Source organism: Pleurodeles waltl, chromosome 9 (genome assembly GCF_031143425.1).
Source record: "Pleurodeles waltl isolate 20211129_DDA chromosome 9, aPleWal1.hap1.20221129, whole genome shotgun sequence".
NCBI classification, from domain to species: domain Eukaryota; kingdom Metazoa; phylum Chordata; class Amphibia; order Caudata; family Salamandridae; genus Pleurodeles; species Pleurodeles waltl.
Genome location: NC_090448.1, coordinates 939,261,874 through 939,406,052, shown reverse-complemented (window position 1 = coordinate 939,406,052; position 144,179 = coordinate 939,261,874). Strand labels below are relative to the sequence as shown.

Here is a 144,179-nt window from a genome sequence, read left to right as displayed (position 1 = left end):
GTGAGTGAGGGGTGTGTGTGTGGTATGAAGCTGTTGTGGATGTCCAGGATTTTGTGGAGGAAGTGGTTGGAAAGGGTGTGACGCTGGGAGGGGCTGTGTGTGTGGGGGGCCTATGTTGCTGGCTTTGGGTTTGGCAAGTTCATTGATGATGGTGAAGAGTTCTTTGCTGTTTTGAGAGTTGTTGTCAATGTGTGACTTGTAGTGATCTCTTTTGGCGGTGCATATGAGTTGGTGATGGGTGCGAATGGTGGTTTTGAGGGTGGAGAAGTTGGTTGTGGAAGGTTCTAGTCGCCATATTTTCTCAGCTTGGCGGCATTTGCGCTTGGAGTCTTGGAGTTCAGGGGTGAAATAATGTGTAATTGTCTGTACAAGAACGCTGCCCAGCGGTGAGTCTGTAGGCTGCAAAAGATGTAGGGCACTCTGTAAAGAGCTTCGGCCACCCTGCACTAAATCCGCCAACAACCGTGAAGGGACAAACTGCTTTGAGGGTCCAGGACTGCGGTCATCACAGGCAGGAATCGACTGCCTGTTTTCAATTCTGTAGCATTTGTGGGAGACAAGACGGCCTGTGAGGCCCATGTGCGCTCCTAAAGGATGGCTGTCTTTGGATGCAGCCACGAATAAACTTGTTAGCCCTAGGGCCGAGTGGCTGCTCCCCGTGGGTGGAACCTGGAGGAACCCTCTGATGCCGTTGCTGCAATGGGGCCAGGCAGAGAAACGGCTGTGTAAAGGGGGCTCACCACTGGACTCTGCTGCTGGGTTAGGATTCCCGGCCACAGATCAGAGACTAGACTGGATCACGTTGAGAGCGTGACCGCCGTGAAGAGGAGGCCCAGTGTTGGAGCTCGGCAGTTGGGCTGGGCCGCAAGGTTTGTTTTCCTGGCTGCTACATTGGCTGGGTGTGCCTGGGGTGCCAGCCTGATGTTTTCCCCCTCTGGCTTTTCTTGCCTCTGGCTTATGGATCGGCAGCCAGATTGGGCTGTGGCCCACGTTCATGTTGTGGAGGTGAGGGTTGCCAGGGTGAGGCCCTTTATTTGATTAGAGTGGTCAGATCAAACTGCAAGGTAGGGGTTTTCCACATTTGCTGTGCCGGCTGTGGAGTCTTCCTCCCATCCTTCTTTGATTCTTCCTTGCCCCTCTGCCCTTGGGTCGGTGTCTGGTTTGGACCGTGGGGCATTTTCTAGGGCAGGGTTCTGCAAAGTCGGTCCTGGAGAGCTGGGTCCATGATGGATTTTTTGCATATCCACATTTAGAAAAATTGAGATTTCTGAAACATCTTGTTTCTAAATGTGGACATGCTAAAAATCTGGCATGGACCCGGCTCTCCAGGACCGACTTTGCAGAACCCTGTTCTAGGGTTCTTCACCCCCGCCACCTCTATCATATTTGACAGTTTGACTCTGATTTTGGGGGCCGCCCAGGGAGCTGGTGACCTCCCCCTGCTCCTATACATTTGTCTTCCCATCAGGACGTAGCACTACTGCACCCTGGGCCTAGCCACGGTGTCGAAGGCTACTCGGTGGCTATTTTTGAACCACAGTGCTCAGGGCATTTCCTGCTCACATCTCGCCCCGGTGGTGGAGGAAGCTGGGGGCTCAGCTCATTCTCCTGCTCATTGACCCCTGCTGGACTATGTGGGGTGGGCTACAGGACTTTGACCTTCTTCCTTCCATGGACAGCAGATTTTGTGGCTGGGTGGACTGGTGTCCTTTGGTGTTGGCCTCCCGTAGCACCACTCTGTGTGGCACTTCTGTCATCATTTCTCTGCAGCTGGAGTGGTATAGTGCAGGGTGACATGACTGGGGTGAGATCTACATCAGCTCCTTGCTCCACTGAGTGCCCCTACCCCCCCCCCCCCCTCAGTATCATTGTTCTCCCTTAACACTTATGGGAGTAGAGCACCCCCTTATGACATTGTTCATCATGGGGAAGGATAAGCAGCCCCAGCTCTCTATACAGGGGAAGATTGATAAATATATCAAACTCACCATCTCTGCAGAGCCACTGCCTGAATCTGTTGGCAAGGGGGTGTCTACACCCCTGACCTCTGAAGACTTTCCCATCCTGCAAGCTATCCTAGAACTCGCACATCTGTCGAGGGAAAAATTGTGGTGCTGCGTATGGATCTCTGTCTTACACATCAGGGTTTATGCAACACGGCTGACACAGTTGCGGACCACCAGACCCAGTTATCTGTAGTGGAGGGCTCCCTGCAGTCACTACACTGTGCTTCAGCCAAAGTAATGGTTTTCCTTGACTGTACCCTTTACGTCCAGCAGCAGTGTGTTCCCTTCAGAGGGTGAAACAAAACTCAGGGCCCTGGGGATACCATACATGCTGCTCTTCCTGGGGTACCTTAATGTGCTATTGGAGGGCAAATCGTTTTTTGACACTCCGCAGGCAGCCTGGAAGTGTGGAGAGGAGAGGCCTTGGCTATGGCGGAAAGTTGCACCACCAAGAGTTGATGGCGCCTTGGATCTGGAAATCCCCCTGGAGAGAAGGAAACTGAGGCCCCACCATCTGTGACCTTGGTACATGCGGGACTCCCAATGCTTTGAGACAGTGGCTGACCCGGATCATTGAGCCGCCGGTGGGGGAGTTGACCCTCCTTCCCCAGTCACAAATGTTGAACTTGATCTGGTCCTCCCTGATACTGTGAACTTACCAGCTGTGATGTCTTCCTGATACTCCTGTTATGATGTCCCGCTTGTCACCTTGCCTTGTATTTCAGATGTTGACTGCTACATATGCCATGTTTTGCCCTAAATGCTTCTTTCACAATGTCTTTCTTGCCATTTTGGCTTGTATTTATGATGTTGACCATTGCATATGCTATGCTTCCCTTACAGGTATGTTTGCTGGGTACAGGATGGGTCACACTACGTTGCCTGTGGGCTACTTGCACACGCTGTCCAGTTCGTGGGTAGTGTTTTTGTTGGGGTGTATTTTTTGAAAAGTCAGAGAGGGGCCAGGTCTCTAGTGCTCCTGGTTGGTGGCATCCTGATGTTTGTACTATGACATGTACTTCTAGTTCTCGAAGTGGGGGTGGGGGAATGGGATATGGTTTTGTTATTTTATGTTTTGTTTTAGATTTTGTTTCCATCACACTGCAGACGCACACACCGCTGTTCATGCTCCACCACTACGCTCGCTTCCCACGCCTCATGTACGGCTTATATACTGACCCCCCCATGTTGACTGACCTATCTTCAGCTGACAGGCCTAGGTCCTTAAGGTTGCTCATCTGGAATATTAATGGTGTGCTTGATAAAATTAAGAGACGTGTGGTCTTGCAGTCCATCCACAGGGTGGATGCAGAGTTTCTGCTTTTCCAGGAAACTCACTTAGTGGGAAACAAATGCCCCTTTGTAGCCCAGCTTGGGTTTGAACAAGTGTTTCATAAAGGTTCAAGGGGTGTAGCTACAAACAACATGTACTGTTCCATTTGGATTTGGCATGACCTAAAGGGCTGATATGTCGAGATTTCTAGCCTCCTTGGGGGCAAAGCCTTTTCCCTCCTAAATGTGCATACCCCCCCCGTTCTCAGGGGCGTTTCAACACACTATACACTATGTCCTTGTTGAGTTCCCTGCGAGGCCCTGGTGCTTGGGGGAAGACATGAACTGTGTGGCTTACAATTGGATCGGTCTTCCAAAGGCTCAGGGGCTTCCTCGCTGCAGACACCCCTGGCACAATTCATTGACACAATGGACCTGTTAGACGCCTGGTGGTTTTGTCACCCCACGGAGAGCAAGTATGCATTCTTCTCAGGGCTACATAGAACCTTTTCTCAACCTGATTATTTCCTTATGCCCAAAACCAGGGTTATGCGATCAGCGAGGCCGGGCGGACTGTCAGACCACTCACAGGTTTCGGTGCAGATAGCAGTGGAGGAAAGAAGGGGCCCGCCACGGTGGCAGCTTAGTAATTAGTCCCTGATGGAATTCCAATTTAAGATGGCACTTCATGACACCAATCAAGTACCTTCATCATAATGTGAGTTCGGTGCATCCCCTGGGCACCTGTGGGAAGCATGGAAGTTTGCAACGTGTTTCAACAATAGCTACTGCGTGGCCCACCAGGGCGACATAGAGGTTGAGGAGTTGGAGGCAAGACTTTTTGAGCTGTAGTCCCCAGATCTGCCCTCCCTAGATTCAGCGGTTCTTCGTAACTCACTGGACACCGAAATCATCTTATGTCAAACTCTGCATGAGGAGAAGCGCTTGCTTTGTATGGCGAGTCACATTTATCAACAGGGGGAGATAAGTCCAGTAAAACCCCTTATTGGATTTGCTCTGCGCATTTTTGTGGAATCCCAACCCCTACATCTTCAGTGCCCGGGGGAAATGTGTGATTGGCGATCAGCTGCTCTTCTGACTACCGTAGTACACTATCCGCTGAGTTGTTTGTCAGGGACCTCCCTGCCTGAACCCTCTTGCCACATGATAGGGAATCCGTAGTGTTGGGTATTATGGAGGAATTGCTAGGGGCGGCCTTGATGCAGCTCCGGCTGGGAAAGTTGCCGGGTCCAGATGGCCTTCCGGCAGAATTTTACAGGGTCATTTGGACACCCACTTGTTGAGAGTTTTCTGGGAGGCCCTGGGGTAAAATTGTTGCCTCTGACCCTTTGGACTGCAGATATTATAGTTATTCTCAAACCACATCAACCGCTTGAGTGTTGGGTTTCGTACCGCCAATTCTCTCTTTTAAACCTCGATGTCAAGGTGTGGGCCAAGGCACTGACTAATAGGCTGATTAAGGTCATATCTATTTTGGTTCACCCAAATAAATCATGTTTCCTGCTGGGCAGCGCTACAATGCAAAATATACAGCGCATATGAAATGTTATCGCTCTCTCTGAATCACCATGCCGAAAGCGTCCACTTAGAAGTGGACTTCTGGAAAGCCCTTGACAGTTACTTGGCTACTACTTTTTTCCCTCCTGGACAGGTCGAATTTTGGGCCCCAATTTATTAGCTATGTGAAACTTCTTTAGACAGAGCGGTTTGCTCTGGTCAGGGTGGGTGGGGCTACCTTTGCCACCATTCCGGTTGAGCAGAGAATGCGTCAGGGGTGCCCCCTCTCTCCAGTCCTTTTTGCTTTTGTCCATAGAATCTCTGGCAGGTTGGGTTTGTGCCAGCGCACAGCTGCAGGGGTTTGAGTGGGGGCAGGGACAGCAGGGAGGATTGTGTTGTATGCCGATGACGTGCTCATCTTCCTGACTGCCCTTTGTGATTCAGGGCTGTGGGCGCTCTGGATACTGGACATATTTGGAAGATTTTTGGAGCTTCAGGTTCATCTTGGTAATTCCACGGTTTACACAGTGGGTGTAGGACTGGCAAGGCTGTCCTGGACATCGGGGCTTCAGGTCATCATGCAGAGGTTTTGATATTTGGGATGTATGTCCCTGCAGACAAAGCCTAGTTATGGGCCCTAAATATACAACTACAGTTAGACAGACTGGTGGCTGATTTGAAACACAGATCTTCTCGGTAGTTCTGCCATCTTTAAAATTGTGGCCCTTCCCCGACTTTTGTACGAGCTCCAAAACATCCTGTTTTCCTGAGCCTGCATCCCTCTTCTCCCATATCAATTCCCCTTTCACAAGGCTTTTTATGGGATTCTGGTCCTTCCAGAATCGCTCTCTCCAAGACTCGTAAATCGATATATGATGGTGGCATTGCCACTCAGGATGTGTGGTCCTACTATAGGGCTGCAAAACTAGCTGCCTTGAATGAATGGTGATTCTAGGACTTCAGCGATCCCTCCTCTGCACCCGAGGGGTGGACGCTGGGATCACGGACCCTGTTGCATGTGCTATATGGGGATCCAGAACCTTGGAATCTTCCTCTGGCAACCAGGGCAGGTCTTATGACATGGAGGGTGCCACGAGGGTTCATAGGGTGCGGGCGGTTCACCAGAGAGTTTCTTTTGAGGGAAGGCACTGCCCTGTGGCGGGTGGCTGAGCTACAGGGGTTAAGATGCTGTGATTTAATAGGGGTCTCCAGGTTGGGGGACATTCTTAATGAAAACTTGATTAAATCCTTTGCTGCTCTTCAAGAAGAATATCAACTTCATCAGACCCAATTTTACAATTACCAACAGCTCCGCCACATGCTTACACCCTATATTGTGTATACAGAGGACATTCGGAAATATGGGGCCAGATGTAGCAAAGGGTTTTTCTCATTCTGTGTCAATGGGAAAATGTGTTCGTACATATGGCCCTTAGTCCCTTGGAAGCTAAAATATTGTGGCCAACATCCTGCAAAACAAGATTTCAGTCATACAGTGCTCTCTGGTGGTCAATGCTCTGGACACCCTTCCAGCCCTCAGGGAGGCTTGGTTTTGTGACCTGGGCCCTCTGGAGGATGATAACTGGAGAGGGGCATTAGCTTCTGCTTGTGAGGCAGCCATCACTTTCCAGTACCGCTTCATTCAGCTGCACTATCTCCACCGGCTGTATTACACTAGAGAGAGGTTGTGGATGAGGGGCCTTATCACACCTACCAGTTCTTTGTGCTATCAGACTGAGACAGGAGAAATTGTGCATAAAGTCTGTGGCTGTGCAGTTCCCGCCCCCTTCTTGAGTGGAGTCTTTGATTGCTTGGAGTGATTGATGGGCATGTCCCTGCCACGATCTCCGAGGTGCGCCTTATTGCACATCTCAGGTGGAATAGATGGGAATAGATACCGGTGAGCAAACTTATGATTAGGTCTTACTGTAGCTAAACGTGACATTACGAGGGCCTAGAAGGAGGCTCTAGTTCCCTCACTGGAGGCTTGGAGGAAGGATTTGGACCACTGTTTGGGCCTCGAATGTCCTGTTTACATTGCATGGGACTGTCCTATGAAATACCAGAAAATGTGGGAGTGCTGGGTGGACTACTATGGGATACAGTTGGAACCATGTCCCCAAATGGGGGGCAATCTTTGGAGACCAAAATCAGAGTATTTGTATCCTAAGTTCTGTTCAGAGTGCGGGTGGATCAGTAGGGTGAGGCTGGTGTTGCTCATCCCTTCTTTTTTGTTCTTTCCTGACTTGCTGTTGAAGGAAACAATAACAATGGATGCTTTGCTGCTATTATTTTGGTATTGTTTGTTTCCTTCTATTGTTTTAATGGCGTGGTCGATATCGGCCATACTGCCAGTCTAGACAGCCCTGCTATTTCAGCCATTTCACTGATGTATCCATTGCTGGTTAATTATTTCTATTGTACTGCCTTTGCTAACAAAATGTAGTGAAAAAAAACATCTTGGGAAAGAAGAACGCTGCCCAGGAGCAAATACCTGGTCTTTCACAGCAACAGTATGAACTAGTCACAATCAATCCTGAGAATATGTGTTTACCAACACTGTACAAAATTTAAAATAGAGGACCCAACAAAATTGAAAAAGGGGATTACTGGGTGCCACTGGAAACAGGACATCATGTAAAGTCTGTGAGTGACCTCTGTACCATTGTCTCTGTGCTACTCTAGCAGTAATGAGATGTTTAATGGAAACATTCATGGCAAACCAGTACAATCAAATTACTGGGTGTAAAGAGGTCCTTGAAAAAAGGTTGACACTAATGGTTCATACTAAGTGGGCTTTGGAGAAGTTTAGAGACCTGCATCTCATAATATTGTGCGAAGTCCTGATTATTTTCAGCAGCAAGGACACCCACAGCTGCAGTTACCCCTCTACGTGAAGAGCCTTGTCAGCATCCATTGGTAATTCCACGTATCAAGGTGTCACAGCACTTTCAAACTGCAGTTTATGGCAAACCAGTCATGTCAAATTACTAGGTACAACGTGGCCCTAGAAAAATGTCGGTAATGGTTCATACTAAATGGCTTTGGAAGGGTCTAGGTGCCTGCATCTCAAATATTGTTGTCCAAAGTCATGATTTTTCAGTTTCAGGAACTTCCACAGCTGGAGTAACCCCATCACTCCAGAGACTGCTCAACAACCACTCGTAATTCCATGGATCTGGATGTTACAGCACTTACAAACTTCAATAATTTGAGAAACATGTCAAAGAACCGTGGCTCTATTAATTACAAGTTCAGTACATCTTGCATTAGCAATACACCACTTATCTAAGTTAGGTTCCAAAACGTTTTTTTTTCTGACCTTTTCTGGTTCACAATCTCCACTTACCACTTTGCCATAGACCAAGGTTCTCTATACAGACTTTTAGGGCAAGCAGTTCTGGGGGCAATGAAAGCTTATCAGCAGTTGCACTCCTTGGTATCTTTGGCATGTCCTCTACTCTCACTAGATTCTGCCCAATACAGCTAAGCTGCAGGACCCAATACTTCCGAAGCAAGTAAAAAAGGACTGTGCTCAGGTGATTCGGAGCATGCTGGACTGTGAGGAGAGTGTTATTGTCTAACGTGTTGATTTTTAGTAGCTGTTTTTTGGCTCCACCTCCGCACAAGGAATACCTTCTTTCCCAGCAGAGGGGATAACTATGAGTCCCCGAGCCCCCAGAGTCTGCACGTACATGCAGGTAGAATGATCTCTTTCTGTCTACCTTCTGAGGCTGTGGATGTCACCCAGGTGACTAGGAGGGGCCTCTATGTATGATGGCTTTTGGGCTTAGTTTGTGATTTCCAGTGGAAGTGGATACCGTGCCAGGCTAAGCTTCCGAATGTCTTGCATTTTGCCTTGATTTAGGCTCAGCGAGACACAGTTAACAGCTAACGGTTAACAACAGGGTTAACAACTTTTTAGCCATGTGGTCGGCATTTTCCAGTCTCCAAACGGGTCATCTCTATTTAATTCACACTTAGTAGTTCATTCCTGCAAGGGCTTGAGCCGTATGTTTTTTCCTGTTCTGTTTGTGGTGTCACAATGGAGCCTAACTTTGGTGTTAATGTTTTTAATGGTGACGGTGTTTGAACCACTCTGGCCTTCTTTGAGGTTGGTGACTGAAAACAACATGAACCCAGCTAGGAAAGTTAGTCAGTTGCAGGCCTTGTCAGACAAACCTCTACGTGATTTATTTTTCAGGAAAACTGGTTTTGGAAACTTATCCTCTATCTCTGCATATGGTGGACTCTCATTTCCACGATTCAATCTATCACCCTTTCCCTTTTTTTCTGTGTCCTCATCCTTCCATGGAGGTGGAGCACTTCATCGCTTGACACCAGGAGATTGGTCAGTGTTTAGGGTGATATGGAGAAGGATCTTGGCTTGGGTGATTAGCTGTTCATTGGGGTAACAAGGCAGATGTTTGCCTTAAAATGTGTTACCCATTGACTGCGAGGGATCCCTTGGAGAACAAGAAGGTTGATTAAACTAGGGCAAAGGAAGCCTCCTTGACCTTGTCTTGGGAGGTACCTGTGGCTGGTATTTGTAGTACTTTCACTTGGACTGTGGTTCCTTAATTATTGCATCACTTTTTCGGATGCACAGGCCTGTAGCAATGGTTACTTTTGCAAGGTCCATGTTGCACAATTTTCTGATCTGCTATTTCTTTTCAGGTCCACTTACTGAGTGTGATTTCTTGGGGATTTATGCAAAAGGTGAGGGATCTGGGGGAACAAGTTATCTATTAAAAGACTACATTACCCCTTCCTGCACAAAAACAATCCTGCGTGCAACGCAGGCACCCTTCCACCATGGTGCGAGGGTGTCTGCGTTGGCTCTCCATTGTGCATCGGTGCAGGGGAAAGGACAAGAATGCACTTTATTGCCTTAAATACGTCTCATTCCTGCCATTCCCTTGTGGCGCAGTGAAGCAAGGTGATTTAATGCGCTATGCCACAATTTTATAAATATGGCCCATAGTGTTTTTGTATTCCTGGCACGTAGTGCAAAAAAGTCTTTGGAAAATAAAAAAGTGGTACCTTTATCCAGTTAGGGGTGCTTTTGGTGTTTAGTACTTATTAACTAACTATGAAAATAAAAATTCAGATGTAGACATTTTAAGTATCTGTGTACTGTAGACAAAGTCCTCGCTTACACTTTAAGAGTTGACATCAAACCTTATTGGGAACATTGCTTAGATCTTCCAACTTCATGCAGAAAAATATTTGCCGTTAGGGCTGACGAGGACATGCTCCAGAGAGGTGGAAATGCAAGTGTTCTTCCCTAAAAACACAGAGAACTGTTCTTTGCTCCAAGGATCAGAAATAATTATAGAAACCTTCGGTTGCCTGAGAACTTCAAAGGCGATCCATAAACCACAATGCACCATCACAGTGGCAATAATCACTTATGATGGGCACTTCATTTTTGACTCGAGGTTTGCAATTGCCACTGTTCTGGATTTGATCACTAATCTTGAATGGTTCATAAGTGATTTTTTAAAAAATATATATAATTGCAATAGGAGAAAATTAATTGAAAATATCTACCAGTCTAGGTGACGAGTGAGTTTTAAAAATCAAAAAGCACTGCAATTATGTGACTGGTGGCCCACGTCTATCTGACCACATGACGTCCACCATGACAAACTTCTGCCCACAAGATTTGTAAATCACTTCCAGCCCAGCGGTGATCTCTCCCCCTCCGAGAAACTGCCACTATGGCGGTTTCTCTGAAGGTACTGCAAGTTAGTCGGAGAACCAGTTTGTTAGACGGCCACTCACCAACCTTTTGTTTGTTTTTCCAGAAACAACCCCCTAAAGCAGGAGGTCTTGTTTCTGAAACACAAAAAACTAATGCCCCACACCTTGGGTTCCATGGCTTCTAGGTTTGTCCAGGGTCGGCAGGGTGATGTCCTGATGTTGGGCTTTCAGAGTAAGTTTTGCGACAGCAGAGCCAGCATTCACTGCCGTGGGAAAACTGATGGTCCATCGGACTCAGAATTGAGCAGGCATATTGGTACTCCATTACGGTTGTGATGTTTATCCCATAGGACAGAATGGGATTTAGATTTCGGGGCATGGGATATCCGTCACCATTGTGACGGAGTAACCCCTCCTCCAGTATCTAAATCAGGCCCTTACACTGTTAGTAAAAACTTCAGATTCTCTCTAGATCTCAGCTTAAAGGTACATTTTCACTGCAACGCAGATCCAAAACAATTGAAATTAGCCACACGCATGATGTGATGCATGGCTTCACAAATCATATCAATAACATCATCACTGATGACATCTCATTGCTGTTGCCATCGTGCATGCCACCAGTTAAGTAACTCAACATTCCTGCCTCGTGAGGCCCGTGGGCGTGATGTTTGATTGTGCCCAGAACGCTGTGTGATCAGGGCCTTGCATGGAGCACTGGCATTCAATCTGTATACTTCTCAGAGCCCTATTGGTATTTTCTTCACGTTTTAAAAAACTTTTTTCTCCTCATGGGAATTTATGTTTTTTCCTCATTTTAAAATCACTGCTTCCCTCTCCTTACAGCCCTAAGCACTTTGTGCTTACTCTCCAATTCCAATCTGATTTCACATTTACATCTGTCCTTGATAGAAGTACATGTATGCAGATATTTATGGTGCAAAAGTACCTGCAATCGTTTATTCACAAAATTGCATGTTTGTTGTTGCTCACTAATGTTTCTTGTTCACCCACCCAAATAGGGCTGCAAAGCCGCTCCTGGGAGCACGTTTGTTCCCCTTGTAAATACACCAAACTGGGGTGGCATGGCAAGCAAAAGTACAATGGATTTAACTCAGATCTGTGATTGTGGGTGAGTGTTCGAAAAGTTTCAGCACTCCCTCCATTTTCTTGTTGTGTTGCTATGTTCACCCTAAGTGGCAATGGTATACCCAGACGTGGGTCCCTTGCTCACTGCGCCACTGGATTCAAGTTGGCCTGGCTGATGAGGGGTGACACCCTGATACCGGTCCCAGGATGCTTATTTCCAGTCTTTGGAGGACCAGGTCTGGCAGTTCGGGCTAGCCTTTTCCCATGGGGAACAGGGTCAAGACTGATTGGCATATGGTTGGGTCCAAACTGGGGTGGCATGGTGAGCAAAAAAAGAGTAGATTTAACCCAGATCTGTGACTGGGGGTGAGTGTTTGAAAAGTTTCAGCACTCTGTCCTTCATCTTGTTGTGTTGCTAAATCCACCAAACTGCCGGAGTAAGCAAATCCAAGTAAAATCTCACTTTTCCTGATTCCATCTTGATGAACTGGACTTTGAGTTTCTAAAGGAACAAAACCCAAACTTTGTGAATAGGACCGTCCTTTTTGGATTCGTCAATCCCCCAGTTTTAAGCGATTGCAAGATTTCTATGGTAAACTTCCATTTCTTTACTGTTATTCCAGAGCCTCATTTCAGTGTGGGGCATGGGGAGGGTGCCTGTGAAATAGTGAATTAAAGTGAAGTTGATAAACTTTTTCCTTTACTAACTCAGGCAGGTGTTCTCAACTTCGTCCAAAGAGAAGATACCCACCAATAGCGCACTGGCTTTTAGGATTTCATGCTACATAATTTTCCATCCTTAAAGGGTGAAACATGCTGCATCAAAAAACGATTGGAATCACCTGTAGCTTTCAGTGCGCCATCAGGTAAACATTGCCAGGTAGCAGGGGCTTGTGACAGACAACCTTTCTTAGGTGCAGCAGGAGGGAGTTATAACTGGGCAACGAATTGTGTTGGAGTGACTTATATAAAAAATCTTACTGGTGACTTGCACTTGGGTAGGCCGCCTTTAAGGGGATCTTGGCCAGGGATCTTTGCAATCCAGGATGGAAACTTCAAGCAGGAGACTGCCGCACATCGGGGCGGGGGCCCTGCTATGCTCATTGGCCTTAAGGAGCTGTTGGCAAAGTTTGCAGCTGCTCCGTAGGGTAGCTAAACCTGTCCTCTTTTAAGCTTTGCAAACTTACTGTTTGCAATTTGTGAGTTGGGTGACTACCACTTTGCACAACCCTTCTATGGAAACATAAATGGGGTGTAACATCTAAGTCATAACAGATTCTTCTCAACAAAAACGTTCCATATTTGTACCCTATTATAAGAAAGCAGCCTTGACTTGGAAGCTCAACTACCATGAATTATTGGAATATATTAAATTAAAATCATCATTTTACTGAATGTTTGGGTGCTAGAACCCACTACAGTGAAGGATACCCGAACTTCCACTGGGCCAATATAAAACCCAAATATGGTAGAAATAGAAGGGGTCTTATTATTATTGTTGGATTTAATCTTAATTGCACAGTCAGACCCACAACAGTTAGGTTTCAAATAATCCAAGTGTTCAAACTGTTATTGATAAAAGAAAAGTCCCTTTGCTTTTTGTTGTAGTTCACTTGGTCTACCATATGGCACTGGGCATGTAAAGCTGATTCAATCTAGTAACCTGCCTATGTGTTTAGTACTCGATCCTTTGTTCCCTTCTATTTGCCCCTTGTTCTGATTTTAGCATCCCTGAAACATCTGCAATTTTGACCTTGTCTTACCTAGTACCTTCCAGTTTCACGTTATCTGCTGTGACACAGCATGGTGTTACTCACGTCTCTGTTGTGGCACGATGCCCACAAGATGTTTTTATCCATTCCCCATTTTCCAATGAACATGTTTGTTTCCAACCCAAGATGGAATCCGTCCCTTCTTTAAAGGGAATATCCCAGTCAAATATGATTTCCTCGTTACAGGTCGATCGGACCAGCCACACTACAAAAGAAAGTTCTTAGTCTAATGTCCGTGCATCGCATCAGCGATAGTTCCTCCACTGCCAATATCAGATGTGCTGTACTGGTGTGTGCTTTTCTGGTTTCCTGGGATTCCTGTATTATTTCAGCTTCTTTGATTCTGTTACTGTTTGTGAGATTTATTGTGGCTTCTGTCTGTTCTCTGTTTTCAGACTGTATTCGTGTATTCTTCTAGGATACATGATGGTGACGTGAAGAAGTCACCTTTATCATCAGCTCAGGGCATTATGCTGACTGGCCTCTGTCAAAATGGGACGCCAAACTAAATCAATATTTGATCATACACTGGATCGTTTGATAATTCCTGTAAACACCCTCGTCACGAAGGTACAGATCCTAACTGAAGAAAATGCACCTCTAACTTCTACTTTCCCGATATCTCTGTATTTCTGATGTGATAGTGCTTCAGGCAAACTAAAAGAGTTCCTAAATACCTGCATGGCTCAGTTCACTTTTAAAACACAGGACTTTGCTGTATGTACAGCTAAAGTGGATTTACTTGTCAGTAATCTGAAATGAAGATCTTTAGCATGGGTAATTTCTCCAGCATCTCTTTCAGATAGCTTGTATATAACTATGACGTCTGCCTTAAAGAATTCTAAAATACACACAGTCGAAGTTGTTAGAGTTTTTTCGAGGACCTTTGGATTATTACACTTACAGATTCAAGGCTGTGTGTTTGAATCAGGATGATGTGAAGTGAGCTTGTGTAGACTATTAAGAAACGCACTATGTGATGATCTGAATGATGAAATGGTGCAAGTCCACAGATATGCATCCTTTCAGGAATTACTCTTCCTGGTGATAGAGGAACAGATATCTCACAGGAGAAAATACAGTGCTCCAGGACGGTATCTTATCACGCTTCTTGTGTCCTCCACTCAGCCTGTCCTCTCACCACTTGATTCAAGGAATCTTTGCAGAAGAGAATTGTGAAAGCGCCCCTGAATGCTACTGAATGCATTTGCAAACACTCTAGGTCTTTGTACTGTGATGAAAAAGGTCATTGTTTGCAAGATTATCCTGTATGCTTGACAGAAATGACAAGGAAGAAAGATGACGGATTCCTTGACACGCATCAGGAAACAGACAGAACTAGGATCTTTCTTTACTCTATCTTATAATGATCCTTGCTGCATTGGTGGAATCCAGTGCTTCTGGATTATTTGTGGAACAAGAGCAGGCTTTCCCAAACTCCATACCTTTCATAAAGAAACCCCAGGCTCAAGTTGTTAATGCTGTTCTGTTTTCTGCCCCATAAAGAACAAACCATACCTTTGCATATGCAGATTTGTAGCCATCATCAAACCTTGGCCTTCAATGTTTAGCTGCTTTGTGCTTTCTACTGATTTTCGGAATCCCTTGGCCTTTTCATCACAACCCATTGAACATTTATTCTGCTATGAATACTACACATGTGCACGATCTTTCATGAGAAGGAGACTCAATGTGCTTCAAATACATCCTTTTGAGAATCCTGCAGAATGATTGTGAGAAGTTGTACTCTGGAGTACTGAGTAGGTAATTATACCTTAAACTAATGCTAACATATCGAGGACACAACTTTCAAAAGGTAAATGCATATGGGCAAGTATACATTTACTATTCTTAACTTCACATCCAAGTATTTTGGTGAGTTATATATATTCAAGGAGCATAGATGTGAGATTAGGTATAGAAACACTATACATACTTATCCGTTGATATTTTTGTTATTCAAATTATGACCAAGATGTTAGGGTATAACGATTTTCACTACATGGTTGTCGAGACCCTCAACGCTGTGAGCTATATTCAAGGGATGTCAATAGGACATGTCAGCCCTTACACCAGGTGTCTTCAATCGGGGTGGGCCCCCCTAGGGGAACCTCAAGTGATCCCAGGTGGGGCACCAAGCTCTGATCAAAACAAGCATCCTGCTTATAGCAGTGCTTTGTTTTAGGCGGAAAAAATAAGCGGCAGTAAGCAGCTCTGTAATGGGCTATCACGAACATCTTTTGTCATTTATCTCTTAGCTGGGAGTATGTGTCAAAAGGGAAGAGACCTTAAATATTCTTCAAAAACCCCAACCCCATTTTAAAATTCACACTGTGGATACTTTTACACATTATTAAGGCCTGCCTGACCAGAATAGTTTGTTTGGCAATCATGTTTTTAGTTGCATTTTTAAAATGGTAACGGAACTTAACTGCAATGTTTAAATAAGTCTAGACATATTTAAACGTTGCCAATTTAATAGAATAATTGTGAACAATTCTGAGGGGGGCTGGATGACTTTTTTTTCCAACGGGGGCGCAGCATTACAAAGTTTGAAGACCACTGCCTTACACTATTCTATGCCCTTAGTCACTGTGATCGGAAAAAGCATAATGTTGGCCTTGTAAGGAGATGAGGTTCCTAGGCCAGCTTAAGGCTTACCATGCATACAAGGGCTGCAGTGAGGGCAAAAGAGTGGGATGCGTCAAAGTGGTAGCTGGAAAGCTACAGTAGGGTGGAACGTGTCAGTGAAATCTAGTATCTTCCTCTGTAGGTTGGAGAGGCGCATATATCAGAAGGCTCTTGGTGTACGATTTTCTTAGTTCTTTTTCTCTTGGAGAATGATGTACTGTTCTTGCTCCATTAGGCACATTTGGAGCTGTTTTCAGTTGAGGAGTCTTTCATCTTGGTCTCATGAAGCTCTGTTTTTAAATCAGTTTTCATTTACGTAATTTCTTTTTCAATAAATCTTTACAAGCTGTTTATCTTCTCTTGAGGACCCCTCCCCTCCTCACGTTATGCCATCTGTGGCAGACTGGACCGGCTGCTACACTAATTGCAATCATTTCTCTTATTTTTCCCTTTGTTGCATTGTCTTGATAGAGGAGTGTTTTTTGCTTTTGGGGGCCATCCTGTTATAGAGCTTGTCTCTCCCCCGTAGTACATCCGCCACTTCCTCGCCATCACTTGGGTCTTTACACAAGCAAAGATAATTTGAGTCCATTAATCCAGGTGCTTATAGCAGCCCTATTATGTGTTTAATAAATAAATATTATGCAAAAAAAGGAGGCAGAGGCTGCTGCTGTTTAGTGCAGCACTTGAGTTACATTGCTGGTGACCTACATTCCTAGCTTCTTAAACATTCTTGCCATAAAACTTTGAAAACAGACTGAACAGTTTTACCAATTAATAACATAAATCGTAAGTTATAATATAAGAGCACTACTTGGATATGATATCTATAGCAAAGCGGTGCTTGTGTTCTCTGAATTAGTCATTCTGTCCTACACAACCTTCCAACAGGTCTTGACAGCTCGATCGCCCTGTCCCTTAAATTTTAGACTATGGCAATGCAGTGTGGGCTGTCAATTGTACCTGGTGCTTCTGTTTCCAAGGACAGCATTCAGACTTGTTACAAAGATTGCCTAACTGCTCGTTTACCACACGGGACCCATAAAATTGGCATGTGTCAGGCAGTGAGGGATCAAGACCTTCGAATTCGAAAGAACATCAATATTTCAGTTACTTCATTTGCTTCCCATTTCTTAAAGATACCAGACTTGTTAACATTAATAAAAAAAAGCCTTGCATCCGCGCATAAACCATATCCTGGTTACAAGTGATACATTTGCTTTCTTAACCAATCAATGTGCTCAACACCAACCTTTAAGAGTAAACCGTGACTCCACTTCACTACCCTTAAATTCATGGCAAAAAAAGGGACTTGTCATTTCAATGAGTTCACAGTAATACCTTGTTCTTAGGTTTACATGAACAGTGATGCAATTTGTTTCAAAGATTATTGCGCTGGCCACGTGTCACAGAGGCTCAGGACACCCATCCTGACACTGATGGCAAGTGATAAGGGAATCTAGACCCTAGGTCTCGTAAAGCACTGTATACCAAGCAGTAAGCCATATATTTATTTTACATATTAATGGGCCGATTTAAGGAAAGTGGCGCTGCACCCAGTGCAGCGCCTCTTTCCTTGGACCCCTTAGCGCTCCCCTACCGCCACCATGTGTGCGTCGTATTTAAAGTACGGAGCACCATGGCACAAAGTAGGGGGCGATAGCGTCTTTTTTTTTTTGTGTTCACGCTATTGATATACTCTGCAGGAGCAGCGCCAGCATTTTGGTGCTACTCCTGCAGAGTACGTAGGGGCCCATTATAAAAAATGGTATCCCCCCTTTTAATGTCTGCTCCGAGCAGGCGTTAAAAGTGCAGAAAAAAATAGTGCAAGGAAATCTCTTAGATTTCTGTGCGCCATTATTTCGGCCCCCCTAATGGGGGGTGCAGGCATAATTTGGCACAAGGGTTTATAAAGTGGCGCAATGCATGCATTCTGCCAATTTGTAAATATGGTGCAGGGGAAATGCCACTTTGGCACCACCTTAGCATAAAAGATTTTACGGTATGGCTGCACTAAGGGCTCTTAAATATACCCCTTAATCCTTAAACATTATACGGCAGAGAACCAAGAATTTAGTGAGAATGGCTGGACGGCTATGTCCACAGATATGGTCAGAGCAGGCTATAGAATCAGGCAGATCAAGTATAATGTTTGCATACGTCTGAGATTAGTGCCTGAGCCTTTGAGATGGCAAGAAGTCGATCGACTGAAGGCGAGCCTGCGTGTAGAGTGGCCACTCCTCAATTTCCTGCTGTCAGTTTTCCCCACCTAGCCTCATCCCTGACCATGTGTTTAGCGATGCGCCCCCACAGACATAGCTGCCTAGTAGGCAATAGTCAGAGATGGAGAACACCAAGGAAGAGAGTGAATGACTGTCTAACGGAGAAGCAATCAACATAAGAAATGCAAGCCAAGGTGCAAATGAAGTTAGAAACAAGAACCTTGTCAAGGTGGGGGCGCTAACACACTCATGCTAACCTAAGGCCAGATTTACAAGAAACCAGTGCATCAATACAGATGCACCAGTTTGCTTGCATCACCCCTCCCCCACCTAACAACACCATGTGTGAACGATATTTATAATACAGTGCACCATGGTGGTCGTTAGGCCAATAGCGTCACAATTTGTTACACCATTGTGGGCTTTACTTCACTAGCATCAAATATTTTGACGTTAGTGGAGCAAAGTGCAAAGAGGCCCATAGGTTAATATGGGAGTGTCATTTTAACACCTGCTGTGAGCAGGCATTAAAAATAATGCCAAAAATGGTGCAGTGAAATCTTGTAGATTTCACTATGCCATTTTTGTGGGCCTCCTAACGCCGGAACGGCCCCCTTGCATACATTATGCCTGGCACAGGCATAATGCATGCGCCACTTTGTAAATATGGTGCAGCAAACATTAGCGTTAAAAAATGACACTAGTGTGGTCCAAGGAGGCGCTAGGACCTTATAAATCTTGCCCTTAGTATGCTACACCACCACAACCCCTTGACAGGCAATCCAGTGTGTCTTACCCCATTTCTTTGCAATCAACATGACCCCCTGCTGTGGTAGGTCTGGCTGCATAGATTTTTTTCCCATCTCCTCATTTCCCTTGAATAGCTCAAAGAGGAGGTGTTTTGCTGGCACAAAGTGGTTTAGGAGAAGATATTAACACAGATAGATAACCACCCAGATCGAGGAAAAGAAAATATATCTGACAGCGAATAGGGAACAATTCATAATGCAACAGTTACAATGCAGTAGAATGATAGAATTAACCCCAAATCCTGCCCATGGCAGGGGAGCTCTCCTGTAGAAATTAAGCCTGTGTGAAATCAAGGGACTATTGCCACATCTGTTTAGTTATTTGTCGGTTTCCTATGGCGCTCTGGCACCATTGTGCTTCCCTCTTGCATTTACTTTGTACTCTTCTGTATTAGATAATTATACCAGAGTTCATGCAGTTATGTCTAAAGCATGTTTTTTTCAACTTTGCAGCAGGTAGTGATGTTTCCTCAAATGCTATGCACTACCCTATGTTACATACTATACAGGTCAACTTTATATCCCCCAGGAAGCTCTGCTGGGCATCACATTTAGGCGTATGCAATCTTGTGCTTGTAGAATAACCTGTGTTAGGGTTCATACTTCACCATTTCCAAAGATACCTACAAACGCCCACAATCATTACACTATAAACAGTCCATATGACATGCACCCCACCATATGTCAGCCAGCCCATAATCAAGGTTTCAGTACATTTTGAACACGTGGTATAAGAATATCCGGGGCATTCTCAATAGCACACTTTAGACAGAACCCTCACAAGTTCATGAGCACAACACAGAAGCCTATCAACAGCGTTGGGTGAGTAAAGCCAAATTAAACACCTAGTCGTAAGCCATAGTAACATTCACCGTAGAATCACAAGAGAAAGTCTAGCATAGCACACCACCCCCTTCATGTGCACACCAATACTTCACCGTCTCCTACCTGGATTGTAATGTTTTCATACAAAACCTGTTTTTTTCTGGCTGAACAATGATCAGCTAAACCCACCCCAATACAGAAAAGGTATTCTAAACATCTGCATACCAAGTTCTCCCTCAACAAAGCCCAATGTATCTTCACAGTAACGTATACAAACTACTTATAAGCTAAACATTGAATATATACTCCACTATTCCCTCACACACCCCAACATTCATCTGATTCTGCCGATGACACTGTCAGTTCTTTATGAAAGGAACTGAATGAGCTATGATGCCATGGAAATGGTCATAAACACTATAAAACTAAACCAGAAAATCTAATTACACAGTGAACTAAAACTTAGAGCAATGGATAGTGTTATAGAAAGTACCTGAAGCACCTACAGAACTACAATGTTTTGACTGTGAGGAATGGGGCATATTGCTTGTCTATGTCCCCAAATGAAAGAGGAGGAACCCATCGATCTTTAGCATGTTGGGGCTTGCCAGTGGAAGCCCAGATCCGATGCACACCCTTTTTATGTGATGTAAGAGTTAACTGGAAGGCCAATTGGTGAAACTATATATAGGGTGTTTACTGATAGTTGTAAGGCATGGTTTCTATCCCATTGGACAAGGGCAAGGCAGAAAGATATAAATCATCTGCAGACACGGTGCAACAAAGCTATATTTCCCCCAAGAGGTAGAACTGATGATTGGAGATAAACCTTAAGAATTACTAGAGGAGCTCTCCCCTGTCTCGTCTCAGCCTAAGGTTCTCAATACCGATATCCCAGCTTTTTCTCTATCAGTATAATTTGACAGTAGATTCTTAATGAGTAGAGAACAGTTTTTCCTCAGTTAGCCCTACCCTGGACATTCTACCCCAATTCAACGACTTGCAGGGGAAAAGCCATAGAAACAGTGGAACACAACCTGTCCTTTTAGGTAGTCCTAAGACCCACTCAAAGACTGGACTTTAAACTAAGCACTACAGGAACTACACAGCCATTTTTAGGGAGAACACAATGGTGCAGACAAAATCCAAGACATTAGCCTGGGTTTACATTGAAACTGCAAGGTATTTGTAAGCAATGCCTAAAGTGTCAGTTAGAGAATTAGAGCTATATACTGATACAACCTTTACAGTCAGTGGTGATCTTTAGATCTCTTTTTCAAGGCATAGGCATGCACACAGTTGGTGCCCTAAAACATGAGGAACAGAACATTAGTGTTGGCAGACTATGCCACCCATTTCCCCTACTGAGAACAAGAGTTCCTATGAGTAAAATGTTCTAAAGCCATCTTTGCCCCCTGTAAGATTACCATCTGAACTGCTTCTAGATCATGGAACACGTTTTTCATCCCATTTGATACATCAGGTGTGTCAGTCTCTAAAAATTAAACTCTTCAGGGCATCTATCTACCATGCCAAAATGAGTGAATTAGGAGAGAACAGTAAAACGAGGCAATGTAACCAATGTTCAGGAAAGCCATTGGACCTCCTGGCCCTGAATGGGACAATGTCTTCCCATTTACACTGCATTACACACCACAAAACTCAACCAGATGCACTTCTTATGAGTTACTGTTTGTCAGGATCTGTCAAAAGACATCTCAATCAAAACGAGGAGCTAAATCCCATGACTGGAAAGCTAAAAGGAAATTGAGGAATTCCAAGATGGCCACAGGAATGTACTTTCTGAAACACTGTTTTAGTGTTTCTAGGAATCCTAGTGAGAGCTCAGAATAGAATGTCAAGCATACCTTCATCCTAAACTGCGCACTTCATTAAAGTATTTTTCCTGTGAGGAGCTTTCCACGGTTCCTCCACCGTGTTAGTGAGTTTAGGGTAGTTGTGTCATTGGTTTTAGGCATCGCTTAGTACTCGGCGTTTTTTCCCCCGAATTCGATTAACATCTTTGCTTGGAGCCAGTTTTGCAAGCAAAGTAAGCAACTGTTTTTATCAAGTTGCCCTCCTTTCTTTTAGAAGAGCAGTATCTGCGCATCGAATAACTGCTTGGCGACGAATGGAATTGTTTCTACTCTGCTGGCTTTCCTGTTGAAGGGTCTCAGCTTCCTATTGCCTCTCTACTTGAGAGAGTAGTATTTCACTCACAAGGGAAGAAAGCAGAAGAATTAGAATTAGGAGTTGGCTAGCATCACCTCTTCTTAGCAGCGGTGCGCCTCAGTACAGACTCTCAAGGAAAGAGCTAAATTAACGTTTTTTTATGTGGTTCAAAAGGGTTAGGAGTTGTTAATATTTGACTGAGAAAAAAGCAAAGTGAAATATTACACAAAGTACAACAAGCATACCTGAATATGGAAATTGTTGAATTCTTATATTTCTTCCTCAAGAATTCCTTAGCAATCCATCAGCATCTATAAGAGCAACAGAAAGCAGGATTAGAAAAATTCTTATTAGAAAGAAATATTTCTTCAGTAATTAGGAAAAACTATATATACATATACTACCCTATATATACACACACACGCGCGCACGAAGGGGGCATTAGCCTTCTCATTCATTTTTGGGTGTGCCGTAGTATATGAATGTAAAATATCTAAAAGAACAGTATAAGATAAGAAATTATCTATTTAGAAAATCTTTAATGTATGTTGTATTTTTACATTCTAATTGACGGTAATGAGACTGAGTGTCAGAAAATTGATGAGTCAATATGAAAATAGAAGGAAGCCAAATAAGAATAGAAAAGAAACCAAGAAAGATAGCCATTGCACCTCTCATGGAATGTGCCCAAATGGTTACAAATCAATGCCGCCTAATTGCATAGACCACTTAACCCATCTAGCAATCGCAGCCATAGAAACTGCCTTAAAAGGTTTAACTAAGGAAATCAAAAGTTGATCAGTACCAGAATTGCGAAATTCACTAATTCTGCAGTCATATTATTTCATGCAATTTATCACACACTGCTTTTTACAACAATCAAATTGAGGGTAGAAAATTGTTACAGACATCTTTTTTGTCCTTTTTGTAATCTCAGAGGTATCTCCAAAAGCATTGCAAACTCTGTTACTCACCCCTAAAACCTTAATTTCCGACACTCACCTACAAGACACTAAACAAAGTAAGGAGGCCATCTTCATAGAAAGTCTTTTCAAGTTTAAATATCTATTGTTAGGCCAATTGTTAAACGTTGAGAGGACAAGATTAATGTCCTTAGAGTGTTGTACTTAGATCAAGGAGGGCTTCCTAATCTAATGCTTTGAAGCCCTTTGCAGACCAAAACATTCTTTCCAACAGATCTGCTATTGATAAAACTATGTCCTGCAGAAATCGCAGACCTATAGCAATTTAATGTCCTATAACTAAGACCCCTGTCAAGCTGTTCTACTAGAAATTTACCACTACCAATTCCACTGTAGAAGCCTCCACAGGATCCAAATCCCTTTCCAAGCACCAACAAACCCATGATCTTGAGATGCCTTTATATATCCCATCGGTACCTGGAGCCCAGGATTCGTCCAGGAGTTCTTCAGCTCTTACCGAAAGATCTGACACGTCTCTAGATCTTCTGATACTATCCAAGCAAGAAGGTTCAAAGTCCCATTCCTGACTAGAGGATAATCTTCTCCATCCACGTTTAGTACCAGACCTGGCACTGCAGGCATTAAGAGAGGGGTATTGCAAGCTAGTTCCAGACATGCTGGGAAACAGACTTGAGTGGCCCAATACGGAGTAATCAGAACAAGTGAACACCTCTCCTGCCTGACCTTCTGAAACAATCTGTGTTCAGCTTCCAATCGCTGAAATCTCACAAAAACCTTGAATTCCAATCTGCACTGACATTTGCCTTCCCTGAAAAATATTCTGCCTTCAAACTGATCTTGTGTTCTAAACAGAATAGCCAAAGCTTTGTTGCCAATGCTGAAAGGTCTGAAGATCTTGTGCCACCAAGTCGATTTATATAAGCCACATTAGAAACATTGTCCATCTTGACCAATACTGGTCTGCCTTGCAAACAATCTTCGAAACTCATAAGGGCATAAAGCCCTGCTGTTAACTCTAAAAAATGTATATGATGAGACCTCTGTGTACGACCACAAACCACCAGTATCCTGAGAACCAAGACGAGCACCCCAACTAAGTGAGCTTGCATCTGACTCCAAAATGTAATCTGGTGATCCAAAAATCGCCCTGCCATTCCATGCATCCAAATTTTCCAACCACCAAGATAGCTCTTCTCTGGCTTCTCCATCTAGGACTACCTTGTCTCTATACCACAGTCATCTCCGAAGGGCTTTGACTTTTATCCTCTGCAAAGCCAGATAATGTAAGGGACCAGGAAAAATCACCTGAATGGAAGAAGATAAAAGACCTAGAAGTCTGGCTAGTTCTCTCAAGGAAATGGACTCTCGTCTGAGAACAAATCTTATCTCTTTTCGAATGTTGGCGATCTTCTTTAACAGAAAAATGGATTCACTGTGTCTATCGTGAAACCCAAGAATTATAGAGACGTCGAAGGAGTTAAGCTTAACGTTTTGATCATATCTTCTCCAAAGAGAAACCCTTTTGGATTTAGAGAAGGTTCACATTTAGCCAGATCCCCAGGTTTTGGACTAATCTTTAATAGGACAACTCTACGTCTTTCAGTATTAAGCGCAGCATTACCGTTGCCAAGTAAAACCATTGCTCTATGGCTGCATCCCCTGAGCAAAGATAAGTCCAAGGTGGACTTCATTGATGTAAGCCTCCTCAACCATATCAATGATCCTAGACAGAGGACCACCCACATCAAGAAGGCGGTCTTGGCATGACTTAAGTAATCTTTCGAGGCCTTCTCTCTGATCTCTACCTTGCTTGAACAGGAAGGGTATCAGTTCTGGGTCTAGGTTGGGGGTGAGGCAAATTATGTCATGAATAACAGGACAAGAACATGTGGCCTTTAAAATGTTCCTGGCTCTCTTATTAAGAGGATTGCAAATCCACTTTATAATGAATTTGGCCACATACTCTTGAGGATACCATCCAGCACTCCTTGGGTGTTTAATATTGTTTGAGGAGAACACATCCTCCCCCAAGGGATCCCTTATCACATCCTTTGAGGAAGAGGAGAGGTATTCTTCCTTTAATAACTCGTCTAGGTCAAACTCCCCATCATCCAGATATAAGACATATTCGACCAGAGGGTTTTCATGACAGAATTCCTCCTCACCCAGATCTGAAAATTGGTTGTCACTAGGAACTAGGAACTGAGTCCAATGTGCTGACAGGGGTACCAATAATTTTTGTGCCATGTAGGGCACCAATGCTCTGTGAGGTGCTTGAACCTCCAATTCTCTTTGAGCCGCTTAGGGCCTTCATTCTGCTTGAGGTGCTTCGACCTCCTATTTTTTTGTAAGCGATTGCTCCCTTTCAGAATCATCAGTATGTTTTGTTTTTCTTTTTCTCTTACCCCCTTAAGTGCGTGGTATGATTTTTGTCTGGAGAGGTGGGGTCACAAACCCTTCCATTATTAAGAGGGTCTTTCATGACTTGGTCTGATGTCTCTTTAACGCAAGAGCGCATCTTATATTGAATTTTTTTTATTAGCTCTTCATTAATTTTACCCTGAAAAATCTCAGAAGACTGCCCTTCCTCATCACACATGGTTAAGAATATAAGAGTCTGCAGCAGACAACATACTATAACCTAAAAGTTTTTTTTTATCAGAGCAGGCAAAATCCTATAACCTGAAACGTTGTTTTTTTTTACGGATAGGATGCTAACGTTAAACTGTAGGCTTAACTAACAGTTTTATATTCGGTTCAAGAGTAAAGTCAATAAACATGAGACGGCATCAAGTAATACTTACCTGCAAGGAGCAGCATTTAAAAGAGGCAGAACACTGTCTACATTGACTGCTTATGTGCATTGAAAGCTCCATTCTAGAATGTTTTCTTTGTGATGTTATTTGCTTTTTAGTGCTGTGTGGAGTAGCATTAAAGGAATAAATGCGCACAATGGGAGCCTCCAGTCTTGTAATGAAATTGACTCAAATTAATAACATCAAGGGTAAGTAAATAAACAGGCACTGTGGTTGTAGGACTCTTACCATGGAGGTGAGACCCCTGGATTTGGGTGGCAACACCACCACGTGGGGGGACTGAGTTCATCCCACACAGTTTGGAAGCTGTCGGACTAACCCTTTTGGGTAGCTAGCCGCACCTCAAACCTAGGAAGTAAAGGTAATTTGTGGCAGCCTGATGCATGGCACTCTGACTCCTTAGGGAAGTTGTGGTAGAACAGATCTTACCCCATTCTCTCATTTGTACATTTATGCGAAGACAGAGAAATGCAGGACAGGTTTCAATATATTTTAGAGAAGCAACTGCATTCTATGTAAAAAGCATGAGCTGCGATTATTAGGTAAATGAAACATAATAGAATTATCATTGTGACCATGAGCATGAAACAGATGAAAAGTCTCAGCATCCTGGCACACTAGTAAATCTAAAATACCTTCCTAAACATCTAGCATTTACGTGATTACATAGCAGTACCAGCCCTTCCCAGCCTGTACTAGTCCCTGAATACCTGAATAATAAGCAGGGGTTTGCCTGTGATCTGCTTGCAGTCTTCCCAAGTGGCTGAAGCGATGAGGCCAATTTCAGCAGAGCTGTGGCGACATGATACAGCGTAAGATGGCTGGCTGGAATGTCCCCTTTAACCTTATTTTGCCAATGTGGTGGTTTTATAATAAAACGTGTTGTATTCTGAGAACTGGCTTGACGTGATAACATGTCTTTCTGCGTAAGGTTGACTTCGTACTCTTGGACAGGCAATACTTGGTAGACTGTTGCAAGCGTGCCTGGTCCTTAGTAAGTAAACTTACAAGAGGATGCGTATAGGCAGATGAACCTTTTCGATCGCATGAAGTATTCTAGCTATGTAGTAATCGATGAACATCAATTATCAATGTGATCAATCAACAACTACTAAGAGAATCATTAAGCAGGAGACAATAAATCAACATTTCACGAATAACCACAACTCAATTTTACGGTTTATGAATTTTATTTCCCTATTAGTTACAATACTAAGTCATCAAATTAGATTAAACGTTATTGAATCAACTCTAAATTAATTCATTAATGACCAATAACGTAATCTAGTCAGAACTTGAGAAAACATATGCATGAATGCTTCAGCATAAGCCGACAAAGATTAATATAACGGCATTAATAGCAGAGTTCAGCAATCAGTCCGTCAATCATTTGTCACTGTCAACGTCACCCAAAGGACCCTTACCTAACCCAGATTAGCATTTAGCATGTAGGACTTCATACAAAAACAATTTAAAAAACATGAATTTGGAAAAACATCTAACTAAGAGAAAGACTATTAAAAAAATAAAACAGCGCAGTTGGTACCTAAAAAGAAAGGCATAAAGGTTAATCAGTCACATTGTCATAGCTACTTATCCACGAAATGGCTCAGCAACAAAGTCAGTCTTCATCTTCAGGTCATCAATCGATCAGCAACGCATAAGGCTCGCATGAGCCCAATGACATAATCTCGAATCACGTCTTATGACATCAGCATTTCTCCCCTCGTATCTCAAACTTGCATTTGCATCTGAAATTTTAGCCCTTTGTCATTATTTCACACATTTTTTGTTCTTTTAGTACAAATTTGTATATGTGGCTGACATACCCCGTGGGCACATTTTCAAACATGCACATTAATTTTCTCTACGATTAATTTCTCTATGAACTTTTGTAAATCATAACATATACGAATTTATTAATAATTTCTAATTAGCATATCTGCATCAACAGTCCCTCCTCTGATGACTAAATATGTCATCACACCTTTCTTTCTCCATCATTTCATAATTCCGTTTCAGCTGTATTTTGTCTCCTTCTCAAATCTTCCCTATAAATTCTTTCCCTGTTTAGTTCTTCCCTTCTCTGATTATATTTAGATCTTTTCATTTTTATCTTTTGACATAATTTACATGCACCCCATAATCCCAAAATGAAAGCAATCAAAATTAGTGTCCCTTGTATGATTTGTAATAATACCTCATTCCAAATTTGACTAAGCCAATTTCCCACTGAGGCAAATCCTTTTCCCAAACACCTGGATCTTTCAATCATTTTAAATCCTTACTTGAGTTAGTCATGTTAGTAAGTAAGTCTCTTATCTCCCTATCATTATTTAGTATGAATGAGCAACATTGCCTAGCATTAATCATCTTACAGACTCCACCGCCTTTCACTAAAATAATATGTAAGGCAAGCCTGTTTTGAAGCGTCATAGCTCTATCCGCGGCTAATTCGGTATCTATCAGGAGTATTGCCCCTGTAAAATTTGTCGGCATGTTATCCACAATAGTAGACAACTTTCGTATCTTGATCAAATTTAGAATGACTCCCACTGAAGGAATCACTGCACCAAAGATATCTCCCACAATTGCAGAAGAGGTTTCCCTCCTCTGTCGCTTATGATGTAATTCAGTCAATTTCAGAAACGTCTTTAAGTCATCTATCTTATACATTTTAGGGAAAACTATCCCCAAATACCATGTCCCATACCATCCTCTTGGAAGACGGTAATGAGCATTAAGTCCACAAATATAGTAGATTCCAGGAATAGCAGGGTCCTGACCATTCAGCATAAACGCCCACTTACTCTGAAACAAAAACACATGTCTAAATTCACTCGTTCCCACAAATAAAGTGTCCGTACGTGATTTTGGCCTATATATACAAAGCTTCCCTACATGTAATGCATCTAATGCTAATTTCTTTTGCGTTTTAATTGCAGTGTAAGCATAAAAATTTGTATAAGTCCTTTTCTAATTTTTCTTTTAATGCTTTTCTCCTGTCATCAGTATGCCCTATGAAGCTCTTTTCTAAAGGTGTAAGCAAGCATGTAAGGTTATTGCGATGCGCATAGGCAGTTCCAAATATTAATGTAGGCTCTAAGAATCCCCTAACTAGTACTATATCATGCTCTCTAACTATTTTACTCAACTATCTAATGATGGGAACAAACAAAAACATGACATGATTGGAATAAAAATGCTGTATATATTCTTGGTTATAGAATCTTGTTAGTAGCAAGATACAGCTTATTCCATAGGTTAGCAGAAGGCTATGGTACATAACCCCTTCTTCTACTGACAAAGGAATTTGCGTACACACAAGACAGTTCCTCGCATCCATCATTTCAACATACTCACTCAACAAGCGATAGAAAACGTTAGAAGAAAGCTCTCCTTGTGCATTAGTATAATCATGCACGTATTTCTCATCCAGCTTAAACCTCTCTAAAGATGTTAGTGCAGTAGTTTCAGGAGCAGAAATAAAAGTAGGTCTTTTTATATCATGAACAGACATTCCCACAATCATTATTATAAACATTATTCCACAAATAACTGCCAATCCAACACTAATGTATCTACAGAGCCTAACAATTCTACCTTGATTATTTAGCTCAGCCATGATCTATAAAGAATCAGAAGGCAGAAGTAACTCTTATATATAAGTGCAGTAAAAATCAAAAAATCTAAAATTCTTCTCTTACAGTTCGGTTTCACATCCAGGAACCATTTTCCTTTTTCAAAATCGATTAGCAGCTTGTCATATCCGGTTTTATGTCAAATCAGGTTATCAATGTCTCTTTCAGTTTTATTTTCAACAGACTCTTTTAAGTTTTTCAGATCGGATCAACAATTCAGCTTCCTTAATTACCTTCTGGTACTGACTCTGTACTTCTCTATCAAAGCAAAAAGACATAAACTTGAGTTGCCATTCATTGGTAGTTGCATACGCCCATTCAGGACCTGCGTAACTTCGACTTGCTATTCTGCGTAACTTCGACTTGCTATTCTCTGTTTTTTCAACCCTTGATCACCACTTAGTTCTCCTTCACTCAATTCTTCTTTTCTCGTAGTATCTACTTCTTCCTCTGTTATTTCATTTATGACCAGTTCCTTTTTCTTCCCTATTTGCGATTCAGGCCAATTATCTCATTTTCTGGTTCCTTCTGTTAATATTCTTCTCAAGATTGGACTTTTCTCCTTCTCTTTTTCTATGGTGTTTTCTCTTGATGGACCTGCAAAGGGCTCAGGAGGAGTCGGATCACTTTGATTTTGATCCGTCTCATTCTTTCACCCTCTTGGTCTGGCACTTGTTCTAACTGCTTTTCAGCACCGTCTGCTTCTGGGAGAACCTTTGCTGAGCTAGGCTCTCCTGCTATATCCGTTGTGATTGATTCTTGCACACCCTCCTGTAATTCTTCACCTTCGTCTCTTACAGGGGTAATAGAACCATCTTCCACCAGCTCTGGTTCAACCTCAGGCACTATTGGCTCTTTTTCTGGCTCAGGTGCGGCGACCGGTTTCACTGTTGGTGCTTTCAACAATGCTTCTTCATGATCTGGTGGACATACCACTCTCTTTTTATGACTCACATGTATACAGTTTGGAAGTCCTGAACACTTCACAGCTGTCGTGGTTGTTAACATCACCTGGTAAGGACTTCTCCAACGCGGTTCCAAACAGGTCTTGCAAACATGCTTTCTGACAATGACCCAGTCACCGGCTCTCAGGTTGTGCCCTGGATGGTGGATGGGTGGATGGGTGGCAGGGCGGTGGCCTGCACCTGCTGAGAGAAAGTGTGAACCACATCAGCCAGCCCCTTGCAGTAGTCCAATACCATATAATCCGTAATATTTACAAGTGCATTGGCTGGAACTGCTGGTAACCTCATTGCTCTGCCCATGAGGATCCCATGGGGCGAAAGCCCTGTCTTCCTGTCAGGTGTGTTTCTCATTGCCATCAACACCAAAGGCAATGCATCTGGTCATTTCAGATTTGTAGCTGATTTCAAGGTACCATTCATCTGTTCCACCAGTCTTGATGTTTCAGGGCGGTAACTACAATGCAACTTTTGCTTGATATTTAGTGCTGCACATAAGAGTTTAATTACCTTGTTATTGAAGTGAGTTCCCCTATCTGATTCTAAAGAGATCGGAAACCCGAAATGTGGTATCAACACCCTAAGTAACAACTTTGCTACTGTGAGACTATCATTTCTTCTTATAGGGTATGCTTCAATCCAGTGACTAAAACACACACAGTCACAAACACTTATTTCAATCCTCCAAACGCAGGCATCTCATTGAAATCCAATTGCAATCTGCTGAATGGACCTCCTGCTCTTCCAATGGGGCTCAAATTCACCACTGTCCCTTTTCCCACATTTAGCTGCTGACAAATTATACAGCGATGACATACTGCCTCTGCCGATTGCCTGAACTTAGGGTTAAACCAGTCAATTTTGAACAATCTAACCATGACATCCCTCCCAATATGTGCCTGTCCGTGGTAGTATCGGCCCATTTGGAACAATAAACTATTTGGCAGGACCATCTGACTCTCCTCAAAAACCCAAATTTCATCAGTTCGTTGAACACATTTTAATTCAGCCCAAAGACGTTTCTCTTCCTTGTCAACATTACTTTGCAATATTTTCAATTCTTCCAGATTATCGATCACTTTAAATGCAAAACTTGTACATGTACTGTCTTCTTCTGACATCAGTTCCCACTTGTCTTTGAATGATATACAGTTTAATGCTCAAAACCTTGCGACTTGATCTGCATATCCATTCCCAGTGAGATGTAATCCTGTGCCTTTTGATGTGCACTGCATTTAACCACAGCAATTTCTTCAGGTAACTGTATCACATACAACAACTCCTTTATCTTGCCGCCATTTCTTACTGGTGTACCAGTAGAGGTCAGGAAACCCCTTTGCAAACACAATTGACCAAAATCATGAACAATTCCAAATCCATATTGACTGTCAGTATAGATCGTGACTCTCAGTCTTGCAGAAACATGGCATGCTCTAGTAAGAACTACCAATTCTTCTACTTGTGCAGAATATACACCTCCGAGCTAGGAAGCTTCTAATGTACCTGTAATTGTGCATACAGCATATCCTGCTCTTCATGTCCCTGTACCATCTCTGAGACATGAACCATCAACAAAGACAATTTGATCATATTCTTCCAAAGGAGTATCTCTGATATCAGGCCTTGGTTTTGTACACAGTTCAGTTACCTCAAGACAATCATGCTCTATGTCTTTCTCCTTTTCAATTTCAACAGTATCACTTGGAAGTAATGTTGCCAGGTTCAACACTGTACATCTTTTCAATGTTACATTTGGAGCACCTAGTATTTTCGTCTCGTACCTTGTCAACCATGCACCAGTCAAATACTGTGTTTTCGTCCTTGTCAGTAAAATCTCAACTGAATGAGGAACTATTACCATAAAAGGGTATACCATCTATACTCCCTCACATTGAGAAAGGCTTTGGCCAACTGCGGCAACTGCCCACAAACAGCCTGGTAAAGCTGCTGCGACTTGGTCCATGGTAGCTGAAAAATAAGCTACTGGGCGATAAGCACCTCCATGGACCTGTGCCAAAAAAGACAAAGAACAAGCATCACGTTCATGACAAAACAATATGAATGGCTTTGTGTAATCAGCATTCCCAATGCCGGAGCTCTGCACAAACTCTCTCTCAACTCAGTGAACACTTTCATCTGATCCTCATCTAGCGTAATGGGGTCTGTAACATCCTTGTGTGTCAGCTGCTGCAATGGTTTGGCAATCTCAGCAAAATTTGGAATCCACTGACGACAATAACCTACCATTCCCAGAAACATTCTGACATCTCTCTGTGAAGTCGGAGGACTTCTCTGCAGTATCATTGTAATCCTCTCTCTGGAGATTCTCCTTGACCCTTTCTCAATCTGGTGTCCCAAGTATTTCAGTGACTTCTGACAGTACTGCAATTTCAAAGGTGACACCTTATGTCCAAATTTTCCTAAATGATTTAACAGGGCAATTGAGTCGTACTTACACTCGTCCCTTGTCCTAGATGCAAATAGCAAATCATCTATGTACACTAGAGTCGATTGGTACGGTAGTTCCAATGACTCCAAATTCTTTTTCAGGATCTGACTGAACGGAGACAGTGACTCTGTATACCCTTGTGGAAGCCTGCACCAGCTGTAGACTCTGTCTAGGAATTTAAAACTAACAAGAAACTGACTATCCTCATGAAGAGGCACAGAAAAAAAAGCATTTGTACCTGCTGCATAGGTTGAAAAGTCTGCACTTAGTTCTGCACATTCGGATTAAGTCCTCTCACTCTAGGGACTTTCACAGTTTGAAATGTATTGACATCACCACCTTGCTGAACAACACCATCCTGCACCATCAATGGACACTCCCGCTTCCAGTGTCCCAAGTTTCCACACAGATGACATGGTAACATCTTTTTCATCCCTTGCACATCATTCTGAACCACCACAGTATTCACATCCGGACCACGAGTCATATTGACTCCACAAACCCTACCTATCATCTGAGGTTGGAACATGACAGTTCCCTGCTACTGCGGTATCTGTTGCACTAAAGCTCCTTGCACTCCTGCCTGAGCTGCCTTAATTTGCATCACCATCGCTTTCTCCTTCAGCTTTTTCTGCTTCAACTCAATCTCATCACTACAGTATTTTGCATACTGCAACACCTCATCAATCTGCTTTGCTTACCAGCAAACCAAATGGCTCTTAATCATCTGCCCTATTTTACGTCTCAATCCTTCGACGAACCTGAACACAAAGTGCAACATGTCTTTCGCCTCAATTGCTTCTTTACCGCTGTACTCCTTGAACGCTTTCAATAATCTCTCATAATAGGTATGTATTGACTCTTTCGCCTCCTGCACTGTCTTGTCAATCCTCTGCCAGTCAATATTTTTAGGCGAGATTCTCGTCTTCAGGAACTCAATCACCTTATAGTAATGTTTCATCACTTCAGGTGATGGTGCACCTGTAACTTTATCCCTTTCTGGTTCACTCGTCGGCCAATCCACTGCTCTCTTACATTCAACCCACAAATTCGCTGGAACCACTATTTCCAACAAGGTATTCAGGTCTTCCCACAAACATTTATAAAGCTTCACAAATCTATCTGTCTGCTGGTACCACTCAACTGGTTTCTCTCTCAGTTTTGGATAATCATTTGTGAATGACAGAATATCACCCCTGTGGCATGGAACATGAACAAACTGCCCTCCTGGAATTTCCCTCACCGGTAAAATTTTTACTGGATCCTTTTCTTTCTGAACACCTTCAGACCCTTCTTGTGAATCTTGTTTTTGCTTATCCTTCTTCTTTGCGCATCTGCCTTCCCACTTTTCGAATGCTTCCCAAATCTGAGCACTCTGCAATAATTCCTTAAGGTGTGTCTTCATTCCTGCTGACCTCATGTGTTCAAAATCCTTTGCCTCGAAGTCTAACCTGCAGCTTTGTTTCAAATGCTTTGTTTTCTCATTTTCTATGTCATGTTTATCTGTCAGATTTGCCAATTTCTGGTGTATCTTGCCCACTTCTCTCATAATTCTCGGACACAAATATCTCTGTTCTTCTTCTGCATAGGATTCTAACCTTTTCACTCCCATCGTCCCTTCAACTAACTCGGTTATTTCTGTAGCCAGTTTTACACAGTTTATCTGCTCTTCACCCTTGGAAGTGTTTCGAGGAATATTCAAACTATCCAACCACTCATTTAATTGCTGTGCTGTCAATCCCTGTAATGGGATATTACTCGCATTACTCGCATTTGGCAATGGTACTTGATGTACCACTGCACCTGGAGTCTGCGGTGTCAAAAGCTTCAGGCTCTGACTTGCACTCGGGCCATTTACCGCATCTGGAAGAGCAACAAGTGGACTAAGATCCATTAACTATCATCGTCGAAACAACCTACTAAACCAGACAGATTACAACATATAACCAAGTGTCTTCTACACTTGTCAATATACTCCGGCGTCTTGGACCACGCAGGGTCTGTACATCACCAACAACCATGTGGACAATTTTTGAGCACAAAGTGCCACACACATATGAAGTTCGACGACTTCCCTACTCTCATACTGCGGAGTATGCACACTCCTACTAAACCTCAACCGGAGAACACAAACTCCCTACTTCCCTCACATACATCACAATTCACCTGCGATTTGCATAAGCCTTAGCAAGCGCAACCTACCACTTTCACACTCACAAATATGCCGAGAACATACCCGAGAACATACCCATCTTTACTAGCGGGATCCAGGATCTGGGAAAGTCATTTCTAGGCTTAAGGGGACATCGTCTTTGCTACAATTGCCATTTCAGAAAAACAAAATTCAAACCTCATAAAAATGAAAAGCTAACCCTAACTTAAACTACCACCATAACCATCGGTCACCACATAACTAGTTCTCCAAGGAAACTAACCATCAAGCTGCTACCAAAAACTGCAAGCGCACCTGGTCCTTAGTAAGTAAACTTACAAGGGGACGCGTATAGGCCGATGAACCTTTTGGATTGCATGAAGTATCGTAGCTATGTAGTAATCAATGAACATCAATTATCAATGTAATCAATCAACAACCACTAAGTGAATCATTAAGCATGAGAAAATAAATTCACAAATAACCACAACTCAATTATACGTTTTATGAATTTTATTTCCCTATTAGTTACAATACTAAGTCATCAAATTAGATCAAACTTTATTGAATCACCTCTAAATTAGTTCATTAATGACCACCAATTACATAATCTAATCAGAACTTGAGAAAACATATGTGTGAATGCTTCAGCATAAGCCGACAGAGATGAATATAACGGCATTATTAGCAGAGTTCAGCAATCAGTCCGTCAATCATTTGTCACTGTCAACGTCACCTAAAGGACCTTTACCTAAACCAGATTAGCATTTAGCATGTGGGACTTCATGCAAAAACAATTTAGAAAACATGAATTTGGAAAAACATTTAACTAAGAGAAAAACTATAAACTAAAAAACAGCACAGTTGATACCTAGAAAGAAAGGCATAAAGGTTAATCAGTCACATTGCCATAGCTACCTATCCACGAAATGGATCAGCAACAAAGTGAGTCTTCTCTTCAGGTCATCAATCAATCAGCAACGCATCAGGCTGTCATGAGCATGAGCCTAATGACATAATCACTAATCATGTCTTCTAACATCAGCATGTCTCCCCTCGCATCTCAAATTTGCCCTCACATCTAAAATTTTTGCCCTTTGTCATGACTTTTTATTAGAGTTTTTCAGTCCATCCCCATAATTCCTAATTGGTCAGTCAATCAGCAGATATGACTCTAACCTATAATATTAATTTTACAAATCTATGAGTTCTAATATTTCTCCATCCCCAATTAGTTGATTGGTCCGCTGTGCGTGCCCTCATCATCCAGCTCATCGGGTATCGAAAATGTTGCATGCTTTTCTGCAGTCAGTGCTTCTATTGTTCGAGTCCTGGGAAAGTACATTGAGTCTGTCTTACATCAAACTTGTTACATTTCCTAGTCCCTCATCTCCTGTTCGTCGGTACATTGCAGAAAATTCTTGCTAAGCAGATTTTATTAACATATGCAGTTCAGGGACAGTTCAAAGCACCAGCTTCTCTGCTGTGCCTTAGAGTTTTAGCTTCTGTATGAGGCCTGGAAAGTAGGCCATGACTTTGGCTAAGTTAGCTTCTACGATATAATGCAAAACATAAATTATACATCTCGTTATGGCACATTACTACATTATTCTTATACATTTACATTATTTCACACATTTTTAGTTCTTTTAGTATAAGTTCATATATGTGACTGACATACCCCGTGGGCAAATTTTCAAACATGCACATGAATTTTCTCTACGATTCATTTCTATATAAACTTATGTAAATCATAACATGTAAAGAAATGGCTCCCTGTTTCAGTTACCCCCCACTTTTTGCCTGATACTGATGCTGACTTGACTGAGAAGTGTGCTGGGACCCTGCTAACCAGGCCCCAGCACCAGTGTTCTTTCACCTAAAATGTACCATTGTCTCCACAATTGGCACAACCCTGGCACCCAGGTAAGTCCCTTGTAACTGGTACCCCTGGTACGAAGGGCCCTGATGCCAGGGAAGGTCTCTAAGGGCTACAGCATGTCTTATGCCACCCTAGGGACCCCTCACTCAGCACAGACACACTGCTTGCCAGCTTGTCTGTGCTGGTGGGGAGAAAATTACTAAGTCGACATGGCACTCCCCTCAGGGTGCCATGCCAACGTCACACTGCCTGTGGCATAGGTAAGTCACCCCTCTAGCAGGCCTTACAGCCCTAAGGCACCTGTGCCCAACCACAGGTGAGGGCATAGGTGCATGAGCACTATGCCCCTACAGTGTCTAAGCAAAACCTTAGACGTTGTAAGTGCAGGGTAGCCATAAGAGTATATGGTTTGGGAGTCTGTCAAAAACGAACTCCACAGCTCCATAATGGCTACACTAAATACTGGGAAGTTTGGTACCAAACTTCTCAGAATAAATAACTTTGGGGTTGCTCTGAACCCCCAACGGTGGGCTACCTTGGACCCAAACTTGAACCCCGTAGGTGGTTTACTTACCTGCAAAAACTAACTAACTCTTACTCCCCCCAGGAACTGTTGAAAATTGCACTGTCTAGTTTTAAAATAGCTATATGTGATTTATTTGAAAACTGTGTATGCTATTTTTATGTTCCTAAAGTACCTACCTGCAATACCTTTCATTTGAAGTATTACATGTAAAATTTGAACCTGTCGTTCTTAAAATAAACTAAGAAAAGATATGTTTCTATACAAAAACCTATTGGCCTGGAATTGTCTCTGAGTGTGTGTTCCTCATTTATTGCTTGTGTGTGTACAGCAAATGCTTAACACTACTCCTTTGATAAGCCTACTGCTCGACCACACTACCACAAAATAGAGCATTAGAATTATCTCTTTTTGCCACTATCTTACCTCTAAGGGGAACCCTTGGACTCTGTGCATACTATTCCTTACTTTGAAATAGTGCATACAGAGCCAACTTCCTGCATAACATACACGCATTTATTAATAATTTCTAATTAGCATATCTGCGTCAACACTATCATGTACAGCCTTGAGCAGAGACACAAGATGAAATGTGCTGCAAAGGAACTAATAACAATGCCTGCATGGAAAGGCAGATGATACAAATAATAAAACATCTCCACTAAAACGAAGCCATGCTGAAATAATAAAAAGAAATACATGAAATTAACTAGGTAAAAGGGCACAGGCCGCAGGCCCGAAACTGAAAAATAAATGTCCCCAAGCAAAATGCTAAAATGAACCCATGACACAGTATGTACAAAGAGCAGGGCTGAATTTACAAAAATAAGAGGGGGGGTCAATCTTGAAAGAGAATGGGTGCAACACCCTGCAGTGACAATATACCGGGGAAAAGGAGAGAGGATTGAGCAAGGACCAATGCCCAAATTCCAGCACTGAAGGAATTGGATCTGCTTCTCAGATAAAGTATTTTACCATTATATGCCAGTGTGATTTTGGGGAAATGTGAGACTTCCACCCCCAGTCATACTGATCAAGCTTCGCCAATGCCGAGGCTTCATGAGGCTTCTGTTGGCTCATCTAGTGACATATTGTAAACCATCGTCTGTGGATGGGGAGAAGAGTATCCCGACTACAAACCTCATCAGGGATCAACTGCAGTGGTTATTGAAGGAGGAATCATTGAGCAGAGGATTTCCTTTTCATTCTCCACCAGATCTGGTCTTAACTATGAATGCCAACCTGTTGGGTCAGGGTACAATGATGATGAACAAGGAAGCTCAATGGATATGATCAGCAAAGAACAAGACAAGATCCTCGGAGGAGTTCCCAAGGACTCAATTTACTTTACAGCACCGGAGACACCATGATCCGCCCTGCCAATCCAATGATACAAGCCATGTTGGAATCTTGGTGTTGTGCTCACCACCTTCTGGAGGAGGACCCTCAGATCCACGACCACACGCCAGTTTGGGGTGATGCCAGTTTGCTAAGCGGGGGTAAGTTGACAGGGAGGGTTGGTGACCGGTGGTCATTTTGCATATTGGCCAGCTTTTGGTTGGGGTCTTAATCCCTTTGCGGCCCTCCAGTATGAGCTGGGCCTCCCAAGATAACAATCATGGCGGTATCTGAAGCTCCAGCATTGTCTTAACCATTGCATGGGCGCTCGCCCATGGACTCTTCAGCCTTCTCCTGTGCTTTCCTGCCTCAAGCCCTGAGGAAACTTCTAGGGAGTAATGTCGGGCATCTACAACCTGATAAACTGTCATTTATTCTCCCTGTCCCTCTTGAACATCCTCCAAGCAAAATGGCAGATGAGGCTACAGGTGGGATATGAAATGGAGGATTGAGCTGACTTACTGGAGGCACGCGTCCGAGGTGCACAAGAGACTCGGATGAATTTTTCCTTTTTAAAACTCTACATGAATGGTACTGGACACCCCAGAAACTTAGAGCTGCAGGACTCCTACCTCATGCGAATTGCTGGTGTTGCCCACACCCACATTGTGACCTGAACCACATCCTATGCGATTGTCCATCCATCCAACCCTATTGGGACGCGGTGGGGAACACGATGCAGGGAGTCATACCAATTCCATCCCCTTATCACCCTGCACGACACAGGTATGGTTTGAGACCTCTCTCGTCCGCAAATTTGTCTATTCCACACAGCGCTGGCCACAGCTAAATGTGTGTCATCCTACACTAGTGCGCGACCATGCCCCCCCTCCCATGATGAATGGCTTAAGGCAATATATCAGACAGCCTCCTACGAATGAGTCATATATAGCCTACAAGACAGAACAGAGGTCTTTCTCCAAACCTGGGCCCCTTTCCTTCATTTCACTGAGCATTAACACAATAGGCTCAGCCCCTATGCATTTTCCTAACCATTAACATATCCTCCTACTCCGCGCCATACCCCCTCCCTCAAGGTCACATTCATATGCAACATGGCAGTCACGTATTTCCCCTCCCGTCCCCTACTTCTTCCTGTAGAGAAGCATCTCCATTCCCTGAAGTCAGCTCATTTCATGGGAGAGGACCATACAGTAGCAGACAGGTTAAACAGGGTAATCTCCTTATCTCAAACCTTGCCTCTCTCTCTCTCCTTTGGTGTTCTCCCAGATATGCCAGATGTTCGGTGAGCCCTTTTTAGACCTCTTTGCTTCCAGAGGGGACACTCAACTTCTGAGGTTCTTCTCAGGGATCTGAATTTTTGGGGAGTGAATGTGCTGTCTTCTTCTTGGCCTTCTCAGCTACTATATGCATTCATCTATTCCCTCTCATTCCTCACATGATCTCAAGGGTTTAGAGAAGAGTGCAGAAATTCTGATGAAAGTTCGGTTTTGGCCCAGACGCTCTTGGTTTTGTCTTCTGAAGAGCCTGGCAGTAATTCCTCCATGGAAAATCTCATTGTTTCAATTTCCTTTCAGATTGGTGGGTGCCTACATCTCCAGAAACTCGCTTTGTTGGTCTGGAGATTGAGTGGATTATGCTTCAGAGACGGGGGGACCTCAGTGCCAGCCTGACATTATTCAGGGCTCCAGGTGCCCTTCTACATTAAGGTCCCACTTCAAGCATTGTAGAGCTTTTGGAGTATAATTTGCTTCTAAATCCCTTTCAGCTGTTCAATGTAAAATATCTTCTGGTCTGTAATTTATGCTGAATGGCTTTCAGAAGCCATTGGCTGTGACTTTCCTAAGAGTCCAGTGGGATGCAATTAGGGCCTTTAGTGTTACAATCACTAATTCCCACACCCGAGCATATACCTACTGCTCTGCAACTCATCGCTTTATAAATCATGTATGCGCTCCTCAATCTCACACACCTTAGGTTAAATATTTGTGCTAAGTTTGTTATCACTGTTGCCTATACCAAACCTTTAACCCCTCAGCTGCTGGGCCTCCCCCCCTCCTCCAGTGCTGAGCCCTTTTGTGGCTGTTTGGGGTAGTTTGCCTTCATAACTTTTTGTCCACATAAGCTAACCACGCCAAATTTGCGTCCTTTTTTTCCAACATCCTAGGGATTCTAAAGATACCCAGAGTTTGTGGGTTCCCCTGGAGGAGACCAAGAAATTAGCCAAAATACAGCTAAAAGTTTGTTGTTTTTTTTTCCAGAAAAATGGGACAAACGGGCTGCAGAAGAAAGCATGTGTTTTTCCCCTGAAAATAGCATCAACAAAGGGTTTGTGGTGCTAAAATCACCAACTTCCCAGCTTTCAGAAACAGGCAGACTTGAATCAGAAAAACACATTTTTGAACACAATTTCAGCATTTTACTTGGACATACCTCATTTTTACAATATTTTTGTGCTTTTAGCCTCCTTCCAGTTAGTGATAGAAATGGGTGTGAAACCAATGCTGGATCCCGGACAGCTAAACATTCTGAAAAGTAGGCACAATTCTGAATTCAGCAAGGGGTCATTTGTGTAGATCCGACAAGGTTTTCCTACTGAAAATAACAGCTGAAATAAAAAAAATATTGAAATTGAGGTGAAAAAAACAGCTATTTTTCTCCACGTTCTACTCTTTAACTTTTTCATGCAATGTCGTATTTTCAAAAGTAATATACTGTTACATCTGCTGGGCTCTTCTGGTTGCGTGGATATATAAGGCTTGTAGGTTCATCAAGAACCCTAGGTACCCAGAGCCAATAAAAGAGCTGCACCTTGCAATGGGTTTTCATTGTACATCGGGTGTACAGCAATTCATTTGGTGAAATATAAAGAGTGAAAAATAGGTATCAACGAAACCTTTGTATTTCCAAAATGGGCACAAGATAAGGTGTTGAGAAGCAGTGGTTATTTGCACATCTCTAGATTCCGGGGTGCCCATACTATCATGTGAATTACAGGTCATTTCTGAAATAGATGTATTTTTTACACACTGTCTTACATTTGGAAGGAAAAAATGTAGAGAAAGACAAGGGGCAATAACACTTGTTCTGCTATTCTGTGTTTCCCCAAGTCTCCCGATACAAATGTTACTAATGCCCGCGACAGGTAACGCAACATGGACATATCACATTTTTACATTGAAATCTGACGTGTTTTTTTAAAAAGTGCCTAGCTGTGGATTTTGGCCTCTAGCTCAGCCGGCGCCTAGGAAAACCTACCAAACCTGTGCATGTTTGAAAACTAGACACCTAGGGGAATCCAGGATGGGGTGACTTGTGGGGCTCTCACCAGGTTCTGTTATCCAGAATCCTTTGCAAACCTCAAACTTTGGTAAAAAAAAAAAATCAGTGCTGCAAAGTTCTGAAATCTGAGAGGAGCCGCAAACTTCCTTCCACCTAGCATCCCGCCAAGTCTCCAGATAAAAATGCTACCCCACTTATGTGGGTAAGCCTAATGCCCACGACAGGAAATGCCCCAAAACACAACGTGGACACATCACATTTTTCCAATAGACACAGATGTGTTTTTTGCAAAGTGCCTAGCTGTAGATTTTGGCCTCTAGCTCAGCTGGCACCTAGGGAAACCTAGCAAACCTATATATTTTTGGAAACTAGACACATAGGGAATTCAGAATGGGGTAACTTGTGGCGCTCTCACCAGGTTCTGTTACCCAGAATTCTTTCCAAACCTCATAATTGTGGCAAAAAAAAAAACACTTTTTCCTCACATTTTGTTGATGGAAAGTTCTGGAATCTGAGAAGAGCCACAAATTTCCTTCCACCCCGCATTGCCCCAAGTCTCCCGATAAAAATGGTACCTTACTTGTGCGGGTAGGCCTAGTTCCCACAACAGGACATGCCCCAAAACCCAACATGGACACATCCCATTTTCCCAAAGAAAACGAACCTGTTTTTTGCAAAGTGCCTAGCTGTGGTCTTTGGCCTCTAGCTCAGCCGGCACCAAGGGAAACCTAGCAAACCTATACATTTATGAAAACTAGACATCTAGGGGAATTCCGAATGGGGTGACTTGTGGGGCTCTCATCAGGTTCTGTTATCCAGAATCCTTTGCAAACCTCAAACTTTGGTAAAAAAAAAAACACTTTTCCCTCAGATATCAGTGCTGCAAAGTTCTGAAATCTGAGAGGAGCCGCAAACTTCCTTCCACCTAGCATTCCGCCAAGTCTCCAGATAAAAATGCTACCCCACTTATGTGGGTAAGCCTAATACCCACAACAGGAAATGCCCCAAAACACAACGTGGACACATCACATTTTTCCAATTGACACATATGTGTTTTTTGCAAAGTGCCTAGCTGTAGATTTTGGCCTCTAGATCAGCTGGCACCTAGGGAAACCTAGCAAACCTATATATTTTTGGAAACTAGACACATAGGGAATTCAGAATGGGGTAACTTGTGGTGCTCTCACCAGGTTCTGTTACCCAGAATCTTTTGCAAACCTCAATATTTGGCAAAAAAAAAAAAACCTTTTTCCTCACATTTTGTTGATGGAAAGTTCTGGAATCTGAGAAGAGCCACAAATTTCCTTCCACCCCGCATTGCCCCAAGTCTCCCGATAAAAATGGTACCTTACTTGTGCGGGTAGGCCTAGTGCCCACAACAGGACATGCCCCAAAACCCAACATGGACACATCACATTTTCCCAAAGAAAACTAACCAGTTTTTTGCAAAGTGCCTAGCTGTGGTCTTTGGCCTCTAGCTCAGCCGGCACCAAGGGAAACCTAGCAAACCTATACATTTATGAAAACTAGACATCTAGGGGAATTCCGAATGGGGTGACTTGTGGGGCGCTCGCCAGGTTTTGTTACCAAGAATCCTTGGTAAATCTAAAAAGTTGACAAACAAAACACTTTTTCCTCACATTCCGGTGATGGAAAGTTCTAGAATCTGAGAGGAGCCACAAATTTCCTTTCACCCAGCATTCCCCGAAGTCTCCCAATAAAAATTGTACCTCACTTGTGTGGGTAGGCCTGGTGCCCATGACAGTAAACACCCCAAAACTCAACATGTACACATCGTATTTTTACATTGAAAACTGACGTGTTTTTTGCAAAGTGCCTAGCTGTGGATTTTAGTCTCTAGCTCAGCCGGTACCTAAGAAAACCTAACAAACCTGTGCATTTTTTAAAACTAGACACCTAGGGGAACCCAGGATGGGGTAACTTGTGGCGCTCTCACCAGGTTCTGTTACCCAGAATCCTTTGCAAACCTCAATATTTGTTTTTAAAAAAACACTTTTTCCTCACATTTTGATGATAGAAAGTTCTGGAATCTGAGAGGAGCCACAAATTTCCTTCTACCCAGCATTCCCCCAAGTCTCCCCATAAAAATGGTACCTCACTTGTGTGGGTAGGCCCAGTGCCCGCAACAGGAATAGATCACACAATGGTCAATGTTGGTCCTTACATGAGGACAACTGTTGACCCTGGGGTGATCCATTCCTGACGCGGGCACTAGGTACAGGCACTCAAGTGGGGTCGCGTTTTTATCAGGGCTGGTGGGGAAACACTGTGTGGCAGGTATTTTGTTGATCACAGCATATTCCTGTAGTTTATGTGACAGAAATGCAAGAAAATATGAGTTTTTATTCAACATTTTACCTTTGCAGGGTAAAACTTTGGGGAATCCACACAAGTCACACCTCTGTGGACACCACCAGATGTCTAGTTTCCAGAAATATCTGGGTTTGATAGGTTTCCATATATGGTCGCTGAGCACAGGACCAAAAACGCAGGTGCCTGCCTTACAAAACCAGGTTGTTTTGTGACAGATAATTTTGATGTCTCCACAACACGATTTGGGCGGTGGAATTTGGCGCTGAACTAAATTGTGGAGCTCCCAAGAGAGCACTCTCTCTGTGCTTGCTGCCTCATGCACCTGTTCTCTGTGTTGGGCTAACCCGCTATTGTCCCGCTGCATAGACTGTGCTTGCGAAGGGACAGCAGGACTGTTCTCATCACCTCCCTCATAATCAATGGAAGATGAGCTATCGAATGGGACTCCTCCGACTGAAAAATCACTCCCAGAGTCTGTGCCATTGTCCTATCCCTCAGATGCTATCTCAGTCTCTGATCCTAAGTCAGAGCTGTCCTCTTATAACCCGAGTGAGGGCTTGAGCAGCAGTCATCCAACGAGATGCCATCTCTGCTACTGACTAAACTGTCGCTCTAAAACACTAGTCTACGTAGACAGTCACAAAATTGCTGGTGGGTGTGTGTGTGTGTGTGATACGTGCAACAGCACAAGTCACCTTACGTTCGCTTCTTCCCTCAATCAGCACGTTTATTCAAGACACTCAAAAAAAGTCACACTATTACTTCACCTTGTCACATACCCATCGTCACAGTCTTTAGCGCATCTAGCGCCCAGCCCAACAATCATTATTGGTGCACCCACTCCCATGACCTCCTCTTCGGATTCCCTCACTCCCACCCAGAAAAATTGTCCTTCATCTCTCCATAGCCCCCCGCACATAAATTTCATTTGTATTATAGTGTAGTTAATGGTTGACTTTACTAATCCACTCAGCTATGTACATAAAATACTGATTTGTTCTTTGCAGTAGGCATATAAACCTTCTGTGCTACTTTATGGCATCAAAACTGCCTAAGTTGACTATTTTATTGCTGCCTAAAAGCTAGAGTTGCTTTGAAGACGCAAGCTGCAACTGCAAGAGAACTGATGGTGAAAATATATATATATCACTTTTATATGTGGGTGTGGTTTTCCTGGGGGACGAACGTAGCCCCTAGGGAAACCACACATACGTTGACGAAAGTGATTGCTCTATATATATATATATATATACATATCTATATTCAGATATATCTATCTATGTAGATAGATATATCTATATAGATAGATATACATAGATATGTCTATATATAGATCTATATAAATATTTATATAGATCTATATATATTTTTAATAGCTGTATGGTTTCCTTGGGGGCCATAGTAGTCCCAGGGAAACCATACAACTATTAAAAAAATTATTGCCCCCATAGGGGGTCGCCATCCTCACCGGCGACCCCCTGTCAGTTTCCTTTTTTTACATTTTTTTTTTAAACCCCTGGGGGGTGCGATTGCCTTCTCCTCCCTCCCAGGGGTATTTCTAAATTGTTTTAATGCCCCTGGGGGTGCTGGCCCATTTCCCCACGGGCAGACCTCCTCAAGTGAAATCCCTGGTGTCTAGTGGGATTTCCTGGACCTTGATCGCAGGCCAGGAAACCTGTTCAGGAAGGCCTCGTTTGAAAGGGGAGAATCTCCCCTTTCAAACGAGGCCTTCCCGAATGTCGGAGAGGCCCGTTTGGGCCCGTTTTCCCCATCAGAGCAGGAAGCAGCCTTACGGCCACTTCCTACTCTGATTGGGAAAACAGATAGTGACGTCAGCGCGGTGCGCTGATGTCACAAAGGGGCGGGTGAGGGGGTGGGAGGAGACACAGAAGACCTTCTGTGTCTCCTGGGGTTTTTTTCGTTTAAAAAAAAATCCTCTGATGCAACGCATCCGGAGGATTTTTTAACCCGCCCCCTGGTGTTGACCACTGGTCGTGACCCGCACCAGGGAGGTAGTGTGGGCATCGGCCCCTGCACTAATTAGGTTACATTATCTTTGTATTTGCAATGTTCCATGTGCTTGTAATTATCCATAGATTTGACTAAAAGACTCATATTTTTGCTCCACATATTTGTACAAGTCTCGCGTCAATGTTGACCATTTTTCTTCTGTTATTTTAATTATTCACGTGTTTGATAATTAACCATGTGCCTGCAGTCAGGTACTTTTCAGAGTGATTCATGTAGCACCAACACGGGGACTTTTCAGAGAGTGTTGTCCTTCTAGAGCGCACTATCTACCTATAAATACTCAGTCAAAACGCAGTTGGGCGATTGGCTTTATTTCCTGAAAAAGAACCCTCCTCCTCCCTCCCATACATCACACCCTCTTATCCCTGGTCATAAAACAACAGCATATGACGTAATATGCTGCCAGGGAGAAAAACTGTGAACTGTTATCCGAAGGACACAAAAGGAGTGGTGATTTCTATCCCACAAAAACTAAAGGAGTCCATATTTTCTGTGCTGTTATAAGCAACTCTGAGTGTATGTTCTTTCATTGCTCAAATGTTATTTGAACTAACTATGTTAATGCATGCCAATGTTCATATAGTGTGTGTGTTGACTCCCATTACTTGACTCTCCTGCACACCCCGAAATAGAAAGACACTTGGGGCATTCCCGAGTAGGATAGCAAGCTGGACACCACTCACAGAACGCAAGTCTTTGTTTCTTTTATTATTTTGTCCCGACTCCCTTCCCTCCTAGGACAGCGCCTTATTTGAGGTTATCATTCCTTGGTGGGGCGTTGTGTTGGGAAAGAGTAGGGTCCAATATTATTTGATCTGTAACTTTTTGTCATGATGGCAGATTGACAAAGGCAGTATACCATTACATCTGCTAGACCCTTCTGGTAGCAGGGATATATATAGAGTTTATAGGTTCTCCAAGAACCCAAAGTACCCAGAGCAAACAACTGAGCAGCACCATGCAATGGCCATTCATTGAGTGTACCAAATATAGACCAATTCTTATAGCGAAATAGGCAGAGTGAAAAATTGGCATCAATGATACCTGTGTATTTCTGACTGAAATGGGCAAAAGATATAGAGTTTAGGAGCAGTGGTTATTTCTACACCTCTGAATTTGTAGGTACCTGTACTAGCGCTTGATTTGGAGGGTATTTTTCAAAATGTCATCTTGCTTATACACTGGCTGACTTTTGAAAGGCACACTCTTCCTTGACGTCCCACGCCGCAACCACATCTCAGCCCATCTCAGAGAGCTACACTGGCTACCCGTATCGAAGAGGATCACCTTCAAACTACTCACCCACGCACACAAAGCCCTCCACAACACAGTTCCAGCCTATTTCAACGACAGACTCACCTTCCACACCCCCGCCCGCCAGCTCCACTCCGTCAGCCTCACCCTCTCCCTTGCCTCCATCCCCCGCATTCACCGCACCACCACCGGAGGAAGATCCTTCTCTTACCTTGCCGCCAAGACCTGGAACTCCCTACCGCTCTAACTACGCCAGACCCAAGACCTCCTGGCGTTCAGAAAACGCCTCAAGACATGAATATTCGACCAATAGCTCCCTCCCCAGCGCCTTGAGACCCTAACGTGTGAGTAGCGTATAAATTGTTTGATTGATTGATTGATTGATTGATTGATTGACAAATGCAGTGAAATTCTACCGGTAATAACAAATGTTCTACTATTCTATCCTCCCACAAGTCTCCTGATAGAAATGGTACCTCGCTTGTGTGGGTAGACCTAGCGCCCTGACAGGAAACGGACCAAAACGCAACCTGGACACAGCGCATTTTTCCACTGAAAAATTACCCTCTTTTTCTAATGTGGGTAGCTCTAGATTTTGGGCTCTAGCTCAGTTGACACCTAGGGAACCCTTGACAACCTTTACCTTTTTGAAACCTAGACACCGAGGGAATCTATGGTGGCGTAATTTGTGTGTATCCCATTAGTTTTTGTTTTTTACCCACAATGTCCTGCAAACCTCAAACTTTGCCTGAGATCACACATTTTTCTTATATTTTTGTGATGGAAACTTCTTGAATCTGCAGGAATCCACAAAATTACTACCACCAAGCATTGCCCCACCTGTGCCAATAAAACCACTGCCCCACTAGCGGAGAGTCTCTTTGGGTGTCCTCATCCCAATCTCTGCACCACCCTGAACTCCCCCAGATGTCTAGTTTTCAGAAGTGTCTGGGTCTGGTAGGGTTTCCGTGTTGCAGCTTACCCAAGCCCAAAATGTGCAGTCGTTCACCATTGGGAGTGGGATGATATTGGACGTTAGCCAAGCTCTCCTAGCCCATAGGAAAAATCAATACCCAAAAGAGTCCAATGTCCTCTTGCTTGCAACTGGGATGAGATACTTTAGTCTGAAGGTGGAGCAGAAAGACTGTTGCCCCTTTCAGTTGAGGTGGGGGCATAATCATGCCCATGGTGGTGGGCAGCCCTCATCCCACTATTTTTTTTAATTCACTGGCATCTAGTGGGCTGTCTGCCCCAGTGGGGCTGATTTGGGGTAATTGCCCCCATGTACACCCCAGGAGAACAGAAAGACTATGCCCATTTTATTGGGAGGGAGTAGGGGCATTGCCATGCCCATTCTGGGCAGCCCGCACTCCTACACTACCAAACACGTTATCCCTGGTGTCTAGTGGACTTTAGCCCCCCAGTCTGAGGGCAGATCGGGAGTAATAACACACATCTGCCCGTGGTGGGGCAGAAAAGCTGTGTCCATGTTTGGGAAGGGGTGGGGACATTGGGCTGCCCATTCTGGGCAGCCCCAAACCTTACACTAACAAAATTAAATAGTACCTGGTGTCAAGTGGGCTTTCGTGCCCCCACCAGAGGAATTTCCTGTCTTGTGTGTGGGGGCGGCTGAGAGCCATCCGATGCACTAAATCACTGCAGCGTCGGATGCCTCCCAGCCATCCCACGCACCAAAGGAGTTAATTGCCACCTCTGGCAGGAAACAAAATGCTGTCTGCCATCCCTCTCATCTAAGTCCCTGGGGTCTTGTTCCTAGTGGCCCTGTAAGTGCAGCAGTGGCCTTTGAGTGTTCCTCATTAGTGTCCACAAGCTTCTTGCAGACATACCCGTCTCCTCATCCCTATCTATGCACCCCTGGAGTGCATGACTCAGCTGTCCATATTTCAACCATTGCATTATCAGCATCTGATATTCCTTCATTAAATATTTGAAAGGGACAACGCCATTGGCATGTCAGACATCTGCCAGCATGAAGATGCCTATATTGTCCCAGCCATTAAATCATATGCACAAGTTTCAATTATGATTCGGTAGGTAAGTGTGTGAATGAGGTATGCAGCTGATGATGTATTAACAACAGAAAAATAAAATGTGGTGTGGAAAGAGAGTGAATTTGTATATGTTTCTGGGTGTGAAAGGGCAGTGTGAATTGGTGGTGAAGCAAGGATGCAAAAGGACAGAGTAGAAGACAGTCAAAAAGATGTAGCTAATGTGATAGACGGAGGATATCAAAATGGAGAAAATGATGTGTCTAAGAGTAACATGGTGGGAAGGGAGAATGGGATTGATTGAGATACCCCAAAGACCACTATCCCTTCCAGACCTTACTAATGTCTGAAACACAATCTCATATTTTCAGAATGTAAACATATTTAATTTTAATTATTCACAACAAAATAATTTTTTAGGTGTATGTTTGTTGTTGTGTGATATGTCTGGATGAAGTAACAGAAATCCAGCAGTGAGGCACTACTGGTAAGGTGGCATGCTGAGTGAAGCACAGGACTTCATGTTCTATATGTTGTACATACACCTTGGAAAGGATTGCTTAGTTGGCAGTAGCTTTCATCATGTAGCTGCCTGTTGGCTTTTCTAGATCAAACATCATTGGTCTCTCAGGAAATTATAGCACATGATCCATGTGCAGTGACACAAAACACATTGGCACCGCACCAAAAGTAGAGAGGTGACCTAGCCTTGTCCTGACTAGAAGTAGCAGAGAGATCTATGTATGTATGATAAGTGACTCGGTGCACTACAATTGAGATAAAACTCCATTTGCACACAAACATGCACTCCAGTGCTTATTTTGTGCTGGTCTTGGTCAGTCATGGGCACAGAAATTGTTTGAGACCTGTATACTTATGTGTAATTATCACAATTAGAGAGCAAGGGGGAGAAAGGTCGAAAGTGTGAAAGGGGAAAAGAGAAAAGATTGGGAAAAGGTGATAAAGGGTGAAAAAAGTAATGAAAAAGATCCTGCAAGAGTGAGATAAATAGTCTGGGAGTGCAGTGTGGTGGAAACAGAGGGAGTCCTGGTAGTCTGCAGCATTGGTAGCCGGATTCTAAGATTTTGTTTAACAAATTGTACTTTAAATTAACCAGTGCCATTAATAAAAAGGAAAATCTCATGAATGAGACCTCGAGGAATGTAACAATCCCTTATGATATATCATTATGCAAGTTTCCTCTTCAAACTGCCCACAGTAGTCATACTTGTCTGTAGTGTCTAAATTCAAATGATTTTCAAATGCCAATCTGAGCACATGTGAAACATTCAAAGTATCCTTGGACATACAAGTGCAACAAAAATACTCTACGGACAGCAGAAATGTCCATCATATGGATCCCATTAAATGTTTACCCCTAGCTCCGCCTCCTCGCCACATCACCTGCCCCTCACCTGCAGCCTAATTTGGAGAGTGCCTGCACTTCCCCTCCCACCTATTTAAAGCACCGTGTATTAGCATATTCTTTGTGTAGTGTTTCTCTACCTCAAGGAATGCAGGGTAGGTTCACCAGAAGTTTGGCAGCCTCCTGGGCAGAAGTGTGGAATGTGTTTTTCTTCAGAATTGTAATGCTTAAACGTGAGAAACTGCGCTTACACTAACTTAAAACAACTTTGTCCTTTTCCTCCATTCTGGACATTTCACTTGACCACTGTTGCTGTTAATACGTTCCCTATAATAAAGAATTGTAAACTTTACAATAAGAAGATTAAACTTCCTCAGTCTCTCTGTGCACGATGTACCTAACCAAGGACAATCCAATTGTCTCAGACCAAATAACACACCATGTAACAAGTCATGTCACCTGTATAGACTCTGAGTATGTTTGCGTCTAATGTAATAGAATTATGAGCGAATCTTCCAATGTATTACACAGTAAATGCTTACATTTGCTTATTCCCCGTTGATGCATACTCTGTGTACCATGTTTTTGTGTAGTAAATGTATAAAATCCTTTGTCTAAAGTCCAATTACAGGGCTCGATCTCTCTATGTTAGGGGTTCACTTTTTTACCTTTCTTAGAAAGTGAATCTATGTTGGATTTTTCAGTAGAACTTTACTGAGTTCTTGTATTTTCTGATTCATATGTTTACATGCTAAATTGATTGATGGTTCAGTTTATGTAGTTCTTTACTTACATTCTTTGAATAGATTTTTAAACTTTCGTTCCTGTCTGTCATTCTTATTGAGAATGATTACACAGTAGAAACAGGTCCATTGGGGAGCACCAAAGTTCGTTAGGAACTACACCACTCTCAAGTCCAAGCCGTTGGTGTACACTGGGCAAGTAATGCGGGACAGGTTTGTGCGCTGACAGATCTGGTAGCAGAGCTGATGGTTCCGACTGGATCCGTTCAGTACTGATTTGATTTATTTGAAAGAGGTAAATTGACTATAGAACCAATTACTGTACCTTCCTGGTTCAGGTGCTTTTGCCCCGAGATTCAAATTGACCCAGCCCCAACCTGATCCTAATTCCCAAAGCCTTTGAGGAGACAAGGTGGACGACTCTGTGATCCGGAAAGAATGACATGCGTTTCAATAGGGATTTATGTGCATGTGGAAGGTGGATGAGAAATTACGTAAAACAGTGCATGTTGGGATTTGTAGTTTGAAATGTGGTGGTGAAATGCAATGGACAGATTTTGAATTCAATTATTAGATGTCATTAATTCTAGGACTTGTGAGAAAGGGCAGTTATTTTGTACTTGACTATGTTATTCGACATTTGAAAACTTCAGTGTATTAATTTGTTTAGTTGAAATATGCGTACGGTATAAAGTTGTAGAGAGGTACCTCAGTCAGATTCATAAAGATGTCAAAGTTGTTTGCTACGTGATGTGAACAGTGAGGTGCTTTCAGTTACACGTGGACAGGGATGTGCCATTCTGTTGTGTGAATGCACAGAACAAGCTCAGTGGTTGTTCATTTCTTGGTGCACAAAAGTGGATAGAAGTCTTTGTATTATAGAAATTCCTGTTTCGAAGAAGCAGACAAAAGTTAATGGGGAGAAAGATGGGGAGAAATCAGGAGGAACTGGCAGTATACGGGTGCTTATGTAATAGAGTGCTGTGCAAGGATTAGCAGGTAAAAGTTGAAGTAGTGCTGCAATTGGTTGACCTTTTACCGAGACGCGCTTTAATTGGCAGACAAACAGTGAACTCAGCAGAGTGAAGAGTGTGTGAGATTCGAACGAAGATCGATTTTGAATATCAGCAAGATGGAAAACCTCTTTTCGAAAAAGCAGAAAGATTAAAAAAATGAAGAAAACTTTCTGTCTGAAGGCCCACCTGGCAAACAAATGATGGCTAAGAGAGGGTTACACAAGTGGATGTGGTTCAGCCAATAGCACAAATACACCGCAAAAGATGGGGAATTATGATTCTATTGAGTGCCACTTTCCACATACAAAGAATCGAAAATTTGAGCTGGAGAATGTATGACTTAAGACTCCAGCCTAGACCCACACAATTTGAGGACCTGAATCTCTGGGAGCAGGTTGCCAATGAAAAGAAGAGAAATAAATTTGCATTAAAGGTCCATGATAAGGCTTATCATGGATTAGCGCACAGGACAATGAGAGGCAGAAAAGGTGGAAGGAGACAGTGATCGACACAGTAGGAGCTTACCCTCTAATAGAGGGTGAGGACACAGCGAAGGAACAGCCCATTGATAAAAGAGTAGGAATGAGACAGTACTAGAGACTGAGGAGGAGGAGGCCTTCGTAAACAAACTCTCAAGAATAAGACCACCCCTATATAATGCACTGCCGGCACCAGGTGCCAGAGCTCAGACAGTAACAGAGAATGGATCGGTCACCATGACCCCGCCAGAAGCTAGCGCACCTCCAAGTTATACTGACAGTACGATATCACCCGCTGTCCAGACCTCAACATTGCTACTTTGGTTACGTCCCAATCTTCAAATATCCCAGGTATCTCTCCTACTTCAATGATCACTGGCATGCCTCAGAGTCAGCCACTTTCGGGTATGCCCCTGAAATTGGTAGATATGTCCATTATATCAGATCCTGGAAGCCGTCAGGAGAGACCTTAGGAATTCCCACTACAGGAGGTACCATAACCATCACAACTTTACAAACTACTCTTCAGCTCAAAGAACAGGCCCCTTAGCGACTCATTAAAGCCCAACAAAAATGAATTTGAACAGATTTAAATGGCAATGTAGAGATGGATTTCTTTGGACCTTAAAATGAGAGTGAACTGCTTTATTTGAGTAAAGAGGCTGCAAGGGTGGTGTAAGAAGCATATGCAAAAATGGAAAATGTGGCAGATGAATGTGGGTATGATCTAAGGCAAAGGAATGATATTGCAGAAAAGCATCAGGATGATGATGATGATGGGTGACAAAGAATTGAGACTGTTAAAGCTGAAGAGATTGAAGACACGTGAGAGAACTGACAGAGAGCATCAGGGAGCGGAGCGATGTGGAGAAATTCAGGGAGCTGTGGTCTAAGAAGGAAAGGTTGAAAGTAAAACAGAAGAAAGTATCCACAGGGGATGGGGAGGGAGAAGTCACAGAGGGAGTAGTAAAGGAGTATTGTTTGAGGGAGGTCCAGGTTGGAGCATATGTTCATGTCCCCTGGTCTCGAACAGACCTATACCATTTCACTAAATACTCTCCTGAGAATAACCAAAAATACTGAGAAATGGTACACTCAGATAGAGCAGATTGTGACTATTTCGTAGGTAGGAGGAGGTAGGTAGGAGGATTTAGATTTGCTTTTCAAAGTAGCAGTCCCAAAGGATCGGTTGGCAGAACGTAAGACCGCTGTGCATTGGCTGACACAAAAACCTCTTGGAGTGGCAAACACAAATACTTTGTCACCATTGGTCAAAACTAAATATGATGCAGTCAGACTGAGGTTCCTCAAAAAGAAATAAATTGGCCTAACATTTTCCAAACATCCCAAGAGCCCAAAGAATCCGTACATGCATACTTTGAGAGAATAATGCAGGTGTAAAGAGAGCATAGCGGTCTGAAAGACCACCTCAGAGACAACATGGGAGAGTTTCTTGCCTCCTTTGTGAAAGGGTTAAGACCTGAAATTAGTAATCAGATCATACAAGGTGTTCTCTGCTGGCAAAGCAAGCCTGTACGTGAAATGCTGCAGTATGCAAAATAATGCTGGGACATGCTAGATGCCAAATGAAGAGGGCTGAAGGAAACCTTTGTGGTAGTGCAGACTCAGCACAGAATAGAAGTACAAAAAGATTAGGAATGTCTAGTCTAGGGCTGGACCTTGACTCCAGCATAGGACTAGACTTACAGAGAGTCTCTGTATCTTATAGGGGAAATGCCCAAGGATTGGTAAAGGGACAGAGATATGTGAGGCACCAGTATAAGTGTTTTGAAGAAGGTTACCCCGTCACGTTCGCAACAAGATCGGCAACTGGAACCACAAATGTTGATACAATCCAAACTGACCTGTGCTTTATAATCAAGAATTCAATCTTGCGATGAAAGCAGAACATTCCCATACCAAGACCTCCATTGAGGAATACAAAAATCCAGGAACAAGGCCTACACGAAATTCCCTTGCGCCCATACACATGCATGATGGAAATCCTAATTTCAAAACTAATAACAGAATTCTGCATAAGCCATGCACTCCTCAACGATCCCAAATTCCCATAGTGTGCAGAAGGTTTGTGGAGTCTGAGCAGGTCCAATTATGGTGCCTCGGGGGAAGAAGGAGTGTTTGCTTGGCACAACCCTGGAAGTAGATCAGAGGATCCTGTATGTAGATGGAGAGGTTAATATATATCCTTTCTGATAAACACCAGAGTCACTCGTTCAGCTGTTAGAACTATTGAGGTCCCTAACCTACCTTTCTTTGGAAAGGAAATCCATGTTGTTAGTATTACAAGTCAGCAGCATGTGAATCAGGTCACAACCCTGGTTCCAATAAAAATCGGGGCTATCAATTTGGTATATGTGACTCAAGTCCCTGAGATTTGTTGGGAAGAGGCCTGCTCTGCAAGATAGATTGTGTAATATGTTGCTCGCCAAATCAAGTAGTGTTGGAGACTCAAGCAGCAGATGCTGAGTTTATATTGCAGGGAACCCGAATCTGTAGTTGAATTACCTCCAGTTCTTGTTAAAGAAGACTTACATTCAGATCTAAAGGAATAGGTCAGAGGGAATGTAGGGGATTTCACATGAAAAGAGGTTTGATTGCTTAAGATAACGCTTGGCTCCGACGCCCGACGCAGTGTTCCCTCAAACATGCCCTTACAATTTGACCTGAGAAGCCATTGCAGGATTAACCCCCACTACTGAAAGTATGTGAGAATAGGGCATTTTGAAAGAAGTCATCAAGAGCCCACGCACTTCTCTGATTATGGCCTTACAGAAAGCAATTGAAAGTGGAGGATTTTCCAAATTTAAGAAAAATAAACAAATAGTCATTCCATGCAATCCTGTGGTACCGAATTCTGCTTTAATCCTACTCTAAATTCCCCCAGAAGTGGTATGGTTCATGATCATTCACTTATATCTGGCATTCTTTTATGTTCCCCTTCATGTGGAAAGGCAATATCTCTTCACCTTTAGATTCCAAGAGACAAATCTCTTGTGGTGTTGCTCTCCTCAGATGTATACAGAGAGCACCTCCTATTTCAAGCAGACACACAATAAGAATTAAGAAACCTGACAGTTACCATGCAGTTCAACCCTAGTCCAGTACATTGATGACCTACTTGTTGCATCAATGACAAAAGAAGCTCTTAGGAAAGACACTATCGCCCTCCTCAACCATCTGACAGAAAATGGGCATAAAGTTTCCTCCGAAAAGTTGCAGTACTGTCAAAAGGAGGCTAAGTATCTAGGACATCAAATTGAGAAGGAAGTCATAGAGGTGTCCCAGGAGCTCATTGAGATAGTTCTCAAAATTAAATTCCTGGCCACTCAGAGAAAAGTAAGAATGTTCTTGAGAATGGTTGGCTATTGCTGACAATGGATCCCAAATTATTCCCCAGGAATGATAAGCGCATGGAAGCCCACCTGGAGCCCAAAAATTACTTTGCAGTGCACCTGCTCTTGGTATGCCAAACTGCACCAAGGAGTTCATACTCTTTTGCCATGAGAGCATTGGGTCTACTTTATCTTTGTTGACACAGATACATGGAGAAACCAAATGCCCAGTGGCCTATTTTACGTCAATCCATGACCCATTAGCCGCAGTATTGCCTGGTTGTCTCAGAGCAGTTGGAGCGGTCAGTCTAAGCATTCAGCAAATAGAAGGAATTGTAAGGGATTAGCCGCCCATTGCTATGGTGCCCTATTCCATTGAAATCCTCATGACTTTCATCCAGTATTTGACCAACAGCCTCTTAACCCACTATGAGACAGCTATTTTGGCTGCAGACAATGTTTCCCTACGAAGGTGTAATACTCTAAATCCGGCTTCTTTATCACCTACCTCAGACAAAGGCAAGGAAATTGAGTTTGACCATGATTGTGTGTAACTGAGTTATGCAGAAAACTGAGATCAGATACATTGGATAGCCCACTTCTTGAATCTGACCACACTATGGGGGTCATTCTGAGTTTGGCCAAACTACCCCCGTCGAAAGACCGCTCCGCGGTCAAAGGACCGCGGGGGCCATTTCGACTTTCCCGCTGGGCCGGCGGGCGACCGCCAAAAGAGCGCCCGCCGGCCCAGCGGGAAAGGCCCTGCAACAATGAAGCCGGCTCCGAATGGAGCCGGCGGAGTTGCAGGGGTGCGACGGGTGCAGTTGCACCCGTCGCGATTTTCACTGTCTGCAAAGCAGACAGTGAAAATCCTGCTGGGGCCCTGTTAGGGGGCCCCTGCACTGCCCATGCCAGTGTCATGGGCAGTGCAGGGGTCCCAAGGGGCCCCACAACACCCGTTCCCGCCATCCTGTTTCTGGCAGTGAAAACCGCCAGAAACAGGCTGGCGGGAAGGAGGTCGAAATCCCCATGACGGCGGAGGATTCTCCCAGCCGGGGGAAATCCGGCGGGAAACCGCCGGACCCGGCTGGGCGACCGCGGTCGGAATCCCCAATGAAGCACTGCCAGCCTGTTGGCGGTGCTTCAGCCGGCCTCCACCCTGGCGGTCATAGACCGCCAGGGTCAGAATGAGGCCCTATGTTTGTTAATGAGTCTTGTTTGAGAGGCAGAAGTGGCATTTTGAGAGCTGAGTATGCCATTTGTACCCAGAGTGCGGTTATGGAGGCGTCCTACCTGTGCTATATAACCTCGGCACATGTAGCAGAACTGATTGCCCCTACCAAAGCCAGTTGCATTGCAGAAGGCTCATGAGTTACCATTTACATGCCAGCCAGTGTGGATTCAGTGTTATGCATGACTTCAGTCAATTGTGGTCGCATGGAGGATTTATGACCTCAACTGGGTCCATCAAAAATAGATAATGGGCCTCATTATGACATTGGTGGCAAATGTCGCCTACCGCCGCGGCGACGGCCTCCAACATACCATCGCCATGGCTACCGACCGTCCATTGAATTATGACCATAGCTGGAATTCCGCCAGAAGGCTGGCGGAATTCCGGCTACGGTCATGGCAGCGGACGGCGGTAAGGTTGCGCCACGCCAGCAAAACACCGCCTACCATATCATGTCCCATGATACGGCATGGCGGTGTTTTGCTGGCGGACGCTGCTGCTGGCAGCAGTGCCGCGTCTGGTCTCCTGCCGAAGGACCCCCTGCAAGCAGGTAAGTCAGGTTCTCAGACAGGAGAGGGGGATGTTGGGTGTTGTGTGCATGTGTGGGGGTTGTGTGACTGTGTTTGAATGTGTGCATGCGTGTGTAATGCGTGTGCGGATCAGTGTGTGTGTGTGTGTGTGTGTACGTGCATGTTGCATCATGTGATTGCCTGGATGTATGTTCGTGAGTGTTGCTGTGAGTGTGTATGACTGTATGCATGCGTGGGTGAATGTGTGTATGGGTGTGTATGTATGTGTGTGTATATGTGGGGGGGCCTGGAGGGGGGGCAGACCCCTATCAGTGCCAGGGAAGGAATTCCCTGGCACTAATAGTGCCTACTGCCGTGGTTTCCGTGGCGATACAGAAACCACGGAAATCATGGCGGTGGGTGCGGTCAAAATGCCATGGTCGGCCTAGTGATGGCTGCCAGGCTGGAGACTGTAGTCTCCAATCCAGCAGTCATTACCGCTGTGGCGGTCGGTGTGTTAACTTGGTGGCAAACCGCCAATGTCATAATAGTGGAGGTATGTACAACTAGCCTGTTGGCGGTAATACCTCCACTATTGCACCGACCGCCGGGGTCATAATGACCCCTAAGTGTCTTGAATCTATTAGATACCCTTCAGTTACTGAAAGAAATTTCTGTGGTAAAATGTGTCGCACACAAAAGTGGTGATGACTTTGTCACAAGAGAAACCCGCTATGCAGATGAGATTGAGCAATATTGTGCTCTTGAGTCCAGCACCTTTCATGTGGAAGAGCCATGCAGTCCTCAGGGAAAGACTGTTTCAAACATGCTATTCAACAGTGTAAAAACCTTTAATGAGTTGAGGGAATTGCATAATACAGCCCCAGAGATTGAAAAGGCAAAATGGGAAAGAGCAGGATGTGTGAAGGATACTAGCGAAATCTGGGTATCAAGTGATCGAAAGTCTGTACTACCGGACTCTCGTGTTACCAGCTATAGTGAGTCACCTGCATGGGAAAACACATTTGGGGCAAGGGTATCTGTCCAATATCTGTGCAATTTGCTAAAAGCAAAATGTGTACAAGATTTTAGTGCCTATGAGTCACATTGGGAAGTCTGATTTTCCCTTCACACGTCTCCAGATTGATTTTGTGTAGATGCCCTGATATAATCAGTTGAAGTACATATCCGTTATTGTATACCTATTCTGTTGTTGGGTGGAGGCATATCCCGCCAGGAAATGTGATGGCCTGACATTTGCCAAACTACTACTGTGGGAGTTGATCCCGCGATTTGGCAAGCCAGTTCATCTTGAATCAGATCATATAGGTCACTTCAAGAATTAAGTGATGCAGTTGCTATGTATGATGTCAGAGATCATCAAAAGATTATTTTGTAGCTACAGATTAGAAACTTCAAGGATAGTGGAAAGATTGAACAGGACAATTAAAGAAAGACTTGCCAAAACCTGTTCATCAACATCTCTCAAATGGCCTCATGCACTTCCCTTGGTACTGATGAACATTTGTAGCACACCATGCAAGAGAAAACGACTATCCTGCCATGAATTGCTGATGGGAAGAACTATGAGAATTCTCTCCTTTCCAGCTGCTGCTCTTGTGAAAATCACAGAAGACCTGGTTCTCAAGTACTGCAAAGGATTGGCTCATGTGGTGTGTTCCATCTTTCACAAGGTTGATGCTGCAACTCCATCTGGGTGAGAAGGTCCATGTCATGATTTGAGCCCTGGTGAAAGGGTTCACGTGAAAAAGCATGTTCACAAGTAACATGGGAGAGGCCCATACCAAGTAATCTTGGTTACCAACACTGCTGTGAAGTGTGCTGGACTGCCAGATTAGCTACATGCCCCCCATGTCAAAAGAGTGAGACGAGCAGAGGAAGAAGCAGAGCCAACATCCACTAACACTTAGAGTCTGCCTGGGTATGAGGCATTCAATGAGGAAGAGAAATATCAGTCTGAAAATGCTATGCCTTCCATAGCAGAATACAAACAGCGGTGGAAGCAGAACAGCAGTACAACTCTTTAAATTGTGACCAACTCTACAAATTCTAGACTGAAATCATGCATTCACAGAGACAGTGGGAACTCATGCAGAGCTTAATCAATCCTGTCTGGAACATGTGCACGTTAACCAGAGAGTAGCATTGACAGAGAAAGTGCTACCTCTGAAAGCCAATCAGCTTTAACCAGACATCACAAATACCTTGAGGAATCAGGCATCACTGGAAGAAGGATGACCAAAAAATAGGATCAGGTGAAAGAGAATATTGACAACCTGTAGGAGACACGAGATGATAAGAGAAGTTAGTGAGTTAGAGGATGAGGAACATCCAAAATGACAAGATATTAGAAACCAGTGTCTAGACTTGACGGTCCCTAAAAAAATCCAGAAGAGAGAGAGAGGAAGACAAATCGCAAATATTCAGGTCCAGATTGAACCTAAGTCACCAGGACATTGAATCTGACAAATGTTTGACTGACGTTGATAAATACAGCATACAAATGGAGAGGAGAAAGGCAAGGGCAACCTCTCTATTCCCGTAATAACTTTCTACTTGTTGTCGACTATGGGCGCAATCAGCACCGAGTCCGAGCTAGTGGAGAATTGTATTGATGCTGTCCAAAAACTGATAAAAGACTCCACAAACCAACCTAAAGCATTGACGCCTTCCACCTCTATTAAATTACTACCTGGGAAGCCCGATACTGATACTGATACAAAGGACCTGAAGCTAGTTCACAATAACATTCCTCCTGATACCACAGCCGAACCTAATCAGTCCTTGTGTCTTCTACAAGCCAATTGTTGATATTATCCCTGCAAGCCCCATGACCCTAAACCTCCACCCTAAAACGGAAGCGGGGGACAGAAAAATTCAAGTTGTTGTAACATTTAAACCAAGCTATATGAACCTCACCAACATCGCCAAGGGTCGCAGAAGGCCTAAACCTTGTTCCTCAACCGGAAACACTGCAGCGCAGGAAAGGTCTGATCTTAACAATGAACTATTAAACCTTTGTAAACGTTTTTTCACCAATATGGAGGGCCAAATGAGGGATTTCGACATTATATCTTATATCAAATTAAAGCAATGGAGGATAAAAGTACAAGCCCTGAGAGAGACCCAAAACAAACTCCTACAGCCTCATATTCAAAAACAACAAGCATTAAAGGCCACAAACGTACCTTTACTGTCAGGCAGTTCTATAGTAAACTACCCGTCTTCTTGTCCGTCTAAACCTACCTCATCAATAACACTTAACCGCTTTACCTGTGATCAAACATAGGGCATCACTCAAGCCCATCACTCCCCGAGCACTCAGCCAAATTCATACTAAAGGAGGGTTGCTTACACCCCCAACAGCTCCCACCGGAAGGTACCCCATACGTTATTGTTTTAGCATGGGTTCCATCATTAGGAGAGGGGGGTTTGTGAGGATGCGTTGGGCTTGAGATTTAAGGTGCCAATTGGTGTACAAAAGATTCGGGCTGGCTAACCAATCTCGTTGACGACATCCTAACGGCCTGGAGAGTCGGATGGATAGGCCATTCAACTAAATCTTTAAAGGGAGAGTGCGTTGTAGTCAAAATGTAAAAAATCTGAGGTTGTAAGCTCCCTGTTGCACCACCTAGACTGTTTAGTAACCCAACAGGATGATGTTTGTGTCCTCCCTTTGGGTTCCTTTTATCAACCACCCCTCTTAAGAACTCCTCCAGCAAATGAATTTACTAAGTCCCGCTCTGACCTGAAACCAGCAGAGCAGCCTACCGTCCCCTTAGTCTCACACAATCGCTCGGGACCTCTATCTGGGTTGCCAGAAATAGGGTGGCTGGATCCCTCATTAGTCCATACCCAAATGTTCCCACTATCTCCCCCCGCACCTGAAAATAAACACCATTGTAGAGAGTCAGCAACAGCAGGTTCTGACCACATGGTTACACAGGAGGAGGGACTAGATCCCTTATTAACCCATACCCATATTTTACCATCCTATCCCCCTGTATCCGAAAACAACAATAGATAGGGTGAGTCATCAAACTTAGGCCCTGATCATACATCCATCAAGGAGAAGAGCTTTCGCCTCTTCTCATGGAACATTGCTGGCATGCGCCAGAAATTGATAAATGAGGTCCGTCTGTAAATGGTATCTATGATATGTTATGTTGCCAAGAGACCTGCGCTACAGATAATTTTTATTCAGACAGATTCAAATAATTTTATACCCCAGCCCTGCCTTCTATGTCGGGCAGATCAAAGGAGGGGTGCAGTTTTAATTTCCCTTAAATGTATAAACATTAAAGCTGAGGTATTAACATGCACTCTCTTTTCCCAGATGTTGCTTTAGTCTTTGTCAGGTTTCTATAATATTTTCTTAATTAAAATGTATTCACTACACAGCCTGTTAATGTTATAGAAGACTTAGAGTCCTTAATTTTAGCCCATGCCCAAAGAAGCCGTGATCAAGTAGCTATAATGCGGACATGCGACTTTAACATTTCTAAATGCCCTCTAAGGGGAGACTGTGTATGTGGAGATATTGGCCGGCTAGGAGAGAACATGACAAAGTTAATCTCAAGAAGAGCCATTGTTGGGAGGCATTTAAATGAAATCATAGCCAAACAAAATCTTAGTTTTTCAACAGACTTTTTTTAAAGTGGGGGTGATCTATCCACCAACATTCATTAACAAAGGTAAGTAAGCATAATTGATTTTATACAATTATTGTCAGACCTTGTACCGTTTGTGGTAGATTCACATATTTTATCGGCACTGGGGCACATTTACTTAAATTCGATATGACCAAGATGGTGAATACATCCTGTTCATCAGGACTGATCGCTGTGATAGGCAGGGTTGCATTTTTGCCCCATTTTTATTTGTATTCTATATTAACGCATTGGACTGAGTGCTAGTGCAAAAAGGAAAGGACCCACTTAAGTTTGGGAGCCACCCAGTCCCAGTTATACTTTACACCGATAATGCAGTTTTAATTGCTCAAAACGGCAAATGGCCTCCATATTTTCCTCGATTCTTTTCACAATTTTATTAGCAATCTTAAATTAAAACTGAATCACCAGAAATCGTATATCATGACCTGTGGTCCCAAAAACATACGTTCAAGTAAATACCATACTGGTGGGATAGTAATAGCTAAGGTCCAGAATTTCCACTACCTGTGCATTACTTTTGACGTCAGTCTAAAATAAGAAAAGATATTAATTCAAAGAGCTCATAATTTTGCAGGGGCAGTTTAAGCGATCTTTACATTTGCAAATAAATTAGGTTATAAGCCTATTATACAATTATACAAAAGTGAATGTCTCCCTGCCGGTATATCTGGGACAGGTGTGTGAGGTTGAATATTTCAAGGAAAGCTGCAAATATTAGAGAATACATTCTTATGCAGGTTGTTGCAAATTCCTAAGAGTACTGTGAGTTACATCACTCACTCAGAACTAGGGGCCAGATGTACCAAACGTTTTGCGACTCGCAAACGGCAAAATCTGCCGTTTGCGAGTCGCAAAACGCGTATCCCAATGCAGAAATGCATTTTGCGAGTCGTTACCGACTCGCAAAATGCATTTCAGACTCGCAAATAGGAAGGGGTGTTCCCTTCCTATTTGCGAGTCGCATTGGGATGCAATACCATTTGCGACCGCATATGCGGTCGCAAATGGCATCGCAGTTACCATCCACTTCAAGTGGATGGTAACCCAATCGCAAATTGGAAGGGGTCCCCATGGGACCCCTTCCAGTTTGTGATTGCACCCCAAAATATTTTTTCAGGGCAGGGAGTGGTCCAAGGGACCACTCCCTGCCCTGAAAAATCCGAAACTAAACGTTTCGGTTTTTTTTTGTAGTGCAGCTCGTTTTCCCTTAGGGAAAACGGGCTACACTTCAAAAAAAAAAAACCTGCTTTATTGACAAGCAGGTCGCTAACATGGAGGCCTGCTGACGTCAGCAGGCCTCCATGTTAGCGAGTGCCCATACTCGCAATGGGGCCGCAATTTGCGACCCACCTCATGAATATTCATGAGGTGGGTCATTGCGACCCCGTTGCGAGTTGCAGTCGGTGTCTGAGACACCGTACTGCATAGCAATTTGCGACTTGCAAATTGCGAGTCGAAGGGACTCGCAATTTGCAAGTCGCAAATTGCTTTTTTGGTACATCTGGCCCTAGGCCTCTTGTTTTTGGAAGATTCAGTTAGAATTGCACCATTACTTCTCTGGATAAAGATTTGAGATTCTCCGGAGGCCAAATGTTCTCATTTGGTACTCTAGGATTGTATAAAACAGGATAATATGGTCGCGATTCCATGGCTAATCTCTGTTAAGCAGGCCTTTTCCAACCTGGGAATCCCAATTTTTTCCATCTTCCTAATGAAATTGCTAATAATTTGAAGTCTCAGGTGAAAGACTTATTTTTTAGACAGAGTCAAGATGCTAGAATATACACAGCGCTATCGATAGTCACCATCTCACATACTTATTAATTTTTACTACATCCGGGATGGAAAAATATCTAACATGGATAGACAATCCAATACCTTAGTTGTTTTAGGTTAAGCACTGGGCACTTTTTGATAGAATTCCCACAGTGGTGTTGTTGGTTTATTTCCCTATCCTGTTACCTTTGTGAAAATACATCACAACAGTCTACTGCTCATTTTATGCACTTTTGCAACCTTTATAAAACCCCTAGAAGCCAGATGATATTCCAAATTCTGTGCGTAAATCGCTTTACATTTTACTAATTAGGCCTGCAATATTTACAGTGCCTAGAATCACAGCCTTCTTGTTACACAGTGATTAGTTATATCACTTGGGCATTAAGAATTAGAAACAAGTATGCTATTTAGGGTTCCACTTACTTAATTGGTTGAATTGGTGTTGATTTTGCCTCATTGGGTTTTACGTCTGGGCTTTTTAATGTTTTTTAGATACAGTATTACCATTTGACCATATTTTTGTAGATTGTACAAGCTTGTAATGTTGTGTTGATTTACAATTGATGTTAACCTGTATTTTGTCATGATTTGCCTCTGATGTGTTTCTTTTTTTATGGCAATTGCCAAATAAAAACTTTTGGCTGTCTGACACCATGAAAGAGATGAAGGGATCCAAGCAGAATTCCAAAATGATGACAACAGTTTTGTAATAAATACATGAATGTGATGAGGCTGCGGGATCTGTTTTTCCTCAGATTTGTACTGATTAAACATGAGAAACCCAGTTTATGCTGATTTATGACAACTTTGTGCTTCTCTTCCATTTTAGATGTGACATTGTAACATATCGCGATCACTGTTCCAGTTATTATTTTTTCTGTAATAAAGAATGGTAGGCTTTGCACTGAGACTAAACTTCCCCAGTCACCCAAAATGCGATGTACCGAACACCCAGAAAACAGACAACGTAACTCTCTTGGACCGAATAACATACTATATAACAATTCATGACACCTGATTAACCTCTGGGAATGTCTGACTATAATGTAGTAGAATTATGAGAGAATCTTCGAATATATTCTGTAATTAATGTTTTTTTCTTGCATGTTCCACATTGGTGCATACCCTGTGAACCATGTTTTTGTGCAGTAAATGTATGAAATCCTTTGCCCAAGGTCCCATAAAAGAACACAATATCTGTAGGTTGGGGGCTCACTTTTTCCCTTTCTTAAAAGACAAATCTATGCTGGATTTTCTGCAAAACTTTACTGAGTTTTTGTTGTATTTGCTGATTTATGTACTTATATGGTAAATTGATTGATGGTCCAGCTTATGTATTTCTGTTCTTATATTCTTGAGAAAACATTTAAAGTTTAGTTCTTGTCTATCATCCTTATTGAGACTGATTACAGCTTCATTCTAATGTATGATATTGAATGGAGTGGAGACAGGTCCATTGGAGGGCATCAAAGTCCATTTTGGATTACATTGGACCCGGTCTAAGTCCTTGGTGCGCATTGAGAAAGTAATGAGACACAGGTTTGCAAGACCACACATACAAAGGGAGTTTCCCCATCAGATATCTTTAGGGCAGGGGAAATGTGTTAAATTAAGTATTTCCTGCATAAATTGAATGGTTTTGTTGTTACACTGATTAAAATAAAATAAGATTGAATGGTGTAATTTGTTTTCAATATTCTTTCTGGATTTTGGTTGTTGATAACATCTTTGGCTTGTGTAAGCCTTAAAAAGTAGCGACTGGGTCAAGGACATGGGACTTAGGGGTGAGGCCCGGTTACTACTTACAGATAAATCTCATTATCCTAAGTCCCTATTGCCATCCTCCCAGCCATCTCGGTCCAACCTGGTGGCTTGCTTTCATTTGGCTCGATATAGTCAGGAAGTCATGTGGCTAAGTGGTAGGTTATATTACCCTTTGGTGAGTGGGGTCAAATCACCACTTCCTGTTGAGGTGGAGTTCACCCCAAAAGTAATGACTATTACGAGGACAAAAGGGACTAAGGATAATGAGATTTACGGGTAAGTAACCGGGCATCATCTCCCACTTGTATCCCTACAAAATAAAAACATTGAAATAAAAATGTAACGCGTAAGAAAATAATAAGGTGCGGCTACAGGTGCGAACGAAAGCGTCATAGAGGTGAACGCAACCAGTGCCAGGCAGAAGTCCTTCTCTCGTGGTTAAAGTTCAGTATTTAGTTCTAAGATCCAGAACGCAAAGAAAACATCGGGAACTGCTGAACTACCTGCGAGGCAACTGACAGGGTGGTAGGTAGAGGCGCATTGTGTTGATGGCGAAGGCATCTCTGAGGGTTTGGTCTGATGATCTCGAGACCGTGAGTCTCGCGAGGGGTGTGTCAGGCTCAGTGGAGCGTGGGGTGGGGTGGGAGACTTCGGAGCGGGGCGGGAGGCTGCCCCACCCAGAGGTGTCTCGGAAGGTAATATAAAGCCCTCCCTGCACCGCCAGTCAGCCTTAGAGAGGGCAGGCGAGTGGCTTCTGGCGAGACGGACATGGGTGCTGCCAGCACAGGAACACGGGAGGACTTTGAGTGGGTGTGCACCGACCAGCCGCACACCCAGCGGAGGAAAGCGATCCTAGGTAGGAGGGAGAGCATTAACAGCCAATGCACTGCGCTTCTCCGCTTCCATTATTGCGCATTGTTGAGAAACATTACAAAAAAAACTATTCACAATCGTCGACGTGTGCCGATGCTGTGTGCCGATGCTTTACTGCGCTTTCTTAAAAGGTCACTGCCTCGTGTAAGGTGGTCCCCTGTGGTGGTCGTGCTGTTGTCCTCGGGGGAGAGGACATACCGAGCCACGAAGTGCTAAAGTGTTCCCTAGGGTGTAGCTGCAAATAATGCAGCTTGGCACCGGTGTCTAGGAACGTGAGAGCCCACCGCCCTTCGATTTTGGCTGCGTTTTACTGCCCACCTGTTGATTATTATAACTTTATTTTTTTGGTGGGGGAGCGTTAGGACCAATGAAACTTTCACTACGCCACTGAGTTGTAATCTAGCATTCTAGGTAAAACACCTGAGACGCAGTCCTGGCTCTTCTTGAGATTCACTTTTTCCTGAGCAGAGCCGACTCAGCTGTTTGTGGTTTATCAGGCGAAGCTTAACTCTAATTGTGACACAACCAAGCCTCAGTGTATGACAGTGGCTCTTCAAAATTAAAGTGTGTTTGACAATTAGAAAGATTTAACTTTAGTTCATTAGCTTGTACCACGGCATTCAGTGGAGTCTCATAGAAGTGGTAGTTTCTAAACACGGACTTTAAAACGGCCAAGTCCGTCCCCAACTTTTATGCTGCAATTAGTGAACCGTGACAAGACAGTTCTCGCGTAAACTCTATTTGTAGTATAGGTTAGTACATACATGCTAACAGTTTAGAAGAGGAAAGTGGGAGATTTTACACAAATAATCTGGAAAATCCCCACCCCTTTTCCAGGCAGCCAAAATAAAGCACATTTTACCTTGGTCCTTTGGCGGGTATCCGTATTCTAAATAGAACAACTTTAAAGTACATTAAAACGTATCGGCTTTCGTCGGTTACAAATCGATTGATGTGATACAAGGTAATATGGATTGGGATGATAAAGAGGGAGAAGTCATAGTAAAATGAAGTAATTGCTTAGAATCAGACAATTTGGTCCAGTGAGGAAGCTTGAATTGACCCTGTTCCCTGCTTGTGCGGTACAGCCGATAGATGGGTATCTTTTTCCCATTTTTCATCCAATTTTAATACTTAATCTTTAATTCTCCGAGGCGATACACCGGGACCCCGTTAAATGAATGCGGATTACATGTTAAATCAAGTTCACAGTAGAACACCTTCTAGAAAATGATCGTTGAGGTAACACGGTGGGTGGCAGAAACCACACACAACCTTAGCTCGAGGTTCCAAGAGGACCTCGAGCCGAGCCAGGACATAGCTGGCTGGATCCTTCAGTGGCTCGCGCACCTTTAGTCGTTTATCTATAATTCAAGATAGTCTAAAGGGACCAGAATGCAATTGCCAGTTCAAGCACCTACAAACGACATAACCTGAGAGACTACGTCTGTAGGTGCGCGTGAATACCCGGTTCTCATTTTCCACTGCCTGGTGTGCGTAAATCATCAATACCTGATTTTTGTCATCTTTTTCGCGTTTGTAGTTATTGAATCAACATTATTTTTGATCCACGTGCAATACGAGTTGGTGTGCGTACCTGATGTCATTTCTGACGCAGTTTCGATGCGATTCTGGGGCTCTTACGGCGTGGCATGCCTCATAGCTGTCCAGTTGCAACTAGTGTCGAGTTTTAGGCGCTTTGCTGTTTCGGTTGGAACCGCACGGACTAGTTAGCTAACGGGAAACGTGCACTAATAATAAACGTACAGAGATTTCTTTAGTAAGTTTCGGTCTCATACTAAAGTTAGCGTAATTCAGGTAATGAACTACTTAAAAATCTTCTTACAATAAACCCAAGATGGGGTGTTATTCAAAAAAGAAAAAAAAAATCCAGCCCTTCGGATTTCTTTAGCTGTTTCTCTGTAACATCAATTCTGTAATGCAGCGTTCCGACCTCACACGATAGGATAGATAACACTTACAACGTCACTCCTGACATTGCGGCAAACACAGCACGTGCCGCCAAATGGTGTTCTCCAACCTCAGTGGTACAGTGCTTAAATTGTAAGTAAAGTCGTGCAGATGCCCAAAGCCCTTTTGTTAAACGTGCAGCTGCTGCAATTAAATGTGCGAGCGCGGAATACTGAGGCAGCGTAATCCTGAAACCATCTCGGGCCTCTTTAATCCATTTACAGCCTCTCCCTGCCCCTTCAGCTCACACGTGCAACTTTCTCCCTTTGTGAAGCTTTTTCATTTATCTCTTCCTCTGTCTTTCCCATATGAGTCTTTTGCCCGCAGTAAATGCTCGAGGCAGAAAACATAAGTGTCGGCCCTCAAAAATAAGTGCCGATGCCCCGCACAGGACACCTCCGGCTCAAATTAAGCAAAGGTGATACTGATGCAGGACTGCGGGAAATTGAATTGTTCTTTTCACTGGACGGCCGCTATAAAGGCGTATGTAAATCTGAAGCTCAATTAGAATTAAATCCCTGCTGTCTTGTACTCGCAATTCACCAACATCTTCGGACTTTTAAAAAGGTCTGTAGCACCGTTGCCAACGTCTAGATTCTCGCACAGAAATGTCCTACGTTTCGGCCGTGTTCACCAACATTTAAAGAAGCTGAGAGACTATAACATCCTTTTTTGCATGTCCACTTGAGCATGAAATTACACCTAATTTGTATTTTCTAAAACATCTACAAGTCCTTGCAGAAGTGGTGTTGCAGCAGTTGAAGGCAGTTAGTATACAGGGAGTGCAGAATTATTAGGCAAGTTGTATTTTTGAGGATTAATTTTATTATTAAACAACAACCATGTTCTCAATGAACCCAAAAAACTCATTAATATCAAAGCTGAATATTTTTGGAAGTAGTTTTTAGTTTGTTTTTAGTTTTAGCTATGTTAGGGGGATATCTGTGTGTGCAGGTGACTATTACTGTGCATAATTATTAGGCAACTCAACAAAAAAAAATATATACTCATTTCAATTATTTATTATTACCAGTGAAACCAATATAACATCTCAACATTCACAAATATACATGTCTGACATTCAAAAACAAAACAAGAAAAAATCAGTGACCAATATAGCCACCTTTCTTTGCAAGGACACTCAAAAGCCTGCCATCCATGGATTCTGTCAGTGTTTTGATCTGTTCACCATCAACATTGCGTGCAGCAGCAACCACAGCCTCCCAGACACTGTTCAGAGAGGTGTACTGTTTTCCCTCCTTGTAAATCTCACATTTGATGATGGACCACATGTTCTCAATGGGGTTCAGATCAGGTGAACAAGGAGGCCATGTCATTAGATTTCCTTCTTTTATACCCTTTCTTGCCAGCCACGCTGTGGAGTACTTGGACGCGTGTGATGGAGCATTGTCCTGCATGAAAATCATGTTTTTCTTGAAGGATGCAGACTTCTTCCTGTACCACTGCTTGAAGAAGGTGTCTTCCAGGAACTGGCAGTAGGACTGGGAGTTGAGCTTGACTCCATCCTCAACCCGAAAAGGCCCCACAAGCTCATCTTTGATGATACCAGCCCAAACCAGTACTCCACCTCCACCTTGCTGGTGTCTGAGTCGGACTGGAGCTCTCTGCCCTTTACCAATCCAGCCACGGGCCCATCCATCTGGCCCATCAAGACTCACTCTCATTTCATCAGTCCATAAAACCTTAGAAAAATCAGTCTTGAGATATTTCTTGGCCCAGTCTTGACGTTTCAGCTTGTGTGTCTTGTTCAGTGGTGGTCGTCTTTCAGCCTTTCTTACCTTGGCCATGTCTCTGAGTATTGCACACCTTGTGCTTTTGGGCACTCCAGTGATGTTGCAGCTCTGAAATATGGCCAAACTGGTGGCAAGTGGCATTGTGGCAGATGCACGCTTGACTTTTCTCAGTTCATGGGCAGTTATTTTGCGCCTTGGTTTTTCCACACGCTTATTGCGACCCTGTTGACTATTTTGAATGAAACGCTTGATTGTTCGATGATCACGCTTCAGAAGCTTTGCAATTTTAAGAGTGCTGCATCCCTCTGCAAGATATCTCACTATTTTTGACTTTTCTGAGCCTGTCAAGTCCTTCTTTTGACCCATTTTGCCAAAGGAAAGGAAGTTGCCTAATAATTATGCACACCTGATATAGGGTGTTGATGTCATTAGACCACACCCCTTCTCATTACAGAGATGCACATCACCTAATATGCTTAATTGGTAGTAGGCTTTCGAGCCTATACAGCTTGGAGTAAGACAACATGCATAAAGAGGATGATGTGGTCAAAATACTCATTTGCCTAATAATTCTGCACTCCCTGTATTTAAAGACTTTAAATGCAGGTGTGCGACTGTAGTATCGTTATCAGCCCGTAGGGGGTTCCTCAGAAAAAATATTGATAATAAAGGCAGCAATAGTAAATTCAGCGTGGTCCAGACAGATATATCCCTGCCAGATTTTTTAGAATATCCACATAAAATAACTTTACATACATTAATCTAAATCGAACTCCTCCGTGTGCGTCGGGTGGAAGCTGGTACCCGGGATCTACCCCCCCCCTTATACATTTGATGCCCTCGTAAAACAAGAGGCGTTGTTGCTGTTATATCAGTCTTAGTGAGTCATCCTTCGTTGTTTTGAGTGATTTAAGCAGCGCTCCAGAGTGTAATTGATTTCCTGGACTAACTCTTCACGTACTTAAACATGTAAGGAGCTTCAAAAACAATGCAAGAAATTAACAAGCATTTGCAATGCACTAGGGTCTCGCATTTGTCAGAGTTACAGCTATTACCAGTTGTAAAATACCCAACCGGATTTCTCTTGCGTTAAAAGAAAAAAACTTCGTGATCGCGCTGCTACAGTTCACTCGCAATAATACCTATCGGCAAAATTGCAATTATGTACGTAACCGGCAAAAGTGCAATTAACTGTGTAACAGGGTTGATAGTATGCAAAGCGCTCGACTTCTGCAAAGCAAGATCGCGCTGCGAAAATAGAGAAAAAGTAGTCCACAAACCTGACGGGAAACAGCGAGCCTCAGATGTTTTCTGTACCTGGTCCCTGCACTCGAGGATGGCTAACCACCAGAAAAGGCATGATGTATGTGTGCCTTCCACTAATCAAAGCAAGCAGATTCTAACAGGTAAACCAACGTGCCAATGAAAGACACTGACGTGACGTCGACAGGGCTCCGAGCCCTTTTCTAATACCTAAAGCATCTCGCTAGCGATACGCATGCGCAAGCGACACAGGCTGGACCCTAAAAAGACTGTGGCGGCGTCCGTACCCCTATAAGGATAAATGAATTTACAAGAAGACCCTTAATGTGTATCTTCGTAAAGTCAGAAGAGTACAATCAGACTTTTTTTCAGTCCAGATTGATACTTCTCATAATGTACATAATGTGGCACCCGTTGGCCTAGAGTAAACTCCCTAAAGTAAGGATTCTCAATTTTTTACTCTAATAAGCCCCTTCACATATACCAGAGCAACCACTCACTTGAATCGGTAATTATTTAATAAACACGTAATAAACATATCATAAATCTTAACTCTCTATTATTTCAAATATCTAATTTAATATTCAGTCTTTGGTACTTTCACAAGTCCAATTACATCAGTCCATAGATTTCCAAAGTTCATTTGATTCAAACACAAATGTTCCTGTGATCCTAATCATCACTTCTAGTTAGAGTAGAAATCCAAAGTAAAACAAAATGTCCAAATTTCTTGCGACGACCTCTTAGCCAACACGTGTTTAGTCACTTGACTTCCTCAGGGCTGGAATATAGTCGCTCCTCTTAAGTTTTTCTGGAACCAAAGAGTCATCATAAGAACAAAACATTTACTAAATTTAATAACCATGTGTTTATTAGCGAGTGCATAAGGTACTAGTGCCAACGTGAAAACCAATACCCAAAAAGAGATTTTGTGAATAATTTAGTATCAAGATCCAAATACATCCAAAATTATTCAGGTGTTAAATCATACAAACACCCAAATAGTGACTTGCCTTATCATGCACTTACAGTCACGGTGTTAGAAAGTAGTGAGAAACAAAGTGGTGTACAGACACTATATGGTTACATGTTGCTTAAGGGACCATAAAAAGGAAAATTTAGAATTTGAGTTAAACCATAGTCTATTTGTTGTCACGTTATGAACAGACAGATGAGTAACCCATGAAAGTTCAAAATCACCCAAGAAGTTAAAAGAAATCGAAAACTACCTTAAAACATTCCAAAAATATTATCTATGTAATGTTCAAATAGTTAACTCCTCCATTGTCAGAATTAGTCTGCGAATTGTCTTTCCACTCGGCCAATACGTAATGCCCAAAAGAAAATCCTGTGAGGAAAGGATGAATGTAAAACTTCTTTACTTTCCCTTCGTTGTCAGGCACATAATAATGCAACTAATCAATAGAAAGTATTAGTAATTTCCGCCTGCCCATTCAGTTCTAAAAGTCCTCACTACAAAGCATCCATAAATAGTCTTCTGTTATCATTATCAAAACCTTGTAAGTCCAGTGACTACGCAATTAGACGTACCTTCCTGTTCTCTTCCGACAAAATGGAAAGGGGAACGTGGCCCACCAACAGACCGTCCCCGTAAAATGCTACCCGGGTGTCTTTTTACAACAGCAAAAAACGGCGATTAAATGTGAGTGATAACTCGTATATTGTGACCTCTTCCATAAGTAACCTACTGATATCCTTATGATGACCCCATAATTACAATGTCTAATTGATTAGACATACCTTCTTGGTTTCCTCCGACGAAGTGACATGGGAAAACGTGGCCCGCCGGCAAACCGCCCCCGTAATTAACTCGCCGCGTGTCTTTTTCCAATAGTAAAAAAACACTGGTTAAATGTGGATAACAGCCCGTGTGCTGTTACCAATTACGCACGTAGACGGCGTGTCCGTAAATCACTAAATAAATCAGCCTTCACCAAAATAAAGAAAGGACACTCACCTTGTGATATTATAAACACTAACAAAAGACTACAGCTGTATATGCACACTGCTCCAACCAGATCACAGTGGACAGTTAGTCGATCCAATGAATATGTGACCAGGAATAAACCTTCCTAATTCATATCACACAAAATTTATTTATTTTAAATAGAACCCTTAAAAGAAAATATCCAATCTACATCAATGTATATATTGATATGACCATTCAAACAAAAAATTACTACAAAATTAATTACTCTTGATACAAACTGCCCACTTATTAATATTGTGACAACAGTGGTTTGTGAAATTCATATAAAGAGAATAGAATATTATGGAACCAATCGAAAGACAATATTACATGCATTGAAGTGTGTACAAGGAAAGGTAGAGAGAAAGATGTTATGAACTCATCCCTAGAATCACCACACATGTAGTCCAGCACAATGTATTAAAGTTGTGCATTGTTGACATTTCATTTCATACCGTCCATTTGTTTGACAAGATGATTAACAATTAGTGGTTAATTTCTAAACACATCTTACGTAGCCATCATCACATGTATCTTATCCTAAATACTTTACTTCAAGCTATAATATCAAATTTGACAATGCTACTCCTAAAATTATGACGTGAACTTGTGCAGGGTAGTGTGTTTAGTCTCCCAGAAAATATTCCAATTCCCTATCTGAGTTCAAACCATCTTCTACTGCCCTTAACCGCATAATCCACATTGCTTCTCTTCTACGTAACGTTAATTCCCTATTACCACCTCTCTGATCTTTTAATACCTGTTCACAGCCAAAAAAAAGTAAAACCTACTCTTTTATTTTGAAATTCAGTTATTCATATGTGCTACCACTGGATATCTGATTTCCTGCTGAGCCAGAGCCCTAGCATGTTCTCCAATTCTTACTTTTAAGGGTCGGATTTTACTGCCGACATAATATCTCTAAAACTTACAAACCAAAACATAGACCACAAAGGAGGTATTACAGTTCATGTTTGACCTAATGGAAAATGTTTCACCCAATAAATTCGAAAATTCTTTCCGCCCATGACAGGCCCATTTGCAGAGTCCACAAGCTCCACATTTGTAAAATCCCACTCTGTGTTTGCAACCAATTGGCCTTGGGGACAGTTCTAGGGAAGCTTGGACTAAGAATCTCTCTCAATGACCTCCCCCTTTGAAAGGTGAAAATAGGCTTGCTAGTTAAGAATTCAGTAATTGTTTCAGCTCAAAGTAGAATATGCCAATGTTTGGTAGTATATTTCTTTAAAATCCTCGTGCTATCTGTAAAGTCTGTGACTAATCTCACTTTCTCTTCCTTGTGCATCCGTGCATCTTTATTTTTGATGTTAGCGTTACGTGTCGTGGAACATGTCTAATTCTATTCTGTGCCTTAATAATAATATTGTCACTGTAACCTCTACTTCTAAAGCGGATACCCATTTCTTCGATACATTTTTCAAATTCCCTGTCATTGCTACAGTTCCTCTGTGCCCTGACCATCTCCCCGTAAGGGATTGACTATTTGATGTTTGGGATGTGCACTTGCCGGGTGTAATACTGAATTACAGGCAGTAGATTTTCGAAACAATTTACTCTCAATACGACCATTTTCTATATACAGTTCTACATCCAGAAATTCTATACTGGTCGTGCTGTACTTGCACGTGAACTTAACATTCATATCATTTGAGTTAAGATATTCAACAAAATCCAAAAGTTGACTGACACCCCCTGTCCACAACATGATACAATCGTCAATATAACGTCCCCAATAAAGGATATAAGTTTGCCAAAGGGCAGCACCTGGACCACAGACCCACCTCTCCTCATATCGGCCCATAAATAGTCCTGCATAAGAGGGGGAGAATCTGGAGCCCATGGCCACCCCTTGTTTTTGTCTAAACCAATCCCGTTCAAAAATAAAAATAAAATATTATCCAGAATCAAGGAAATCATTTCCAACAACATCCTTGTATGTTGCCATCTATTCACTGGCTGCTTGTTCAGAAACCACTCTGTAGCTTCCAGACCCACATTATGTTGGATACACGTGTATAAAGAGACCACGTCTAAGGTGACCAATAACATACTGTCATCCCATTCCACATCATTGAGGATACTTAAAATGTGCATTGTCTTTGATGTACAATGGTAATTTTTGTACTATTGGTTTCAGAAATACATCCACATATTCAGATAATTTTTCGGTTGGGCCACCTATGCCTGAAATAATAGGTCTACCTGGGGGAAAGGGCAAATCTTTGTGAATTTTAGGCAATGTCTAGATACAAGGAAATCTAGCTCATCACCTTCAGGTACAAGAATTCCTCCCTATTCAATAAGTCAGATTGGTACCAAGTTTCTAATTTATCATTGATAATACTGCTCAATTTAAAAATTGGATTGGAGTCCATTTTTTCATAAGTGTGTATCGTCCAATTGTGAACGTATCTCCTGAACATAATCAGTTCTGTTCATTAGAACAACATTACCTCCCTTATCAGCCTGTCTTATCATAATCTGATCGTTTTCGCCCAGTTCTTTGAGTGCCCTCCATTCTCCTCAATTTAAGTTATTGATAGTTCTAGGTGGACAGTGTTTGTGTAAGTCCAGATCCCTACACACCAAATCAAAAAAGTATCTAAGTTCCTATTATCAGATGTTTTAGGAATCCATCTTGATTTACATTTCAAACCACTTCTGCCACCCCCTTTACAGGTGATGTCCAGGTCCTCCAATACTTGCTCGAAAATAATCTGAACTTCTTCTTGTTCCGTAATGGAGAGCAACATAGCTGTGTCAAATACTTCTTGTATAGAAGGTATGTTATCCACCACAGAGACCAACGCATCATTACATTTAGTCCCTGTGGGATTTAACTTAAAATATTTTTTGAGTTTCAACCATCTAATGAACTTAAAAAGGTCTAATTTGGCTCTACATATATCCCCCCTACTAGTGGGACAGAAACTTAATCCTTTTTCCAATAGTGAGGTACCATCCGTTGAAAGTGACACATTTGATAAATTAACTACATTAATACTATTGTGCCTACCATTCAAGTTTTTTTTGTCCCTGGATCTGGTTACCACACCCATCTTCTCTGTTGCCTCTTCTGATCCTCCTAAATTTACCTTTCTCCTGTTTCTCGTTGTCCTTGTCTCATCCTCAAGATTTCCTGTAAAAAACCCGTTCTATTGTCAAAACTGGCCTGTGCGGAGGTGCCTGCTATTCCTTCAGTTTCGCTTTCACTTGATATTATCCCACTTGCTGTTGTAGAGTCAGATGACAATGATGTTTGAGAACCCTGCCTAGGCGAAGGATAATTCACCAAGTGATCATATTTCTTTGCGAATGTAAATATCCTACCCAACTGGTAATCCTTCTCTTCTCTCTTAAATTTCCAGGTTTTCCTCTGCATGATTTCCTCCTGGTGTTTCAATAGTACTTGTTCCATAATTTTATATTTCTATATCTGTTGCATCTGGAAGGTTTAGCTCCTTAATCTCTCCTTCCAGAGTATCAATTTCCTTTTGAAGTGAGGTTACCTTCCTTTCTGAGTTTGTTATAAGAATTTTCCATTAATCTAAATGAACTAGCTGTCAATTCTTCATCCCATAAGTCAAGTAGATCAGCATCTAAATCATCGTAAGTAGGAAATATCTGCGACCTTAAACCTCTTGGGATCCTATTTATCTTTAAATATTGCTTCAAGGTAACACCATCCCACCATTTTGAGAGTTCATTTTTCTTTAATCTTTCCAATTTTATGAATTTCATCCTGAGCCCCTCTTTGTAAGGGCGATTCGAGAATGGTATTGTACTACCTTTCTCAAGATTCCCAAAAAGTTCCTCTGCCATCCTTTTTCTATCCATCTTAGTGTTGTAATCCTTGTGCTACCCACCCCTATACCATACAGTTTGTGCAAGAAGGGGGTGTATTTAGAGGGGAGACGCTGTGCACCATGGAAAGTTTTTTAACAATGTATAAAAACTGACTTAACTATCTACAACAGTGCACTTTAATGGGGAATACACCCTAACCCCAAATGCTGACTGTAAAAACAGTCAAACTACCTATGTACATAATGTGGCACCCGATGGCCTAGAGTAAACTCCCTAAAGTAAGGATTCTTAATTTTTTACACTAATAAGCCCCTTCACATATATCAGAGCACCCACTCACTTGAATCAGTAATTACTTAATAAACACGTCATAAACATATCATAAATCTTAACTCCCTATTATTTCAAATATCTAATTTAATATTCAGTCTTTGGTACTTTCACAAGTCCAATTACATCAGTCCATAGATTTCCAAAGTTCATTTGATTCAAACACAAATGTTCCTGTGATCCTAATCATCACTTCTAGTTAGAGTAGAAATCCAAAGTAAAACAAAATGTCCAAATTTCTTGCGATGACCTCTCAGCCAACACGTGTTTCGTCACTTGACTTCCTCAGGGCTGTAATATAGTCGCTCCTCTTAATAAGTTTTTCTGGAATCCAAGAGTCATCATAAGAACAAAACATTTACTAAGTTTAATAACCATGAGTTTATTAGCGAGTGCATAAGGCACTACTGCCAACGTGAGAACCAATACCCAAAAAGAGATTTTGTGAATAATTTAGTATCAAGATGCAAATCCATCCACAATTATTCAGGTGTTAATTCATACAAAAACCCAAATAGTGACTTGCCTTATGCACTTACAGTCACGGTGTTAAACAGTAGTGAGAAACAAAGTGGTGTACAGACACTATATGGTTACATGTTGCTTAAGGGACCATAAAAAGGAAAATTAGAATTCGAGTTAAACTATAGTCTATTTGTTGTCACGTTATGAACAGACAGATGAGTAACCCATGAAAGTTCAAAATCACCCAAGAAGTTAAAAGCAATCGAAAACTACCTTAAAACATTCCAAAAATATAATCTATGTAATGTTCCAAATAGTTAAATCTTCCATTGTCAGAATTAGTCTGCAAATTGTCTTTCCACTCGGCCAATACATAATGCCCAAAAGAAAATCCTGTGAGGAAAGGATGAATGTAAAATTTCTTTACTTTCCCTTCGTTGTCACACATAATAATGCATCTAATCAATAGAAAGTATTAGTAATTTCCGCCTGCCCATTCAGTTCCTAAAAGTCCTCACTACAAAGCATCCATAAATGGTCTTCTGTTATCTTTATCAAACCCTCGTAAGTCCAATGACTACGCAATTAGACGTACCTTCCTGTTCTCTTCCGACAAAATGGAAAGGGGAACGTGGCCCACCAACAGACCGCCCCTGTAGAAGGCTAGCCGGGTGTCTTTTTACAACAGTAAAAAACGCAGATTAAATGTGAGTGATAACTCGTATATTCTGACCACTTCCATAAGTAACCTACTGATATCTTTATTATGCCCCCATAATTCCAATGTCTAATCAATTAGACATACCTTCTTGGTTTCCTCCGACAAAGTGACATGGGAAAACGTGGCCCGCCGGCAAACCGCCCCCGTAATTAACTCGCCGCGTGTCTTTTTCCAATAGTAAAAAACGGCGGTTAAACGTGGATAACAGACCGTGTGCTGTTACCAATTACGCACGTAGACGCCGTGTACGGCGTGTCCATAAATCACTAAAGAAATCAGCCTTCACCAAAATAAAGAAAGGACACTCGCCTTGTGATATCATAAACACCAACAAAAGACTACAGCTGTATATGCACACTGCTCCAACCAGATCACGGTGGACAGTTAGTCGATCCAATGAATGTGTGACCAGGAATAAACCTTCCTAATTCATATCACACAAAATGTATTTATTTTAAATAGAACCCTTAAAAGAAAATATCCAATCTAGATCAATGTATATATTGATATGACCATTCAAACTAAAAAGTACTACAAAATTAATTACTCTTGATACAAACTGCCCACTTATTAATATTGTGACAACAAACGGTGGTTGGTGAAATTAATATAAAGAGAATAGATTATTATGGAACCAATCGAAAGACAATATTACATGTATTGAAGTGTGTACAAGGAAATGTAGAAAGATGTTATGAACTCATCCCTAGAATCACCACACATACAGGGAGTGCAGAATTATTAGGCAAGTTGTATTTTTGAGGATTAATTTTATTATTGAACAACAACCATGTTCTCAATGAACCCAAAAAACTCATTAATATCAAAACTGAATATTTTTGGAAGTAGTTTTTAGTTTGTTTTTAGTTTTAGCTATGTTAGGGGGATATCTGTGTGTGCAGGTGACTATCACTGTGCATAATTATTAGGCAACTTAACAACAAAAACTATATACCCATTTCAATTATTTTTCATTACCAGTGAAACCAATATAACATCTCAACATTCACAAATATACATTTCTGACATTCAAAAACAAAAACAAATCAGTGACCAATATAGCCACCTTTCTTTGCAAGGACACTCAAAAGCCTGCCATCCATGGATTCTGTCAGTGTTTTGATCTGTTCACCATCAACATTGCGTGCAGCAGCAACCACAGCCTCCCAGACACTGTTCAGAGAGGTGTACTGTTTTCCCTCCTTGTAAATCTCACATTTGATGATGGACCACAGGTTCTCAATGGGGTTCAGATCAGGTGAACAAGGAGGCCATGTCATTAGATTTCCTTCTTTTATACCCTTTCTTGCCAGCCACGCTGTGGAGTACTTGGACGCGTGTGATGGAGCATTGTCCTGCATGAAAATCATGTTTTTCTTGAAGGATGCAGACTTCTTCCTGTACCACTGCTTGAAGAAGGTGTCTTCCAGGAACTGGCAGTAGGACTGGGAGTTGAGCTTGACTCCATCCTCAACCCGAAAAGGCCCCACAAGCTCATCTTTGATGATACCAGCCCAAACCAGTACTCCACCTCCACCTTGCTGGCGTCTGAGTCGGACTGGAGCTCTCTGCCCTTTACCAATCCAGCCACGGGCCCATCCAGACTCACTCATTTCATCAGTCCATAAAACCTTAGAAAAATCAGTCTTGAGATATTTCTTGGCCCAGTCTTGACGTTTCAGCTTGTGTGTCTTGTTCAGTGGTGGTCGTCTTTCAGCCTTTCTTACCTTGGCCATGTCTCTGAGTATTGCACACCTTGTGCTTTTGGGCACTCCAGTGATGTTGCAGCTCTGAAATATGGCCAAACTGGTGGCAAGTGGCATCGTGGCAGCTGCACGCTTGACTTTTCTCAGTTCATGGGCAGTTATTTTGCGCCTTGGTTTTTCCACACGCTTCTTGCGACCCTGTTGACTATTTTGAATGAAACGCTTGATTGTTCGATGATCACGCTTCAGAAGCTTTGCAATTTTAAGAGTGCTGCATCCCTCTGCAAGATATCTCACTATTTTTTACTTTTCTGAGCCTGTCAAGTCCTTCTTTTGACCCATTTTGCCAAAGGAAAGGAAGTTGCCTAATAATTATGCACACCTGATATAGGGTGTTGTCATTAGACCACACCCCTTCTCATTACAGAGATGCACATCACCTAATATGCTTAATTGGTAGTAGGCTTTCGAGCCTATACAGCTTGGAGTAAGACAACATGCATAAAGAGGATGATGTGGTCAAAATACTCATTTGCCTAATAATTCTGCACTCCCTGTATAGTCCAGCACAATGTATTAAAGATGATTCAATGTGTGTATGGCTCAACTAGCAACCCTGGTAGAATCTTAGGGCATAGAAATAGTTTCTTACACTGATGACATAATTGCTATTGACGTTTGATAAATACACCTCAGTCTAACTGCACACAGCACTAAAATATAGCATTCCAGAATCTATTGGAAACAATACTCAGATGAAAGTAAAACTGACTATTGCCAGTGTTCCCATTACCCAAGAAGTACTCAAACACAAATATCCTAACTACACTTCACATGTATTACACTTGCTTAATGGTTATCTGGAAAACTGTTTTGGTCCCGTCATCTTCCCCTGCTTTGGACAGTCCAAGATTAAACACAAATGCAGTTGTAAGACTGCAGCAGCACCACTAGAAACACAAGAATGTCTTTGCAGCAGAGGTCGAGAAAAAAAGCTACCTGTCCTCTTTCAGCAAATATGTTTGGAAAAAAAAGCAGTCGTTTGCAACTTCTTCAGTGCTTTGGCTTGACTTGGTGTTTGTGGTAGTGAGTGCAGTGGTCATTAGTAGTGCACTGAAGAGGCGATTAAGCAGAGTAGGTAAAATTAATTGTGAATTTCTCTGATCTTATAGTTTGGGATCATAAACATAATAATCTTTCAGCTAAAGTTTTGCAAGGGAATTTTGAATGCATTTTTAATACGTTTAATTTAACTGGTTTTAGTAGACCACAATAACGCCCCTTAGTAGAGCACACTGTTAGCATAAACTCTGCTCACTACCACTGCATCTAGAGTCCACTGGGCAGGTTTTGCCTACCCGAGTCTGCTATTCATGTTCTTAACCCATGGCCAGAAAGTTCAGGGTATAGTATGAAGCCTTCGCCCAGACCCTGTGCCCCAAGCCTCCTGGAAGTGGTGTTGGAACAATTTGTAAAGGGTGCTGCTGGTCATCAACACCTCATCGAAAGGCACCAGGGTTGGAAAAATCCAACTGCTACTTAGGGAGTGTACCAAAGAAGGACAATGCATGGAGGTCCTCATCAGGAGTTACCATGAGGATACCCCTCCAGGTGATTCATCAGTGCCTGGTGTTCATGCATCCAGATTACTGGGTGCAGTTTTACTACATACAATAATCCTGGCTGAGGGAACACTGACCACTTTTACTGGGTGTGGAGCCAGACTCAGTAAAACAAAGGTGGGGCCGAATCCCACAGGCCCCACCTTTGTTTTACTGAGTCTGGCGCCACACCCAGTAAAAGGCCCACACCTGATGCTTGTCAATGCACTAGGTTCAGTTTTGAGTGAGAAAGAGGTAGTCCCTGCAGTTTTAGATAGTCAGAATTGAAAGCAAATCAAGAGAACAGTGGCATCACAACAAGGAACACTTTGCTAGGGGCCTTCCGTCTCCAAGTGAAAATATTCTAACTCAACTTCTGCTGGAAATGAAAAACCTAATTGAGTGCACAACTTGTCTGTATGAGAAGCCAGACAGGAAAGCAGCACTAAAGGGTGTCTTAATTTACAGAAACACATCCCTGCTTTATCAATCATACTCTGGTATTTGGGTATTTCATGAGAGCGTGTCATGCACTCACCTGGTCCCAACTGCAGAGGTGACACTGGAGATGATGCTGGACATCCTGTCCCTCTGGTCTGTGCCAGATCCAGGGACGGAACTTGTAGAGCACGCACTGTCCTGGGGCATGGGGGGAGAAGAGGGGTTGGGACAAAATAAGAGAGGCTTGCAGTACTGGATTTGCTCAGTGATGGTACAACACTCCTTAACAGGATGTGTCGCTCCTGAGACTTTGTTTACGAAGGTAGATGTGCACTGAACAAGAACCTCCATAATGTTTTGTGAACACCCATTGCACTGGAAAGAAGAGGCAGTCCTCACTGATGCACTAGCAGAGCTCTACACACATTGACAAGGCATTAACTTAAGTGACATACACTTAAAGGCTTCTTCAAATTCATGGCATGAGGGCAGGATAACCAAGTTCACTGATTGGAATCTTGGAGACTCTTGAGAAAGAACTCCGAATACTGATTGGAGGCTCTGACACTCACAAGCTAAGCAATGAACATGGATTGGCATCACTGGCAGTCCTGAGGTTATTCTCTGAATATAGGCTGGAGTATCTGGCACTCCCAAGGTTGCACTCAGAACATAGGTTTTGTTACAAGGTTCATGCAAATATCAATCATTCTGAAGAGCATTCTCCTTGGGACTGCTGTTCATCAGAAAAACACAGAGCTAGGTCTCTAGTTATTTTGTAATATTAGTTCAAGCACCAACGTTGCAAGAAGGGTCCGGAGCAAGAACAGATAAGGTAGCTGGAGGAAAGTCTTAGAGAAGGAACTGGAGAAGTCTTTAGTCTTGAAGATGCTGATACTCCAGGCTGCTTACTACTTTAAGAGGATTAGTTTGCACTAACCTGATATCAAGTACATAGCCCAGTTTTTCAACTTGTCTGAAGTTCAAAACGGTCTCATTCTTGACTCAGGAAGTCTCTGGGGAACCAGAGTAGCTGTGGAGGAGGTAAAGACGAAGGATGTGTCAAGGGAGCTGGAGCCAAGGGCAATTACGGAGGAACTTAAAGCGCAGAGGACTAGATGGCTTGAAGTTCCAGGTGACTCAGGAGGTGTATGCAGGGACAATACTTGCGCAGAACTGGAACAAGACCAAGTGCTGATGCAGGTTCAGAGGAAGTATTTATGCTGGAAGAAGAGATTGTTCCAGAAGGCACGTGTCCCATGTGGAAGTGTGGAATTTTCCAGTGTACCTGGGGAAAATCATGTGTTTCATAAAACGGATATGAGGCATTACAAGTGCTGGTGCAAACTGCAGTTGAAAACCAGTATAATGGAACCCCAAGTGCATGATGGTAAAGTTCAATTGGTCACAGTGGATAGTGTAACTTGTCCAAAAGGATGTGATAAATAAACAGGTGCAAAAGCAAATTAAATTTGCTTAGCAACAAAACACAAGGGTCTATGGTTGAGGCTTCCTAGGAACGGGGGGGGCATGGGGCACTCGAGACAGAAAGGGGCCTCAAGGGAAGGATGACATGGAGTTCTCCAGACAGGAGTCTGGTGAGTAAAACCCACTGCACATATGGCACAAGATGTCATGACAGCTTGACTGTGGTTTAAGTTACATTTTTGGTGGATAGATTCCTGGTAAACTTAATGACTGAGTTGCTCAGTTAAAGTATAGGTGGCTTTTAGCTTCTCTCCACAGCTGGGTAATGCTCTAGTAATTTAACTTATGTTCTTAAGGCTGAATTGGAAAATACATTAATTTAAGGCAACACATGTTACATGCATCCAGATATATTTAATAATTTTTAAGGCAGCAGAAATAGGTCAAATATTTACAGCGATTTAAAGCTAAAACTGTTCAAAACTAACGTGTGGCATGGCTGTCCTTATTGGAAAATTAGTTCACTGGACATTGTAACCTGTAAATGTGTCGTGAATTTTCTTGTCCTAATTCTGCACCCTAATGTAAAATACACCTTACATTAGGTGGAACCACCTCCACCCCTCCAATCTGCATTACCTGATCAATGTCAGAGGCCATCATCAAATTTCTACCTATCATCTAACATCACCAGCCAACAACTCGTCTATTGTAGAAACTTGCATGCTTTCATGGAATGTTGCTGAGATTGGTAATAAAATCTTGAACCCTGCTTGGAACAGCATTTTGGATTCTTTTCTTATATAGCTCTTGTTCAGGAATCCTGGCCTTTCTCTCGGCTTCACAGACCAGTGTACATCTCTTTTTGTAATAATGCAACCTTGGCAGACCTTTAGGCGGCTTCATCATCTGGTTTAAAATTTCCCTTGGTTGCCAGTGCAAGAGACTGGATGCTTTGTCTTCTGATTTTTCAAAGCTTAAAGCTTAGCCCATGTAAAAGAAAGTTTTTAACATCTTGAACATCTATAACTGCTCGGGCCCTAAAAATAGTCCCAGACCTTAGCTAATGTGGAAAAACTTATGTCCTAGATTTGAGGTTATGCTCCCTGTAGGCAAATTTAATATGAACCCAGAGAGCTTGTTACAACCCTAACCCAAAGTGAAGATGAAGTGCTTGGTATTCCATCACTGGAGGCAGACTCTTTAAAAGTCTGGTCTGCTGCATCCCTACAGCTTACTTCATTCTCACCTTTGGCCTAAAGGATTGTAACGGGAGAACCATGTCCATTAAATCCAGAGCGTTTACATTTAAGAGGGGTATTAAGAACTCATGCATCACTATTGTATAATTGACACCAGACTTTGGAACAGTTTACAGGATTTCAAGATCCCTGACAGAGATAAGTGACAACAACAACCTAGAAATAACCTTATCAGGATACTTTCTTTATGATTTATATGCTTCACAAATGCAGTCCTAATTTATTCCATCTGTTTGCAACAATAGGAGGGGCATTAAGTGGTCATTCATAGCAAATAATCCCAATCTTCTGGCAGAAATTTACGCTCTTTCTGGCCAAGTTGGCTAACGCAGCAACCCTAACACACTGTTTTTAGATAGCCATTCTTCCCTTTTTTCAATCCCTAAAAGGTCTGTTTTTCAGACCATGTAAACAGCATTTTATAAAATCAACTAAAAAAACTCCCTGGTATGACCAAGATTGTTGTCAGGCGAGCCAAGGCGAACCTTATGAGGGAGATCAAAAACCACAATGTAGCCAGTGTTTGCATCACTGTTTTTTTAAGCACATCCTGAGGAGAAACCACACAGATGGGATTAATCATCTGACAGGACCTATTAGATGCTGCCCAGGGTAGGCAAGAGGTGTTTGTTTTGGAGAATCATTTCACATGGTCATTCTGGGGCCAGCAACTGGGCTGACTGTTTTATTTCCCCCATCAGTCTGGATTCGCAATGCTTTATGCCAATACATTATATGATCAGCCTATTCCCACTAGCCCCACGATTGTTATTTCACCATATAAAGAGCTTTCTTTTTCTTTTGCAGATATGAGACTAGCCATTGAATCCCTACATCCAGAAAAGGTCCCTGAATCAGATGCCATCCCTCGAGACCAATTAAAATCTGAGATTATTTGGGCTCCTTATACTAATTGGCTTTGTAATGAAATTCTCAAAGGAGCAGACTTACCATCTAACTGGGCTGGTGCACATATTATTCCTATCTTCAAAAAAGGGCAACAGGAGTGACCCTAAAAATGATAGGTCTACAAGCCTTTTAGACAATCTCCAAAAAATCTTTTGTTCTCAGCTGCTATCCACACATCTGGATTGGCTAGACAATCCATTCTTAGTTAAAAAATTTTACTCATCAGCTGGAAATACGTTCTTCCGAAAGACCATCTTTACGTGACCTTTGTTGCTCTTCGGGGCACATTTGGGAAGTTCTAGGTGATCTGGGAGTCCCCCCGCCCTGACATTCTAGCTATCCTCATCCGGCTCCATCAATCTAATTATGGGTGAGATGGGGCTCTGCTGGAGAGCTGACAGACCCCCATTCCTGTACGTAAGGGAGTTCCCCAGGGGTGCATATTGGCACCACTTTTATTTTTTATTTTTATTAATGGGGTTGTTGACAATCTTGGCAAGAAAGCTGATGTCCTAAAGTTGAGCACAGACTAGGTCCCTGCACTACTTCTCAAATATGATACCCCACTTATCTGGCCTACAAATCCACATAACCAAATTTGAAGGATCGTCTTTCTAGAGAGTCATAAATTAACACCCAAAAGACTAAACATTTGGCCTTCAGACCCTATAAAATGTTAAGTTCTCGTTCACCATAGGTAATACTCTTCAGCTGGTGCAAATTTTTGATTACCTAGGGATAAGGATTACAAACTCCCTCACTTCGTCACCCCAAATTCTCAAAAGCAGTCTGAGTATGCGTCACACCTCACCTGCCATCCTAAAAATGCACAAAGCCACCCAACGGCAGGCTATTTTGCCAGCTTTGAAGGTATACAGGGCCAAAACCTCAATACCAACACTTTATGGTGCTGAGTTATGGGGCAGTACCAGCCTTAACCAATTAAAGTTGAAGGAGTTCAAGTTCCTCATATCACTGCTTAATCTGCCCCAGTCCACCACTTATTTTCCCATAATCATTAATACTGCCCACAAAGGCATTGAACATCTTGCAGTCCTTCTACTTTGATCCAACTGAGGTCTGGACCTGTATCAAAGGGACCTTTAAAAAAATAAAATAATAAAAAATCTAGACTCTGGCAATAAAAACAAGTGGCTTAGGCACCACCAGGAATGTTTCAGAAAACTAGACCTTTTACAGTTTCTACACCTCTCCTGAGTGTATCAGTCTAAATTCTAAGGCTATTCTAAAAAATAAAAAAATACAAAAAAAAAAAGAAATTTGGATTTTCTAGTTGGCTAGTGGCAAGAGTCCATCAGTCTGGGATCTTATTCTATCCAGATCTTGTCATACAAACCATTCCCAAAATGTGAGGATTTCCTTGATGAGGTTACCCCGCCTCTTGCAAAATGTTAAATGTTATATTAAATTTCATTTGTTTCCTACCTCCCAGGGCTTTCACTAACAAATGTAGGTTCCCTTCCAGTGCAAGAGTGTAAACTGTGTGGATATAACATTGGGGATACTGCGCACCTTTTGTTTTCCTGTCCATGTTACTACAGTCCTAGACTGGGCCCAGACAGATTTAAGATTACCTATAGGATTCTTATTTCTAAAACCTCTAGGATTATAGCTTTCTCAACCAGTAGATACTGGATTGTGGCTTAGATTATACGCTCTAGATCTCTTCCAGCTGTGACATAGTTTGCTTTGGAAATGGCCTCTCTGCAGGGTCACCCCCAAACTTTTTCCCTTTCTTGTCTTCTTTTTCTGACCCCATTTATGCTGGCTCTAGGACTCCGGACCTTTTACCACTGCTAACCAGTGCTAAAGTGCATGTGCTCTCTCCCTAAAACATGGTAGCACTAACTCATACTCAATTGGCATATTTAACTTGTAAGTCCCTATTAAAGTGCACTACATGTTCCCAGGGTCTGTAAATTGAATGCTACTAGTGGGCCTGCAGCACTGTTGTGCCACCCACATAAGTAGCCCCTTAACCATGTCTCAGGCCTGCCATTGCAAGGCCTGTGTGTGCAGTTCCACTGTCACTTCGACTTTACATTTAAAAGTACTTGCCAAACCTTAAACTCCCATTTTTCTACATGTGTCACCCCTAAGGTAGGCCCTAGGTAACCCAAAGAGCAGAGTGCTGGGAAGCAGCCTAAACCATGACGGCGGAACAACGAGGGCCATTGTCCACGAAAGCGGAACAACACTTTCCTGAACAACGACCCTGTTTTCCTCTGCCTTAACCACGCATGTCCAGAACAACGAACATGCATGTTTAAGGCAGAGGAAAACAGACTCAGGATCCGAGAGGACGTGTTCTGATAGGTGGGGCTGGGGTAGGGTTGAGGTGTAGTTTTGGGGGGTAGTTTTAGTTTTTAAGGTTGGGGATGGGGGGTCGGGTTAATAATACGGGTGAGGGTGGGGGTTGGGGTAGTTCAGGTTTTAGGGGTGAGGTTGCGGTAGTTTTAGGGGTGGGGTTAGGGGGTCGCAGTCATTTTAGGGGCAGCGGTGTGGGGTTGGGGTAGTTAAGGTTTTTGGGGGTTGGGGTGGTTTGGGATTTTAGGGGGGCGGGGTGGTGGGGGTTGTGGTAAATTTAGGGGCGGGTGGGTTGGTATTAGGGGCAGGGGGTTGTGGTAGTTTTAGGGGCAGGGCTGGGGGGTTGCGGTAGTTTTAGGGGCAGGAGTGGGAGGTTGAGGTAATTTTATGGGTGGTGTGGGGGGTCGGAGTAATTTAAGTTTTTGGGGTCGCAGTAGTTTAAGTTTAGGGGTGGGGTTGGGGTAGTTTTAGGGGCGGGGTTAGTTTTAGGGGTGGGTGTATGGTAGCGATAATTTTAGGGGTGGGGGTTGGGGTGGTTTTAGGGGCAGGGGTTGTGGTCGCAGTAATTTTAGGGTTTGGGGTGGTTTTAGGGGAGGGGTGGGGGTCGCAGTAGTTTTGGGCGTGGTGGGTTGGGGTGGTTTTAGATGTTGGGGTGGGGGGGTCACAGTAATTTTAGGGGGAGGGTTTGGGTCATTTTAGGTTTTGGGGGTGACAGTAGTTTTAGCGGTGGGGTGTTGGGGCAGTTTGTTTTAAGGGCGGGGTGGGGGGGGCCAGGGGGTTCCATGCTCGAACCATGCATGCCATTCAAAGCATGCATTTATCAGGAATGCCTTTACAACGAAAAATCGCTGTGAAGTCATTCGTGGTAAAGGCATTAGTGGTAACAACGCTGTTGTTCCGACCACGTTGTTCAGGCATGTGTTCTGACATACATTCCAGGGTACTATGTGGGTAAAAGGCAGGACATGCCCATGTGTTTTATATGTCCTGGTAGTGGAAAACTCCTAAATTCATTTTCCATTACTGTGAGGCCTGCACATTTCATAGGATAGCATTAGGGCTACCCTCATATACTGTTTGAGTGGTAGATTCTGATCAGAAAGGGGTAACCAGCTCATATTTAGTATGGCCAGAATGGTAATTGAAAATCCTGCTCATTGCTGAGGTTGGAGTTTATATTACTATTTTAGAAATGACACATTTAGCAAGTGAGCATTTCTCCGCACTTAAAATCCATCTGAGCCTTTACAGCCTGTCTCCAATCAATGTATGGGCTGAGCTAGTTGAAGTTTCCTTGTGCATTGCACCTAGACAACCACAAACACAGGATACTCAGTCACACCTGGACTCATCTGCATAGTGAATGGGTCTTCTTGGGCTGGAAGGGTGGCGGGCCGGACACATTTCAAAGGCTAGTGGCCTACCCTCACACAATAGGCTGCCAAACCCCCTACTGGGACCCTGGCAGACATACCTGAACTGAAAGGGGAACTTGTGCACTTCAAAACCACTCTTTGAAGTCTTTCCCCACTTCTAATGCATTTTGGAGTATATAAACTAGGTCCCTGACCCCACCAACTCAGACACTTCTGAAGCTGTAACCTGTCAAGAGGAACTGCCTGGTTGCCCAAAGGACTCATCTGGACTGCTTTGCTGAGAAGGACTGCTGCCTTGCTGCCCTCTGACTTTGCTGAGAAGTGCTCTACAAGGGCTTGGATTGAGCTTGCCTCCTGTTTTCTGAAGTCCCAGGGCCAAAAAGGCTTCATCTCTTCAGGAAACTCCTTGTGTGCCACAAATCGACACGCAGACTGCCGGAAACGACGCACAGCTGTTTTGTGACCGATATATCGTTGCACAGCCTGAGCTGGAATGACTCAGCCTGACTTCCCGAGTGAAGAATCGATGCAGCGCCTGCCTCCAACCGGAAATTTAACACACAGCCTACCGTATTGATGCACAGCCGAACCAGAACGACGCAGCCTGGCTTCCCGAGTGAAGAATTGATGCAGCACCTGCTGTGCGACAGAAATTTTGATGCATCGCCGTACTGGATCGATGCAATGCCTGTGACTCTCTGCATGGCCAGAATTTCCCGCATCATCCTTGGGTGTCAAAGATCCTGCATCGCATTGAGGAATGAAATCTGGGTGCTGGAAATCAACAAAAAGCCCCTTGCAGCGTGGAAAGAAACGACGCATTGTGTGTGCTGCGCCGGAGAATCTGCACACTTTTTTTCATGCATCTCCTCCTCTGCCGTCTCCGTGCATGTTATTTTTGACGCAAACCAGGTACTTTGTGCAAACAAGAGGCAACTGTTGATTTCTAAGATTTAAGACATTTTAATCTTGCAAAAGTGATATCTCAACTTATGCTTATTGAATCTTTATCTTTTTGACCCTAATTTAACCTGATAAATATCATACATATTTCTAAACCTGTGTGGTGTATTTGTGTGGTGTTTTCACTGTATTATTGTATGATTTATTGCACAAATACTTTATACATTGCCTTCTAAGTTAAGCCTGACTGCTCAGTGCCAAGCTACCAGAGGGTGAGCACAGGATAATTTGGATTGTGTGTGATTTACCCTGACTAGGATTGTGGTCCCTACTTGGACAAGGTTGTATACCTCTGGCAACTAGAGAACCCATTTCTAACACTACCTCTCTTAAAATCCTAATCAGTTATAGCAATAATAACCTCATTTTTCATTTGCTGAATGTTTAAGTATTAACGCGTCCCTCTGTTAATTTATACACATTAGGACTCGTTTTAGGCCGATGAATCTTTTGACCCAGTGGTGAGACACCGTAGAACGAGATAACTAATCAATATGTCGAGCAATATGTCAATGATGTTATCAACCTATATCACCACAATATATTTCACTTTAGACATTGGTTAAACTACCGACGCAACCATGACCTTTCAGTCATGAATAACCACACCTTTGTTGGAGTTTTGTGAATTTTATTCCCTATTGATTACAATCTAATAGCAAGAGTATATCTAAAACCATGAAGCAAAGAGCATAGTCATGATATGGCAACTGTGATAAGATTTTGACAACGCAAAGATCACAAACATAAGACACCGATATATGAGGCACACAGATCAGAATGCATAGGACATTATATACACCTTAATTCAACATAGCACAATGTCAGTCACGTCTGTTGGCGTCCGTCAAAGTGAATACCTAATCTAACCACTAATTGGCATCAGCATGTTGGACTTCATGCAAAACAATTTAGAACAACAATTTGGAAAACATCTGTCTAGGGTCTCTAACCAAAAATACAGCAGTTGGTACCTAGAAAGGAAAAGCATATAGACCCATTACGATAGCAATTGTCATAGTTACCCTCCTCGGAATGAGTCAGCATACAGGATCAGTCTTCGTCTTCAGGACATCAGTTAGAGCGCCAACAGTCTATTTCATCTAAGGACAGGGGACACTTCCCTCATAAGGAGGGAAAGTGTAATGGGGCAGTCTATGGATGAGGATGGTTTGTCGAAGTCTCAAATCACCAAATAGAGTGACAGAGTTTCTGGGTGCAATCGATATCATTCCCTACCTAATGCTCCCGAGACTCCTGTGTCATGAGTTTTTATCCCTTTTTCGTCATACATTCCCCCAAAATTCTATTGGATAGTCACTATACCCCACTATCTTCAGCCTATCAAATTATACATTAAGTAATGCATTTGTCATTACATGATAAATTATAACACTTTGATTGGTCTTCATAATTGACGTCTTCGTAGGTGGCACATCGGGTTTACTTCATTTTCTGGCACGTTCATCAGGTCAAAAGTTCCTTTGTCCATGATCGAATGTCCTTGGAAGTTTCCATTTTTTGTTGCAAATCGTATAAATCTTATACTAAAACATCTAGCAAGCGGATGGGAATATAACTATCATTATTACATGAAGCGGAGAAAAGAACAAATGCTGGGTCATGGCCTTTTGCGAGTCAGCACACTGAAGAAACAGAAAAATATGCTTTAAAATGAGAGCTACACGACTAAGTTTTCAACTCACGCTAACTTAAGACTCATGGATTCTAATAAACGTAATCCTTGTAGATGTTAACATATTCAATTAATCATAATGCAAGTAATTATTTCTTATAATCGACATTAGTATATAAGTATAATAGCAGCTTCACACTTATAATTGCGTTAAGAATACATCCAAGCGAATAATATTTTGTGATCGTTTTTGTATGCAGCATTGTTAGGTATAAGCATTTCATGTCTAATATGTAATATTTAAATTACGCTCTCTCAGTATCATACCTGACGTGTACTTCCTCTTTATGCACCTTGTTTGTTGCTAATACTTTATGGGTATTCTACTGGGCCATGATGGCTTATTACCTTGTGTTTTGCTTGAAAGTTAATAGATGTTCGACACCAATGTGTTTACAGATTTTTGTCGCATCTGTCAGTGTGGCCTTTGCTATCCTTTTTATTTTTTTATTTTTTTTACCGTTGTAAAGAATGTACGTGTGCCAATTGATTTGTGCTTCTAATGGACTTTATATGCATACTTTGTCATATCTGATTGTGTGGCCGTTGCTTTCCCTCTTAACTGCTGCTAAGAAGGTACACCTGTTTGTATTTTGTACTTTTATGGCCTTTGGGTTGAAATAACGTTTTTTTAAACGTACTAACCTGATCCCCCTCCGGCAAGGGTGGGGGCCGGGGGTAGGTGGCATGTGTTTGTAGCAAAAAAAAAAAATGGAACACATGCTGACACCTAACTGTAGCGCTCTATACTTGCAATAAAAACGTGATGTTTCTTTAAAAAAAAAAAAACCATGGTATGTCATTTTAACAGGACAGTCCAAGTGCTTCCCAGAAAGCAGGTGAACTTCATACAGATATATCAACCCTTAGCAGGAAAAGTATTCTTAATGGCATAAACGAGTTTCAGCGGGCGGTGAATTCCTGTAACACGATAAACATTTAAACACACAATTATAACTACAAAATAAAATGAGTAAAAAGGGAAATAAAAAACCATTGGTAAAGTATAGGTCCAGCAGGTTGATAGTGAGCTTTACTTCTTTTTCCCTGGATGCCGTGGATGCATTGAAGACAACATACTGTCACTTACAGTGCAAGAGTAAGTTGCGTAAATGAGCTGATTAATTGCCCAATGCTTTTGCTGTGGTAGCAAAAGTAAAATTATAATAATGACAATAACAGACCAGTGGATGGAAAAATGCTGCCCTAAAGTATCGGGAAGTAATGTGTGTTTTTTTTTATTTGAATTTTGTTGGTTACGAGGTGCCTCTATTTTAGAGAACATTGTCACTGATTGTGCTGTTTGTGATAGAATATGAACCCTTCTGTAGTATTTGTCTCCCTTGCAATTTTCAAGGTGGAATTCATTCTTTTTTTTAAAGTTGGTTTTGTTGCGATTGGTGAATTTGTCAGCTTGTTGTAGCAATCTCTTCATGAATTCAATTAACGCATCCAGCAATCAAATGTGATTGTATGCAGTCTGAGCTAGCCATTAGCCTGCAGTGATCGTGTGCATGTGCCTTGCCTTACACTAGTCTTCAGTTTCAGAGCCCAGAGGATATTAAAGCTCCTTAGACGCTTCTAACCCATTTTCGCGGCGTAATCTGAGCTGCTATTCTTTCTAGGAAGAATGCTGAACTGACAAAGTGAAGCGGCTAAATTAAAAATATTATCTGCTTCAAAGGTGTAAACTGATGAGGGAGACCAATTATATCTTTTAAATAAAAAATGTGGTGTCTCCTTTCGAAAATTTAATCTGGATCGTTGGTATTTGCTTTAGTTGTTAACATTAATGGTTGTTAAGGAGGACTGTAGTGAAGACAGCAGTCACAAGGAAGTAGAATTCATACCATAAAAAAAAAAACGCATTGTTGTTTGAATGAAGAATATGCGTTTCACAAAATGTCTGCAGTTTATTTTCTTTGATGTTGCAAGTTTAGGTGTGGCTGTGTGGAAGTTACAGGGTAGAGGCTTATTTATCTTGAACTACTCGGGTAGATGGTTCCTTCACATTAGGCCCTTAAGTTACAGCAACAGCTGCTATGTCCTCCCAGGGCTCCATCCTTCCTCCAACTGGGTCTTCACTCCTAAATGTCATTCCACATCACAACCCAACAGTCTATTGTATAATTTCTCAGCATTCCAAACACCAGCTCAGACATACAGGGAATGGGAACACACAGATCACTACACACCTCCCTTTCTTACCAACAACAAAATAAAGAACAGCCATTCCTTTGCTTAAAAAGTACAGGGGCAATGGCTCAATCTCCAGCATACCTGCCTATCCCCACAATAATAGGTTAAGCTCTTCAATACCCATACATACAAAGATGGCAACTAGCAGTCACAGAAATTCTGTGACCAGTCAAGACATGAGGCTCCCAGCATCTCATATCAAACAAACAAGATAACAGCTAGGTTGTGACTACTATATAGCACAGTGATCCAAGACCTGCCGGACCTCCTTGGACATAAGGCCCTACCGTCGCGTGTCAGCACATTATTTATCCACAACACCCGATCACCCATTGGCTGGGGCAGAGAACTCAACAGAATGACTGAGTAGTTCAATTGGGTTGTCATCGGTGCTATTGAATTAGAAACTAAGAGCAACCATAATTGGGGAACCTCAGTTAGCTTAAAACTATATGGGCTTAGAGTGACCAGTGAAGAAGCACATGCTTTTTTTCTCTTCATTTATCATTGAGGGAAAGGAAAAATTTGAGGACTTGTAGGATCTCCAGTGTTTCTCGTCTAAGATCTGCAAACAACAACAAGCCTATTGAGCATACCTGCTTTGTCCTTTATTACTGGATTTAAGGAAGACATGTTTAAGGGCAGCATTCATTGCAGCCAACACCAAAAACATCAGCCAAACTATTAAGTACTGCTCATTTTCAAGACTATTGGAAAACACACTATTTATTGGAAAACAAACAAAATTATTGGTGCTGGTCTATTCACTTATACAAAAAAAATGAAACAATCAAAAATGAGTTCATGCAAGTACTTTTTCCTTATGTCACTTACTGTCCTTTTTGTCAAAGCAGTTATGTTTAATCTATTGATTCGGATTTTATTATTGTAATTGAAATATTTACTTTTTCTATACAATAAATGATTACTATTGAACTTTGGGGTCAGGTCAAAGTTGGGGACCTCGGGTAAGCTGTGAGTAATGACAGAATTGTCTACACTAAGTTGTTTTTTTCCGTAGGCTGTGATATGGAGAGGAATTGTGATGTTTGGGTATTTGGTTTGTGAAAGCTAGTAGAGGTTTTATGACAAACATAAATGGGTATAGCCCGCATTGCCCGCTATGAGTATTTTGTGTATGCTTTGGTATGAGGAGGCATTGTGATCTTTGGATATTGTTTGGTTTTTGATAGAACCTTTCAAAATATTCACACCTAAAAAGCCACAGTATCTAGCTTTTTACTCACAAAACATTTACATACCTTCATGGGTGCCAAGACTTTGTGTGTTCACCTTCTGCACGGAAAGTTTGAGAAAATAATAAGTTTGCATTTTCAGCCCAAATTCCCTGCAAAAAGGGGAATAACGATCTGCATTAGATACAGTTTTACAAATTTACTCCTGTAATTTAAAATAAATATACAGCGTTTACTTAAAAATTATTTTGGATTTTCTTTCATTTGTTTGTGTATTATATGTTAAAGGTCAATTTGTATTGAGAAAGTCGTAACCAACCCATTTTTCCTTAACAATTGCATCACCAACCATTTAAATAGTAGTGAATACAGTGGAAGCAAACATGCAAGCTTTCCAACAAGCTGAAGACATGTGAAGACTTATTTAATCAAAAATTCCTTTTTAGGTTGCGGCATACCTAGTTTGCTAAAGACATGTTGGTGCTTTCACAAAGTTGACCTAGGAATGTATTCTGCTTGTTGATTACCATTGACTTTGTGGTTTGTAACTCACACTTTCTGGCTTTCCATTTGCTAGCATTATTTAGTTTAGGCTTCGCCAATTTCTTTGTCCCTCCCATTGTGTAGACCATGTTTACACTATTCTTCCACAAACTCACTTTTTATTAATGGGCCCTTAAATCTTGTTCTTAGCTCATCACATTTGCTGTTCGTTCAGAGACCAAGGTCAAATGTCAGGTGCTGTCCTCCAAGGGTGCCTTTTTACTTTTCTTTCTCTGACTTCAAAGCAGGAGATTTTGTGACTAACTTGCTGGATACTGGGGGTAGGAAAGAGTTTTTTTCTATAACATTTAAATGAACTGTAAGTATTTCAGAGTATATCAGAATTATCAATGCACTCTGAAGTGTGTTGGAAACAAATACTTCAATATGATCAAAACGAATCAATACACTAGATGTAATTTCCACACATTTTTGTCTGTGCACTGTGTAGTTTTATTAGGGAAACTGAATGTCTGTGCACATGTAATGGTCATTTCAATTGAAAATGTGTTGTCTGTAATGGCAGTGTGCTACTGCAGAATAAATACTCCTCTATGCCACTCCACACCACTCTACTCTGCACGCTCCACTTTACACTACTCCACTGCACTCTGCTCCACTCTGCCAATGCACTGAACACCACTTCACAGTATGCCTCTACTCTACCCTGTCCCTTCCTATGCTATGCCAATGCATTCACTCTTCGCCACTCTACACCACTGCACTCTTTACCACTGCATTCTACACCTCTCCAGTCTAGTCTACACCAGTGTACTCTGCACAACTCTATTCTATGCTGCTTTGCAACACTCCTCTATATGCAACTGCACTTTAATCTGTAACACTCAACTCTATCCCCCTGCACTCTATGGCAATCCACTGTATTCCACTCGAATCTACTCTGCACCGCCACTGCACTGTACACCACTTTACGCCATTACACTGTTACTTCACTCTGCTCTGAAACAACCTACTCTATGCCACTCCACTCTATGCTACTCTACATCAGTGCACTATAAACCAATGCACGCTACACAACTGCAGTATTCTGCATCACTTCACTCTGCCACTCTAAACCACTTTACACCATTGCACTCTGACACTTTACTCTGCAACACTGCACACTCTGCCAGTGAACTATATGCCACTCTACTTTGCACTACTTGACTCTACACCACTGCACTCTGTGGCACTATATGCTGCACAACTCTATGCTACTGTACTGAGCACCACTATGTCACTTGACTCTACTCCTCACTTCGCCACTGTACTCTATGCCCCTCAACTTTACTCAGCAGCCCTGTCCTCTGTGCCCCTCCCCACCCCTGCACCCTCCACTCTGTGATGCTGCATTGTATGCCACTGAATTCAATGTCACTGCGCTCTGCAACACTTTATGCCAATGCACTCTACACTAGTCCACTGTACTCTAATGCCACTCTGCGTGACTTGATGCTACTCCAATACATGTTTCTGCTACTCAACTCTACCACACTCTCCTCCACTCTTTATCTCACTCTGACACTCCACACCACCCTTCCCTGTGCCACTAACCTTTAGCCATGCTGAACACCATCCACACTGGTGAACAACATGGCTAAAACAGATTGGCAAAGCCAAAATCTCTTGCATAGGTGAGACCTACTGGCTTAGTCAATGCCTGTTAGCTAATGTAATGCCCACTCAATATTTCACCCGTGCACATATGTATGGGCTTTCTTACGTCTACAACCCTCTGACTGGCACAATACAGTTAAGCAACAGAGTGGTAAACGTGCCATGCAGACACTGTTCTCGTAGTCGCCTTTGACACTATTGTGTCACAGGAATCCTTCAAGGAACAGTGTTTCGCCAGTCAGACCTGTTTACTGAAGGCAACTTATGTTCTGACCTTGGTACCTGAATGATACGGACTTTAGTGTCCGAGGCAGGGTGTAGATTATTTCCTTCCATCCTGAGTGCTGACATATTGAAGTTCCTGCCTTTTCCTGTTGCTTGTGGCCAAGGCCCAACATGAGAACACTTGCCAGAAATTAGAAGTTCTACGAGCCATAAGGAAATTGTAAAGAGGATGAAACATTAAGTAAGACATTTTTCATGGTTAAAATTATGTTCGAGAAAACTTGGTTTAAACACCACTTTGTTTGCGTTTTGCCATTACAATTCATATTGTACATCTTATAGTTAACATAGAACGGTCTGTCAATTATTGGTACCGAGCATATTTACTTAATGGTACGATAGCAAGTTCTGGTAAACTGCACCGTTCTGTGGTAGTGTAAAAGAGCAAGCAATATTTAGCTCCACAATCAGTCGCGTATGTCTGCAGCAACCGGGATTGGAGGGGAGCAAACTTGTTGGTCTGAATACTAACATCTTTAATGTTGAACTGAACCTAAAGGGTACCCAGGGATGAGGATGAGGTGGGAGTGAATCCACGTGCAAGGGTGTGTTCTCAATATAAGAAGTATATTGAACCTGCCAGGTTAATGAGCAAATATTTGTAACCCTGGGTTGTCTACGGATGAGAATAGCTTGTGTGATGTGATGAGCGTATGTAGTCCTAGTGTGGTCTGAGGAGATAGCCCAAAGTAAATATGTGAAGTCAGCCACCTGGGCTCCGCATCGGGGGCATGAGGATTTACCTCCCCTTGACAAATGGCCACAGGAGAGGGAGTATCTGTGTGGTACAGAGTATTAGATTAATCTACATTGTGCATTACAGGGTATTGTGCAGGGCAGCGAAAGCCCATGCTTCCACCTCTTGTCATGGACTGTTGTACCCGCGTCTCCCCCCCCCCCCCCCTTCGTTTCTCAGCCAAATCAGCATAGTGGAAGTATGTACAGCTAGGGTCTTGTAAAAATCTGAAATAGGTCTGCCCCCACTGCCTATGGTGTATAAAGCTTGGCCAGCAGGGGTATTGGGGGGGGGGGATGAGGGGGGGACGAGTTTGAGATGATCCATAGCCTCCACAAAGGCACGTTGGATGGTGGTGTAGAAATTGGCTCCTATGGAGTTCATAAGTTGCCAAATGAAAGCAAGTGCTCTTCATCGAAAAGATGACTTATGGTCTAATTCAACTCCTGCCAGCAACGAAGATGACTTTGAGTGATGGGCCTGTTAGGGGTCAGTACGCCCAGTAAGAGGATTGCTGTAGTAAAAGGAATTGCCGCTTGGTGAGAAAGAGAGCTTATGAGTAACACTGTAGATCCACTCAGAGGAGCCAGGGATGGGAATGGGAGCACTAGGCATTCACAAGTAGGATGTGTTTAGGTCCCCTATTCATAGATGTGGTGTCAAGGGCAATCTCTTCAATGGAGCGACCCGAAAGCCATCTACTTAACCATTGGAGTTGGGCTACAAGATCATAAACCTAGTAGTTTATTTAGGTCTCGAAAAATGTTAAGGATAGAGATAGTGGCAAGTCTGAGAAATAGTAAAGCAGGTGGGAAAGGACCACCAGATTTGGAAGCATGATATGGCCAATCCGGGCTTGCAGAACAGATTTCCAAAACTATATTTGGGTTGAGATGGCGGTCACTGCTCTGGACAGGTTGCCATCTTGGAGGCCTTTTTCAAAATGGTATATCCTAGTTCATAGTTATTGGCATGCATATTCCCAATTTAGAGAGCCTCCTCCAAGGTCCAATCTAAATCCAGGGAATTGGGGAACAGTGGGAAGACTTGAGATTTTGGCCAGGTTAAGTGGAGGCAGGAGGCTACTGCAAAGTTTGAGAGAGTTGTGCTATTCTAGCTTTGGAACACCCATACTTTGAGATGGAGAAGAGCATCCACATAATGTAAGGCTGCATGGACCCCATCAGGAAGGAGGATTACCCAAGTCACTCGTCCAGCATAGAGACAAATTGCCAATGGATCCATGGTAAGGGCAAAGAGGAGGTGGGATGGGGAAGTGGACTTGATAGTTCCCTGACTAACTTTGAAGGGAGGGGGATAGATCTTCCCAGTCCCACAAGTGGGTGTGAGTATAGTGTTTGAATGAAATGGATAACACCAGGAGCAAAATCCAAAACACTGGAGAACCTCAGAGGTAGTCCCACTGCATGGTGTTGCATGCCTTTTTAAAGTGCATGCTGAGGACCACTAACAGGGTAGCTTCCAGGATTCTGTTTAAATGTTGATATTCAATGAGGTATTTCTTCAAGATATGAACTCATTTGATTGAGGTGAATTAGTTTGTGATTGTGTGGGAGGCTGTGAGAGCCTAGGACTTTACCAAATACCTTATGCTCTGAAATTAGAAAAGCTATGGGCCTATAATGGGACAGGTTGAGTGGGGTTGGAACCATGGTTTAAGCAAGGGGACAATAAGGGCCTTCCTCCCTTTTGGGTTTTTGGAGATCGTCCTCTTGTAGGGATTCTAAGGATGCTGTGTAGAGGGCGAAAAAGCCCTGGAAATGTGTGATAAGTTCATGGGAAGACTGTCCTTCCCTGGAATCCTGCCAGCTGGAAGGTCTCAGACTGCTTCCTTGATTGTCTGTGTGGATTTCTGCTTGTCTAACTCTTCAAGGTCATTTTGGGAGAGTCTGGAGTGGAGGGTCTGCAAGAAAGGCAGAGATCTGTGCAAATTAGTCTTCAGAGATCTTGGCATAAAGGTTCTTGTAGTAATCACTGATGCCCAGTAGAATCTTCTTTTGAATATTAAACAGGGACCCTGTTTGAACCAGGAGTCCAGTGATCAGGAGACATTGCATCTGATAAGCCGAACAAGGCATCTCTCTGCTTTGTCCCCCTCAACATATGAATGGGCAGTGTAGGAAGTTTTTCCAGCTCTTGGGGTACACCAAGGGCTTAACCACGGGGGAGTCATAGGTGAATTGATGTTTGAGAGTCTTGGTTATGTTTTCTGCTTTAGAGAAGTCTTGATCTGCCTGTGGGTGATTGAGGCCTTGTGAATACTTTGACCACGGGTGATGTGGTCCTATTTCTTATGTTATTAATGAGACATGCTGTGGCACGTAGGAAACTCTTAAAAGGCCATGGAGCGGGCTGTGCTGCCATCCTACTGCAAAAGTATAAGGGCTTGCACAGCAGTCCGAATTTGCTTTCTTAGAGGAATGTTCACTTTTTTGTTTTGTTTTTTGAGAGAGGTGGTACAAGGCCAGTTTTGTTTTTCTGGCAATGTGCTAATTGAGACAGGGTTCTGCATACAGGGTGAAGCCAACTGACTTTGGGTGAAGTTGTGGTTTAAGGTTGTGAAAGTACATAACATTCAGCCAGTTTTGCACTAGTTGTTAGTTGCTGTTGGAAAATAGCACCGTCTTGCTGGTGATCTTCAGTTAGGTGTTCAACATCCAGCTCTGTATGAGGTGGAGGAAGTAGTTGATCCTATCATTGGTGAGTTGAGCCCTTGAGGCTCCATGTAGAAACTGAAGATGATGGAGTACAAGATAGACTGTTGCAGCACTCTGCAGGGATAGGGGAATCTCCTGGTAGTGCCCATGTGGATGAACTGGAGTTAGCAGCATAAGTAGGTGGAAAGGGGATTAGCGTTGTTCATGCTAATGGCACACCTAGGCTGAATAGCATCCCTGCAGCGATATTCAAATTGACCCCCAATAAATGGGCACAGGTCATGTCCCCAGTCTACCAATCTCACATCGTTGGTGCGTCAGTCTTAGTACCCATCCACAAGAAAGGAGACCACACATGTCTGGAGAACTTCAGGATGATTGTCATCCTTGATACAGAGGGGAAAATGCAGTGCAAACATTTTAGAGACTGAGCTGGAAAATTGGTGGCTGTAATAAAAAAAAGCTGGTCCTACCCTTCTATACATGATTTCAAGAGATAGCCTTACCCATCTGATAGAGGAAACACTGGTGATGAAAAATGAATCTACGTACACAGGATCCATACTCTGCAACAGTCTTCAATAGCATATCAAGAGGCAAACTATGGGCCTAATGCATAAATGGGACTTTTCATCTCCCCTACTGAGGGCGATAATAACACTGATTTTGGACACCTGGGTAAAAATAAAGGTGAGCTCTGGTTGGTCTATATCTGTCAAATTCTAAACCAACAAGGGCTTAAGTAAGGCTGCATGCTCGTCACTAATGGAGCATTTACTGTACGCTCTAGTTAGAGGTCGACGCACTTTGGAGTCCGTTCAGGGGTTTAATTAAACAGCTTAAAAGTTAAATCAACATTTAATTTACGGTATGGCTAATTTGGGCAAACAATAAAATCCCAAATCGGAAATGAAGTTAAAGGGTTTTATTATAAACTTAGAGCCCGCCGTATCGGCTCTAAGGCTAAACCATTAAAGTCCGGAACTGAAGACGAGAGCCTTTAAAAAGGGAGCAAGAATTTAATTGCCGGTATAGCCCTGCTACGAAGGGCTGTAAGGCTATTTTTAACATTCTGCCACTAGAGTGCAGAATGTTCTAATAAATAAACCAAGGTCCCCACAGAGGGCTTTGTAAGACCTTTGTTCACAGCTGTTTCTGTGAACAAAGAACATTCGAATGTTGATGCTCCAGGCTTTTACCATCCAGTAAAAGCCCAGAGCCCTCCTTTGTTTCCAATGGGGCTCGCAACATTACAATGTTCTAATACAAATTAACATTCAGATTAATGTAAAATCTCTAGAAGATACTGTAAAGATATAATATTGCCATTGGATAGCCAAATCGGTGGGAACAACTGTAATCTAGTTGGCATAAGGCATACCAAGCATTCAGTTATTGCATTAAAAAATACCAGTAGATAAATTTGGTGCTCAGAAAACAAAAGCTGGCTATTTCTCTTGTACATTAGTGCAAACTCTACCAGCTAAGGGCAATCAAGAAATCCTCCCAAGCTCTATCTACAGGACAGAGACAAAAGATAAAATGCAAATTTAGGACAACAAACTTGGAAAAAGGACAACTGTGGCAAAAAGAAACAAACTAGAGAAGGCAAAAAGTAGGTAAAAAGGGAAGGTGTTCACATTTCTGCTCAGTCAAGTCTTCTCAAAGGGTCAAGTGCAAGCCTAAGACGCCCTCAGCAAAGCATGGGGACAACTGGATAGGGTGAAGAGGTCTGTACATCTTCAAGTCTAAGGGAATCTGCCTTCTGCCATACAATTAATTAGTGAAAGTCCTAGTTAATACTGCACATTCAGTTAAGTAATGATCCTCTCAATTCCACCACTTCAGGTTTCATTTTCTCTCTTCTCACAATGGAACTTGCAACAGTACTGTGCGTTCCCAAGACAGTCCTGGGAAGGTTGCTGTCCTTGGTCTTCTTTACAACTTTTGCAACATGCATGAATAGTGGCATTCACATTCTTTGTGTCTCCATGTACCTTCTCCAAGGTTGTTTTCTCAGGCTCTGAGTATTAAAAAAAAAAAAAAAAAAAATAGCACATCGATTCCCAAACTAGCATTTCATGTGAAAACACCTGCAATGAAATGTCACATTAGCAGAATGAAAGGCAGTTTCACACATTTGGAAAATCCAGGCCTAGTAAAGCAGACATTTAGTAAAGGCACAACTAATTTCACATTCTTTCCACAATTAATATAAATATTGAATACTCTATATAATTTCAGTTCGATACACTTGCTATAAATGAGTCAAACTATTAATACATGTAAGTGAATATGATTAACTACTTTGGCCATTATCAGTCAACATCATTGGCACACACATTTCATATAAACCATTGTAGTTTTAAAGATAAACTATAAAATAATGTAATGATGGTTATGAAATCAGTCAATTTCAGTAATCTGGTTACACCACACAATACATTTTCTCCTAACACTATAGTCTGTGCACTTCATTATTGTCTTCAAGTAAACCACTTTACATTACTTTGGCATTAAATTACACATTATTTTCATTATGGTCAAATATAGATCAACATTGTGACGTCAAAGATGGCAGTCAATTCTCCGCCGCACCACTACCTCACTATTTCATCTATATCTGGCTGACCTAAAGGAACATCTGGAAGAAGTAAAGGCCTTTCCACCACATACAATGCAGATGCCACAGTATGCAGATCAGTGCGTTTCGACCAGACTTAGAAAGGGCAACAGAGACTTCCGAGTTCCCTGGCTAAGTACTGCAAAGCTAACAACTTACTGATTAATGTCACACATGAGTCATGATCCCCAGCCACAAGCTTGTAAAAAAGGGGAGCATGGTTCGTTTAAGGGAGCCAAATTGAAAAGGCGGATTCTTCAAAGTATTTCGGGGTGTGGCTGGACGGCAGTGGGCTGAGCAGCGCACATACCTGCCCAGCAGGCATCAACAGTCTCTCTGACTTGGAGCTTCTGTTAGCTACAAACATCAATCGTGAATCCTGCCCTAAGAGCTCCTCTTCAAAGGGTGATGGCCAGCAAATAACTACACACTATAGCATATGGAATGCTACCATTCAGAGGCAAATTGGCGAACTGGCTAGAGTTCAAGTAAACTGCTATAGAAATAAATTTGCCCTACCGGAGTGTACAACTCATGCCCAAGTCCACCTAGAATTTAACTTGAATTAACCTCACAACAGCTGCTCTTGAATGCCAAATTCCTAGCCTACTGCCTGAAAGCAAAATAAGAACAAGTCTCACCTTAAAACAACCTCTGAGCACAATCGATCAGGCACCAGTATCTGAATAGCTCACTGGTTCATCTGGAAGTACAGGACATATGGGCAAGAGACTTCCCTGCCAACCAGATAGCAAAGCTACTTTTAAAGAAGCAAAATTAATATCTGCAGACTGACATGAGGGTACTGAAGGCTAAGGCCCATGGCAGCTGGGCTGCCAATCTTTACGACCTGGGTAAACCTAGTCTGTTCTCAACCATTGGCCAAGAGTATGAAAAACCAGCTGATGAAATTAAGATTTGGACTGATCCCATTAAAATCATACTGGTATGGCTGAGAGGAGTTGATAGTAGGCAATGCAGGTTAGGCACTAGTGGAGTAGAATCCTTAGTCCATATAGTCTTCATCTGTAAATCAGTGCTGCCCCACAGAAGATTCTGGCTGTGCCTCATATTACTATCATTAAATAGCAGGACTGGTAATGAAGCTCTGCAATGCTGCCTGAAATGTGAATCCATTCCACTATCCACACGTTTTCTGCAATTTCTTAGAGTTGCAACTCTAACCCTGCACACCTCAGGGATGCACTGGCTACATCCAGAAGATCCTACAGCAACTGAGAAAGCAAACACAGCAGGGGTGGCCCTCACTGGGTACTTTGAAGCAGCAGAGCAAGGACTTTTGGGCAGGTCATTAAGGGTGGAGGGGCCACCCCCCCACCTTTTGCCCCTCGTGTGTCTGTCAGGCTGAGCAAAGGTCAGCCTGACTCTTCATGTTCCGGTCAGGCAGCCAGGAGGAGACATCTGCGATTTGCGCAGACTCCTGGCTACCTGAGCTGAACTTTGCTTGGCTATAAGGTCACAGCTCCTATGGGCGTGACCTCCTCGGCTCAGCAAAGGTGCCTTGAGGCCCTCCCACCAGGTGATGAGGAAAGCGTCACCCATTGACTTCGACCTGGGCACTTCAGGTTTAAGCCCTGAAGCACCCAGGGCGAGTGTCAATCAGTGACACTTCATCACAGAGTTGGGTGGGGTCAGCAGTCTCACTGACACCATCCCACTCTGTGACGAGGCTGGGACTGCTGCCTTCCCTCACTGGCTGACCTAGGGTCTGCCAGTGAGGGAAGGCAGCAGTCCCCACCCTCCTGGGACCTCCGAGGCTGAAGGTAAGTGTGTATGTGTGATCTTTTTTAATGAATGGTGCGTGTGTATGTTTCAATGTTGATGAGTGTTGTTAATGGGTGTGTGTGAAAGTGAGTGTGCTGCCCGCCCCCCTCCCTCCCTCCTAAAACTGCCGGCCGCCACTGCTTCTGGGCAGTCATAGCACTTGGAATTTGCTGCACAAATCACTTTAAAACTTGCTTCATGATGGGTCCTTTTATAACGGCGTGACATAATTGAGGCAGGGGCAACTAGTAACTTCAGAGCTGTATAATAGTTTCAGATGGTACCTGCCCTGAATAACTCCAGAAAGCATCAAGCACAAGTTACAGCTCTTTAGATTGACTGATCATGTCACTGTAAGGAATGTTTTAAAGTTCTACATTTGAGTCCCTCTTATAGTATCCTAGATCCGTTGCATGATGCATTTTTAGAGTAATACTGTGGAGTGTTTTAAATTTCTGATATAGAGACAATTTTAACTGTGAGCCTATTCTGTATGGTGGACTACATACATCATTGTGGGAGTTTATTTGTAAAGTAGATATCTATAGCCACAATGGCTAGTGGGCATCACTAGTGTTTTATTATGTCCGCATGAATCCATAGTTTAATTGCCAGCTGAGGATAATAGACCTATGTTTCATGGTGAGTAGTCGGCGTTTCTGCAATTTTTGTAATGATTTTAAATAATTATGTGATAAAATCAGATTCTGCTTAGGTATAGTGGGAGAACCAGTGAAGAGCATTGCCGCTGATTTCCTGTTCTAGAGACTAACTCGATGTTTAGTTCATAGATTTAAATAATATCTGAACATCAATTAAAATCTTGGGAAGTACTGCTGTGTAGTATTTGGGCCATGATTTTCTTATGCAAAAAAATCTGCCAATTTTTAAATTCGCGATGTGTGACGAAATGGCATAAAACGGTTTGTGCTGAAACTAGTGCACACGACCTCTAATATAATAAGTAGCCATGAATTCGTTTTTACTATATGTGGCCATATTTGTTGTCACTTCATAGTAGAGAAATGTTGTTTCTCCTGTCCTGTATGATCAGAGGACTTTGTTCTTACTGGAATGAACGGCTAGAACACCCACTAAATGGCAGTATATTCCCCACTTTAAAATGTTTGTAGTTGGTGAGCAGTATTATTTGGGAATGCCTACTTGACATGCTTTTTTGTTTGGCTTCGTTTCAGAAAAATATCCAGAAATCAAGTCACTGATGGGACCTGATCCCCACCTAAAGTGGATTGTTTCGGGAATGGTCTGCACACAATTTCTAGCCTGTTACTTGGTAAAAGATATATCATGGAAATGGATATTTTTTTGGGCCTATACTTTTGGGGGCTCAGTCAACCACTCACTGACACTAGCTATCCATGACATTTCACATAATGTTGCCTTTGGTAATAAACAAGCAAAATGGAACCGCTGTTTTGCAGTGTTTGCCAACCTACCAATCGGGGTGCCGTACTCTGCCTCATTCAAAAAATACCACATTGACCATCATCGATATTTGGGAGGGGACGCCTTGGATGTGGACATTCCAACAGACTTCGAAGGCTGGTTCTTCTGCACTCCATTTCGAAAAATTTTCTGGCTCTTCCTTCAGCCACTCTTTTATGCCCTTAGGCCACTTTACGTGAATCCTAAGCCTGTGAACTCAATGGAAGTCTACAATGCCCTTGCACAGTTCTCTATTGATTTTATAATGTGGTACCTATGGGGTTTTAAGCCTATTGTTTACTTAGTCGGTGGATCATGCCTTGGCTTAGGCTTACACCCAATTTCTGGACATTTCATAGCAGAGCATTACATGTTCCTAAAGGGGTATGAAACCTACTCCTATTACGGCGTGCTCAACTGCATTACCTTTAATGTGGGCTACCATATGGAGCATCATGATTTTCCAAGCATTCCAGGAAGCAAATTGCCATTGGTAAGTATTAAAGTATTTGAAAGTGATCTCACCAAAAGGGTAAATACATTTTTTTGTGTGTACATTCTGGTTGATGCAGGTCCTTATGCAGGCATCCTCTTCATACAAGTGCTCTGAAACTGAAGCACAAATTTGCTTCTAAATTATTTGTAAATTACTTTTAAATACATATTGTTAAAATCAAATTGCTAACATTCAAGTCTAACAAGGTTTTCAAAAATTAAGATGGGTTAAAAAGGAACAGGCTAATACAAGAATAAAAATAATTGTAATAAAGAATCAAGCATTAGGAAAAATCAAGCTATTGTAGACTTCAAAGTATATAAATTGTGCGTATTTTATAGTTTTCAGTGTGGGTTTTAATTTTGCTTTTTAGTAACATTTCATATTAACTATCATTTCAAGGACATTTTGAATGGTCGACCTTTGTTAGAGATTTTGAAGTGGGGTTAACAGATGTTCAAAATTGAAAAAGGGTCATAGAAAGAATAGAGTGGAGAGTGCCTACTTGAAATGCAGAATGAGCTGTAAATGTGCTTCACTCTAAAATGATTAAAGAGAAAAGTTCACAAAAATGTTTCTCCATGTCAGTGGAATCTGGACTATATTTTAGAAACATTTTGAGAGCACTATATATTTCATGAGCATTTGAATCCAATGTCGCAGGCTCAGGCTTTAGAGGGCACCCAACCCTTTAGTTATACTGGTCATTCTTTGATTAACACTTTAGGTTAGAAGGACGTCATAGCATTATGCCTCTGACAGTAAATCTACCACTCAGTCTACAGAAAACCTGCAAACTTTGAGTTCACACTTATGTTGCATGACTTAGTAAGTTCAGGCCATGCACACTGATATTCCTCATGTTAAATGGGTATCCCTGTAGTGGATCCTATTTAGTTTTAATAGGAATCAGGAGTTTAGCTTAGCCTTCTGGCTTGCAGGCCAGTGCCTCCGTCACCTAGTGACTTAACCTAAATAGCCTGCTCTGTTTTAGCACATTTATTTAATTATTTCTTCTAAGGTGGCTGCTATGTCTATAGTTAGGAAGGTGTTTTAGTTCCAAGTTATCAGTGGCACTCTGTAAAGGCGTCACTATCCGCGTCAAAGATAAATGAGATATGAAGGTATTCACATTATGTCCCACTTTCGTGTGACAGTAACATAATGTACCTTTTAAGGGAATTATTTATATAGGTGCCGCCCCAAGCATGCCTCCTTATCTTTTGTTTGGGAACATACCTGCGTCAGGGGGACCTACAAAATCTGTGTAAATATCTCACGCAGGCGAGAGTATCAGAGGGATTCCTACCAGATGCCATTTGCGCTATCTATGCTACACGTCACCTTGATGCAGACCCAGCCTTTGTGTCACCATGGAGTCTGATCTAGAGACCTCATTCCAAGGAAATGAGGATTGGGGGCACTTCTCATTGATGTGGTACTGGCAGATTAGGCTTAACACACCTAGCTCTCTTTAGGTTAGGGATTAGGTTCATCATGCTAGGATATTGGTGCTTATTTCACATCTTATGTTATTGCAAGATGGTGGGGGTCTTTGTATCCATGACTCTTCGTTTTTACCATTCTGTTTCTTGCATTGTTCATTATCCTAATCCTTGCAGCCCATGCAATTTACAGTAGATTGCAGTCTTGTTAATAAAACTTATTGAAAACTGTACTGCCTCTCCTTCATTCCCTGTGCGTGACTGAGACTTGTTGCTCATGTGAGAAAAGGGTTCATTTTAATTTAATCATGACGCCCCTGAGATGTCGCACTCTTGAGTCCATGCGTAAAGCTGCTACAAATCACCTTTTACTGTTTTGGGTTTTTGGTCAGGTACTGCTTGTGAGCCAGGAGGGCGGGACTGATAGTTGGGACTTGTAGGATCGGCCTAGTCGCCTACAAACAAGAGTTGTCATCCCTAAACCAGCAGTTTTGCCTAGAGCAAGAGTTCTACTACGACATGGCGCCGCCCAAAAATTGTGTTTTGGCACTCATTTATGGATGCCCGGAGTATCACTGTCTCGCACTCAACAGGTAACCCAAGTACCATGATATGGAGACGTCCATGGTCTTGGTGAGACCCTCCTCAGCTGAACAGGGAGCACCTAATTAGGCTGTAGGTTTTTCAAGGTTGAACTCTTAAAAGGACTTTCTCCCAATTTGGTGTTCCATATCTTTACCCATTTCATAAATATGGCTAATGCCATAGACATTCCTGATAATGCCAGACCAGCATTTACACTACACCTAGTAGCGCATGGCTTAACAGAATAGGGCAGGAATATCACATTCTTATTAGAAGCTAATAACAAACTTTCTACTCCTGGGTCACCTTTCCTCAGGAAGACCCTAGATCATTCACATTCCACACATACAGAATTGCAAACGTACCACACATACCAGTATCTTGAAATTCCCATTACTTCAAGAACATCACAACTGGTTTGATGGCACCCTAGCACACGTAATACAACCCATAAGATTAGGTCCCTTAGTTAATGAAGGACCAGCGTGGCCCATATTTGCCACATATACAGCTAACCCCGGTGTACAAAATATGCAGGCAGCTGATCTGCATAATCTATACATTGAGCTAGTAACACTATATAGATGTCTTGTTCAGTTCGTAATGAGTTGAACACAACACCAGCGCGACCAGGACCTGCTGGATACCAATTGGCCACTGCTGGGATTAATCCACAAACAGTATATTCTATAATGGGCAAAGCGCCCACAGATGAGATAATACTGTTCTGGATAGCCCAGAAAACTAATCAGCTGGAAGCTGTTTCCCCGTACAAGACCACAGGAAAAACAGAATTATCTCAATGTGCTTGCCCTCCGGGATGGTTCCCTCAGTGGATGACTGTCACATGGGGTACAGTCTTTGCTGCAATTTATAGTACCACACATGGTACCACGACACAAGCCAATTTACCGGAAGTGTTAAAACAAATTCAGGATGAGCACGGGGCTGCTCCAGCCCTCGATTTGGGGATGAAATTGATGTGTAACTTCGACTCAGTAGCCTCAATAATACTTAGCAGCTCTGAGAGATTCCACACCTGGAACAGGAGAAGCAGCTACCGAAAATTATTTCAGATACCTATACCAGTATAGGACAGGATAGTTTGGAAGTCAAGCTGAAAAAGCCTGAAATACATGGTACCACCACTAATGAAGGTACCAAACCAGCACAGGAGTGTTCTAAAAAGCACTGGGATAAGCAAATAAGACAGACTAAGTCAGAGAGCAGATTCTCCACCAGTGGAGAAAACTGAAAGGAGATCTAATCTCAGAAATAGGGAAAATATAAAAGCTCCTGACAGATACTGATTCATGTCCCTCTTGTTCCTTTCAGGATGCAGCAGATAGATGCAGTGTGAGAGTGGGCTGGTCAGAGCAACTCCATGACTACTTGAAGCAGAAGAAAGACTCACCACAGTCTTCAGACAAAAAAAAAAGTACCCACAACAAAAACCACAGTTTAAAAAGAAAAATATGGCAGAGATGTCAATTAAAAATGCCAGTAGACTTGAGAACATTGCTGAAGAACCAGACATGGGTGGTGACACTGCTAGACAGCGTGGCAGAAGTCACAATATGTTGCCAGAGTCTGAAAGATCATCTGGATGCAACAGCAACTAGCGACTTTATTGCAGTTGAGACTGCGGACAGGCGCGTTCTCCCGCCCGACAGGGTTTATGATTTAAATATCCAAATTGAAGGGAGACATAGAGTGCACCATTAGTGTGATATTCTGGGATGAGCATAGTTGTGATATCCTACTGGCAGAAGGAGACTAGCCACCTGAGCATGACCGTAAGCTCCCACATGGGAAAGATGTAATTTTGCCTTCTTTCTCTGATCTTGTTCCAGAAGTGATAAAACAAGCCTACTCTGTCAACTGAACTTTAGCGCAGACACCTGCACTATAACAACCATGTAGGTTGGGATAAGGATTCTCCTTACCATGTAATACCTGTTAGGTTCACACCCTAGCCACAATATCCTGTTAAACATGAAGCTAAAGCTTAAGTGAGGGAGATCCTCACTCAGCTCGAGTAACAGGGAGTGATTGAGCCCTTTGTCTCTGCAATGAATAACCTGTTATTCCCCGGCACAGCATTAATTAACAACATAGTGCGTAAAAAATACAAAAAGAGGTTGGATATATCCAATGGGTTTTACTGCCAAAACGTAGCACATGAAAGTCTGGACCTGAGAGCACTCGCATTTTGTTCACAAAAAACGCTATTGCATTTGCCCCAAGGCTATAAGAACAGCCCAGGGCTGTTTTTAGCCATGTAACATCAATATTGCATGATATTGATCCTGAGGCGTTGTCCTATGTGGATGACATCAATCTCACAGATGACGACCTCAACATTTATCTTGCCAGGTTCGGTCGGATTGTTCTAGAATTCGCAGCCCTTGGTTACAAATTTTATTTTCGGAAACTAAAATAGCCTTTCTCAGCGTACTGGTCCTGGGATATGAGCTATCAAAAGAGGGCTATAGCTTGGCCTGCACTTTAAAAAAAACAAAAAAGTGCTCAACTCCAGCCACCAACTACAATAAAAAAGTGTTTACTTCTTTTTTTTTTTTTTTTTTTTTTTTTTTTTTTTTTTTTTTAAACTTTGGCAGAACTCACAGTCCTGACTATGCACAACGTATCAAGCCACTGGCAAGTGGTTATTGTGGCCAATAGACACAAATGGGTGTCTGGCGTTTTGTGAGTTCTTCTGGGGAGGTTTCACGATTAGCCAGACGGACCCTCGCTTTGTCTTACGTCAACACTCTGGTATAGTTACCACATATAGTGTGGGTAAACTGTGCCAACAGTGATTACAGACTAACACCTTAGCAGCAGTTAAGGAACATCTTAATACTCTTTCTGAATATATAGACTTGCAGGACTTCTTGTTAGATACAAGAAAGCCACGCTCTAAAAGATTCAACTATGCCACAATGAGATTTGGAAGCTTTCTCAAATGGAAGCAGCTGTGCGTTTAAGGCTGATAGATAACATTTGGAAAAGGCTTTAGCTGTTGTGGATAATGGCATGAATACTCTCTCCAACAGACATACTCCCTTAATAACATAGTGTCATCTGTGATTGACATCATTCAGAATGACATGTCCTTTTTATACCATGGACAAAGTCAACTGCGCTCCATCATGCAGTTAGGTTGGACACTACAGATTTTGAAAAATGGCTGCGTTCCCTAGAAATAAATTAACAGTAGTGACTTGTTTGCTGCTTTTCATTTATCTAGGGAACAACAGACAGTGGCTAAAAGGGAAGAGAGTTTCACCATGCTTCATATAGAAAAACTAGAAAAGATGCTGTTCACGGTGGCAGAAAGTCCATCGACAGAATGACTTGTGCATGGCATTAAAAATCTGCACATTTCCACCTTTAGTTTGAAACATCTTGCTGTCGGCAGATACGAGCGGCTATATTAAAGAGGAGTAGGAGTCGCCCTTTGAATATAAATGTCTGAACGGCGAAACAGAGGTCTTTCTCAGCAGAGGTGAATGTGAGACTACTATTAGTCATTCAGTGATTTGCAAACAGGTGTCCCTTCATGGCCTTTGCAATGTGGGGGTCTGCAATGTGACCTGTTTTCTGAAGGGTAATCCTGTCCTTTTGATTCGTCCAGCATTTCATACACTTTCGAATGGAAGTTATGTGGTCCTGAACTAACAAAGCTGTTGCTGTATGAGTCCCGGATTGCATACTCAATTTCAGTCTCTAAGATTGTAACTTGTAGTGGACATGTTTTATTTCCAGCCTGTCCCTCCTGCCCCCCCTTTCTACAAGAGATAAGAGTAGCAGAAATGTGGCCTCACATTGATACTACTAATGTAAATTATGACAAGCTGAGCAGACTAAAGGCGCCACTGTTCCAGAAACAAATTGCGTTGACATGCGCTAGAGAGATGTATGCTCTACAGATAGTGAGATCATCAGCTGAGATACAATCCTTATTAAATACCAACTTCCCCAAGCACTTTGGAGAGCTGGTATCTAGAATATTAATCACTTTGAGCACTACAGGGATTGTGCCCTTCTTCAAGGCCATCCATTCACTCTTTTCCAGTGTGTTGGCAGCTTCCCTATGACTGTGAAATTGATCAGCGGGATACTGCTGCTGCTGTTCCTGTTACACAGTGGTTGTGCCTTCCCAGCTAAGCGGAGTCATGGAGCTACTACCACCAGCCCAGCTGTGCCATGATTCCATGGTACAGTTCTTTGGTGCTCCATTGCTGGAAGAATTGGAGCATGATTGGTCAGTCATTCCGACCAGTCCTCTGGTGTGTGTAACCAGTCTTTCAATGCACCTGGTGCTTGTTTGAACATCTACTTTGGTGTGCCTTGCTGTTCCTCCAGTGCTTACTGTGGACAAAGAACTGCTGATGTTCCTGATGAGGGTTTATTCATGGTCATGCCCCATGAGACTGAAGCTGATTTGTGAGTTTGCTTATGAGCCGCCCTTGGTGGACTGTCTGGCTCCTTTGGGCACTTTGGACGGTGCTGCCCCATGGGAGATCCTGAGACTGCTGCACACTACTGCTCTGTGGATTTCAGTTATGTCTTAATATGATTTTAGCTTGTTTAGTCCAGAGCATTTCAGCTTGGGTTCATTCACTTTTTCTGGCGTCATCATTATGGTGGCATTGTTCTGGCAATGGGGAGGGTGTAGTGGATCCTGTTTTAGTTTTAATGGGAATCGGGATTTTAGCTTAGCCTAGTGACTTAACCTACTTAGCCTGCTCTGTTTTAGCACATTTATTTATTCATTCCAATATGGCTGCTATGCTTATAGTTAGGAAGATGTTTTATTTTCACGTTATCAGTGCCACTCTGTAAAGGAGTCACTATCCGCGTAAAAGGTAAATGATACGTAGGTATACACATTATGTACTTTCCCACATTCGTGTGACCGTAACATACCTTTTCAGGGAATTGTTGCCACCCCAAGCATGCCTTATCTATTGTTTGGGAACAACCTACATGAGGGGTCGTACAAGATCTGTTTAAATACATGTCACACACATAAGATTATCAGAGGGATTCCTACCAGGTGCCATCAACGCTATCTATGCTACACGTCGTCTTGATGGAGACCCAGCCTTCGTGTCACCATGGAGTTTGATCTAGAGACCTCATTCCAAGGTAATGAGGGTTGAGGGGCTCTTCTCATGGACCTGGTACTCGCATATTAGCTTTAACATACCTAGATATCTTTAAATTAGAGATTAGGTTCATCCTGCTAGGGTATTAGTGTTTATTTCACATCTTGTTATTGGAAGATTGTGGGGCTCTTTGTATTCATGACTATCATTTTTATCATTCTGTTTCCTGCATTTTTCATTGTCCTAATCATTGCAGCCTAGGCAATTTACAGTAGATTTCAGTCTTGTTAATAAAACCTATTGAAAACTTTACTGCATCTCCTTCCTAGCCTGTGTGTGGCTGAGACTTGTTGCTCATGTGAGAAAAGGGTAATCTCTGTTTAACCACAACTCCCCTGAGATGTTGCAATCTTGAGTCCATGTGTAAGGGCTGCTACAAATCACCTTGTACTGTTTGTTTTTTTGGTGAGGTACTGCTTGTGAGCCAGGAGGGTTGGGCCGACAGTTACGACTTGTTGTAGGATTGGCATAGTCACCTACAAACAAAAGTGCTGTCATCCCTAAAGCAGCAGTCTCGCATAGTGCAAGAGTCGAACTGCGACATCCCTGGCTACAAACATCAGAGCTATCCATCATTTTAAATATAATTTACAGGCTTGAGCACTTTGGGTTACATAGATTTTGCAGACTATGCATGTCAATGTTTTCACAAAACATACAGGCTTAACCATGAGAGACAATCGTTTGGTTAAGTTGATCATTCATGTATTGGCTTCAGACATGTCTTGGATTCCAGATATGACTGAGACATCGTGTTATGATAATCATATGCTCCAGTCTTAGCCTGAAAAGCTGGGCATTGGGTAGTACAGCTATAAAGCTTAAAGTTTAACCAAGTGAAAGAAAATGTCTTTCGCATAATCGCTCCCATTTCTTTGGTTTGATGCTACTGTTTATCTGTCGTGTCAAATTTGGTTAAATTCCTAATTGGCATATTTAACTTAACCTGTAAGTCCCTAAGGTATGGTCCCCAGGGCATGTAAGTTAAATGTTGCTAATGGACTGCAGTACATATTGTGCCCCCACTAAAGTGACAATGCAAAATATAACTGCAGGTCTCCCACAAGTAGCCTCGCTTTGCAGCTTTAAACTGCAAATTCGACCTGTCGGAATAACCCCTTTTGGCAGACCTACCCCCCCCCCCCCCCCCTTAAATATTAAATCAACCCTAAAATAGTCTTACTTGTCCATAAGTGAGGATGCATGGTATTTGAGTAGCGCATGTAAACGTTTAAAGTAAAACCTGTCCTTACTATGAAAAAGCCTATAAAACAGTTTTCACTGTAGCAGTGTTAGCTGTTTCATAAGAAAGCTTTGGGAGTTGATGTTTAAATGAAATAAAGCAATCCCCACCTAGCAATAAGAGAGAACGTGACTGTTTTTTTTAGACTTTATAAAATATGTACTACAAATCCAGTGCATTGATAAAGTAGGATTTCTAACAGATATTTAAGAAAAGGTAGATTAAAAAGTTACATTTTATCCTGTGTAAAGCTAATTTGCCTAATCTTCCAGATGTCACCCAGGTGCTGAATAGCTCCTTGATCAGGTGTGCATTGGCTCCCAGAGCTCAGACAAAGGGCTTGGGTGTGGGGGAAAGTTGACTTTTCCCTGTCAAGATGACCATTTGGGCAGGGCCCAGGAACATAATTATCTTCAAAGAGGCTTGCCCTTTCACAGGCAGATGTAGAGCACACCTGGTCCTAGATACTCTATTGTCCTTTTATCCAGGACAACACCAATTCCAGTGGCAGAGGAGCTGCCCCAGAACTGGTTTTGAGGGACCAAAGGGGAGGGTTTGCTCATCTCCTTGGTCAGAACTCTAGGGGGGATACAAGCTCTGCACAGGGGAAAAAGGTTATCTCATCTTGGATTTAGGTAGCGCTCGGCACTGTGGGATGGTTTATAGCAGGGCATATAGGAACTGCTTCAAAAGTGGGTGGGGGGTATCTCTGGGAACATTTTCACTGGTCAGGGACTGGCCAGTATTCATCCTCACCCACTGGCTAGTATCAAACATAAATATAGCACCCCTGAGCACCACCTTCAGAACAATGCTTGAGCTATGGGAGACAGAAGAATGACTTACCTGCTGTTGAGACTCATGAGCAAAACCCGAAGGGCTAGACCACTGCATTCTTTGTCACCCTACTCAACAATGTTGCAATCTGTCACTGCATTCTATGCCACTATTCCTGTCTGCACCACTGCACTCTGTGCCACACTACTCTGAAAAACTGCACTCTACACCATGCTACCCAGCAACACTGAAACCTATGACACTGCACTTTACTATGCACCTTGCCACTTCACTCTACCTGAAACAATCTATTCGGACGCTACACTCTATGGCACCCTTCTCCACTCTTCTCCACTCTGTGCCACTCCACAACATTTTAAGCCACCCTATGCTCCTCCACGCCTCTCCACTCTGACGGTTTACTCCAGGCCACTGTAGGGTACGCAACACTATGCCCCTCGACTCCTCCCTGTCAGTTTACTATAGGCTGCTCTACACTACGCCACAACTTCACACTGACAATTTACTCTAGGCCACTATGCTACGCCACTCCACTATACGCCACTCTAGTCCATAAGGCACTGCGCAACTCCCACTATGCCACTCCACTCTAATACATTCCCCAACACTACTCATCTCTGCCATATCACTCTACTACACTACACCACTCTGGCAATATACTTCCCTCTATAACACAATACTCCACAAACTCCTTCTATGCCACTTCATGTTACTTTACTCCACTCTGCCGCTCCACTCTGCAACACTCTATGCCCATCAGTGCTGACACACAACTCCCTCCACAACACACTGCCATTCCATGACACAACAATCCATGGTACACCACTCTCCTTTATGCCACTAACTTATCAATGCTTAACAGTGTCCACTCTGGTGTATAACATGGCTAAAATAAATTGGCACAGCCAATAGCTCTTGCATAGGCTAGATCTTTGGCTTTGACAATGCTTGTCGAGCAGTAGAATCCTTGATTCGGTTTGTGAATGAACTTGTAGACTGGTCACAGGTTCCTCAATCACCATTCTTGAGGATACCTCGAAACTGTTTCACTCTTTGCATTTCCCATTGCCCTTAATGTTCTTTTTTACATAAATGGTACCATGAAATATGGTCTGGATTTTCTAATTTACTGGTTTCTTGCATTGTTGAGACTCTAGGGCAAATGAAAAACTATCAGGTGTAACTCCAGTAACTTGATATTCAAAGAACAGTCCGGGTTATTAACCACCACAAAGTGAGACCGCCTCTGAAAAACTACTATAAGTAACAGGGTGACATCGTGGAATGATTTCCAAAATGCCTTAAGCGGAATTGTCTATATCAGCATTTTCTAAACTGTTGCAAAATCTTAAACCACTATGTGGCGTCATCTGCTACATCTGCCTCAAAATGTGTCCAAAGATTTGTTTTTAAAAACTTTGAACGAGGTGTTTATGCTGCCAGAAAACCAGAGGGGCCCTCGTGTGACATATATGAGCTGGGCCCTACAAAAGCTTCTGAGTTGCCCAATAGCACCCAAGTAAAAAAAGAATTAAGACGGATATTGGGCTACTATTTTAAAAACCAAGAGAGCGAAGCTGAGAATCAAAAATGTGGCACTAAGCGCAGATAGTGGAGGTTTTAATTCAACAGCTTTCTTGACATAACCTCACTTGACATACCTAACGCCTCCCCTCCCATCTAGTACAGCCTCTTAAGTTTTGGAAAACGGAAACTAAAATAGCCATCTTCATTCACTGCCCCTCAACTTCTTTTAGCACTGAGCAGCGCAGAGTAAGGCTAGAGCAGGTGGCTTTTTGTGCTGTGCTATTATCTTCTCATTTGAATTTGTGTGTGTGTGCATGATTAGGGCGTCCTTTAAAAACTACAGTAAAGTGACAAAAGGACCAAAAACAAAACTAAACACAAATGTAGTTTGTGTGTAGCGGCTGCTTCATCTGATTTGTTTGTGTTCAAGTGTGTTTGAGTCTGCTTGGCATTAGGTTTTAGGGTGGTTATAGGAGACATTTAAAGTATGTGATAACGTTTCAAGTTGGTTAAATTGGGCCTTACCTGCAGAGTTGAACAGGAGCTGAAAACTGTGTAGTGGGTCAGTCTGTAACCAAGAAGATTCTGAGTTGAGCAGCAGCTCGCTGCCCTTCCCCACATCAAACCAGTAGCAGATTAAGTGATTGGACAGGGCCCAAAGTTAAATGAACAGGCCTTCCTCTGACCCTCACTTTGCACAAACAATAACATTTAACAAGACCTGATCTATAGAGCTAGGATTTCTATTGCTGTAGGGCATTTAGGGATTGGCCTGCCATGGTTTCCAGAGCTAAGGTTTCTTTTGGTCCGGGTATAGTACTTAGGCTCCTATTGTTTCTGAAGGCTAGTGCTCCCATTTTTCCTGGTCATCTGAACACTAGAGCACATATGGCATCGTGTTAAGGGTGAATACCTGTTTGCATAGAAACTCTGCTCAAAAGCCCAACCTACAAAAAGTAATTAGATGTAGCTCCCATACATACAACATAAACCATTGTTCCTTCCTGCAATAAACACTACTTTCCTGTTACACTCTCCAAACCATTAAACAGATAGACAACATTTCACAGTATCTCACTCCAATTTGTCATCACATTAATAGACAAAATATTGATATTGACATCCTATCTGTCTCTTCATCCTTCCATTGACTCCTTTATGCATAACATCACATCCATGCCCTCTCTCCTTTCACATTAACTCCAGCTAAGTACTTTAATCTGTTACAATTCTGTTAGAGCTGGCATCCTTGACGTGGTTTCCCCTAACTTTTTCCTTCAGCCCTCCTGTTTTTGCTGGCCTTAGGACTCTGCATACTTTTCCACTGCTAAATGGTGCTAAAGTGCTTGTGCATGCTTCTTAAACATGTTAGATTGGCTTATACCCAACTGGCATATGTAATTTACTTAAGTCCCTAGGAAAGTGGCATTACGTGCGCATAGGACCTGTAAATTAAATGTTGCTAGTGGGCCTGCAGCACTGATTGTGCCACCCACCTTAGTAGCACTTTAAACATGTCTCAGGCATGCCATTACAACCTGCCTGTGTACAGTTTCAAACTGCCATTTTGGCCTGGCAAAGTAAACCTTTTTGCCAGACTCAAGCCTTCCTTTTTAATACATATGAGTCACCACTGGGGTAGACCCTGGACAGCCCAGAGGGCAGGGTGCAATGTATTTAAAAAGTGGGACATGCACTTTTAAGCTTTACATGCTGCACATGCCTACTCTCCCGTAGGATAACATTTGAGTTACTTTATACATTTTTGAAAATGCCACTTTAAGAAAGTTGCATTTTCTTGCCTTAAGCCATTTGGTGCCTGCAGCCTGTCTCTGGGTCATGTGACTAGGAGTAGTTGACATTTGGGCTTTGTGATTTCATCCTAGACAGCCTGGGAGGAACTGGGCCCAGCCCCCACTTATACTTGAATAGGCTGTCCTGCCTCCACATAAAGAGCTGCATACCACCTATAGTTGGTCTGGAGCCAGGCCCCTGAAGGCAGCGCACCTGTGCACTTTAAAGGCATGTCTCTAGAAGCTTCTCCCCATTTCAAAAAGACAGCTGGGTATAAATACTGAATGTCAGACACCAACTCTTTAGTAGACTTCTGGACCTGTGGATACTCTACCAGGAAGGAATGTTGTGGTGCTGAAAGGACTGCCACTCTGCTGAACTGTTGCCCTAAAGGGACTGCTGCCCTACTGTGCTGACCTGCTGCCACCTTGCCTCGGCAAGAAGGACTGGACCTGTATCTCTTGAACCCAGAGTGACTCCAAGGACTAGTTGGCTGGCCTCCTGATCTGAAGCCTCAGGGACATAACACTCTTCCAACAGCCTTTCACCTGCACCTGGACTCCACGATGTGTGTCTACCCTGCCAAGTGGTGACATCAGAGTCCTGGACCCTTGGAAGTGGGCTTAGGGTGCTCTGCCAGCCTCCGTATGTCCAGCAGAACCAAGATATCCCCTATGCTGAACGTCATAACCCCTAGCAGAACCAATGCATCTTTACTGCTGTGTGGGCTGGACCCAGCAGGCAAAGACTTGCATCACTGCCACAACACTTTCGGAACTGCCACTGAGTGATGCATCCCCAGTGCCGGCCCTCACATCCCTCATTGATGGCGGCCTTCATGACACTTCGGGATTCCGCATTGTAACTCCACCGTAACAACGCATTACACTGAATGTGTGCCTCATCCTTGATGCTTGACTTCACATCACAAGCCCTATCGATGGGATCCTCAATGACGACACAAGCCCTCACATTGCAGCCTCGGCACGTCTTGGACCTGATGAGTTGCGTTTGCTGCGCAACTCATCTTCGTGGATCCTCGCAACGCTCCCCAAACCAGGGTTTAAGTGGCTTTGTTCAGCGAGCCTAACTGGGTTCTGTAGCAAGCATGCATTCTACAGCGGTTGGCCTGAACTTGTGACTTTGTCCTGGTCCAGCATGACCAGATAACTACAGCTGGCGTTTTGTGCTTTTTAGCTCTATTTTCACAAAAATCTTTCAAATTGCATATCTGCAGTTCTACTGGGTTGATGTTTGTAGTTTTGCTCGTTTGTTTATTAAATCAAGTTCAATTTTTCCTAACTTGGTGAGGGTTCCTTTTTACGTGGTGTTTACAGTTTATTTCACAAATCACTGTACACATTTCCTCTAAGGTGAGACTGACTGTTCTCTGCCAGGCTACCAGAGGGTTGAGCATAAGTTAATTTAGGGTTGGCGTGTACCTCTTCCTGACAAGCATTGTGGTTGCTGCTTGACCAGGGCTCAGACCCCAGCTAAACAACCCAATTTCACACAACCTTCTTTCCACCACTGATGCATCAGTACCACCTATCACCTTCCCATGTCCAGCCTTTCATTAAACAAAATACCACACTACTCCTGTCCCCTGAAATGCCTTTCTTTCCCCTGAAAAGCCTTCCTTTCCCCTCCCGCACCAGGCCTACACCAAATTAGGCATACTAACATCGTCCTAAACACACTCACTCTCCACCACATCTATCGTATTTATCCTAATATACCTCCACTTACAACTCCCTAGCCTAAATCACCCAGCTCCTCCCTCCGCTTGCCACTGATATCTCCTCTAACAAATCTAATATACAATACTACCTCAACTGTTAATATTTCCTCACTCCAGTTTCCCACTAACCACCACATTCTACACATACCATTCATCATCTAACACTGTTGCCAACAATACCACCAGAAAATATCAGACTTTCTCACCCTTGCCTCTTATAAGCATAATCTCCTGGCACATCCAAGCATTATAATGCACTATACACTCGTCCACAATTGTCATGCCCACCTCTCACCAGTTCTCGACAGGCACTGAATTTAGAGCACTAACACCAGACGCCCAGTGTCTCCCATCACCCCTTATTCATACGCCTCCCAGTTTCAACAATCAAAAGACAAATACCAGTCACACAAACTTCACATCATCCATACCACATCACAAGAGAACTCAACTTTGTTTTAACACTGCACCAAAAAACATAAGCCATAACTCTATTTGAGCAAGATAGGGAAGGAGAGGAATGCTACAATACCTGCAGATCACTTCAGCATTACTTCCTACCTCCTCCCCTTCCCATACACTTAAAGAGCAAGTCTCGACCGATAATACTATATCTAGAAAGAGGTCAATGGATAAGACCAGTGATCACCCAGACGTATAATCTTCCTTCCACAAAAAAAACTACTACATTGACATTTTCTGTTTATGAATGCATGTTTACTTTGTGAATATAGATACATCTTTGATAAACTAATGAATACTGAACCAGACATAATATTCATCACCAAAACCTGGTTGAAAAGAAAAAGTCGAACTAGTCATTGTGATTGACAACACCATAACTATCACAAAGCTTCACCCCACTTTCACAAGACTTCTGCTATAAACTACCCAGGGACTGCTTCTCCGTAACAGTGGGAGGAGCGTTGTCCCCATGCTCAGTCGGGCAGCGACAGTTATTTATCACTGCCTGACTGAGCTATGCAAGTCTAGTGTGCGGGAGGGCCATGTCAAGGAAGAGGAATGGTGGGCACTTGCAAGTGTGCATGTCAATTTGTCTGGCCGACCTCACATGCATACTTACATTTCTCCAACCCAGCTGTGTTACACAGTCAGGTTCGACAATTGGCACAGTGCCTTGGCGAACTTCAAATTAACCAGCTCAGCCAAATACAGGCACGCTCTCATTCTTATTTTAGCATGAGAGCTGCATCTAGATTGGGATCCTGTGCTTTGTGCCCCATTTCCAAGAAGAGAGGAGCGGCACTGAGACTACCTGGAGCGTCAAAAATGTAAGTTTTTTTTTATTTGTTTTTATTTTTTTTACCAGTGACAGATGGTTAAGTCTTGGTAATTCCCAATGTGATCTACAAAAACGTGCATGGTCTCATTTTTTCCGCCTACAAATAGACTCCATAATCCTTTAAAATAAAGTAAGAGGTAAATCTCCAGAATCCCTTTAGAAACCACCCTAAATATCAGGGAAACCACATATCCTTGGATACTGCATGTGTCTCAGTCACATAACGGAATGATCAATGCAAACCCCAGGGACTGTACACTCCACAATCTTGGCAGACAAACCTAAACAACTCCCTCTTAGACATACCGCAAATTTGAGTACCCCATTTTCCAAAACAAGCAAAAAATGTCAATGTTCAGCATCACCAGCCCACAGTTAATCAACTTTAAAACTTTCTTTTTATTCGTTACTCTTCCCTTGATTGCATCTTATACTATTAGTCCTATAAAACATAAAAATTAACCTCTGTTGTAGTTGGGTATTATCCTCCTTTACCTTTCTATTTGAATTTAACTCTTTACATTGCATACTCTGACTGCCTTAGTGCTTTAGAAGCCAAACATCAATACTTTTTTGAACCCCAGTTCACTATGTACCCTGGTTTTTACCTTGGGCAATTCAGCTCCAGTATCTCATGTTGATCTAGTGGCAAGAGACTACTCTCCCCTTTCCATTAATAATTTAGCAGAGTAGAAGTTAGTTAGAAACTTGGACCACTCAAGAAGAGGGTTCTAGGTCAGAATTAAGATTAAAAGATTTGACAACTTAGATACATTGCTTGCCATGAAGGCTCAAATACAGAACACAATCAGTTGTAATAAACATCTAATTAGGCACCATTAAATCTCTCCAGATTTTAAGTGTCACCCATAAAGAGTATTGACTTCATCATAAGTGAAGAAAAGAAGGTCTCAAAATAATCTGACAGTCTCAAGGGGGAAATGAGAAGTCCCACCCAACTCTTTACAACCAAGGGTTTTTAGCACAGTCAATACAAAATAATTACCAAAACCGCAGATTCAGCATGTATGGTTAGATCGCATTGGCAAATCAAAAACAACTCTGTATAATTAAATCATTTTAACACTAACCCATTTTTTAAGGTAAGAGAAATCTTTATTTTGCTCCCTCAGCAACTGCACTCAGGGGATGTACAACATAATACTAAACACTTCTCAAACAATAGCTCATAAAATTTTGTTTCACTCCTGCATCAGGACTTCCAGTGAAAATCCTTCATAATGATACATCAGGTACACAAAGGAAAGTTTCATTCACAATACATGCTCTCCATTAAAACTGTCCTTTATATGTCCTAGCACTCAGTGCTCCATGGAAACTATGGGAAGATGACTCAGTGGGTCACTGATTGGGAAGGGGAATGAGAATAGCTACACTAAATTAATCATACTTCTAAGCAAATAGTTTCAAGTGCAAAACCATTAGTTCATTGGTTATGACCATATGCATCAATAAAATCACTACACACAAATACGTTGTCAGCTAAAATTGCACATTTTTTTGAAAAACGTATGCAACTCTTTGCGTTAACCCTACTCTAACATGCCTGTTGCCATACTCTCTACTATACTTCAATAAACTAACAATACCCCTTATGAATCATAAAATCTTTCTGAATTACTTTTCCTGCAGTACCCTACCTTTGCTAATCTAGCTACTAATTCCATATCCATAAATCATGTCTCCTTCTGTGTAACCTCTCCTGGCAATCTCACATTTAACCTCCTCTGCCCTAATTACTTCTATTTGTTTTCACTTGCATGATTACACTCTAATAGTTACACCTAACTCCTATTAACTGAGGAAACTTAAGCATTTTCTCCAGTTTCGAGAGTACAAGTCTACTAATCCAATAATTAACAAATTTACAACAAACAATAACCGCTGGGTTAACCACTAACCTTTAGTTCACAGAGCAGTATACTACCCGCCATAAAGTGCTTCAGTGCCTCGTACGGGATTGGAAGCTCTATATAAATACACTTCTAATGCAATTACAATACTGCTAAAACGATATACTTGCGCATTACACTAAACGTCCCACCTCTTAACTTCCAAGAGTTTTAAAACCCACACATTTTTTTTATTGGTCTAATGTGGTTTGGCTTGGGTAAGTATGGGATCCTCAAGTCACTTCGGTGCCAATGCTCTACAAACAAGTTTCCTAAGTCTCATTTTGGGGACCTGTGCTGTGGAATGATTCTTTGAGAAGTCGATTAGCAGGAAAGGGGGGGCAGAGCTTCCATACAATGAAGCATTTCTCTTACACACAGCATTTGCCCTTACAAAAAAAAAAAAAAAGGGTGTAATTGTATTTGTGCCACAAATGATAATGTTAAGAACAGACTAAGGCCCTCATTACAACCCTGGCGGTCAGTGTTAAAGCGGCGGTAATACCGTCAACAGGCTGGCAGAAAAAAAATTGAATCACGACCATGGCGGAAACTGCCTGCACAGACAGCCACTGTAACACTCAGACGCCACAGCGGTAACTGACAGGCGGAAGACAAAGTACCGCCCACTGTATTTCAACACGCCTATTGGCCACCTTTTCTGGGGTGGAACCAATGCTTTCAAAAGCACGGCAGAAACAATGCACACTCACCTCTTGACACCCAACGAGGAACCAGGATGTCATGGAGCCCGAACTACAGGTGTTACCAATGCTTCTCTTCCTCCTGCTCTATCAGGAGCAGGACAGACGCCATTGAGGACCACAGTGAGTACTGCACCTACAACACAGGGGAGGGGGGAAAAGAGAGTGACACACATGCAACATGCAATACCCCCACCCTCCTCCTCACCCACAACAACATACAAGCAGCAACATTACATATACACCCCATCACCCCCTGAAAGAACGCAAGGACAAAAGGAAATTATTGTAACCAGTGTAATCATGAAAAATCTGATAGTCAAAAATCAAAATTCAGTATATACAAACATTTACACCAACTACACAAGTCCGGATAGTGTACCAATCATTGTCCGTGGACCACTGATTCCAAAATGCATGGGTGAAGCCCACACAAGATACCTGGCTGGAAACGGAGAGAACACTGCTGGGGCATCAGACCGAAAATATACAGGCACCTCAGGGGGAGGGGGGTCACCTCAGCCAGATGAACGCACAACGCCACTGCTGCACGAGGGGGCTCCATGCCCATTGCTGTATCCTGGGGAGTGCAAAGCCACTGTCAATTCTCTCCAGTTGGTGATTTGCCCACTGCTTTATTCTGGGGTGTGCAAAGCCACAGTCTCAAGTGGATGTCACTCTCCACTGGTTCTGGAGTGGGCCTGGTGCCCAGAGTGCTTCACCCTGCCAAGGACTGAGGTAGTGGATGTATCGCTCCACTGGTTCTGGAGGGGGCCTGGTGCCGAGAGTGCCCCACGTGCAATGTGGCCGGTACAATTCCCTCACCTGGGTGTGTGTGCCACGAGATTGCCGAGGTACAGGTAGCATGATACGCCATGGAGGCAGCGATATACCCCACACTGTGGCGGCTTCGCCTTCCACCTGCAGGTGCAAACAGTGATGGAAGTAATGCCTCAAGGAAGCTGACCAGGGTCCAGGAAGTCTCCTCCAGCCTTGGACGACTGACCACTGGGGATGGTAGCCATGTCAGTGGTGGTGCCACTGTCCAAGCACGTCGCGGGGCTAGTGGCGGTGCTTGCGGCGGTGTCTGTGGCGGTGGTGGTGCATGGGTCAGCACCTGCTGAGGGACACAGCAGGACATCTCCTGCAGCCTCGGACGGCTGGCCACTGGGGAAGAGGCTGGGGACTGTCACTAAGGCTGTAGATGTGCCAGTGGCTGGGCAGGTGGTGGGGCAGCTTGCAGTGTTTGCTGCTGTACAGGTTGGTGTGGTTGTGGACAGAAGGTGCAACACTGGTCCCGCCGTCAGTGCCACTGTGCCCTGTGCTTCTGCTTTTGTCCCTTCCCCACCTTCGATGGTGCAGCAGTTGTCTTGCCACTATCCCCTTTTGTTTTTGCTGAGCCCTTGATGGCTGGTAGGTGCGGCTTCTCCCTCTGGGATGTGGGCAACTTTTTCACCTTGGCAGGTGGCGGAATGTCCTTGCCCTCGCTACGTGGCACACTGGCAGCCCTGATTGTTGGCACACTCGATGACCCCGCAGTTGCTGGCACCACTGTGCCTGGGGATTTGGTGGCTGAGGTGCTGGGCTGGGACCTGGAAAGCCTGGCCCTAGGAGAAGGACGGGGGGGTGAGGTGAAGGGAAGAGGTCAAGGGTTGCCAGGAAAAGTTTTTTAGACACACTGGGACGGGAAGATGGAGTGGGTTTGGGAGTGGAGGAAGAGGTAGTGGTTGTAGGTGGTGTACGTCTCCTGAATTTGGGTGAAGGCGCATGGGCCGGAGGCTGTTGTGAGGTGGATGGCTGTTGGGTGGGTGTGTGCCTGCGTTTGTGTATTTTGGGAGGAGGGCCCACAGACACACTGGGAGAGGACACAGGATGTGTGAATGGTAGTAGGGGTGGTAATTGCACGTGTGTGGTGATGGGCATGCTGGTGATGGAGGTAGTGGCTGAGGATGAAGTGCATGCAGGTGTGAGTGGAGATAGGGAGGGAGGAGGAGGACGTGGAGGAGGGGGACACAGAGGAGGTAGTGGATGTTGCTGTGTCTGCATGGGGATGGTGCTTGTGTGAGTGCCTGTGGGATGTGTGGTGCTTATGTTTGCCATGTCCACTCTTGTGTGTTGATGAGTGTGCATGCTGGTCTGATGGTCTGCTTGGGATAGGCTGAGGTACAGGGGATTGGGTCTGGGTGAAGGAAGTTGGAGGGGGGAGGCTGGACACAGGGACAATGGCTGCCATCAGTGCTGAGGCCAGAGCCTGAAATGCTCTCTGTTGGGCCACCTGCCCAGAATGAATGCCCCCCAGGTAGGCATTTGTTTGTTGCAAATGCCTCTCAGCACCTTGGATGGCATTCAAAATGGTATATTGCCCAACAGTGAGGGATCTCAAGAGGTCAACAGCCTCCTCACTGAGGGCAGCAGGGCTGACTGGGGCAGGGACTGAGGTGCCTGGGGGAAGGAGATGCCCACCCTCCTGGGTGAGCGGGCACGGGAGACACGCTGAGGGGTTGCTGGGAGGGCGGTGCTGGTGGGGGGGGGGGGGGGGAGTGGCAGCTGTACCTGTTGATGTGGTGGGCACAGAGGTGCCCGCCACCGCAAGGGAGCTCCCATCAGAGGAGGAGTCGCTGTCACTGGTGTCTGCTCCTGTACCCGCTGTGGAGCTCCCCTCGCCCTCCGTCCCACTGGTGGCTTCAGACTCCGTTGCTTCACCCTCCAGGGCCTAGTGGGTTGCAGCTCCCTCCTGTTCCTCCGCCTGATGATGTTATTGCACACAAGAACAGGGAGACCACAAAAAGAGGGGGGGGGAGGAAGACAGAAGAAAAACATGTTCAGTGCATTCAACACCACTACCGTTGGCGGACATAACACACAGGGAGCAGCCCTCAGCACTTCGCCATGCACTAACTTCCTAGAAAATTCACCTGACCATGGGGTACGAGGCCTAAGCCCAATTGCTGCACACCTGGAAGTCACAGGAGCCTGACTAGGTGTAGATGGCTCTTACCACTAGTGGGGTTGGGGTGCCACATAGGCTGCCTCATAAGGGACCTTGCCTACCATGTCCACACTGGCCTGGGGGAACCCACTGCCCACCTCCACCACCCAAACCCTCATAATGCATGCAGAGTTAGCTGAATGAGAGTGTACTCACCCCCTTGTGGCTGCTGTGATGCCCTCAGGCGCCCATCCAACTCTGGAAAGGCCACTGCCAGGATCGGGGACATCAGGGGGTCATGGTGCGACGGGCACCCCTTCCAAGTTGGGAGGCCATCCCCAGCTGGGCCTCCGCCGTCTTCTTGCTCCAGCGGTGCAGGTCCTCCCTTCTTTTACGGCAGTGGGTGCTCCGTCTGTGGTATACCCCGAGGGTCCGGATGTCCTTGGCGATGGCACGCCAAACACCCTTCTTCAGGTGGGCGATGACATCGAGGAATGGTACAAGGGGAAAGGAAATTACTCATCCGTCTGGACCGTCACTCTTTGCCCACCTGTTCCCACCCATGCCCTGACGCACATACACTAGCCATCTGTACATGCAGGCCTCATCCCCCCCCCCAACCCCCCAATGTATCTTCCATCCACACCACTCAAAGCAGGCATTGCCCATGCAGCATGCTCACAGTGTACTCACCTGTTTGTCTGGAGGAGCGTGCAGTTGCGTGTACTGGGGGAGGACCCTATCCACTAGTTTCTCCAACTCCTCCGAAGTGAAGGCAGGGGCCCGTTCCCCAGACATTGTAGCCATTGTCGCTTCCAGACACAGGTCAAAGCAGCACTTGCAGTGTAGGTCCTCTCCTGTTGAAGGTCAGATATCAAGTGAGTGAACAGACAGAAAATGGCAGTCACGTCCGTGGTGGTGTGTACAGTCACCACCGGCGTATATCGTCATTGCCTCCTGGGACCCATAGGGCCCAATGCTAACCAATGCAGAATTGTGCTGCGGTCTTCGACCGCCCACTGCAACGGTGTACAACGCCAGCGCAGTTACCTCATATCCCCTTGTCCCACCTTACAGGTCAGGCAGCTGCCATTTCAGGGGCCACATGGGATAGATGAAAACTGCATCACACCTATATAGGCCAGGAATACAGACAGATACCAGCACATTGCGGATTACTAACGTTTCTGCAAATAACACATTGTGATACCTCAGTGTTGGATGACTCTCTGCTCGCTTTTCTCCTCCATAGGGCACGTCTGCTGGGGCAGGTGATGAGATGGCGGCATCTTCTGGTGTACAGACCCCTGGTGGACCTGTCTACAATGGAAGAGACACATCATAATCACATACAGACTTGATCGTGCAACAATCCTGGAACTGTGTGCCCAGTTGGAGCCAGACCTGATGTCAGCTATCCACCATCACAAAGGGATACCCCCTCTAGTGCAGGTCCTGTCTGTACTCCATTTCCTGGCCAGTGGGTCTTTTCAAACAGTGGCCATGGCATCAGGGATGTCCCAGCCAATGTTCTCCAACGTGTTGTCCAGAGTGTTGTTTGCCCTGCTGAAACACATGCGCAGCTACATAGTTTTCCCTCAGGTGGAGGATTTGCCCACAGTGAAAGGTGACTTCTATGCCCTGGGACATATCTCCAACATCATTGGTGCCATTGATGGTACACATGTGGCACTGGAAAAGCTACCATTCGATGAATGTGCAGATGGTGTGTTTGGCAGACCAGTACGTCTCCCATGTGAATGCCAAGTATCCTGGCTCTGTGCATGACGCTTACATTTTGAGAAATAGCAGCATCCCCTATGTGATGGGGCAACTCCTGAGGCACCGTGTGTGGCTAATAGGTGAGGCCCAGGTCCCAATACAGTTGACATAGGTGTCTGGGTATGGGGTTGTCCCTAAGGGTTAGTGTGTGTCGAACAGTTGTCCCTCAACATTTGCAGGTGACTCTGGTTACCCCAACCTGTCATGGCTACTGACCCCAGTGAGGAATCCCAGGACAAGGGCAGAGGAACGCTACAATGAGGCACATGGGTGAACTAGGAGGATAATAGAACGCACCTTCGGCCTCCTGAAGGCCAGATTCCGGTGCCTCCATCTGACAGGTGGTCCCCTATACTATTCACCGAAGAAGGTGTGCCAGATAATCGTGGCCTGCTGTATGCTGCACAACCTGGCTTTGCGACGACAGGTGCCTTTTCTGCAGGAGGATGGGCCAGATGGTGGTCTTGTGGCAGCTGTGGAGCCTGTGGACAGTGAAGAAGAGGAGGCAGAAGAAGATATCGACAACCGAAGCATAACATCATGCAATACTTCCAGTGAGACACAGGAAAGATGTCACTGCTTCCCACATCTCATACTATTGTTGGAGCTAGCATAAGTCTGTCATTTTCACTCAGTGTATGGACCCTGACTTGTCACTTTGACTTTCCATTTCACAGATCTGGGTCCCACTTTGTGCCCTCTGTTTACTCCTGGCCTACAGCTGTTACATTGGTATGTGAACAAGTAAATTGACATTGCTATATTCCATAGATATTGCAATAACACATTTGTGAAAGCACAGACTGACTCTAGATTGTTTTGTGATTGAAGTGTGTTTATTCCTGTGCAAATAAGTGGAGAGGGTTGTAAAATTGGCAGGGGTGATGGTGGAGATATGTCCATGGCAGGGTCTGGTCTATTTGTTTCGCAGGTGCATTGTCCAAAGGGGCAGAGGAAGTGGATCAATGGCAGTTTAAGGATGGACAGGGTGACATAGGGGGACAGAAGGGTGACATTCAGGGGGGGGGGTCTTATTTCCTGGTGGGGTTCTTGGCAATGTTCTCGGTCTTCTTCCTGGATCTCAAGGACCGTTTGCAGGGTGGTTCACCATCTGCAGGGGGTGGGGTGCTGGTGGCATATTCCTGTGGCGGTGCCTCCTGTCCACTAGCGCTGGCGGAGCTATCCAGGCTAGTGTCAGGGGCCCGTTGGTGTGCCACTGTGTCCCTCCTGGTGTTGAGAAGGTCTGCCAGCACCCCTGCAAAGGTGACCAGGGTGGTGTTAATGGACTTCAAGTCCTCCCTGATCCTCAGGTAGTGTTCCTCCTGCAGTGGCTGGGTCTCCTGATACTTGGCCAGTACTGTGCCCATGGTCTCCTGGGAATGGTGGTGAGCTCCCATAATGGAAAGTGCCTCGTGGAGAGTGGGTTCCCTGCGCCTGTCCTCCCCCTGTCGCACAGCAGTCCTCCCAGATTCCCTGTTATCCTGTGCCTCTGTCCCCTGAACTGGGTGCCCACTGCCACTGCCCTCAGGTCCCTGATCATCCTGTGTTAGTGGGTTGCCTGGGTTCCATGTAGTGGTGGACACACTGCTGATTGACGTGTCCTGGGGACTGAGGGATGGGCCCGCTGTGTGGGTGCTGTGGTAGTGTTTCCTGAGGGGGAGGTTCAGTGGTGGTTTGTGACTGTGTCAGGGGAACCGACTGTCCCGAGGTACCTGATGGGACGGGTTGGTCATCTTGATCCAGGCGTGCAGAGCTGCTGTCATCAGGTGGGCCTCTTCTGTGGGGGGACTGGATATGTCTGGCACCTCCTGTCCGGTGACGTTTGGTATGGGTCCTGTTGGGGTGTAAATGCATAGTTATTGTATCTGTGTGTGCCATTTTGTGCAATGGGTGAGTGACCCTCTACTCCTGTGCTTGCATTATTGGCTTGTTGATTTTGGGGCATGGGTGAGTCTCTGTACTGGACATGCTTTGGTGATGGGTGTCCATGCATTGGTGTTACATGCAGGGCTTGGTTTTGGGATGTGTGGGTTGTGTTAGTGGGGTATCTGTGGGTTGTTGGGGTGATGGGTGTGAGGGTAAGGGTGGCGATATGTGATGGCATGCAGGTGGGGTGTGGGGGATAAAGTAGTAAAGATATGTCTTACCAGAGTCCAGTCCTCCTGCTACCCCTGCGAGGCCCTCAGGATACATTATTGCCAAGACTTGCTCCTCCCATGTTAGTTGTGGGGGAGGAGGTAGGGGTCCACCGCCAGTCCTCTGTACAGCAATCTGGTGTCTGGATACCACAGAACGCACCTCCCCCCGTAGGTCGTTCCACCTCTTCCTGATGTCATCCTGTGTTCTTCGATGCTGTCCCACTGCGTTAGCCCTGTCGACAATTCTGCGCCACAGCTCCATCTTCCTTGCAATGGAGGTCTGCTGCACCTGTGATCCAAATAGCTGTGGCTCTACCCGGACAATTTCCTCCACCATGACCCTGAGCTCCTCCTCAGAGAACCTGGGGTGTCTTTGAGGTGCCATGATGTGGTGTGGGTGATGTGTGAGGTGCTGTCTGTTGTGATGTGTGAGGGGATGTGTTGGTGTGTGTTGTTTGAGGTGCGTGGATGTTGTGTAAGTGATGGTGTTGTGTGCCTGTGGATGCTGGTGGTGTTTTAGGTAGTCTCTCTCTGGCCTTCTTTCAATTTTTTTGGGCTGTAAGGGTTTGTGGGTGATGTGGGTGTGTGCTTTATATTGGATTGGGTGTGTGGGTATGGTGTGTATGTGTATCCGGTGTGTGTATTTCGAATTGTCCAATGTGGTTGTGTTTTGTAAGTGTGTGTGTATTTTGAGCATGGCGGTGTGTAACCGCCAATGGATTTCCGCGGATGAATGACCGCCGTGTTGATTCGTGGGTCGTAATAGTGTGGGCATATTCCTGTTGGCGTGACGGTGTCGGTTTTGGTATTGCCAGTTTATCACTGACCTTTGTGGCCGACTTGTGTGGGTGTCTGTATTGTGGCGGATTCCGAGCTGTGGGTCGTAATACCTGTAGCGGAATTCCGCGGCTGCAGCAGTATGTTGGTGGTCTTCTGCACGGTGGAAAGCTGGATTTACCGCCAGGGTTGTAATGAGTGCCTAAGTGACATAAGGAACAGAAACTGCCTGTAGTATCAACACTGTAGTACTTGAAAGCTCCATGGAACCAAATCGGCTTAGTAAAACTACTCATAATGTATTTTATGCATACTCTCTAAAATGACTTGTGCACATGTTTATTTTAGTCTTGAATAGCTGAACAATTAACTTTAATTTTCAGGCCGCCTGGCTTGAGGCAAATAACCTGCTGCTGACTTGCTTTGAACTTACATGTTTGACTAACCCTTTGAAGTTTTGGTACCTATTTTAAGAACCCGTAATTACAAGCTATGCATGTAACCGTCTAAACGTAATTAGTTATTTAACTTTTATGGTTTTAATTATGTTGCCTGTAATGGGTAATGTTTGTAATTCAGGGCCGTTGATGAATTTCTTCGGCCATTCTATTGTTCGGGCACACAAATGTCTGAAACTGAATTCCAAATCCACAAAAAGGCAATTCAACTATAGGTGGCTTCTAGAATGCAAAACAATGCCCAAACAAAAGAGTGCTGTTCTACTTTTTTCTCGTGTTTTATAACTAATGGTTTCTGCAGGGCCAATCTCTGACTTCATTTTTAGGTCTAAATGAGGAGGGCTTTTTGTCCCCACCTAATACGTGTGCAACTAAAGGGGCAACGCCATATGTAAGTGACTGCAAGAAAAGTCTCTTGCATTTGTGTTTGGACGTCATTGTTGGGATCGACTAAAAAGGACGTTTGCTCTCTGTTGGCATGATGCATGCACCTCTACACAAATTGATGTCCAAATCTAACTTCACAAATCATTGCATTACAACCTACTGACTTTCACCCACCACACAACACTGCACTCTCAAAGCATTAAATTAGCACATTGCATCCTGGGAAATGAACACACTGCATAGCATCATATACCAGCTCACCTTACTGTGCTGCATTGTAGTGTCACTATATCTCCACACATTATCCAGTAGATGCTAACTTCTAAATTGGATCCCAGCCTGTTTAATGCACCACAGAGCACTGCATTGTAACCAAACTACACAGTACACTTCTTAGTGGCACTCGCATCACTGTATAATTGGTATGCCAATCCCTTAGACACCTACAACATTACATTCTGCAGAAGTACAGAAGAGTAAACTAGGAAAATTGCTTTTTAGCCAGCCCATCAAATGTTATGGACGTATACCTCCTTAGCAGGAGACACTTGACAGGAGTAGACAGCCTAAAAGGAGGGCATGATGGAATACATGGGCCAAACACCAATTTTAGCATGGAGAATTTCTAGTAGTTTCCATAAATGCACAGGTATAGCCGGTGAACAATTGTCTTAAAACATCCCATAAAACAGCCATTCCAATGAATCAGTTGGTTCTCCATCCAGGCTAGGTACGTACCTATTTTTTCTTCCATTGTGCAGATAAGAAATGCCTCAAAATTAAAATAACACCCCGAAAAGGTGAAGGTGACAGATTTGTTGGACCAACTTATAGCTGTGACAAAACTGGAGATAGGAGAAGAACTGTAGAGCAAAATTAACTTGTTCTGTGGAAAAGGGGAGGTATATCCATATCATCAGGTTAAGAGTAAAGCAATAACTGGAAGCTTTTGGTTTGCCAATCCGTAGACTCCAACCAATATTATCTGTTGCCTGTATAATGTTATGAAGAAAAGCTTCCGGAGCTGAATGGAGCCAAAATACTAGTACTGAGAGACTCTGAGCCCAATACACAATTTTTTTTAAACTGTCCATAAGGCCTTCTATCACTGATGGAACTGAATCAAATGATAATCTCTGTTAAACGTTTTTGGCTCCCTAGGTCAACTTAGTGACTAAGGGTGTGAACCTGCAACTGTACTTTAAAGAAGCCTTCCACTTCACCAAATGGACCAGGAGTTATGGTGACTAAGGCCCTCGACAATGCATGCCCTAACACTGGTAATAAAACCTACTTTAGTATTTCCCAAGAAACTAATTGCTAGACCGCGAACACTGCAGAACTAGGCAGCCATTCCAAGACAGGATAGTATTCAAAGTTCTGTGCAGAATTCATAAAGCGTACTTGGACAGTAGCCCAATGCACCTGTGGAGAATACCTCACTATGCCTCAGCCAGATATCTCTGCTTGCCTCTACTTATCTGACTAATTACTCTTGGAGATAATGCAATACGGTGTCAGATCTCTAAGTGGGCAAACATCAAGGCTGTGAAACTAATTGAGTCTTACCCTGAAAGCTTAACCTTTCAGGGCAAAGAAACCTTTAAAAATGCAACTTATCATACTTGCTTTCAAGTGTACCACTGATCAACCACATTGATTGAAGAATTCTGTTTCTGGTTTCATTATCTGAACTCTGTTCATTACAGGGGTTGCCATTGAATAATATCTGGGATAGATACACAACCCATATTGGAGACACTCCTTTTTCTTGAGAAAGTACTAACTGGACAATCATTTGAGTGTTACTATTTCCATGCCAGTGATTGATTACTAGCCCACACCACCTCCCTTGAGTAGGCCTGAGAGTGCTCCGCCTCGCTGCCCTGAGAGTCAAGCACTACAATAGGGTGTTTGATTCCCACTGAGGACAATTGAACTATTACTTGTGCTGGCCACGCAACTAATATCCCAATTTCCTCAAAGCCCATTTACATGAACTTCCAGCTGTCACCCAGGGTCTGAGTAGCCCATTTAAAGATGTGAACTTGCTCTCAGAGCGGAAACAAAGGTGTTGGGTATGGGAGGAGTTCTGTTACTGTGGCAGACAGTCTGGGTTGTGCCCTGGAACCTAACTACAAGAGGGCTTTCCCTGTCACAGGCAGATATAGCTAACACCTGGGCCTGCCCCTTTTTTACCCCCTACCCAGTCAGATGCCAGACCAAGTGGGGGATGAGCTGCCCCAAGAACCATTTGAATGACCACATAGGAGGGGGTTGCTTATTTCCTTACCCACCCCCGTAGGGTGGGCAGAGGTGCTCTGCACATGGAAAGAGAGGTTCTGCTATGTTGGGTTTGGGCTGTGAGGGGCAATGTGAGATTACAGTAAAACACACAGGAAGTGCTGCAAATGTAGGTAGGGTCACTCCCGGGAACTTTACCACTTTAGTTACGGAATGGCCAGGAGTCTCCTGCTGCCCCCCGCCCCCACCAACCACAGGTTAGCACTAGACATACATGTAGCACCCAGTCCTCCGATCACTTCTAGTCCTGTGGAATTACAGAAGAGGACTGGACTGGCTGTCTGTGACCTAAGAGCCCTGAAGACTGGACCTGTTCTTGCTCTCATACCCCAGACAGAGAAGTACTTCCAAGGGTCCTTAGGCAGACCTCCTGTTTGTGCTACATGGACACAGGAAACATCAAGAGACCCTTCTCTGCCTTCCCAGGTGGCCAGTTCCAACTGGACCAGGTATTGACCTTACTTATTGCCTCTGCTGGGTGAGTATTAAACCCAGAGGTCTCTCACCAAGGTCCTGGCTGGGTCATAACTGTTTCTATGTACTCCTTTTAACATATCCTGAAACCTTAGATGTAGAAACATTTTTCCAACTTTTTGCCCTGAGAATTGATGGGGGACCGGGGCCAACCTGCTTGGCCAATCTGACAGGTGCGTTTTCACTAGGTCAAAGATTCAGGTGGCTTCCACTACCACTTCCTTTGCTGCAAATCAGATTTGGCAAGATCTCGCAGATAAGGTATGAAGTTGCATGCAGTCCTCTTCTGTAAAAGTGAATAAGTCCAAAGGGAGAAATCTTCATTAGGGAAAGGTGCAAAACAGGTGAGTGGCTGGGTATGAATTTTAATTTTCTTCCACTAGCAGCCTTCCCATCACAAATCAACCACTTCATTAAGACCTTGTCCAGTGGCTGATGACGTGAAGCCCTCTTCTGCGGCAGCCTGCTACCTTGCATTGCAGATGATTTTTGACTTCTATTCCAGAGACTGTCTGACGGTCAAGCGCAACCAGTCAATCACAACCAGATGTCAGTGGTTGGCGGTCAACACGTTATGGCTCTGTATTAAACATTAAACTTTAAAAATCCATAACTCCAGTTTGACTTGTTGGGCTTTTGTTATTTTATTTTATTTAAAATGTACTCATTTTTTGTAAATTGATTTGGTATTGTTTTGACTTCATTAATGTTTGAGTACTACATAAATACTTTACCAATTGCCTCTAAGTTAATCCTGCCTGCTATTTTCCATATCTGCCAGGGATTGTGCTCAGGTTAATTTAGTCACTTTAAGGGTTTACCCTGCCAAGAAAAGTGGTTATTTGAGGTGAGCATTCACTTGCCTCAACTAATACCCCAAATTCATAGTTTCTAAATATAGTATGCTCCCTGCCACATTATATAGTTAGAGGTATCATTAAACTCTTGTGTATTTACAGAAACCTACAACTCCATCCAGCTATGTCAATATCAATGGCAACTATGATAGTTGCATTTTACAGTAGTCTATACCACCTCCTGTGAACTGTGCCTTAACTGCTTATTTACAGCTCCCCAGAGAGTCAAGGAGGCTTTGGAGAATTGTATCATTTTCAGCACTGGTCCACTTCATTTTCTTTAAGCCAGAATCTTAGGGGGAGCAACAGGAGTCTTCATGTCATAGCAGTACTCCATTCTGGTACCAACATAGCCTGTTCTATGGGCTTACTAATAGTAAATATGTTGTTTTCTCTATTTGCTTGGCTGACCCAGTAGGCATACAAGCAGGTTTGTCTCTGTGCTTGTCTGTAAGTTTTGATATTGTGGTTATCACCGTCTCCCAATATGGTGCTACTGCACTGCAATTGAGCATTTACACCATGGACAATTGGGTGTCGCACCCAAAAACATTTGGCTTAGTTGCTTTGGGAAAAAATATGTTTGATGCAGATAGTTGAATAGTGTATATTTAAATCTGGGATTTGCATAAACTATTTTAATGTGCTCTCAGCACTGTAACCATTTGTTTGTTATATTTGTACCCATTTCTGCCTTCCACTTTGCCTTTATCCCAGTGTCCTCTGTTTAAAATGAGGGTAAAACTCTGTTATTAGTTAGTGCCCTTTTTATTGTGGCTGTGTATTAACATTCTCAACTCCCCTTTTTCGTCCAGTTCAGAAAGGGCTCTAGCCATGTGAGGGGTGGTAATTTCATATATATGGTGGTACCAGCATAAGGTAAGTTCAAGGACCATGCCCTTACAACAGCACATTCAAGGATCATGCCCTTACAACAGCACATTCTTTGCTATGCTTGAAAATGCCCATGGTTGAAGTGTTGTAAGCAAGCACAGCTACCTACCACTGCCAAACAGCCAGTTCCTCTCTGCTGCCACACAATTCTGAAATAAATCTGCAGAACCTGGTGTTTGTCTTCAATCATGTTGTAATGGAATAAGAGAGAAAAGATGTGCAGATGTTTGAGGACGTTACAGTTTCTTTATCAAAGTTTCCCCCTTTACACCCCCTGAACTAGCCTTGCTTCCTAGTAGAGCTGTCTCTGGAATAAATTCAGTGGTTAGGAGAGGAAATACACAGCATGCATGTCCAAAACACTTTGATATCCTAGTAAACTTGGCTTATGGCTGTTACCTAAACTCTAAGCAACTAGAGCTACGTCTGCCATTTTTCATAACTGTCATTGCACAAATTTCAAATTAAACCTTATCGTGATAGACTTGTAGAAATCAGTCTTCTATTTATCTTATTTTTCTATACTAGAAACATGTCTATACTTAACCGTGGATAGAAGCTGTCTTGCATTCACAGCGGTATATATGGACATATTTAGCATATATATCCATATAGCATAGATAAACTTTTGCTTCACTTGATGGATTTTTATTAACAAAGACGTTTGAATTCTATTTTTGTTTTTACTGTGTGCATATTATAAGACAATTAGATTAACAATGAAAACAATGTCAAATCCTAAATCTACACTGAATGTTCTTGTTGCTTCCTTACCCATATCCATTATTTGACATCACATTCCACTGCTGAAGCAAAGTTGTGAGAAACTGTTTTGCCTTATTTTCAACAGTTTTTTTTAAGCAATGTTAAATTTTTTTCAGGTGAAGAAAATTGCCGCTGAATATTATGATACTCTCCCTCAGCATAACTCTTGGATGCGTGTTCTCTGGGATTTCATTTTCATCGATTCTATTGGACCCTACTCCAGGATTAAGCGAACCTGTAAACTTGCAAGTGAGAGTTAAAACCAAGCAGGACCTAAAACGGTGAAATAATATTCTCTGGAAAACATATGACCATGAAAAGCAGAGTTATGGTCTTCCATTTAACTCTGGTCTTTGAAATCATACAAACAAGGAACTCTGGTTTGCATGTGTGCTACTGTTCAAACCGTGTTTTGTATATAGTCATGGTCAAGATTTCATCATTTGCATCCAGTGAGCATCTACCATATGACCTTTAAATTGGTGACTGGTAGGGATGGCAAAATGTTTGAACACTGTATTTCGACTGGCTCTTGAAATGTTCTGAATTTATTGGTCCATAGCATAGAATTATTTTAAATTGAAATCATGCTCGACTCTGTTTTATGGATAGACAAAGTCAATGTTTAGCTGCAACATCCACAAGCGTTTTTTTTTTTTAGATGAACATTCCTAGATTTAGAGCAAAGTTGGACCATGGTACATGGAGCATTTGATGGAATTGCAAGAGCTTCTGGGGCATATTAATATCAAGAATGTGGTAAGTTTACCTTTGCTGTAAAACCCCTAAAATGTAAGTTCCTCTTAACTAGGTCTTATATATTCATTCTATATGTGAAGTACAAAAGACATGTCATTTAAGAACAAGAATAGCTGTAATTGAGAACTTGGACAGTAATTTGTGCTTCCAGACTGAAGTAGCCTTGCTGCCTAGCATTATTTGTTCATGAATTGGTAATGTAGAGTAAATGGCAGCTTTGAGCTTGAAGAAAACTTGAAATCCCCCATAGAATTAAGTAAAAGGAGATATCAAGTGATGGAAAACTGTGCGTTCTTATGGGCGGAAGGGCTTTCCGTGGTCTGCTGTTGATGCAGATCACTTCCCAGACAGGTCGTTACCTAACATGATTTCATTGAGAGCCATACCATTGTAAACCAGCTCTATATTTCAGTGTATGTCTGTTTGTCTTTACCTTTTGAGCAGCTTTCAAAGTATAACCTGAGCCTATCTGGATTTAGAAAGGCAAACAGTCATGCTCCCCTCGAGTGAAAGCAATAATATTTCAAAAACATAAGTTAAAAGATTCAATTTCCAGTTTAAGGTATTGCCATTGCAAACATTTCCATGCAATAGAAAATGGGAGGCACATCTCCCAGTATTCACCAACCTTTAAATCTGAAGGTTTGGCTTTGCATTGCTTTCAAAAGTGTAGGGTTGCTGATTGCAAAGCATTCTCTCAGTCTTTAGTATGTAGATTATGAAATGAAGCATTAGATGTCTTAAGTAAATTGATGTTTGGTGCCAGGATTCTACTGCAGTGAATTGTGAGACGGCAGTCCCTGTCTATTACCTTAAAATGCAATCGAAATGTTGCAGTTACCCAACGGCATAACTTTTCCTGGGTGTTTTCAATTGTTTGCTTTTTGTGTTTTTTGCAGTGATTTATGTGAGCCAGCTACTCTTCGCTGCTTCTTTTTAGATTATTTCAGAATTCTGTATTTTGATAATATTTACTTGTGATCAGATTGACGGTAATTTACAAATAATATATGGAAATGTATTTAATGTATTGCCTTGAAGTAAAAACATTTTACATAGCACTAATAAAAAAAAGTTTGTAAATGAAATACTAAATCAGTTTTTACAGAAAACTCGATGGTGGCTAAAAGAAGAATATAGGCTTCAAAAAAGTTGACAGCTGTAAAGTATTACAACTGTTCTGAATATGCAAACGTGAATGATATTGTGCCGGGTAAATAGATTAAGCGGATTGTATATTTGGTGGATTAGGATTGTGTGTATTAAATAAAAAAGTTCAATAAGTGCTACAGTCCTTGTGTTCCACTTCGATAACCACTGACGCTAGTTATATTGGTTTGAAGGGGCACTTCTTTTCTTTCTTTGTACAGAAACACTTTTGAGCATGTTAACTTTTGTTTTGTTATCTTTTAACGGAGCACAAAGTTCTTATGTGTATAAGGAGTATGCATGAAGAAATGAACATATAGTAGACAGGCTACATATAAAATATTTTGAAAATTATTTAATAAATGGCACACGTTATTAATGCTATGGCGTGGACTCCTTAAATAGCTTCACTATTGCAGCTTTAACACTAATTTACTTTGTTTTGTTGTCTTCAAATGGAGTAAACCTATTTAATCAGCATTTTTTCCCCCCCAGTCTTTTTCTTTAAGTTGTCAAAATCCCTCTTGATTTGGAAAAGTAACTCGATGCAGTACGCGTGATGTGTACAAATGAAACATCTGGGAGCATTGTGCATAATTCAGTGTAAAAGATTTGTCTGAGTCTTTCAGGAACCTTAAGGCAGTGAAGAACGTCTCTTTTTGTGAATGCAAGATTGAAATGTACAGTGTGAGGATCTTTTCCACAAATCATCCCATGTGGAAGGTTTGGGGCACAGAGTCCTGTTTGCATACATAATACAATACTGGGCGCCATGGGCCAGATAAAACATTTTTGACTAGTACGATTTCCTGTCATTGGTGGTAGGGTAACGCAGTGCTTGCTCCAAATCCCTTTCCTCACCGTATTATGGAAATAAGATTCTGGAGGTGATAACGTGACAAGAATGTTTGTGCACATTTTCTGTGTGGAAGTTTGTTGTAGTGGTGATGTGTTATTATTCTATTTTTTGGGGCTTTTATGTTTTGACCATGTTATTGCAGTGTAATTTTGTTCTGCTGTACTGTGGCTGTACTGCTTTCTGTTTTGATTATTTTGTTGCGATATACTACAGTAAATTGTGGTGCTGTGTTGCTTTTTGTCGGTTTTCTGTTTTCTTGCTTACCTGGCATGTCTACATACGTTATATCCAGCCACCGGCAGCAGATGGCT

At 43.1% G+C, this 144,179-nt stretch overlaps 1 protein-coding gene across 1 annotated transcript; it reads left to right on the top strand.

Moving 5' to 3' along the window:
- Positions 1–67,138: 67,138 nt before the first annotated feature.
- DEGS2 (delta 4-desaturase, sphingolipid 2) lies at positions 67,139–143,386 on the top strand. The gene is made up of 3 exons (XM_069208323.1): positions 67,139–67,453; positions 108,361–109,103; positions 141,218–143,386. Exons 1-3 carry the CDS (start codon positions 67,366–67,368, stop codon positions 141,359–141,361), a joined length of 975 nt encoding a protein of 324 aa, XP_069064424.1. The 5' UTR covers positions 67,139–67,365; the 3' UTR covers positions 141,362–143,386.
- Positions 143,387–144,179: the final 793 nt, after the last annotated feature.

Bases quoted from the DNA above. Each gene is read 5' to 3' on its own strand.
- DEGS2 (XM_069208323.1), top strand. From the start codon at position 67,366: ATGGGTGCTGCCAGCACAGGAACACGGGAGGACTTTGAGTGGGTGTGC. The intron at 67,454-108,360 runs GTAGGAGGGAGA...GCTTCGTTTCAG, and splicing joins GCGGAGGAAAGCGATCCTAG to AAAAATATCCAGAAATCAAG. The intron at 109,104-141,217 runs GTAAGTATTAAA...AATTTTTTTCAG, and splicing joins CAGGAAGCAAATTGCCATTG to GTGAAGAAAATTGCCGCTGA.